Source organism: Patagioenas fasciata, chromosome 6 (assembly GCF_037038585.1).
Source record: "Patagioenas fasciata isolate bPatFas1 chromosome 6, bPatFas1.hap1, whole genome shotgun sequence".
NCBI classification, from domain to species: domain Eukaryota; kingdom Metazoa; phylum Chordata; class Aves; order Columbiformes; family Columbidae; genus Patagioenas; species Patagioenas fasciata.
Genome location: NC_092525.1, coordinates 39235361 through 39347006, shown reverse-complemented (window position 1 = coordinate 39347006; position 111646 = coordinate 39235361). Strand labels below are relative to the sequence as shown.

Sequence of the window (111646 nt, the reverse complement as noted above, 5' to 3'; positions counted from 1 at the left end):
CAAAATAATACAAAACTGAGGTGAAAATCAGAAAGGGAAATTTAGAGCATTTTGGACATACTAATAGATCCATATTGAGTTTGTGGTATACTCAGACTAGCATTCCTTCAAAATTCAACTTTGCAACATCACATCAAAGCACTAATCAGCTAAACCACAGAATCATAGAATCCCAGAATGTCAGGTGTTGGAAGGGACCTGGAAGCTCATCCCGGCGGAGCAGGAACACCCAGCTGAGGTTACACAGGTTACATCCTTTGAGGCACTTTTCCCTGAATTACCCCTTATGGGTATGAATGAGTGGAATAACATTTCAGTCTGTATTAGCCCCACGATATACACCCAGACTTTCAAAATCGCGTATTAGTGAACTAATTTCTGCAGCCCATGCCTTGACTCTCATTTGCTCAACACGGACATTACATATTTGTCAAGTTTACCTGGAATTCCTATTTCAAATGAAATTTTTGCCTCCACATAGCTTTTTAACCTCCAGGTCAAACCATTTAAATTAGATATTGCATTCAGCTTCTTTTTCAGCTGGTTTCTAGGCTCCTAACAAATGTGAGAGAAAACAGAAAACATTGGGGTTTTTTTAATTTGGCAAACTCAATTTCTAAAAATTTTTCTTTTCTTTCCCTTGTCTTTTTCTTCTCCCTCTGCCCTCCAACCCCACTGAAGAAAACCTTCAGTTTTCTAGGTAAGGGAAAAAAATGAAGGAGATTTGATGGGAACTAATAACCCAATAAAATACTCAGAAACAAGACACTGCAGTGTTAGAAGCCTTATGAGCATCTGGATGCACAGAGGGGTCGCTCTGTGCATCGCCGACTTTTGCACGTACCAGCCGGACAAGGAGAATTCAGGTCCTGAACAGCCTGGTCCATCACGATTGTTTTACAGTTCTAGAAAATCTCTTCCATCTTCCACGCACAGATGACAAGAGGAAGGAAATAACGTGGCCCAAGGTGAGCAAAGATCCCTGTGAGCTCCCTTCTGCTGATGGAAACTACTCCGCGATTTGTGCCCCAAAATTCAACTCCAAGTATAATCCTTTCACAACAATTTTATTTTTATGGAACAAAGCCGAGCCCTTGAATTAAGACTGGGGGAGCAGAAAATAGTGAGTAAGAGAATATTTTGTAGAGCTGAAAGTCGTCATTAGGCACTTGAAATAAAGCCCTTTATTTGGTTGAGGGGCACACAGATCACCCCATTTCCATTTTAGGGAAAAAAAAAATGAAACTCAAACCCTGGCACTTTACTTTTGCTCCTGCCACACTAGTATGGCTGTCCTAGTTAATTCAAGCTGTAACGAGAGTAAATGATTGAGCAGTCAGAGATGCACCGATTTCCAATTCCAATATGGGAACACTTACACTAGGTCTTCACTGGTGCAGCTTAATCCCATCACTTTGTGCTTTGCTTCACTACCGGGACTTCCCAGTCTACTCTTTAAATATTTGTAGGCTTTCCTCCATCCCTTTAAAACTTTCTATTGCTTCTTTTGGTGATTCCTTAATACCCAATTAAGACAGACTAATATGAAGGAATATCCTCATGCTTTTCCAAACCATCCCACAGTCTTATAACCTCACATTGTTATTAGTTGCACCGCTCTCCCTCTGCCTTCTGGCAATTAACGTTGGCTCCCCCAGCTAGAGCCAAACTGCAAATAAAGAGGAACATAAAAATGTCAAAGTCCCATCCATTACAAAATGCAGAGGTTGGCACCCCTTGTTGCTAGAATTTACAGACTGCTTTTTAGTTTTATCATTTTATCTCCCTTTAATGGCAAAATCAGTTAATCCTGGGTGGCATCATAAAACTTGCAAACAGAGGCAGATTGTAAGTCAGCGAGTCATTCCTAGAGCTCTGCGGCTCAAATCCCTGCTGTATAAAGCAGCGGTAGTTAACTCCTTCCGTATCTGCTCCTCTTTCAAGGACAGGGTTCAAAACTTATTTACCTAATCAGCACCACTAATAGCGCTGCAATTCCTGCCCTTTAAATACAGAAAGCGGCCCTGAGGCACAAGTCTTAATCAGTCAGAGAAGTACATTTAGTTTGAGAGAGGGAAAGTAAAGCTGTTTGATGGCTCACAGGATGGTGACACCGGAGGGCTCAGACACTGCGATGGCTCCGATACTGCAGGCGCAGGGCAGAAAGGTTCATTTTAGGCTAAACCGCTCACCTTCCATCCCACCCGCGGTTATGCACACCTCCTCCTTTCGCAATTCCTCAGATAATGCCCCAAGAGTCACTCAAGCTCTCAACATTAAGGAGCTAACGAATGAGATTTCCATCCAAACGCTGATGGGGGATCCCAAGGGAACGCCACCGCCATCTGCTCAGGCTTCTCTCCATGTGCCGCCGGGGGCTCGAGACCGGCGTGTAAAACCCTCAGCACACACCATGCTGGGAAAGTCTGCCTTCCCCAGAACAGTAGCAACGGAACTGAAATGCACTGTCTTAATCAATTATTGACACTTTAATCAGTTATGTAAGAGCTGGATGAAAAGGAAGGTGATGGAGAGCGGCACCTGTGCTCTGTGAGTGAATAAAAAGGATGCTGAATGTTGTCTTTTGATGTTTTCACATCAGACTTCATCCCTACAGGGCACAGTGGGTTTCTCTGAAAGACTTGGCACAGGCAAGCCTTAGGGACTAAAAATGCCCACAAAACTAACAAAAATAAAGCAAAACCAACCAGCACCAACTAGATAAACCTGATCTGATCCAAAACATTAGATTCTGTTTCTGCTCAGTAATGTGTGGTTTACAGAGATGGTTTTGGAACTCATTTCTGAGATGCAGATTCTGCTCATCTCTTTGGTAAGACGTTACTGAACTCCCAGCAGATGCTGCAGGCACGTTCCAAACGAGCTGCTACCACACACATCCGTGGCTTTGCTCACCAGCGAACAGAACTCCAGACAGACCCATGTTCAATACCAAACGGAGGAGACCTGATCACAAGTCCCAGAACTCGGCATCATTTAGAGAAGCTCAAGAGCACGATTATGGAAAACGCATTGAAACGGCACAACCACGACCCAGCTGTCACTAACACCCGTGAGTTTTGTTACCCGTCTTCACAGGAGACAACCTCTTTGAAGACCATGTTGTAGAGCACTGTCATGATATTGCTCTGCAAATCATGATCAACATAAGGTTCTCATTTGCATTGCATTTCTTTTAATGTTATTTTCTTGAAAGCCCAGTGTGAAGTGCACTGGGTATGTTGAGAACGAGTTTCACAAGCCCAGCACATGCAATGATCCATCCCCAGTGACCAAGAGGTGGCGCCCAGAAACCAGCAGATGTTGGCTGTGGGACCGGTCGAGGTGGGGGAACTGGTCAGCAGAACGCTGCTCGGGTCAGGCAAAAAATAAACAGCAGAACCTGGCAAATGTTTGGGAACCTGTATAAAAAGAGGAACAGCTCCTTCCAGCCTCAACTCAGCAGCTTTCCCAACTCCTCGGCCTCCAAGCACCTACATCTCTGGTTACTGCAGTCCTAAATAGCCCAAATAAGCCCTGTGCTCCTTTCCCACCTCTTAGCTGATTTGATTTATTCAAGACGGGCCCTTGGCTTCTGTTACTGGCCCCAACTTCAGTTGCATCCACCCTTTAGAAGAGCGCTTGAACAGTGTAAATGTGAAATTCTATAGTAGGTTTTTTCCAGTCCCTTTTCTGATTTCATTAAGCTGACATTTCTCTGCTTAAAAGTCAGAATATACAATATTAACATTTTAAACCCCAAACTACTGGAGACTGAAAGAATTTGACTGTACTGTCTTGAAGTTTTGGACACTCATGACGTGTTGATCACAAGTCTTACATTTCTACACCGCGAGATCGCGATATGGATGTGGTTGGGTAAAATTTACTTACATACAGTCCAGTTCAGAGACAAACAGCCAAAGGGAGCATTCAATCATAAAATAAACACGCAAAATACGTTGGCAAAAAGAAAGACCTTTCAAGGTAATGGCAGAAAACAGAGTTCAACATTTAGAATTAATTACTAAAGGAGTGGAAAACACTAAATATAGTATAATATAACCTTGTGGGCTCTGCTGCCAGCACATCTCCATCCCCACATGCCTCGTTTTCCCTGAATATAGAAGGTGAAGAGATCGCAACGGGCCTGACTTGCAGCTTCAGTGTATTCCCAGATGGAGAAAAAGGAACATTCCCAGATGGAGAAACATAAAATGTAGAAATTAATAAAGCTAAACAAATCAAAGTGCAAGACTATCACTTCTCGCTCTTTCACGGTATGAGCACAAGCTGACGATCAGCAATGCACCGAAAGGGAAAAAAGAAGAAAATAAGGGGAGGGTCTGCTTGAAATCTGGCCATGAAATTCACTGCCAAGACATTTTACTGAGGCCAAGACACTGGAAGCATTAAAAAAAATTTTTGTACAAATAAACAACATATTTGCAGGATTTAAAGAGACTGGTAAGTCAGCGTTTCAGAGAACACAGTCACTGACTAAGAGCTGGAACTATTATGGGCTGATTTTTCTACAGCTGCTTAAAAAAAGGCTAAAAAAAAATAAATTAAGCTTTCCTGAACACGAAAGACATACCAAGCTTAACCCTAATTAGCAGCAAGGAAAATATAACCCAAATTAGCAGCGAGGAAAACATCCTGTAAATCTGCCCCATGATTTTATCAAAGGAAAGGAGCTGAAACAATCTTTTAGCAACTTTATTAACAACTATTGGTGTAGATTCATGGCAGTCTCCCTCATCACTGTTGGTTGCCAAAAATATAAAAAAATAGGGGGGGAGCTGCCTATATTTAAATATGCTTTTGAAAAAGGTCTGAGATTTCATTCTGAACTGAACCCAATGGACCCTCTTATGTCTCCTGAAGAGGGAAGAATGTTCCACGCTGTAGCTTCCAAGTCGTGTTCCATCTGGAGTGCTGTGAGTGTTTTAATTAAAACTATTGTCATGGCATAATAGCAAGACAACAGAGCGGTAAAGTCATACACGGCCACGCTGTATTCTTTCCTTTTCACATAATTCCTGCTAAACCTATGGGCTGCTTGTCATCCCACGGCTTTTGCTTTTCCTCATACACTTTTTTCCCCCCACCTAACAGCAGGATGACAACGCACTCAAAAGCCATCAGTGCAACGAGCAATCTCCACGCGCCGATGGTGAAAACCAACACAGATATAAGAAGCTACTTTGCCAGCAAGGTGCTGATTTAACTAGAAATTCTGCAAATGAGAGAATATATTTGCTCTCCCCATGAATCTTAACAGTACGGTTGAGTGACTTCACTTAAAAAGGGAGTCTTTCATGCATATCTTAATACAGCAAAAGCTTATTATATTCTTCCATTCCTTACAGCACACTTTTTTTGACTTATGTCAAAAGTCACCTCCAGCTGCCTTTGCAATTTGTTTGATCTGCTTAGTAGCAAGCAATCAGTGGAAATCTCCACCGCTTTTTGTGCCTTCTGCGTTTTCCTCCTAAGCACAAATTACTCCAGAAGAGCACTCTCCATCTTCACTATGAGATCTTTTCAAGCACAGGAAAATTAACCTCTTACCCAACACAGTGCATGCTCTCTATCTATTTACACCATTCATCCTGAGTGCCATGCACCACAACGGATAAACAAATTTCTTCAAAACACTCACAAAAATGACATTTGAATTTAAACACTTCACCTACCAGAATGAAAAGTCTTTACAGTACCTGGAATGATGTATTTTTTTCCCCCTCTGTATTATCTTTCTGATTTCGATGGCAACATACAGAGGACAGTCAAACAATTTTGGAAGGGTCAACTGGACAAGTCTTCAAGCAACCAAGTAATCTTATATGGAATTCAGACTTTCCAGAATTCTAATTTAAAATTAATCTATTGCACTGTCAAAACTTTCTTTGGATGCTTTTTTTCTTTTTACGTCAAATAATAACACCCTGTATCAATCCTCAAACAAGGAACTGTTAAAGCAATTGTTACCATTTCTCACCTTTACACAATTCATGACCTTTGGAGACACTTCCAGTAGTTTTTTTACACAATTCTGAAATACCTCTTATTACGGACTTATTTGGTGAATTCCAAAACAAATTCAGCTATTAATTGGAGAGAGATTCTTTTGGATACAGATCCAGATCCCGGTGTGACTGTCCTTAAGTAGAAATACAGAAACACAGATGGATACAATATTTTACTTGTCTTCCAGCCTCAGGATTTTGTAATTCGTTGTCAGGAAGAGAAAACAAAACCAGTAACTATTACAAGACAACCTGTGAAATAATCACAGCCTTATTTGCCCAGGTAAATATTAACTAAGAAGGAACTAAATGTTTGTTTAGTTCTGGGTTGGAGACTTAAAACAATGCTGTACACAACTCAGAATTCCTGTTTGGCTGAAGAACTGGGGAGGTTTAAAGCGTGACTAGTTAGCAACTACAAAAAGAGGGCAGGATGACTTTCATTAGTCTTTTGATGGATGTCTGGCTGTTAGAGAGATCTATGGCTACATGTGGGGAAGACAGAGAAAAACAGAACTGTTCAGGTTGGAAAAGACCTTAAAGCTCGAGTCCAACCGTTAGCCCAACACTGCCAAGTCCACCATTATACCAAACGATGACACTTATTCTCTTTTGCTTGGTCAACCTCCGTTCCTCTTGTTCATCTGCATCTGTGTGACTCTCCTCACTATGAAATTCTGACACAGCATATATTTAATCAGAGATTTTTAGAGAGAAGAGCGACCAAGTTTAGGAAGTAGTGGGTGGAGTTTTTACTACCGACAAAAAAAGGGTTTGAGATCAAATGCACTTCTTTAAAAGCTAACCAACAGATTTCAGGTACCAAACTATGGGACGCCGATGGCAGCGGCTGCAGCTGTTCCTCCACCACCTGGTATTAAATCCAACACACCCTGAATGTTACATCGGCTCTGCCTCTTCTAAAGAACAACCGCTATAAATGTACGGACGTGTACATCTATGTATAAGGTTCTAATGCGTCAAAAATTAAGCCCAGCTATAGAGTCTTGTTTTCTTTCTTGGCAGAGTGTGTCACAGAGACACCCCAAAAATCAATTTTAAGCAGGTGACAAATTCCAGACTGACTTCATTCTAACCAGAACTGCTTAGCAAAGAGACCAGCTGGAAATAGGGTTTATCCAGAATAACTCAGCACTCCGACAACACTATAAAACACAGAACCTGACTGCAGTCAGTTCAGTCACTACGCAGCCGCTCCAGGCCCAGGGGATCCCAAAACTCCTGAGCGATGATTCAAAACGTGCGTCTTCCCACCTGCACACAGAGAGGCCTCTCAAGGGTACCCGGGAGATCACTCACCAGCTCGAAAAGGTGTCTCAGTCCTCCAGGAACATTCCTCAGACATGAGAGGAATTCACCCCAGACAAGAGTCTCGAACAGCACACCCTGAGGAGACCAACACTTGGCGCCGCCATTTGTGGTAATGACCTAGACACGTCTCTCAGCCGAAGGGTCTCATTGGTCGAAGGCGCTGTCTGTCAACCAGGGGACGCGTCCCATTGGTTCCTGGTGCCCTCAGGGAGGAGGTTGTGAGGGCAAGGGGCGCAGGGGCTGCACCTGCTGCAGGGTGACAAACAATAATGCTTTTAAAATGCATCTGTTAGATCTTTACAGCTGCAAATACCTGAAGGGAAGAAAAAACAATGAGGCACAGAGCAAAATTTTCCTTGAACTTAACTGCAGGATCCAGAAAATGCAAAGCTCTCCAACCATTCATTCATTAACAAATATACATAAGAGACGATGATAAAAATAAATAATAATATAATATAATATAATATAATATAATATAATATAATATAATATAATATAATATAATATAATATAATATAATATAATATAATATAATATAATATAAATAAAAATATAGAATAGAATAGAATAGAATAGAATAGAATAGAATAGAATAGAATAGAATAGAATAGAATAGAATAGAATAGAATAGAATAGAATAGCTATCATACATATAATCCTACTGGGGGAAAAAAAGAAAATTATACTTATTTACTTATTTTTATGAATTATTTTTATTATTTATGTTTTTAATATTTATCATATTTCTTTATATTATTCATTCATTTATTTTTGATGTTTATTTATATTATTTTTAATTTTTATTACTTATTGCAATTATTTTTACTGCACTAAGAAGTAGAAAACATTTTGGGCTAAAATTGCTGAAAACAATCTTAGGATCAATTGGCAGAGTGCCTTACCAGAAAGGAAGACTGAAACTTGTTGAGTTTTACACCGAAACAACTTGTGTCCCAATGTTTTTGCAGCTCGATGGACTGATTCTGCGGCCAGGAGAAACCTCATGAACCATTAAAACCCCATTTACTGAGCTCACACATCACCGCCAGATTCTTAAATTATTTTTATTTTGCCTAAACAAGCTGTGTTTGCTTAGAAAGAAAAAAGACCAACACTTGGTTCTTACCTGTAGATTCATAAGGCAACATTTTGTGTTTTGCAAGAGCTTTCCTCGCTGCCCTACCACACAAGGAACGAGGAAAATATTAGCAAAGGCTGTTTTCCACTTGTCATCAGAAAACCGTGGTTCAATTGCACACATTAAGGCAACATATTTTTGCTAAGTGCGTCTTACAACATCGCGGGCAATCGTAAAAAGACATTTCAATGAAGTCGAATCTTTCAATGTGACATTTACTACGTTACACAACATCGCAGGAAAGTCAGCGTTCGTCATGCTGTACAATGAGAATGCTGAAATTTTACATCGGAAAGAGCGAGCTGTTTAGAAGTGCTCCAGCCATAGGACTCGACTGCCCGTTCTGATTTGAAAGGAATTAAAGTTAAAACAGCAAAATAGGTTGCAGGACAGAGCTCCTGTGATTATTTCAATCCATCAGCTCCACCGACATTATCTGACCTGGTTTTCTCCTCTATCAGCCATGCCATCGGTGCGCTCCCAATCTCTCCTCTGAAGTCGGTGCCTTTAAAAACAAAGCATTAAATAAAAACGTTACAAATGGCACTTACTAAAGACGTTTGGCGGCCTGGCTTACACCGGCACAGAGCCGCTGGGGTTCGACAGGAGGGGAACTCGGGGCAGAAGAAAGAATGGCTGGTTTTAGCGTACAACACAATTGTAGACCAAAGTCTGTGTCTTTGGATTTTCATTCGAATTGACTGGAATTCGGCTGATATTGTGGGCACGGCTTATAAGAAAAACATCTATATTTAAGCCTATGCTGTATGAAAGACCTGAGACTTTCCAGACAGAGACTTTCCTACCTCGGCTAATAGGTAAATCACACACCAGGCCAATCGGCATCCCTCAGTGTTTACCTATTTTTCCCGTCCTCCCAGTTTTTAGCCATTTTATTAAACCTAGAAGGCCGCTTTCATCACATTTTGCTGTTGGGGAAGACTTTTTGATTCACGAAAATGGCGATCGTCTTATTTCCCCCATGTACTTCCACTTTGCAGATATAAAGTCTAAGGTGAGTAATGGTGTATTGGAGTCTCCGGTATTGCTGGGACACAACTACTTACACATATTCCACTGAAACACTGTGGGTTTGGTGATTTAGCGCAGAAAAGGACCAGCAGCATGTCCGGGACAAGTCTGCGGGGTGGGAGCACCATCTGAAGGGTCCGGGTTGGGGCAGGGGAGCTGGAAACAGCAGCAAAACCGGGGGAACAGCCGCTCCGCGAGTGGCCACAGTGCCGGCGTCCGGTCAGATGCTTTTCCTTTCTTCGGGATTTTCCATGCTGGAAGAGAGTTGCAAAACATCGAAACTTCCAGTGAAGCAGAAACATTTTCGGGGTTTATTTTCGCCACAACCACATCCCAGGCAGCTCCCGATGCTCCACCACCCACCCTGCATCTTAAGCCGTTCTCCCGCAGAATAATTAGCTGTGACCTTTTGCTATTTGTATGAATCATATTTGATAATGTGACTCACGGTTTCCACTATCACCTTTACTGCTGGATGCAACCATTACCTGTGAGCAACTTAATGAAGCCTACTAATTACAGGTAGCTCACTAATTTAGGTGGCATTTCCTTATCTTGCTTTGTAAGTGCCATGGGAGAGCGACAAGGAAAAGCGAGCACAGATGCTCCTCTTGGAGAATTAAGACACAGTGAAGATTTCAGATGCTCAATTTTTATCTCGTTTATTTTCTGGCAAGCCCTGACCCCACTCTGCTTGAGAAGAAAAGAAAAATAAGAGAGACAAGACATACAGGCACGTGATATCAGAAAAATGTCTGTGGTTCACGTGTTCTGACCTGGTTTCAGCCTCAGACCTGGTTTCAGCCTCAGACCTGGTTTCAGCCCCTGCTCCCGCCGTGTTCGCTCATCCCGACCTGGCATCCGCAGGTAAATGAGGCCGAAAGCGAGAGCCCTGGGGCCATGGACAGACAGACGGACTTTCACACCTGCATACGCTCAAACGTAGATACGATCTCAGGCATTAGGCTGTGACTGTTTCTGTTGAGAGCACAAATTAGTTACCATCATAAACAGCGTCTGACCATAACACAAAAACACCCTGTAGCAAATCCCCGGGGTTTAACGCAAAACTGGACCGGAAGGAAAGATTTGTATTAAATCTCCAGCTGCAAAATATCAGCGTTTCTACTTCCCAAACGCGCTGGCAAAATAGTTGCCTCCATTTCTTTGAATGTCATCACGTTAATTCTGTCTCATGTTTTCCAGAACACACCCTAAACAATGTCTTGGCAACAAAAAGTCTATAACGTGTGTTTAGGACAAGCTGGATGCGGAAAATGCCTCCCACATTAACCTCCTCATCTTAACGAGTGCTTAATGAGCCGCCTTACAGAAGGGACGAGTTTCCGCCTCCTGTGCAGAGCGAGCGCTGGCCCTGTCCATCCCTCCCTGCCACCCCGGCTGGAAAATTGTGTGATGAAGCTAATTTAGAAAAGGGTAACAAAGAAACTGTATATAGCTTTACTTACGCAGCTCATTCTGCAATGGCAAAAGTTATCGTTTCATACCCAAAGAAGAACGGAACTGCATGTTTATCCCTGCTCATTCTTGTCTAAAAGAATACATCTGGCTGAGAATTAGAGGGGAACGCAAAGGCCAAAACTACCCCAAAGAGCTCAGGTTTCTACTTCTGGCTTGGCCACAGGCTTCAAGGAGGACGCACTGGGAGAGCATCGCTCTGTTATAAAGGCAAAAGGGTTTTTTCAGCATCAAGTTGGGTCAGGGTTCAGCTCCCTGCAGTTTTCCTGCAGACCTCAGGATCGGGGCTGATGCCTCCTATACATCTCCTGCCAAAACCAAAAGAGAACAGAGGTCTCTTAGCTTGGCCTTTCAGCCGTAATTTCTGTTTGAGCCAAGTGTTTGTGGCTTGGCATTCACAGGTTGCACGGTCACATAAGGAGTTCCTGCTCTCATTTTAGTGAATATGGCATTTTTGGGGGTAGTCTAAGGGTTAACGAGTGGCTCTGTCACCTTCATTGCCACACGGCCTATTCTTCGCGTGCAGAAGTCCCATGTTTTTGTTGTCATGGGGAATTCCTCGCTTGTGAACCATGACGGTCTTTACTTTTTACCTAGCGTGAGAAGCACCAGTGTGTACATTCAACTTAATTGGATGAGTCACACGAACAGACAAAATCTCGCCTGTGTGCCAAGTGCAAAAAAGCAGTGAGAGCGCCGGGTGAATGCGCAGCTTCAGGAAACGTCTGCGTGCTTTGGCTTTGAGCGAGCAAAAACGCGATATGGAAACGCACGTGGTTGCACAACTAACTCGCTCCTCAGCCTTAGCACATCGGTGAAGAACCCCCCTCCGAACGCTCGGGAGAAAACCACGGCCGCTTTACACTCACTTCTCAAGTTTCAGCCCAAACACGCCGGGTCAAACCAGAAAGCGCGTTCCTCGCCGCCCCGTTTTCCTGCCAAAGGGAATTTTCTTCTCGCTGATGTGGGTTTGAGGTCAACGCCCTCGTGCTTTGCGGGTCAAGGGGGTTATATTCGGAGCGTTCACCTCGGCTGCTGAAGGCAAAATGCGAACAGAGGCTTCAGATCCTCCCAGCCGGAGCTGCCCCAAGGTTCTGCGGAGAAGAACTGCGATAAAGTTTCAATTTCTAAGTTCATGATCGTGCTACGATGGATGTTTTTGCCATTTGAAGCATATGGACACAGAATTAAGAGAGGTTTTTTGTTCAATACAATGAACTTACCAGTGAGCTCCTGGCAAACCCAAGACACTTCAAATGTTTGAAAAAGACAGAACGCGGTGGTTTTTAGGACAAATTTGCTTTTAGGAGAGGAAGACGGACTCTAATTCACTGTATTAACTCTTAACAGAACAGCACAAGAGTCCTGACACCAAAATGTATCAAAACCAGACTGAAGTGCTGTCACCTGCTCAACAAAGTTGTAGTTTTCACAGCTAAACTCAAAAGACAAGACTAACAGGCAAAACCTGGGATTTCCTGCGTGTTGAGCTGTCCCACCGGGTTCCACGCGCCATGGAGCTGGTTCCATGTCTGGTCACAAGAGAAGTGAAAATGTCCTGCAAACGAGCAAAATAAACTGTCTGAAAACACGTGGTGCCCAATATAGCTATTTTTTTATTGGCTGATAACACTGTGATAATATAAACTGTATAGAGTATGATAAAACGCTTCCATAAAACAGAGTAGGTCTGTATGATAAAATTAAAAAGACTATGTTAACAAAAGGAAAATAAAATGAAATATTACAGTAAAACAATGGTACCAGTTTCTTCCTGTATTCCCAAATGCATTGAAAATGTTCAAATTATGCAGCTCTACAGTAAGTTGCTTTTATTTTCGCTCCTGATTTTAAACAGGCACTAAGTCAAGCAGAAATAAAACCTATTAATCAATACAGAAGATGTTATTCATCACGTAACGTTGCACGTAGATTTAAGGAGGGATGATGCAGTGGCCGCTAAAAGAAACACATTATAATTGCTTCTCTTCCCGTGGGCTTAGAGGTTTCTGCAATTAAAAGCAGCTCAATAATTCACAATAAAGGGAACAGCCATGTTCCAATGTCACCCGCTGGCCCATGGCACCATTTCCAAGGACTTCGGAGGTTTTGTGGGGTGCGACTGCACTTTTCCGTGCATTTGCAGAGTTATCTCAACACCTGTTGAGACGGAACTAAAATAATCTATGTCTGTGTGTGGTCTTTCATTATTCAACGACGACAAATACATTTAAAAAATAACCCTTAGCACATGATTTACTTCCCATTCTTCCCTAGGAACGTGTTCTCCATCCCCAGTAAACATCGCCACTGTCCCCTCCCAGAAATGTGACAATATGAACCACCATCAAATGCAAAATCACTTTTAATTTATCCATAAACGTTTTGATCAGAAATACATAAAGTAACAATAATTTAACAGACAGGTGCTGCTAGCTCAAGAATTCCAGCAACGTGATTTTGTGGAAAGAAAGAGAACAAGAAAATGGAAGAGGTTGGATTTTTTGCCCAGTGGATACATACGTCCTTAAACAGTGGACTTTGATTTTGGTGAAAATATTTGGAATGAGAAGATTTAAGAGCGGGTCCTACCCAGCATCAGTTACAAAAGTACAAAAGCATTACTAACCAGCTGAGGTGTAAACCCCATTTGTTATCAAAACCCTTTCGTTATCACGTCTGTGGGGTTGTTTGTTTCTTATCTTAAGAGACGCCACTCGTGCAAGACAATTTGAAACACAGCTTGAAGATGGAGTTTTGGAAAGGCCAACAGAGCCAATGGTTATTAGTGAACTGGCAGTGACCAATTATTGACTTTTCAACCCAAAATCAGAGGAAATCTGACTGACACAAAGCAGAGGGGAATCCAGGCTTAAGCCCAGGTACACGTATCGTCTCTCTTACTAAATTTCATTCTCTTGTGTTTCTCATTCCACTTACGTTTCGAGACATGCCCAGTTTACACCCATTAAAAGCCCAACGATTGCCACGCTACGAGAAGGCAGCGTTTAGAGTTTTGTAAGAAAAAGAAGACGGCAGCAGGCCCAACGACAATAGTCAAAATAAACTAATCCCATAGTTCTTAGCGTAAGGGTAACAGCATATTGAAATGTTTTCAACTTTTGTTTGGTTCTTAAAAAAAGAAGTACAAAATTATACTTAAACTCGCAAATCCACAGGGAAACGTGGATTCGCGCAGCCCCGTTCGGGAGCAGTGACGCTCTGAGAATGTCCGTTTGCCTCCAGTTCTGAAGAGCCCGTGGCAGGATCGGGACCTGCGCTGTGTCCTCTACGTCAGGTTGTTGTTCAGATTGGTCTTGTTAAAGAACCTCCGCGCTTCGACGCTGCTCAGCGACACGGAGCAGCGCGACGGGTTCTCTTTTCTGTACTCGATGCTCTCCATCATGGCTTGTTTGATCACCTGGAAAACAGGGAACAACCTCTCACTGGGGGAAAAAATAACAATTCAATGATTTATTAACTGATAGAAAAGACCCCTTCGGCTATTAACTGTTGCTCCTGCTTTTATCACCGCTCCGTCGCTGAACAAAGTGATTGCTGAGTATTAATACTCTTTTTTTGGCTCTATAAAGCAACTATTTTAATATAGTTAATTAAGATATGACTGCATACCACCAACGTCTAAGAATATACATTATTTAAACCGAGTCCCGGTGAAATTCTGACGGGTAAATCAAAACACTGAGAAAATCCATACTTGAAGGATCTAGAAAATAATTATCTTGAGAAAGAGTAAATCATCACTGTGGTGTCCCTTGTCCTCAAGTAAGAAGATTTGTTCACTAACATTGACAAAAGTCATTTCTTTATCTGGGATGATCACTGACACTTGTGAATACGGCAACTCAATCTGTGGATGCTGGGATCACGGTCTTGTGTTACAGTGAGTTCGGTATCGAGTGCATCAGTACATCGAGTTACGGTATCAATTTAAAGGAATTACTACTGACTTGATACAGACATTTACAGAGATCTTTTAAAAGAAAAAAGTCAATTTTCCTTTTTTCCAGTTATAAAACTGACATATATCATGAACTGAGTATAAAATCCTGACCACAATGTCTCCATCCCGCGCAGACTCCTTTGCTCAGTTACCCTGCAGGACGGTAAAATGACAAAAACACCCCAGGAATGCAATTGAAAAGAGTACGAATTGGAATGGATCCTAACAAGCAGAGGCTCAAACATGATGAAAAGCACACACGCTACACTCCAATAGTTCTGCCATTTGGAAATGGTCACAATATTATTATACACCAATCTTCTTAGGCCCTGAAATACTGTTGAGACTTTTTTCACCTCCAGTGTCTGGACTCTTCTTCCCAGGCTGGAAGGGCGCACGTTGACCACCCCACGGTTTTCATATGAAGAACCTACCTCAGGTACACTCCAGCCCTCGTTAAAATAAAGCCGATTTTTTCCCCTGACCATAACCTCAATTCTGAGAGCGTACGTACGTCTATGTTATTGAGGGTGTTGAACTCCATCAGGTCATGAAGCCTCTTGAATGCCTCGTTGGGATACTGGAAGTTGAAGGTGGAGAATGGTGTATTTGGATCATCAAAAATGTCAAAGTCTGCAAAATCCTTCTCTTCCTGTGTTTCTCTTGGAACGCCTGAATACAGAACAAATACAAAAATACGCTCTAAATGTGAGGTCTGAGGACTTACCATCTTGTTTTTGAATGGCCCTAACTACTACAGGTAAACTAAAGAGTTATTTCAGAGGGAAAACATTCCTCGTCATCACCACGGCATTATAAAACTTCAAAGGAACTTCTGATTTAGCACCAGAAACCGCGCGCGCACCTGGAGCTTTGTACTTGCGGAAGTTGATGTTGGCCAAAACAAAATGGATGATAGTTGGACAGTCTTTCTCCGAAGAGGTATCCTTTGGTTTGAAAACGTAGCACTCCTTCAGGCCCTCTCGATCAAAGACGTTCGGGTCGATTTTCGGGAAAGGAAGCTTGTTCATTTTGGCCCATTTTTCAGCAAGTAAAATTTCCTGGAAAGAGGACAAAGACTTGTAATCATCTGCTGCAAAGTGCGGTTGTTTTGTAGCGAGACACAGGTCCAATTGGTCACTAGAAGTAGTTTGATAGCTCACGCTTCGTTACACCCCAAGGCCCGATTAAGTCAATCGATCTTTGTACAGATGTGGCAAACTGGGCACCTAATCCATTCTGCCCAGTCCCCCCAATTTGCGATGATTCACAGGAAGGCAAGAGCTGCTCTGGCGCATAAATCTCGGGGTGAATTTACCGAGCTGACAGCTCGAAAAAAAACGTCTGTGATTTTGGTTGCAAACTGAGTATCAGTGCTATGGAAACCAACGCGAGTTCATAAACACCAGTCCACGCGTTGTTATGTTCCCAGTCACATCACAGCGCAGCCCGGCGTTTCAAAGCATGCTAAAGGAAGAATTAAGTCTGGAAAACAGGCTTTTTTTTTCCTCCTGACAACTCGGTAAACAAAATAATTTGTAAATAATGACTCAAAAGCGTGTAATAAGGGTGTGCGAGAGGGAAGGTCAATGTCTTTAAACTTGGTTTTGAATGAAACAGGACCCTTCTTCGGGCAACTGTTTTGGATACGCAGGAGATTGAAAGATAGTGGGTGTAAAACAACAAACCCAGAGCGGAGTCATTGACTCCAGCTGGCTGATTTCCCCATGTGCTGGAGCAACAAAACACATTCGAGTGCTCCCACAGATACAGGCCAGCCCCGGAACCGCTGTTTGCTTTCTGAAACGCAACCAGAACCAATGGGATTGCACGGATGACGGACAAAACTGGTTTCTGTCCTTCAGGCCACGAGCACACGGCCTCAGCTTGTGGCCCATGCCCAGGCGTGAGCTGGAGCTACGTCACTCATACACAGATTTGCGCACTGGAAATAATGAACCATTCCCTTCAACGGTGGCTTCACCAAAACCTAAAGCGCCATTTAATTTTCCCAGCATTTTTTTCTTGCGTAAAAGGATTTTTGCCTTTTTGAAATTAAGAGTTTACGGATAAACCTTCAGGACACCACTTGACTTCCACTCAATCTCTCCAGGTTACGATACGTGCGGTTCAGTCAGCTAAGGGAAAAGGAAGGATCTCAGCCCTAGTACAAGTCTTGTCAGGGCTCTCCACTTCCAGGTAGTCCCCAAGGAACCCAGAGAGTACAGAACTTACTCCTCTTGCTTCTCCTGAAGCTTTGTTGCTTTTGGTGTTTGCTTCGTTTTTTGCATTTGACAACACTGATCTAGAGCTCATTTTGCTATGGCTGTTATTTTGTAATATTGGTTTGGGATGTTGTCTTGATAGCAAGAGGAAGGAAAAAAATACTGTTTGTTCTAATTGAAATTTTTCTCCAAAGTAACAGCGCCGATTGTTTCTCAAACGGGCAAGTTCTCTCGGTTTCCTTAAAACTTATTTTTTAAAACCCACAGGGGTTTCAAATAAATGTTGCCACTTAGAATACCTCACAATAGCCTCCTAAGTGCTGCTTCTTGTGGTCCAACGTGAAACTTGTCTGCTCCATTGCATGTCTGTATAGGCTGTACAGAACAACAGCTGGGCTTCCAACACCTGCTGGATCTTTCTGTGGTTGCTTTGCTCTTGCCTGAATAATTTAGGAATCCTACTGAAACCAGTACTGGGATTATCCCCGTGAGATGTAAATGAACAGTTATATATTTAGTTATGTATTTAGCAATACCGGAATGACCGAGGCATTTCAAGATGACGACAGAAAACGATTCATTTCCACAACAGAAGAGAACAGCTGCACAGAGCACAATGGTAAATAACTGACTTAATTGTTTAATACTGACATAACATAAAACTCCGCAATTCAGTGTGAAAGCAGGACTTCCATCAAAACAACAGAGCTACTAGTTGAAATGAATTATTTTAGCCTTCTTTGTGTCAGTTGTCTCATGTGAATCATGTAAACAGGAACCAAGGCAGAGTGCAATATTGGGCCTGGATGTGGAAACAAACTGCCCTTTGGAACCATGAGATGTGCCACCAAGCTGGCTGGAAAAATACAACCCAGTCAAATCGAATTCATGAACACAAAGAGAGGAAAGGCCTCTCTCACTTACTTTGAAGGGAGGACTGGAATCACTTGGCCTTGCAGAAAAATCGAAAGAGATGATGAGATCAACACCTCTTTGAGGTCTCAAGATAAGCGGGTACGGCAGGTTGAAGGTGAGCCCGCTGTCCACTATATGGATCTTCTTGCTCTTCACATCTAGCGGCTCGTATATCCTCTCAAACTCATCAGGATCTGCGCAGGACAAATAAAACAAACCAAAAATTGCCGTATCTGAATGTTAAGCATCGAGCGGAATTACGTGCAAGCCCCTTACTGCTGTCACCGTTGTGGTAAAGGACAAAATCATCTCCTGCCTCTAGTGCCCAAACTGAGGGCTGGAAAAGATTTAGTTTCCCCTTTAATATCCCTGGGTGAAGCTCAGGAAAGGACAAGCAGTCTGTCCCAGGTGTCTTTGCACTTATCAAGTCTCGGGATTCACTAAATGACCTCTGCAGAGCTCAGAACTCCTCTCCTGACGGTCTTTTTCTTGCTCTAGATCTTCAAAATGTTTCCAGTGCATGTTTTTGGCCTTTTGACTAATGCTCATATCTGTAGAGGGCAGTGTAATCTAAGGAATGCTGAACAGAATAATACATTTATTATTGTATTTATATATTTATTTATTGTATGCAATATTTATTGTATAATTAAATTTTTTAGCACCCACTTACTGGTGATGGATGTAATTTGAAACAAAAGATATTTTAATGTGAAGAAAATCCATTAAAATCATTCAAATTCCCATTCCAATCATTTCAGGATCCATGAGAAAAAAGTATTGCTCTGAGCAGCAAAAAAATCTCAGAGCAGATATTTCGACTTTTTATTTCTGTTGTTATTAATATTCTTTATTATTATTATTTCTTAGAGTGCACTATGAAACGAGGAACAGGTTTTGTAATATTTGCCTTGATTTCTAAGGGAGAAAACACTTTCAAATCATTGCCTATTGCTAAAGGGCCAAGTGTGTTTATAGACCTATTTTAGAACCAGTTTTATTTCATAACCATGCGTTGGCATAAAGCAATGAAAATCTTTTATTGGTTAAAAAAAATACACTTACTACAGATCCTTTTAGCATGAGTAAACCGGTTTTGTTTTCCCCCTTTTTTTTAAAAGATATTTCAAATGTAATTTAAGCTTTGTTCTCATTAGAATTAAAAAAAATGCAAAAATAATTTTGTTCAAGTTTTGTATTATCTTATTTTATGAAATTTGAAGTCGAAGTCAACAGTGGTTCTTTAAACAAGAATCGTGCCACCTGTAATAACATCTGAGATAGGAGTGTTAGTGCACTCACAAACTTCCTACCAAAAAGGCACTGAAGAACAAGACAGTTCCTATTCTTAGAGCCTTCATGGCTCCATCATCAAATTTATCATAATAGTTTAATATTATAGATGATAAAACACCAAAAAGCCGTCAAAAAATTGTAACGACCGCATAGATGGTTTTTCTCGGTTGTGGTCTCCTGCGACTGCAGGAGAGACTCAACCTAAAGGTTTCGCTTTTTACTAGAGTTCCTTTTAGAAGTACATGAATTTCCAACCCATCTCATGAACGATGTGTCGGTATTAGGAGCAGCTTTCAGTCCACCAAAGAGCAAAGTGGGAGCAGCAGGAGATGCTGAGGAGCCCAGTTCTGCCTTAAACCAGCACAGATCTGTCTGATCTGCAGTAATCGGATCCACGTTTGCTACTGACGTGTCTGCTATAGCGCGGTTTCCATAACGAGTGAAATAAGGAAGCAGATCCTGAGTTATTTTTTCCCCTATTGTTATTCACTTGGCATTTTCTCCAGTGATTTCGCTGTGTTGTAACATCAAGGCACAGAAACAAAACAACTCTGAGTTCACGATGAAATCACGCAAGGGCCGTAAAGTAGATTGGAGATCAATTACGAAAACGCTCGGCAAAACCGGAATGCGTAGCAAAGCCAAGACGAGTTTTACTGTCAGACCAAGCCACTGCGATCTAGACAGAGCCTAAACTCCATCCTAAGGAACGGCTTTAACATGGGCTTAGCTCTGCCACAGCTCCATCCCTGCAGCACAACGCTGGGGTCACAGCAGCTTTGACACAAGTGGAGGTGTAAAGGATTATTTAGATCCTTTCTGGTAAACTTTTGTCTTCTTCAGAGCAGCTGGTGATAAAGGAAAACTCCTAAAGCAATTCAGACTTCTCTCTGTACTCAAGTTGACAGTGGCAGGAATACATATGCAAAGCTTAAATGCATCCAGCGCCTTGGTAATATACAGTAGTTTAAATTGACGCCAAAGTTTCCTTTCTATCTACTCCCCTGGGCTCCTAGGCAAAATTCACAGCATTAAAATGTGGATACACTCACCACGCTACCGAATGATTGACTTTTACATTAACTACTGAAATTTCAAGGGTTTTTAGCTATTCTTGATCGTAATATTGCGACTACTCACGGCTGTTAGATTTGTTAGTTGAGGATTAGGAGCGTGAGCTTCAGCTAACGCTAAAAAAATCGCAGTTATGTCACATTTTTGCCAGGCGTTTTAGCCCAAGAAGTTTCAGCCACTGAAAAGTAATTGTCTCAGGGGTGCAGGCTCGTTCTGTCAAACCAGCATTTTAGTGCAATTGAAATGAAAGCCCAGGAAGTTGAGAGTTGATTCTGAAGATTATCCACATGTCTTCATTATGCAAAATTCTCATCAACTGCCATTTTTTCCAACCATAAATTTACTACCCTCTTTCCTGCCTCTTTTACGACCACTATAAATATTAAGATTACCCAGCTGTAAACACCTCTGAGATGACAAAAATATTTAGAAAGTGGAGTACAGATGGAAACTACTATAGAGGCACTCAAAGGCATTTGTTACACGAACAAATACACATCAGAGCGCGTCTGCTACTTAAGCTCTTAAACGACATCTGGTATTTACTGTTGCATAATGACCAGGCAGGACAATCTCTTTCCTCTGGATAGGGAATAAAGGCTGCAGGGTCTCCTGTTATCGCGAGGCATGGTTGGCAGTGTTGTGCCGCTACACAAGATTGGGGAGAAACACCATTTTCAGTGATTTGTAGCTCCTCGGCTCGATGGATGTCAGGAATAATCCACAATAATCCAGAAGTTAGTTAGTTAGTTTGCATCAGACACTGTACGTGGAGGCTCCACCACGTGCGCATCTTCACCACGACGTAACTATTCTATAGGGAAACTCACAGCCTTAACTCAGGGCTCTGTTGCCTACTGAGGAATTTAAAAAAAGCACCAGTGCTGGAAGAATACTAAGAAATACATTGGCTCTCATTAAGAAGACTCTCATGATTGTCTATAGCAGATCTTCAAAATACTACTTAAACATGAGTCCTAACTCTCTGCAGCTCCTGTCCCTGACATCTTAGACTTCATGGAGTAATGGAAGACCCTGAACTTGTTTTGCAAATCAGCATTTTCCTGGAATTCTAATTTTCCATCCACATTCTTGCCCATCCGTCGCAATCAAGAGGCGGATGCACCTGATGGAGCAGGGTCACTGGGAAGAACACACTGTCAGCAAGCAAGGATCTACGAGTAAAGCAATGTGTCACCTCCACAGCTCTTTCGGAGGAAGACAAAGGCAGCAGAAGAGCTGCAGGTCAATGGTCATGACTGCTGCTACAGAAACATACAACAGCACGTACCTGCAGGCAAGAGAAAGCCGCATGGTTCACAGCATCACAGGATGGTTTGGGTTGGAGGGACCTTTGCAGCTCCCCCAGTGCCAGCCCTGCCATGAGCAGCGACATCTTCACCAGCTCAGGTTGCTCAGAGCCCCGTCCAGCCTGGCCTGGGATGTCTCCAGGGATGGTTCATCCACCACCTCTCTGGCCAACCTGGGCCAGGCTCTCACCACCCTCAGGGACAACAATTTCCTCCTCATGTCCAGCCTGAATCTCCCTCCTTTAGTTTAAACCATCACCCCTTGTCCTGTCCCAACAACAGCTGACATTACCACACTGCGAACTCGCCATTTCTAACCTGCAACGGCGGCATCGAGCTCATCCTCCTCCACGGACTCCTGGGACAGGAGATCTGCCAGGGGAGAGAGCGGGTAACAGCTGTTGAGGTTCAAGCCCAGCATGAAGTTGTGCACTTTTCCAGCGCGCCCTTCCCTGGTGTTGAAAAGGGCACTGTCGCCCACCAGCGCCATCAGCATCCGCTGCACCCAGCTCTCCTGGCTGCTGTTCTGATACTCCTGATTCGCCTCAGTGTTTTCAGTGCCTGTAGAGGAAAATCAACATAATCCACAGTGAGATAGTTCACATGCAAAGTGTAAAACCACGATTTCTAGGTCTAATAAAATAAAGCATCTATTATAATAGATGACCTGAGTCAGACTTAATTGGTCCGGATGGTGAGGGCGATGAGAATACAGTTTTATCTGTGCTAGTGACCAAAACACAAATGATCCCAGGCTCAGGGGACAGATTTAAGTTGCCAAGATCCAGACTCTACGTAGACATAAATTCACCTGGCTGTGTATTGACAACCTTCTCCATCCTTTACTGCCTGCTAGCAACCCAGCTTTCCTTAAGAAAGCAAAGTTAGTCTGCACAAAAGAGAACGCTACAGCATGGGAATTCTAAAATATCTCGAAATATCCTTTCAGTGAATTGTAGATTAAAATTAATAGCTGGTTTTAATTAACTAAAGAGTACAACACAAAATCCAGACTTAGATGTCTACTGCTAGACGTCGCAGTAAAAATGACTTGGACTGGTGTCAAAACTTCACTTTTTGGGGTATTTTGTACAAGAGGATAATTCAAGCTCAGGCTTGATACTTTAACTCCAGCACTGAGATGTGCCTCTTTAAACCAGGCTTTAACAAAGCTGGTTTTATATAAGTAGAGAGCAAACAAGCATCAAACACCACCAAGTTTAGAGGCCCAACATCTGTACAATAATATTCTACAGAAATGAGAGGGATGACCAGGTGTTTACAAATGACAGATATGTAGGTTGCCCACTATGGCTACAAACGATGAGAGAAATACAGCGTTTCGTGCTGGCTGTAGTGCTTAAACGGGAAATCCACAAACAAACACAAAACTGTGGTATCACCCGCCCCCTATTATTTTACACAAGAAGTAATCGTTTATTTGAGCCAATGACATAATTCATTGTCTCATCACACGAGATCTTTTCTTCCTGTAGATCCCAAAATTCTGCGTTCCCTTATTTGCTTTAGTTGTTAAAAACACTGTCGCTTTCTTCAGGTGAAAAATCACTGTTGTCCCCAAAAGTATCATCAAATACACAAGCATTATCAGGACGAAACATAGATCCTGATTAAAATCCCAGCAATCCCCAGGTGGTTTAGGTGCCTTAAGATAATTTTCAAGAGGATCTTTTCATCCACTGCCCCATGTTCCCCTTGGGGCTGCACCTCTTCTGGGAAACCGGATTTGGGCATTATTTAAAACGCCGTGTAAAGGTGCTAGAAGATACCTATGAATGCTGGAAACACGAATTAATACTTGATCAAGCAAGCCCTGAAAACAACAGACATAATTGGCTGGGTTGACTATAATTCGTCAGCAAAAGCTGATGAAAACACTAAACTACGGAAGAAAACGTGGGCATTTCCTTACCTTTTGGATGCTGCGATTCATCTTCACTGTCTGAACTGTCGTTGCTTACGAGGTGTTTTAGCCTAATATTTTCTGTTGAAAGAAATAGAAAATTACTTTAAGCGGCTGGGCTTTAATTAGCAGAAAAGCTAAGAATTTCAAGACAATCTGAGTCATAAACGCTATCATAGTCTTCATCATAGAAAAATCCAGCTGGAGAGATTTGAGCTGCTGTGGATCTATCTCCATGTACAGAATCTGATCAGAATATATTTGCGTTCATTCACAATTTTAACAAAGCTCCTATGCTAAGGAGATTTAGCCAAAGGGCTGAGAAAACCAAATGTCACCCTAAAGCAGGACCTACCGCTCGCCTCTGCATCACACATCTGACTCATTTCATTCACCGTCATTAAAATTTAGATGTATAGCTTCTCTTCGCCCAATAACTCCAAGTTAATTTCTATTAATTACCTGCTAATTGGAAAAAAAAAATGCTTAACCTCATTCATCCATGAAGGAGCAGCTCCCAAAGCAGTGGGGAGAAAACAAAATCCAAGATGGTTATGGAAGTTCTGTTGGATATGTGTGAAAAATAAAGGTCAATGCAGCTAGATGGGTAGAAAAGACAATTTCTTCTCATAACGTTAAGTGAGAAATAAATCAAGAAAGGAATTAACTTCTCTGGCAAAAATCGGAGTTTTGTGAAGGTGAACAGCTTTGCCAACAAAGCCTTTGTTACCTGTTCATTGCTATCTCACGGAATTATTTCAAATCAAAACGAGTACTGAAGAGCAACACCTTCCACCCCTCGGGCAAGGTTTGTAGTGGAGGTGAATACACGTAAAATTGGATTATAGGCTGACAACGTTATTTTCACTCATTATGGATGGAATAATTTATTGAAATAGAACAGATTCGCAATGTTTTATGAGCAGCCTTATCTTGGAAGCGTAAGGCCTACAGGCAAGGCTATCCAAGGGAAGACTTTGGAAAACTAGCACTCTTTATTCTCTAGTGTATTGTATGCTGGGATTCATCTCTAATCGAAATCTGAAGCCAGTTAAAATAACCTTAATGAGGGTTGTTTCCTAATGAACTTGAATGTACTATAATAACTGTATTTTTCCATTTGAAAATGAAAATACAATCTGACAGAAGGACAACGTTGGTCTCCGGTGGCTCGTCCCTGCCTTGGCTTGGTATTTCCCACAAATGCTGTGATTCCTACCCAATGCGGTAATTACAACGGCAATTACACTTGGCGCTTTTTGCTTAAGTCTAAATCCGAGAGAACAGATTGATGAGAGAGTCCCCGTAATATCAAGTGTAAAAACACCAGCTTTATTACTCTAGGTAATGAATGCTGGACTCAGATGACCACCACTGTCGCCTTTTTTCTACGAAGGAACATATAACATTGTAAAACCCCACAGAAACAGAAGAGCTTAGTCATCACGTATTTTTCCTTAAGTACTTTTTCTCTTTAATACTCAGCGGGTCCTCAAATACCATCAATGGACAAACATGCGCCAAAGACAAACACACACAAATTCTTTGGCGATGACATAGGAGACAGGTCAAAATAAAAACTAGTGACCAAAAGAGGAAGACAAAAACCCCCAATAAATCAAATTTTTGGAGAGCAAATCATCTCTTTAAAGCAAAATCTCTTATTTGCTGTTTCTAGGTGTGGTTTTCTATGTGCTCTGCGCACAGTGGCTTTTCTGATGTCCCCCAGAATTTTGTCATTGACTTTGGTGGTACCAAAGTTTCACTGGGACATCTACAGCTCTGGTGGTTCAAGTCACATCAGTATTTTCACATGTGATCCCACTTCAAAGCCTGTTTTTCGACTTACATGTGAAATGAGCCATGGATGAGAGCTACCATTCTGTGTCTTCAAAACCAATAAGAGACATTTGCCCTATCAGATTTATTGACAGAGATCACAGAATCCCAGAATGTCAGGGGTTGGAAGGGACCTGGAAAGCTCATCCAGGTCAGTCCCCCCACTGGAGCAGGAACACCCAGCTGAGGTTCCACAGGAAGGTGTCCAGGCGGGTTTGAATGTCTGCAGAGAAGGAGACTCCACAACCTCCGTGGGCAGCCTGGGCCAGGCTCTGACACCCTCACCAGGAACAAGTTTCTTCTCAAATTTCAGTGGAACCTCCTGTGTTCCAGTTCGAACCCATTGCCCCTTGTCCTGTCACTGGTTGTCACCGAGAAGAGCCTGGCTCCATCCTCCTGACACTCCCCCTTTCCATATTGATCCCCATGAACGAGTCCCCCCTCAGTCTCCTCTTCTCCAGCTCCAGAGCCCCAGCTCCCTCAGCCTTTCCTCACACGGGAGATGCTCCACTCCCTTCAGCATCTTTGTTGCCCAGCGCTGGACTCTCTGTAGCAGTTCCCTGTCCTTCTGGAACTGAGGGGCCACAACTGGACACAATATTCCAGGTGTGGTCTCCCCAGGGCAGAGTAGAGGGGCAGGAGAACCTCTCTGACCTACTGACCACCCCCTTCTAACCCACCCCAGGTACCATTGGCTTCCTGGCCACAAGGGCCCAGTGCTGGCTCATGCTCACCCTGCTGTCCCCAGGACCCCCAGGTCCCTTTCCCCTACACTGCTCTCTAATAGGTCATTCCCCAGCTTACACTGGAACCTGGGGTTGTTCCTGCCCACATTCAAGACTCTACACTTGCCCTTGTTATATTTCATTAATTTTTTCCCCGCCCAGCTCTCCAGCCTGTCCAGGTCTCTGATGGCAGCACAGCTTCCAGTGTCAGCCACTCCTCCCAGCTTGGTGTCACCAGCAAACTTGCTGACAGTCACTCTGTTCCCTCATCCAAATCATTGATGAATATATTGAATAATACAGGCCCCAGTACTGACCCTTGAGGCGCTGCACTGGATCCAGGCCTCCAACTGGACTCTGCCCCATTGACCATGACTCTGGCTTCTTCCCATCAGTAGGTGTTAACACTCATGAGCTGTATCAGAAACATGAACCTGGAGGCACAGGTCTCATTTTCATGCATAAAAAGTACATTTTCACACAGCTAAATGCCACCTATTAGGGGACTGAGACAGCTATGGGGCTTGGTTTTGTTGTTGCTGTTTTAAATCAACTTAATCTGCATTTTCTCTCTACGCTCTTCAGAAAAATCTGACTGCCTAGTACAATTTATTTATTGGTTTTATATGTCTCTGTGTTCTGAATAGCAAAAACAAAACCAAAAAAGTGTAAAAAAACCCTTTGTTGTCAATTGCATTCTCAAATAAAACACAAAACGTCTATCCAAACCAACCTACGATGAATTCCTTACAGATTTTGCCATTTGTGCTTTAGCAATGAAACCAAAATTATTAAGTAGTAAATAAAGGATCAGATACCAACAGGTGATCTGTGGTTAGAATGGAACAACCTAACAATCTAGCGATGCTAAAATTTGATTTTACTTTACTAATCCCTTGAATAACGCAGTTCAGTGACAAGAGGCCACACCGTATTTGTCAACTTTCGAGCTCCAAAAACCTGCCTAACAACATAAAAAAGGGAATCGGACTCTTTTAACTGCGTGAAAATAGTTGGATACATGCAGGTGACTTACAGCACCTCGGATGCTGATCAGAAACCAAAGTGAGAGAAAGAAAATCTGATTATTAATGTTCTTTCCCTGACCTCATTCAGCATTTAGCAATGTCAGCAACTACAGTGACTTAATTCCACATTCTTCAAATGACAACCACAAATGACTACCATCCTTCCACAAGCCCTGCATCTTGCTCACAATAATTTTTCATAGCAGCAGAATTAGTTCTTAGTATTACCTAATTCTTCTTCCATGGTGGGACCTTTATTTTGAGAATTGGAGACGCCAAGCACTCTGTTAAATAATATAGAAAAGGCACTGCCCCAGACACCTGAAAGGGAAAAATAAACAGTGAATGGAGGTTGGTAGAAGGAAAAAAAAAAACCCAAACATATATTGCACTATTTAAGTAATTAGAGGAGCACATCTCTCATTTTGGAACATGCTACGTCACAAGCTCAAAAGCAACAAGGAAACAGGGAATGCCAACCCATGGCTGTGAAATCTTTCAAATGGATGTCTCCAAACAAACTGAGAACTCTGCTGCTTGTTGGACAATTTGTGGGATTGCACTTAAAACCCCCTGTGTTGTGGAGTCTCCTTCTCTGCAGACATTCAAACCCGCCTGGACACCCTCCTGTGGAACCTCAGCTGGGTGTTCCTGCTCCATGGGCGGACTGGACCGGATGATCTTCTGAGGTCCTTTCCAATCCCAAACATACTGTGATACTGTGTGAATGTTAGGGATTGGAAGGGCCCTGGAAAGCTCATGCAGTGCAATCCCCCCATGGAGCAGGAACACCCAGCTGAGGTTCCACAGGAAGGTGTCCAGGCGGGTTTGAATGTCTGCAGAGAAGGAGACTCCACAACCTCCCTGGGCAGCCTGGGCCAGGCTCTGCCACCCTCACCATCAAGAAGTTGCTTCTCAAATTTAAGTGAACATCTTGTGTTCCAGCTTGATCTCACTACCCCTTGTCCTATCATTGTTTGCCACTGAGAAGAGCCTGGTTCCATCCTACCAAAATTAGATTTATTTTAAAGTCTCAGTCACATACTCACCCATCAAGAAATGCAGGGGATTTTCATTATACTTCTTCACCACTGTCCCCATAAAAAATTTGCTTCCAAACAAATCAGGAGACATAAAAGTGCCATACTTGGCCATACCAATCTCATAGGGACTGAATTCCACCCAGTCTGCAAAACAGGAAACAAATTTGATTTAATTAGCAATCTCAACCTGAATAGAAGCAGAGGATATTCATCCAGGGTATTTCATTCATAAATGAATGAAACCTCTGTCCAAACAGAGACATTTTAGTTACATAGGAAGGTAAATAACCAAAAGGAATATCTCTGAGGTTGTACAGAAGTCAGAATTGTTGTATTGCAAATGACAGACAGTCTAATGTCACAGCAAAAAAGGAATTGTCATTCTCTCGTATCACAACAAACTATGGTGGAAGAATATGAGGCTGCAAAAACAGACGTCTAAAAGTAGCGATCGTGAAGGAGAAAAACAAAATGCCATCTGTTTTTCATCTCATGCTTCACTGTCACACGAAATGCCACGTGGGTCCGAGTTCCAAGCTTCTTTCATTGTGATCCTACAAAAATGTGGAGGGCAGAGAAAAAGGCGGTAGAAAAAATACTTAATAGCAGAAAAGTTGGGAAAGATTCTAGGAGAGGCATTTGGATTCCACCAAAACCTCAAGCTTCTAGTGAAATCCAATTTGATACAGCAAAGCTGAGAGGCAGCTGAGAAACTTATTAATACTAAATAATGCAAAATAGATTTTTAAAAGTACATGCCATTTGATTGAATAGAGAGCTCAATAAAAATATGGCATAAACTTTTCAAATGTATTTTATGATCCTAGCAGAACATTTCAGCAGTGATTTACATTCTGTGATGTATGTCTGTTTTGAAAACGGATTTTAGTTGATTTTGAAATGTCTTCTTTGATAGCAGTGGAGTTGCTTACATTAGGGAATCCATTTCAAAAAGGGAGCAACGGCAAACAAAGAATACCCTACGTTGTTAGTATTTCACTCACTCATCTACTTGATAGTCTGTATTTTTAGTAGCGATTGATTTGACTGCTTCTGTGAACAAATCAGAAATAACTCTGAAATGGAAAGGCGAAAGAAACAGCTTCGAAAAATGCCCAAAAGTGATGGGACACCATCCGCTCCTCGAGAAATTCGGTGCTCCTGTGGAAATGTCAATACCAGTGTTAACCACTCATCCTGAAAAGGAAAGGTTTAATCACGACCGCTGGGAGTTCCGTTTCATGGGGCAATGCTTATCTATGCTAAGTCAAATAAAACATCCTATTTTCCAAATAAACCACCCACAAGTCTTCGCATTCATTGGAACAGACGGAAATTCCTTCCTTAGGGAAGACCCAGTCTAGGAATATAACACTATTTCCCTTTAGATACATAAAGAGAAATTGGTAGATATGGATTTCAGAAGCATGTTGACAGCAAAATGGAATTTAGAACTAGAATTAATTTAATCTGTGATAAATCCCAGGTCAGAAATGCTGGTGGCCGGGAAAACACGCAGAGCCTCGGGCACGAGAGCTCTGAGCAGCTGCAGGAAACCCTGCTCCAGCGCTCCCGGAAATTATCTGCTATCATTAATGCATCCACATGAAAGAGTTCATCTACAGCTGTCAGCTAGTAAATAGGAAAGTGTAAACAGTCCTGTCCAAATCTTACTATGTCTTTCACATCAAGCTGTTCCGTTTTAAAAGGAAAAAACCATACAAAAGAAAGGATCAAGATCTAGCTTCCTATATAATGATATAGACGACAGTCTCAAAAAGCAAAACCAAGATCCGCAGGTAGAGGCGATGCCTTTATTAGACCAATTGGTAAGGTCAGAGAAATTACAGACCAGCCTTCAGGAGCTTCTGGGTTTGCTTAGAGAACGTCATTATTAATTAAAGATAATTTTATTTTAAAAGCAAAAAGCTTTCAGTTTCCTAAAGAGGAAAGTAGACTTTCACCCATGAAAAATGTAACCTAATTTACACCCTCATTTTCCATTATGAACAAAGTTTTGACAGCAGCTTCTCCAAATAATCTTTTTAGGAAATGTGGATACAATGCCTGACTTATAAACCTGGGGCAAGCCACTTGGTCCTTACAGTCTCGGTCTTGTATATAACTATATATATATATATAGTTATATATAGTTATATATCTCCTTTTATTTCATACAGCATCTAGCACAATTGGACCCACTCTCAACTGAGGCTACTAGGTGGGATTAAAACCTATGGCATAAATAAAAGCAAACCCCCCTTTTGTGTTACTAACAGTACTTAAGACTGTGTACAAGTAAAAAAGAGGTAGTAGATCACCTCTGTTCAACTTTATTTTAACTCTTCTTAAAAAGACGAATAATCCTGTCCGACTGAAGACATTTCCCTTTCCCTGTTTCATACACTAATGTTAAGCGGTTTTCTGCTGTTGGAGAAACAGCAGCCTTCTTTTTGTTTTGACTCAAGCAATGTACTTATTAACAGCTACTTCATGGAAAAGCAATATTCTTCACAATGGGCAGGAAATAATCTTTTTGCCACATATAGAGAATAAACCTTGGCCGCCACTTAATATTTCACAGCAACCTAAAGTGTTAAACTTATTTCCAGGAAAAGAAAATGAAGGTTACAAAATAGTCTAAGAGTAAGTCTCCAAACCCAAGAAATAAAAGGCCATTGACCTAAAATGAAGTCTGCCTTTCCATGGACAGGAAAAAATGCATCTTAAAAGCCTAAAATAGGCTCAGTTCCACAGTATGCCATGAAAAATACGTTTGTGTGATACCTGATCTCCACAACCTTGATGCAAATACTGCACCGATTGTATAAATATGCACCTACTGAAGTATGTGATCACTTATCCCTGAGTAACTTTGTGTTTTCAGAAGCCACCAAACACCAATGTGTCCCTTTCCCCATCACCTTTGAAAACCCCTTGGAAGTGCCCGTTTGGTATCTCCTCTGACATGGTGTATCCTCTGACGTGGTATATCCTCTGACATGGTATCTCCTTTGACGTGGTATATCATCTGACGTGGTATATCCTCTGACATGGTATATCCTCTGACATGGTATATCCTCAGACATGGTATATCCTCAGACATGGTATATCCTATGACGTAGTATATCCTCTGACATGGTATATTTTCTGACATGGTATATCCTCTGATATCACACATTCCTAGTTTTGAAATAAATTCAAATCTCCCCATAACTCAGTTTATAACAACACAAATTCTGTTAATCCCCGAAGAATGTTTCGTATCACAGCAAATTCTTTCCTAATCCTCGCCATACGACTAATAACTTCAACGTGTCCCAAGTTGCAGGATACAATTAGTCTCAGAAGTATTAAAAAAACAATAATAAGCTCTTTTTCAGCCACACACTGCTTTTCACAATTGACTCATCCACAGCTGGAAAACACACCTGCAAACATGAGCTCCGAGACATCTGGTTTGACGTGGAGACACGTGAAGAGTGGGAGAGCACACTGGGCATGGCTGATTTTCTCTTTCATGTCGCTCAGGGTGGTGTCCATTCTCTGCACGAAAAGAAAGATATTAAGTCCAAACAGATCCTGCCCATGTCTGGGAAACTACCCACTGCTCGAAAATCCTCCAAGAGAAGGAAAATCGACAAGTTCAGTTACTGCCAAGAAAAGCAGAAGAACTTGTAAAAGGAAGTAATTGACTTGAATATCTTTTAAGTGCACAATTCAGGAAGGAAGGAGTGGGAGTAGACATGATGTGAAGATGAAATAAGAGTGAATTATATAAAAAATAATGTGACCAAAAAGCAAACAGCACTGCTGGATGAAGTAAGTCCTTTGCTACTCTAAAAGATGCAAACAAGGAAAACGCTCTTAGGCAGAACCACCATTGATCATAATGTATTATTTTTATTTACTCTGTGCTTCTTCTGAAAAGTCAGCAAAGATCTTTAACGTCCCTTCAGCATCAGAAACTCACCTGAGGGATCACAGTTACTAAAAGCTGCGTTACCCGTTTTTCAGTATTTTGGAGCATTTAAACCTAATGGCATTGCGTAGTGATGAAAATACAGGTGTATAAAAGAAGTCAGTGAAATACAACAGAATGAAGCCCTCTTACGGTGTCTGTTTTTCAGGAAAACAAGTAATAATCAATAGAGATGTGGATATTTCACCTGGAAATTAGTATTTTGTTAAGCAAATGTTGCTTTTCTTACAGGAAAATGTGCACGAAGAGGTGATATCATTCTGTAATTTTTGTTGCAATGGCTTGAGCGATGATTTTAATGGATGATACACAACGTTAAGAGGCTGCTGGAAGTACCCAGCAGTTGAGTTCATTTCTGTTGCACACGAATGCACAATGTTTTCCTGGCTCTTAAAGAAATTAATACATGTCCCAGAGCAAGGAAAGCCTTTTAGAAGTGTCTTATGTCTTATTCAGTATTTGTTCAGCTGTAACTTTAAGCATTCCTATTGCTAAACAATGTCACCAAGGTAACTTAAAAAAAAATAGTATCAGCAGTTATCATGCAATAGTTTCACAGCCCCAATTACCATCAAAAAATGAACTCACGTTATGGATAAGTGTTTCACCTATCAGCATTCCAAAGATATCGGTGAAGGTGACGGGCTGGCCCGAGCTTTTCTTATTCCACAGCGCTTCGATGTAGCGTTTGACTTTCTGAGGAGTGAGCAGCAGAAGTGGGTTGTGACTCACAGAGTTCATCAATTCTTGATTAATCTCCTTGGGTCCTTTCTCTGGAAAATCTGGGTGCGAATACAAAGTCGACATGTACCTGCAATGGAAAATTTGCTCTGTAAGTACCGAAACCCGGTTCAAAGTCAGCTGCCTGAAATGTACAATAAGCTCCTAAGTAATTTGATTCAGTTACTGAATGAATCAGATTAATTTACTCACCATTTATACAGTAAATGGTCATTTCTTTTTCTCAAGGCATAGAAAGCTAAACAACTCGTTCAAAATGTAAGCACACAGACACTCAGATTTCCATAACGTGGATGATGTAAAAGATCAGAAAGTATTCCTCATTTACTTATTTAAGGGGAAAGAACAGAATCATCATAAGCAGAAAAAGCAGCTGTCAGGGTGCAGGTACATTTTGCAGATGGGAGGTCCCTTAAATACACAGGTCTGTCACTCTAAGATGTGCCTCTCTCTGTCACTCTCCAGTTTATTATCATTATGCAAAAATCCCTAAAACATATGAGAGTATCAAGATGGCTCCATAATCAGATGAGGCACAATAACTACAACGTGCGCAGAGATTTAATTGACTCTGGAGATTCAGGAGAGGCGTGTCAGGCAAATCCTGGTTTTCTCACTAACTCTGGAAATTGCAGTTTTGTGTGCTCAGATGCACCTGCAGACACATGTGGTTCGCACTTGGTTGTATCAAGTAACACCATGGGTAAAGACTCAAGATGGGACGCTGAAACCTACTATTAGGTTGGTGCAAAACTTATTGCCATTTTTGCCTTGTTGAAATTTGCCATTTTGGAATACATTCTTGAATAAATGTGGTTATGTTATACATCATTTTAATGCGCTTTTCTCACTTTATGTTTTTTGCTGCTGACTTATCACTTTCTTTATTTTAGATTTATTTTAGATTATGGAAGTGATGTCAGACAGAAAGTAAATTCAAGCCGTGTTCTTATTCAAGATGGGTCATAAAGCAGCGGAGACAACTCACTAAACGAACAAGGCGTTTGGCCCAGGAGCTGCCTGGGCTCAGTGGTTCAGGAAGTTTTGCAAAGGAGATGAGGCCTCGAGGATGAGGAGCGGAGCGGCCGCCATCAAAAGGTGACAACGACCAACTGAGAGCGATCATGGAAGCTGGGCCTCTTACAGTTACACCAGAAGCTGCCGAAGACTCAACGTTGACCATTCTACGGTCGTTCGGCATTTGAAGCAAAGTGGAAAGGTGGAAAAGCTCAATAAGTGGGTGCCTGGTGAGCTGACCGAAAAACAAAGAAATTATTGTTTAGCAATGTCGTCTTCTACACAACGACAACAAACCATTGCTCGATTGGATTGTGACGTGTGACAAAACGTGGATTTTACACGACAACCAGCTCAGTGCGTGGACCGAGAAGAACCTCCAAAGCACTTCCCAAAGCCAAACATGCATCCAAAAAAAGGTTGTGGTCACTGTTTGGTGCTGCCGCTCTGATCCACTCCAGCTTTCTGAATCCAGGCGGAACCATCACACCTGAGCCGTCTGCTCAGCAAACCGGTGAGATGCACCAAAACTGCAGCGCCGGCAGCGGCATCGCTCACCAGAGAGGGCCGATTCTTCTCCACGACACAGCCGGAGCGCACGTCGCACAAACAACGCTGCAAAAGCTGAACCAATTGGGGTACGGAGTTCTGCCTCATGTGCCACATTCCCCTGAGCTCCCCCAACCGACTGCACCTCTTCAAGCATCTCGACAGCTTTTTGCCTTCCAAGAGTTCGTCGAATCCCAAAGCATGGATTTTTACGCTACAGGAATAAACAAACTTATTTCTCGTTGGCAAAACTGTGTTGATCGTAAGGGTTCCTACTTTGATTACTAAAGATGTGTTTGAGCCTTGTTATAATGGTTTAAAATTCATAGTCCAAAACCGCAATTACTTTTGCACCAACCTATTATCTGCTAATTTCACTATTACTTATGCAATTAGCTGGCTCAGGTATACATACCACACTGCAGGCATAATGCTATAATTGTGCAGAGCGGTGAGGCACACGCTGCGTGAGCTCAGCCCTGAGATCACTGCCCGGCGCTTCGCTGGGCAGCACGACGAACCCTGGCACGGGGTGATGTAAGAACTTGACTCATCAGTCCGTGCGCAGCCGCTAGAGCTGAGCGCTCACGTCAGCCCGTGGGCGAAACGCACGGGGCAGCGGCTTCCAGGTGAGCGGAGAAAGGGAAACACAGGATGAAGAATTCAGCGCAAGGTTGAAGCCAAATGACAGAAACTATCGTAGAGGTCAATGCATTGCTCCAAGGTTAGGCATGCAGCTGGGCAAGCAAGCAAAAACCTGCCTCTCTCTCCAGAAAAGGAATTCTCCAGCCTTCAGGAAAGAAAAAGAAAAGAGCATTATTCCCAAGTACAGATTGCATGGAAAGAAAAAGAAAAGAAAGGGAGTGCCAAAGTGTCAATTTATTTATTCATCAAGCACGGAAAGACTGAATAGGTGACATCACCAAGACAGCAAAAGCAAATTTGTTTAAATGCAACTGCTTCCAACATATGTTTCTGACTGAATCAGTTCAGATAATCTTGCTATTTTAATACCGATTTTATAGGTGTACATTCCATCAACTACGTATTCACACCTGGGCTTTCCCAATAAAGGACGTCGTGGCCAGCTGACTGACACCTTTGCAGACCGTGGACTACACATCATCCCTCAGGAACACAGCGGGAACTTCCCACACCGCATAGGGCTACGCTATTGCTCTTTATGCAGCCAAACCATACCTTCCACTTTGTGCAAAGTGGACACAAGTACATTCAGGTCTCTCAATAGACAGTGGTAAATCTGCCCCCAAGAAGCACTACCGATAGAAAACCCAGGTTCCAGGGATGCAAACCATTTAGAGTTCCGTCTGAACAAGAAATTTACTCTGGTTGATGAATGCTCACGGCATTTCAGAATCTTCTGGCATTCTGAAGGATTTCTGCCTAGTCCGGGAGAGGGGAAGTAAGCCTCATTCAAATGAAAAATAATTGAAAATAAACCACACAAGGAACAGAATAGATCATTATCTATTCCAAAAGACTTAACGACTTTGGGGTTAGAGTGTGTGGAATCAAAATTCATGTGCTTCCTTGGTTAAACCAGGGGATAAAACTCATCCCAAGCAGATTCCCTGCTCGTTTATATTTAGCTATTTCAACAAAAGTCTTTTTCCCTTACTCTCGAAGAAATGAGACATTCATTTAACCTTATAATTTAGACTGGAAGGAACCTCGAGCTCTCCAGCTGAAGTCAGACGAGGTTGCTCAGGGCTTTGTTCAGTCAAGTTCTGCTTTCACGTGAAGAATTCACTGAGTCAGAGAAAGAGAACGACACCTCACCCAGTTAAACGAGGATGCGGCAACACATCCCAGTGCTTGACCACTCTCGCTGCAAAATCATTTCCCTAATAGCTAATCGAATGTCCCTTGCTCTAACATAGGGTCGTTACACCTTGTCCTCTCGCTGCCCGTCTCCAAAAAGAGGCTGTTACAAGGTTAAAAGTTCAACTGTAAAGTTCATCTGTAATTTTTCACTCAACGAGAAAGAATGCAGTGTTAAGGGTTCCAAACAGTTAAGAAATTTGGACTGAATTTGTCAGATGTCTTTGGTTGATGAAAATTACGCGGTTTTTAAATGTGTTACGTCACTTCATCGAAGAAACATCAAGACAAATAGTTTCAATGTTTGTAGTAAGTGTGATTTGGGGCATTTTTATCAAAGCTGAGAAGACAAAAGGTTACGGCTTTCCAGCACTGGGCAGGGAGAAACCCGCTCAGTCAGAAGAGTGGTTGATGCAGCCGCAATCCTGGGGTTCAAAGTGTTCTGCTGCCCACAAACACTGAGCTCACAGCACCCAAAAAATGCCTTTCACACAGTGACATCACTCTGATTTTTCCCTGTTGATGTTGTTCCTGCCAACGGTTTGAGGCATCCGTTGAGTCAGACACGAGGACATCATCACTACCTGCTTAGGACATTCAAACTGAGACATCTTTGTAGATCTTTCCTCCCATCTGACAGGCAGAACTGTTTGAAAAACCAATGTAATTTCTACATTAAACAGTGACAATAGGAGCGATATGTGGCAATGCACAGCAGGACACTCTGCAGCATGGCAGTCGATCGATGCGCTTTCCTACAAGCTGAAACACATCTGCTCAAATCTCCTTACGCTAAGAAAGAATTAGAGAACAGGTCCTATACATCCCCAGTAAATCCACTAAGAAGAGGACTACTGAGTATAAAACGGAGCAAAAGATCTTCCAGTGATGTTGAGAATCTCTGAAAAGTACCTCAAAAGGAAATAACGCAGCTTCGGTTGCACGAGTGGCATATATATCAGTGGCATGAATTCTGTTATTTTTCTGGTTATCAAGATGAAAGAATCAGTTACAGAGTACATAAAACATTAGCTGTTGATTCAGAAACGTGGGTGCATCTTTTTTCATCCTCTCCTGCTGTCAGAACTCCTTGGAGATGACCTGGAGACGGAGCCATTCTGAACCACCCCAACCAGCAGACTTGCCCCACCAACGTGCTACGCTGCCAGGCAGCTGCTCCGTATGTCTCTGCTGCACTGATTGTGTATGCATAAAACTGCCAGTGAATTAGAACCTTAGAAATAAGTCAAGTCTTACAAAAATTCCTTCTTGAACTGCCTGAAGAAACAGTGAAGAAAAACAAAGGAAAAAGCCCCTTACCACGTGGATCCCGAGAGACCAGCAACGTACGTCGCGCAGTCCAAAACTCCCGATTCATAAAGCGCTTTCATGACGCCAGCAAAGCCGACCATGGCGCGAAATCCACCTCCTGAGCCCAGCACCGCGATCACTGGCACCTGCAGAGACGGGAAGAACAGTGTATCACCACATCCATGCTGATAAAGACTTAAAAGTACTAAATAAATGTTATTCATCAACCTCAGGCCAAACATACTTGTGCAATTCATAGGTGACCATCCCAAGATCCTCACAAAAAGACCTGTGCTTCTCCAAATCTGGGCACAAAAGCTCTAGCAAGCCAAAAAGAAGGTATTCTGTAGTCTCGCAGTGGTACGTGTGTAAGAGACAACAAAGTACTTTAACAAAGCACTTGGAGATGCAACTTTTAAACAGTATACATGGAACGGAACAGTACTGTAATCCCACCCATGATGTCACCTGGCCCTAAGAGTGATGCTCAGTATCATTTACTCAGGCCTTCCTGCTTCACAAAGAGCTGGAGGGCAGAAGCATTTTGCCAGGGGAGGGTCAGTGGGACATGAGGAAAAGGTTCTGCACCCAGAGGTGCTGGACACTGAACAGGCTCCCAGGGAGGTGTCACGGCCCAACCTGACAGTGTTCAAGAAGAGACTGGACAGCGTCCTCAGACACACGGGGTGACCTGTGGGGTGTCCTGTGCAGGGACAGCAGTTGGACTCCATGATCCTGTGGGTCCTCCAGCTCAGGACACTCTGCGGTTCTCTGATTTTGGGCCCGTGGCGCAGGAGGAGAGTGCGGCCAACCACAAGCAAGAGACGCCAGAACCCACCAGCAGCACAACAGGTCCTGTCTGCCGTGGTGGAAACCTCACACAGGAGCAGAGCATGACTCCTTCCAGCTTCCTATTTATCTTATCCCTATGGACACCCAGGAGGCGAAACAGCATATAACAAAGAACCTAGCAGGCAGGGACATAAAGGGCAGTTAAATGTTTCTAGATGGTTACTAGAGTTACCTGAAAGGAGGTTGGACCGAGCGAGGGTCGGTCTCTTCTCCCAAGTGATAAGACAAGAGGAAACAGCCTCAAGTTGCGCCAGGGGGGTTGAGGTTGGATGTGGGGAACAATTTCTTCCCCAAAGGGCTGTTGGGCATTGGAACAGGCTGCTCAGGGCAGTGCCGGAGTCACCATCCCTGGAGGGTTGGACAGACGGACATGAGGTTCTCGGGACATGGGGCAGTGCCAGGGGTGGGTTAAGGGTGGAATCAATGATCTTAGAGGTCTTTTCCAACCAAAACGATTCTGTGATTCTAAATGCGCCTGGCTCCCATGCAGGCAAGAGGAAGATCTGACTGAGGTAACACAAGGGCAGGACAAAAACAGGAATTCCCAGGAGAGGGGAGCTGCAAGATTGCTCCTGCTGGCAGTGACAGACACCTCCCACCTGCAGCTCTTGGCCTCCGTTCAGAGTTCTGGTGACACAGGAGCCAGTGCTGTCATGGAGGACGTGGGACTGCTCAGCCCTGCGGGCAGCAGCGACACAGGCAGGGGACACCCCAGCCAGACCCCCCTCAGAGCAAGAACGAGGGGCACAGGCACCCAAGATTGGGGCCTGCAGACTTGTTCTTTCCAGTTTGGAAGAGGAACAGATGCTAACAGGCTTAGGCAGTGTCATCAGTGAGGCAGCAGATGCTATCAGGCTCAGGCAGTGTCATCAGTGAGACTCTTGGCTTCTTGATCACGAAGCCTTGCGTGCTCACGCAGATGGTCCGCAGGAGAAGAAAGAAACCACCTGACCAACAGAGTGAGGAACACCTGCATGAACAGACTTGCTAATTTAATGAGGGAGACATCAGACAAACTTCAGTGACGAGGACCTAAGCGAGTAAAGGCTGCAAATGTTGCAAAGGCAGGAGGAACGCAGGGGAGAAAAAGCTGGAAGTGAGGCCTGTGTGTTCCTGCTCCAAATGAAACATTCTCCAGTGTCTCTAGATTGATGGACAAGAAAAATTGGAAGTTCAAGTGCAATCACAGGCCTCTGACACAATCAGAATGTCCTAGATTTGGTGGCACAGCAGGGACGCTTGGTACATTGCCATGGATGGGTGGAGGAGGCAATGCAGGCAGGGAAAGCATACAAGGGGGCTGTGTTCTATGGGAAAGCAGCTCCTTGGTTGCACAGAACATCAGGATATAACTGGAGACACATCTTTTGGGAGTTTCTGGGCTGCGATCAGAAAGAAAGTACCACTGGGGATGTGGTGGCACTGGGATTCAGACTGCTGAGCAACGGGATGAGCCGCGTAGGGCTTTCTCTGAAGACCAGAAGTGTCCCGATCTGGCTGCCGTCCTCCCAGGGGAAGTCAGCGCCCTGCCTACTGAAATAACGTGCAGAATTTCAAGTGCAGTTCACTTGCACAGATCTGTGGCACCGCTGCAGGCCTTAAAATACAACCAATAAGTCTCCAAATCGGGCGAATAAACCGCGTCAGGTCTCAGCATCAGTAAGTGGTCACCCCCGCGATGCCCTGTTACGCTGAACTCTAATTGCCTGGTATCTGAGGAATTAGAATTTATTTGAAGAAGTCACCACTTGTAGCAAGATTTCTAACTAAAAATATACTCAGAATTTCTTTAGAATGCCTGTCCTTCTTATTCATAATCCCAGATTTAAATTTAGTTATTAAATAAACTATTTAGTTACAAGACCACAGAAATTTTTAAAGCATTCCAAGCACCATCTTTAATCCAAATGACATCTTTGTGACAGAGCCAAAAGCAGTACAATTACTAATCAGAACCAGAAGAGAGACAAATCATATTTTGGCTAGGAGTTTAAAAACACGTTTTCAAATAAAAATATGCTATTACTAGATAGCATGTAAACAGTCTCAAATTCAGAATAACCTTGCAAAAAACTACAGCAGAGGGAAGGAGAATTCGTGTGTAACTGTGCAGCTACCAAGAGACAGCAAAGTGAGGAAAAGCAGGGCCAGTTATAAGTGACGCCACATTGAAAATCTATCTACAGGGGGTTTATTTTACACTTCTTTCCTTCTTACTCCCCAGTCCTGACTTCAAAGCTGTTCCCTTCCACTGCATAGTTTCCCCAAGTATCTCGAAAGAAGACAAAATACAACCAAAATTCACTCGCTACCATCACCAGAGCGTTTTAGACTCAGCAAAGCTCCCACCTGGTTCCCAGTTTCCGAAACCTACAAGAATTTTCCACTGTTCAGTGGTGATAAGGTAACAGCCGCTTGGTTGTTACGAAGTGTAAAAAGAATTACAGAGTCGTGCAGAAAGTCCCTATCTGATCAAACCGGTCATCAGTCAAAAATTTCACTGAAACACAATTCAAGGTGTCAATAGATGGGAGTAGTTCTAAAAAAAGGACTGGTGTGTTTACTGAGTTGCGGTTCGTTCTGCGGACTCCATGCGCCAAGCTGTGAAACTGCTCTGTGGACCGAAAACACAGTCACACGGACGTAATAACGCACAATGACCAAATACGTCGAGACGCTTCTTGCAAAAACTGCTTATTTGTGATGCGGTGAGATGATTTGATTATCTTCTTCACAAGTGTTAAGCTTCAGGAATAGAAACCATAGGTATTTCTGGTATTGGATTGCATCCCGCACCTCAGAGATAGCTATCTACCAAAAAACGACAAAACAAAGGTAAAGGCTTAGGACGTGCCTGTTTTGTTAAGCCAACGCCCCAATAACGGAGCACTTGCTTTGAACAGAAGGGCCGCATTACTAATCACGAACTTCATAATGTACATCAGGCTTTGAAAGCTCTTTACAAACACTACCTAATTAACCTCCGCGGGCAAATCCCAACAGGACCGAGATTGGTTTGCAGGTGCAAGCCTGGAAAAAGTATGTGAGAGCAATTCCAAAGCACCACTACTCAACAGCTCTATTCATCAGCAATGAACACAAGGGAAAATCTGAGTTTTCTTCAGGATGCAGAGGAATCTGTAGGGACGATCGACAAAGACAGTCGAGAAGTCACGAGCATCCTGGCTGCAAACACATATTTAATCCACAGGTGTACTGGGAATCACAGCTCCATAGACTGGAGGGCGAGTTTAACGAGAGGCCGGTGGATGTATAGTATAAAATCGCTTCTTTTCCTCTTGATAACAAAGTACAAAGAGTTGCGATCGCTACCTTATTTCCAGAAATTCAATTCAACTAAAGAGCTCTAAAGCAGACGGCGACACCTTACAGAGGCTTCCCGCAGTAAAGAAAGCTTTTCAGCCATGAAAAAAGAACTGCAACAATCATCTGCTGCGCCTTTACGTTCATTTATCTCAGCCAACTGAATGCACGTTGACTTGCAGGCAAAAGCCGGGTGCTGAAGGTTGAGTTCTGAAGAGGGGAGCACATTTCCAAGCGGGCAGGTTTGTTAAAGCGGCCCTTTAGATGCGATTCAGTTTCCAAAATGTGTAAGGGCAAGAAATGGTAAAATCTGAAATGACATCTATTTTATGAGTTGATGTCTAAGATAAATGGGGCAGGGGGAAGAAGCTGCAGAGAGAGTCCAGAGGGAAAAGAACCAAGAAACCGTTACACGGCTGAGAAAGAACAGAGTAAAGATGGAGGCATGGAGGTTTCTCCATCTACACGGGCTCCGCTCTTGGGAGCTCTGAACCCAACGGCCTTTGTACAGAATCGATAAAATAGGGGCAGAGGTACCAAATCCATCTGAGCAGATTAGTAAACTTAGACCCAAAACCATTTTTAAGTGACTCACAAGATAATGATGCGGTGAGTCAATGGCAAAGATGGGAATTGAACACAAGGCTGAGGGACCCACGCTGCTTTTGGACAAAGCCACTGAGATACCATTCCAGCTCCACTGAAGAGCATTTAATGGAGCAGACCAAGCGTCTTGTTGATATATCTGTGCTGTTTCTCAGATCCATGGGGCCTCGTGCTGCGTGGACAAGCTCAGCACCATATGGGTCATCTCCACAAGCGCTTCATCACCAAACCGGGCATGAAAATGGAAAGGATTTGGGAAACGAGATATGGTTCAAGAAAAGCGAGCTCTGAAAAAAAAAAAATCTCAATTGTAGTATTTTCCAGTCATCTGTCAACAAAAAGCAAAGCTAAAACATATTAAATCTTGTTTTGGGAATGAGTGGTGTAGATGTCTTTATTCAAATGCCCTGGAAACACAGCGCACAAAATCCAGACCTGTGGCGCAAAACAAAATGCCATGGGGTATAGGGATGATTATTAAAAAGCGTTCTGCAAATGCAGTCTTTGGGAATAGACGCTTTCTTTAATTATGGCATTTTTAGAAAATTGTTTAAAGCAACAAGAATTATAAAAATACGCTGAGCGGTAACACAGGTATGAGAAATCTCACCCTCTGTGTTTTCAGAATGTGCCTCAAGATGAAGTAAGGAAATTTGGAAGCACTCACTTCCCCAGCCAGGGATGGATAATTATTTCACAGGTATTAAAGTCTCCCGGCATTCCTGCAAGGCACACGAGTTGCTCTTCACAAATGAAGAAACTTAGGTGAACTTTGAGCAAGTAAGCGACTTGTTTAAGATTAAACAATGACTCACAGGCAGCTAAGAATATTCACGTCTCCTGCCTTCTGATGCCATGTTAAGACTACAAACACCCTATAAATCCTCCCGCTATCTCCCATCTGTAGCAATAAAAGCAAAAATGATGGGCTCTAAGGACAAAACTGTATTCTAATTTGAACAAAAGGGTTTTCTTAATTGCTAGAGGCAGCTAAAAATTCTGACGAGTCAGCTTAGAAATACACATTCGGCGTATGAAAATGGGGAGGATCGCATTACCTCAGTCCTCAGATAAACCTGCAATTAGAGATCACGGTCTGGTCTTGGAAGGCGCAACTGAACTGAGAAACTCTCAGTATTTGAGACAGCAAGGGATACCCAGGGAAAACGATGGCAAAAAGAGTAGGAAATCTTGCCTAGCATTTGCAATAATTCCTGCACGCATACCAGCTGCACAGAACTGATTCTTTGGGCACTGAGTATCGCTCCAGGCCTAACTGCATCTGGGCAGAATATCTGTACCCTGAGAAAGGGACTATTCTGCTCTAGGAGATCAGCGCAGCGTCACATCCACAAATGTCTATTCTGATAAGATCTGCCTGTGTTAAGATTAAAATAATGGAACTGAAAATTAAAAAGCCTTGAAAACGTTCCTTCACAATATGGATAGCTTATATCTCTACAAATAAATATGTACAATACTTGGCAAATTATTTCATCTTCCTCAGAAAGTACGCACATTTTACTAGGCAAGACAATTCTGAACTATATGACAATAACACATTTATTGCCTGCTTTTCAAAGGAATTTAAAAGGAATTCCTCAGTGTCGGTTCCAGTTTCTGCAAAAGAGCGTCACGTTCTGCTTATACTAAAAACACACAAAAAGGGATCAGTTTGGATTAATTCACTGACTCTGTTCATGGCTTGACCCCCCCACATAAACGTGGTCTTCCTGTCACAATTCTGGGAGCAGAACAGGATGGGGAACAAGCAGGGAAGACAGAAGAGAATGGAAAAGCTACTCCAGAACAAGTAGATTTGTACCATGTGCATCCTTTTATGGTTGGACTTGGTGATCTTAAGGGTCTCTTCCAACCAAAATGATTCTATGATTCTTAATTAACTCAAAATAATGTGGGGTTTTAGGAGATTGCTGGAAAGATCGGACGGGTTCGCCTCCCTTCCTCACTCTGATGTGACCCATCTCAATCCGCTGGCTTGCTCCAGAGCACCAGCCAGTCAACAAATGCTGCAGTTTCACACGTTCTTGAAGAAATAAACTTCATAATCCTAATCATATAAAACAGGTCAAAGGAAAGGAAGAAAAGTAAATCGTTTCTAAGTTGACGGTATCATTAAACCAGCTCATTTTATGCCTCCTCCCTCTGACACGAAGGCCAAGGCCGTTTCGGGAGGTGCGGAGCAGGCAGGGGCAGGTCCCGCAGCACCGCACGCACCTCGTGCCACCGATATTTCACGTACCCTTCGGGCATCCCGCACATGACGAGCTCAGCTCAGAACCAGCGCCTCAACAAAGCACGGAATTCAGAATCAGAGCAAAAAGGAAAAGAGTGGATTTAGCTCCTTTACCCAATTTTAACCCAGGCACAGCCTGCAAAGAGTTCAACCAATAAAGAACCAAGTAAAAGTTACGGCAGTTTGTTTACCTCGCCAGTGCAAATGAAAAGCTGTGATTTCTGTCCTACAGTGGCATTTACCCCATCTTGTCCTTTGTATATAATGGATATATATACTATTTAAGGGGAAAGGGACCAAGGGACCTGGGGGTCCTGGGGACAGCAGGGTGACCATGAGCCAGCACTGGGCCCTTGTGGCCAGGAAGGCCAATGGTACCTGGGGTGGGTTAGAAGGGGGTGGTCAGTAGGTCAGAGAGGTTCTCCTGCCCCTCTGCTCTACCCTGGGGAGACCACACCTGGAATATTGTGTCCAGTTGTGGCCCCTCAGTTCCAGAAGGACAGGGAACTGCTGGAGAGAGTCCAGCGCAGCCACCAAGATGCTGAAGGGAGTGGAGCATCTCCCGTGTGAGGAAAGGCTGAGGGAGCTGGGGCTCTGGAGCTGGAGGAGACTGAGGGGGGACTCATTCATGGGGATCAATATGGAAAGGGGCAGTGTCAGGAGGATGGAGCCAGGCTCTTCTCGGTGACAACCAGTGACAGGACAAGGGGCAATGGGTACAAACTGGAACACAAGAGGTTCCACTGAAATTTGAGAAGAAACTTGTTCCTGGTGAGGGTGGCAGAGCCTGGCCCAGGCTGCCCAGGGAGGTTGTGGAGTCTCCTTCTCTGCAGACATTCAAACCCGCCTGGACACCTTCCTGTGGAACCTCAGCTGGGTGTTCCTGCTCCAGTGGGGGGACTGACCTGGATGAGCTTTCCAGGTCCCTTCCAATCCCGAACATTCTGTCCAACCCTTGGTCCAACTCCAGTCCATTGACCAGATCATGGCACTAAGTGCCATGTCCAATCTCAATTTTAAAAACCTCCAGGGCCAGTGAGTCCAGCACCTCCCTGGGCAGCCATTCCAATGCTGACCACTCTCTCTGCACAGAATTGCTTTCTAATCTCCAGCCTCAATTTCCCCTGGCAGAGTTGAAGCCCATGCCCCCCTGTCCTATTGCTGACTGCCTGGGAGAAGAGCCCAATCCCCCCTGGCTAGAACTGCCCTTCAGGTCGTTCTAGAGAGTGCTGAGCTCAGCTCTAAGCCTCCTCTTCTCCAGACTGAACAAGCCCAGCTCCCTCAGCCTCTCCCCATAGGCCTTGTGTTCAAGTCCCTTCCCCAGTCTTGTTGCTCTTCTCTGGACCCGCTCCAGCACTTCAATCTCTTTCCTGAAAAGTGACACCAATCCTTTAGCCACCTGTTAATGAGTGAAGCTTTACTTTGGCACAGGATTTTGTCTCCTAAACTGTAAATTCAGAGCAAAAAAAAAAACTTATTGTCCATTCTAAACATTCCATGTGCGTAGAGGAAAAAGAAATTGTTTTGCTTCTGCCATCTGCCTTTCCATTGAACCCTTCGGCCGTTCAGAGACAAATGCAGAAGGTGATACTAATCTTAATGGGAACTCTTCAAACTTACATCACGGGAACTGGTCAAGTTCTTGCTGTTTTCCTCTCCTAGAAATGATTTCATGCTGTGCATGATATTCTCTTTTCTCTGCTGCCGAAATTTCTTCTCCTCGTCACACAGAGCCATGCTGAACCGGAGATCAGTTGAAGAGCTGTTTTGGAAAACAGACAGGCTTTAACAAAAGGCTTAATTCCAAACACAGTTCAAGTATCACCTAGGGAAATGACGGGAAGTTAAGAGTAAATTCCTCATTAAGTTACATAAAACAAAAACCAAAATAAAACAAAAGATTTTTCATGTAACGCAATTGCAACAGCTGATTCCATGGAGTGATGGACGCAAAGAGCAATGGCAAGCTGCGTTTTTAAGGCACGCATTTTATATAGAAACATCATTGTTCACATACTACTGAAAACAAAATCTGCAGCTTAAAGTGGTCTATTTTGTGGCCTAAAACCAAAAAATATGAGAATATAGCAAGTGAGTTCACGACTCACATACAATTATAAATATCCACAGTCTAGAAATTTGAATTCTCTGCTAATCCACAGAACAAAGGACTGCACTGAAAAATGTTCAGACGTTTTTGCTAACATTTACTCTTCTTAAGTTACAGGTTTGTGTTAAGGGAGGAGAGAGTAGTTTTGACTCTGTATCCATTCCGTCTTACAATCGAAAACTGTGTGGATCTCAGCACAAATTGTACTGGCTGGCCAGAGGAAAAAACAATTTTCTCTAGCTTTTTCCCCACAATGTGTGATCAAAAATGTACATAGGGCTGCATAAAGACCTCAATACTGCACTTAAATAAAAGCTGCAACTTCAGCTCATTTCAGATATCGAGGCAGGATGAACAATCTGAACTGTCACCTCAGTTGGACTTGTTAACTCACGGAGCCCGTATGTCGTTCCAAGGGGTTTTAATGTCAGAGGAATAAAAGTACAAGCCCTGGGTGATTTAGGAGTGGTCTCAGGACCACCCACATCTACATCTCTACTGGTACAGAAAGATAAGCAGGAATGATCCCTGGGGGGTGTCTGGCAGTCTCCAGAGTCATTATTAAAGCGTTCTACATTTACAGTGCTCAGTGCTGCTATTTATAGTTACAGATTAAAAAAGTACCTCAACAACAAAACTTTCAATGCCTTGTTCTCAGTAATTCATTTTTAGACTGAGAAGAGATTTTTCTGATGATGCCTCAAGGTGATTTTTGGTCTTTCACCGAGATAGGTTGAGAAAGAAATCTGGAGATGGTGAAATCCTGGTCCTGCTGAGACCTTCGCCTTTGGCTTCAGTACCGTGTGGTATCAACACTCCAATATTTTATATTACAGGGGCAGCTTTGTAATGAGCATCCACATACGCTGAATGCGAACGTGAGACACAAAGCTACCACAGAAGGTAAAATAACGAGAACAGCCGAACCTGATGGCTGTGAGTTTATTAAAGAAAAAGCCCTTGAAAAGTAAAGCACTTAATATAAATCAGGATGAGAAATTCAGATACGTTGGCCTCACTCCTGCAAACATTTGGAAAGGGCACAGCTCTTAGTACAAGCAATGGTGTTTAAGTCCAAGACAGAATTACAGTGTCAAAATATCCCTCAATTTTAAAGGCTCCTGACTTTACAGCAGCTCATATTTCTATGTTAAAACAAGAAATTTTTGCACTATACGTGACATGTTTTAAGAAAATTCTAATGGAGTAAAATAAAATATATCTTCCCTGCTAATCCATTTTCCACCCTTCTCTTTTCAATAGGAGATACTTACCATACTTCAAGAGACAATTCCAAGGTCATTTCTGTGACCTAAACAAGAAATATTTAAATATGGTTACACCACTTACAAAGGGGAAAAAAAACAAACACACCTGAACATAAACTACTGCTGTCAGGATTTTTCTTTAAATCACTTTTCTTAAAAAAGAGGACATTTCTGAGATATATTAATGTGTTTCTGTTCTACAGAAAAGCACACAGTGTGATTCCAAAATACAACACCAGCACTGAGCGCAATAGAAAACGCTGCTGGGTGCTGCTTCGTCCTGACTTTCATTCACCAGATCCCATTTTCTTGGCTTTCTTCCATGGACTTTTAGCCAGTGCTATTCATCTTTGGCCTGAAGGGATCTCATTATCTTCACACGATTATGATCCTTTGTTTCTCCTGCCAGCCGCGGTCTATCTGCCATTTCCTTCTCAGTTCGCTGGGTAAACTTCAGACTCAGCTTGCGCCTAAATCAAAGACTTGTAAGGGAACGGCCGCTCTGTTCTACACATGAGCCACCGAGTGCCCTAACACAGCTAAATACCTTGAAATTATCAAGCAGGAAGAGCAATCGCTTGCTAGTTTCTGAAAGATGGAAGTAATTTATTAATAATGGCACTACATCATGATTTCACTCGCAGGCCACAGAGAATGACCGGAGCCATAAGTGATGGGTTGGTCTCCTCTGCCTTTCACTTAAAGGGGTCGCCTGAAGGGAGATAGTTAAAAAAATTATGGTTATAGCACCAGTTGCATTTTTTAGGCAAAATCTGAGAGTATAAAGTTGATAGAACTAAGAACAGACAGGCATTTTCATTTCCCTGAGCTCTCTCACATGCAGTAGAGCCTGGTACGTGTGGAACAGTCTCACACGGTGTCATCTCACTCTGCCTATAAACAGATTATCATAGAATTATAGAACAGTTTGGGTTGGAGGGACCTTCCCAACTCCCCCAGCACCACCCCTGCCTTGAGCAGGGACATCTTCACCAGCTCAGGTTGCTCAGAGCCCCGTCCAGCCTGGCCTGGGATGTCTCCAGGGATGGTTCATCCACCACCTCTCTGGTCAACCTGGGCCAGGCTCTCACCACTCTCAGGGCCAACAATTTCTTCCTTAAAACTAGTCTGAATCTCCCTCCTTTAGTTTAAAACCATCGCCCTTGTCCTGTCACAAGAAGCCCTGCTCAAAAGTCTGTCCCCATCTTTCTTATCAGTCCCTTTAAGTCCGGAAAGGCCATGCTAAGGTCTCCTGGAGCTTCTCTTCTCCAGCTGAACACCCCAGCTCTCTCAGCCTGTCCTCCCAGCAGAGCTGTTCCACCCTTGCACCATTTCTGTGGCTCCTTTGGCCCCTCTCCATGTCCCTGGCAAAACCTGGCACCCCGCTCCTCCCCTCCGAAACGGGAGCTGTGCATGAGGGGGTGGGAGACAGAAAAGGCAAAGAAATAACAAAGGGAGAACATGAAGAAACAGAGCAAAGAGTCACTTATAGAAATACTTCAAAGGCAGGGCAGTAATTACACCATTCCCGCACCTGATATTACTAATTTAGAAAGCACTTCGGAAACCACGCGACGATCCAGTGGTTGAAAAAAAAATGTATGCGCATGGTATTAAATAAACCCTTGGAATGAAGTGTTCCAATCGGGAACCAGCAGGCCATTTTCTATACCTTATACAGACTGTCACAGAAATCTCAGGAATACGCACTGTGTACACAAATCGTCTACATCGGGCTCCATCTGACTTCATGCTTACAAATTTCAGAGTTACTTGGCTTTTTTCACTGATTTCTTTCCCTATGTGGTCTAGCAAGTTTTGCTGAGTGCTGATGAGAAGTTCAAGCATATCTGTAATGTGGCGAGGCCTTGTATTATTTATGAGCTTTGTAAACTGTGGGATAAAGAATGTATTGCTCTTTCTCAGTACCTCCCATTGTGTCGGCAGAACCAGGCACCAGCAGTCAGTCCGTGCTCTGGAAGCCCAAGAGCTGTTAAAGCACTCAGTGAAATAAGCAGAAATTTCAAAAAATGCAGTAAATTTTAAAAAAATAAAGAAAAAAAAAAAAGGAGGGTATCGAAATTCCAATTTCCCTAAGGCTATGCCTAATGAAACGCTAACCTTACGTATGAAACTGTCTGATTTGCAACTAATAGGCCTTAAGTAGTTCTTTGTTGTAGCCACGCTTTTAAAGTTAAACCACGTGGAAAACAGCAGTCACAAGTCCTCTGATCATACAATAAACTATACCCCAAACAGAAATACAGATGGTATTTATACATACAGTATATGCATTATTTATATATATATATATGAAGATAACCAGATGTGATAGATACAATTACAAATACAGAATTACGTTCAGAATGGCCTCTGACATGTTACTCTAATAAATGACTGTTATTTTAATACGTGCAGAACAAGCTCAATTACATGCATATTTAACAACAATTCCCAGGAGTTATCGTGCAGGCAGACAATCCCCGTTAAACCAACTCCATCCATTTCATATTATGTTTAAAGAGAATAATCCAACTGATATGTATTTTATTTTGAGCGTTCACATGAACACATTATTGCATGTCAACTAGGGCTGTGTTACAACAAGCCATTTACTGAAAGGGAAACATATAATGATAAAAGAATTTCTGTTAGCTTTCCGGGAGCCACAGGCACCAGGTAATACACTGAGCAGCATATTCTAATCCCTTCTGGAATTCAAAACTTCACTCTATATTAAGAACTTTCCCTCATGTTCAAAGCTGCACCAACAAAGGCAAAGCCGCGAATGTTGCAACTTACGTCATTGAAAATTAACTGGACCTCCTTCTTCTCTCCCAGTTTCAGAGAAGATATAGGAAATGTGGATGTGCCAAGAGTCTCATCCATCACATAGTTGGCATCCATCAAAGTAACCTAGAAAAGATACAGGGGTATTCAATTCTGTTTCAATAAATCCCTTTTTAATTCCATACAGCCTATGCCTAAAGTAAAAAAAAAAAAAAATATATATATATATATATATATATATATATATTTTATGGAAAAGGAATAGGAGTGGCTGAGGGACCTGGGGGGTTCAGCTGGAGAACAGGAGCTGAGGGGAGACCTTCTGATCTCTGAACTGCCTGAAAGGAGCTTGGAGCCAGGGGGGTCGGGCTCTGCTCCCCAGGAACAAGCGCCAGGAGCAGAGGAAACGGCCTCAAGTTGCACCAGGGGAGGTTGAGGTTGGATCTGGGGAATTTCTTCCCCAAAGGGCTGTGGGGCATTGGAACAGGCTGCCCAGGGCAGTGCTGGAGTCACCATCCCTGGAGGGTTGGACAGATGAGATTCTCAAGGACGTGGGGTAGTGTTGGGTTAACCGGTTGGACTTGGTGATCTTAAAGGTCTTCTTCAACCTAAATGATTTCATGATTCTATGATTTACAAAGGGTTTTTCATCTGAGCACCTTTCTGTCACTAAATCCCGCCATCTTTTTAAGCAGATACTGTAACTTCTAAATATACATATAAAATATACAATTACTTCACATTTCCAGTTAGTAAAACCTCTCTGGGGAGAAACTTATATAGTTTAAAACATGATACACCAAAAAACATACAGCGACTTTTCAGTGGAGATAGAATCCACGCATCCTAGCCTTGTATCTACAGACCGAGATTTTTATGGCAATGATTTGGCAAAATGTGCAGCATTCCAAATGACACAGAGCTTTTCTCTGTGTCCAGCCAGATCTTCAAGTCTCTTCTCATACTCCCCATGTCAGAGCATATACCTTTGCAAAAGGCAATGCTATCCAAAGCTGTACGTGGATACCGCAGAGCAGCGTTCCATCTTTTTGCTCCTACATCTAGGAGTCTTTTTTCTCAGTAGCAGCCTTTCAAGCTCTTGAGCAAGATATTCAGAAAGAATTTCAAATTACCATTTACGTAGCTTCTGTTAAATCAGTTCTCCAAACTCTTTTGGCTTAGGAACTTTTTCCACTTTGTGGAATTGTATATTCTAAAACATATGTTTGCGGCTTGGATCATATCTTTTGCATAAAACAAAAGGAATGAAGATGCAATCACTTGAATAACTAGTTGCTACATCTGGGTTCAGCCTCTTCTCAGCTATAAAGAATCCTCTTTATCCTGTGCCACAAGCAACCCTTTGAAATGATGAACAAAACTCATTGTTTTAAAGGCATCTCCTGGCAGGACTTTCTGTCCATTGCTGCAATCTCCAAGGGCTGTCCTTTAAAACCAATATTAACAGCAAAAACTTCTCAATAAGATTTTGGAGAGTTTCTTACAACTCCGAGTGAAACCTGCACTTGGGACAGAGTTAAAGATTTAGATTAAAATAAGCTGAGGAGTCGAGTGGATTGTGGAGTCTGTACTTTGTAATGAATGCACAAAACCATGCTGAAAACTGAGAAACGCCATATAAAATGTTAGTCAAATTATACAAGATGCTTTGGTAACTGGGGGTTCTCGGCCTGGTGGGAAATGAGCCAGTCACATTATTACTGCAGAAGGAAGCGAATGACCCACATGTTCAAAAGTGCCTGAGATCATGTAACAGTAAGAAATCGATGGCTCACCAGCATCTCAACTTCTTCACATCAAAATGCATAAATTTTGCAGAGTATAAGAGGCGGTTCTATTCCCAAGAAGGCAACAAGTAAGCCAATGGCTGCTGCTGTTTGTGACTTCAATAATTTATCCTCTAAAAGAGCCCTTGAACCAAACTTCGTAGTCAACAAACTCCCACATTACTAGGGAAGCCGCCCAAGTGTAACTCCAAGTAGAATCTGGCCCAGTCTCTACACAATGCCAGTGAAACCAAAGGAGTGTATTTTAACTATTATTTCCTATTCCTCAGTTCACCATTCCACTCATCTTTTGAAGATCATGAGAGATACCACAGATCACAATTATTTAGCCAGCCGTAGCTCCTGCAGATCTGCCAAAAAAGCACAGGATCTGCAAAGAGACAGGTAAGACTCTGCCCCCAGAATCCACAAAGGTTTTATCAGGCAAAATTCAAATCATTTTTGTTTCCCATACTGCAACAAGGGTAGGTTGATGAACCCGAGTTCTTCTTTTCTTCTTCCTGTCGCCACAAATGCTTTCTCACAAAGAAACCAGAAGCGCCCCATTCCTCTTTCCAATTCCTGATCCCTATTTGCATGACTCGTCGTTAGAAAGCGAGAACTAAAAGTTAGAGATTTCGAACTTCTCTCAAGTTTCTTGTGGTTGGTTTGCACGTCTACGACCAAAACGTTTGGCAAGAACCAGCTCAGGTGACTGCTGCACCGGCCCAGCTGGTGGAAGCTGTTTTGGGTAATTGTTTTCTGCAGAGCTGAGTGAGGTTGTTTTGAATTCCCTACTGTTGTCTCTTGTGCAGGACGCGTATGATGGTTCTTCATGTTCTATGGAACTGACTGTGGGATCTTTCCTCCCCGAAATGTAGAACCTGCCCCTGTTCCCAAGAACACAGGGAGCCTTGGAGGAAGTGCAATTCAATTTTCAGATCTGGAACAGTTTAGCCCCAAGAAATTATGGTTACTAGCTCAATGGAAAGCTTCACAGGCCTCTGTCCCAGTTGGTCAATTTAGTCTGAAACTCCATAAGTTTGGGTCAGAAGACTTCACGTATTACGTCATTTCCTACAAAGAACCAAGCTAACAAGGGACGATAGATCACCTTAAACGCCTGCCATGCCCACTTACAAAATAGTTACGCTTAACACTCACCTTCTGTACACAACCTGGCAAGGTTTAACATATTAAGACTTAACGATGGCTCAGTCAATAAGCCTGTGTATGGAACAAGAGCACCCAACGCATCGCTGGGGGCTGCTCGGCCCTTGGCTCCAGGCACAGGGGAGACAGAAGCACCTTTCTGCCTTCTGTCTCCTCAGGGAGAAGCAGGGAATGGGCAGAGACTTGACTTTACCCCCAGCTGTTCACTGTTCGGAAGAGTTCAATCAGTGGAGGAAGAGATCGTAATTTACGGTTGATGTGAAGAGCAGTAAACTCCTAATCCTCAGAGCCAGTCCAAGAGGTGACTCAGAGTCAGATCTCACCGTGACTGTCAAGGCTACTCCTTGAATAATACAATTTATACAGCGCCTCTTGCTTCGCACCATGCCTAAAGGCAAAAAAACAGCCTTTAACGTTTAATAAAAAAGTGCCATCTTGAGACTAACAGATGCCATACACATGCAAGCTACTGTTATTTTAACCTTCCAGACGTTGTACAACTCAGCCATGCGATTTACCTCAAGAATGTTGTCTTGGTTGGGGTCCAAAATGAACTCAAAGGTCTCGTCCCACACGGGATTGACATCGTTATTGAAATGTTTGGTTCTCTTCCTGCAGTCAGGGGCGGATGGGATGAAGAGCTCCACGTAGGGATCCGGAGTGTCAACTGCAGAGCAAAACACATGTTCAAGTCAGATAAAACTCAAGTTTGGGTTGTAATCATCAATACAAGTCAAGCTCATGGTCTTGACTTCACGGTCTATGACGAAAAACATTCAAATATATAAATTACATTAACGTAATGACACGATACAATGATATCAACAATCTCCCAAAAAGAAACAGACACGATGCTTCTAAGAGGGGAGGAGAAAAAAGCCTTGAACAAACAGGTCAGCATTGGGACTGATTCAATTTTATTGGAAATACGTATTCTTTTAATGGCTTCCCATTGGAAGCCCCTGAGCTTTGCGGGGGTCACCAACACGGTGTCTTTGAATAACAACCACACAGAACACTCACCAAAAATATAGAAACGTTATGCCAACTATAATAGACGATAGTTGATAAATGATGATAGATGAGGTTCTTAGGGACATGGGTTATAGGTGGACTTGTCAGCGCTAGGTTATGGTTGGACTCAATGATCTTAAAGGTCTATGATTCTATGTAACACACAAATCTTTCCAGCTTCCTCTCTTCAAAGCATCTCCTCTGCTTTAGTGAAACATCTTCAAGCAAATAAAATATCTGCCATAAACAAGAAGCGCTTTCTTAAAGTCTCTTTTTGAAAGAGGTTAAACCCCATTACAAGGTAAAACAGGTCTGAACGTTCCTCCTTGGACATGCTTCAAGTCTAACAAACCTTTTTTTCGGCGGCGAAAGTTTTTAGAGACTCTTGGATTCCAATGTAATGCTGTGAGAGAGATTGCTGAGGCTCAGAACCATATGGGCATTTCCGCAGGGAGAAAGGGGAAAAGAGCAAAACCAAACAAAGGTTGATAGTGTCAAATGGAAATCAATCATCTCCAAGGAGGAAAAGAGGAAAAACCTCCACTCCGGAGGTTCTGTGCGTGCACCGGGGCAGAACGGAGTCAAAACTCAAAACGTTCGTCCTCCCAGTAATTCTGGGGAAGGTCAGCCAGACCTAAAACACCTTCCGATGCCATCGCCAAACATAGGAAATCCTGAATTTACCCACAGAGCACCCCAGATACCTCTGAAGATACAGAATAACGCGCAAGGTCATGCTGCAAGTTAAATATTCCTCTAAGTCGGGAAACTTTAGGGACAGTAAAACAACCTCCTCCTAGACTCAGGCTCCCTCAATTAACATTTCAGATGTAAACAGACTTTACGATTCAACGATTTCACCGTGTGAGAGTTTCCTTGAACTGCTCCAACCCTCCCCAGACCTTCTCTGGGAGTTTTACACGGGATCCGCGGGGCTTTGCTAATTGCAGGTCGCGCTGCCACCCGGGTAATTAAGAAGGAGCTATTTAAAGTCAGGGATCCATGCGGAAAGCCTTTAAATAGCAATCTTAATTAGCTCTGAAGAATTTATGTCTGATCTTGTCTCTTCTTTAAAGTCAGGGGAAAGGGGTGATCAAGCCCCAAGTACCTTTTCCATCTGTTTTACTCAAGCTGATTGCCAGCTTTTCCTGAACACATTAATGCTCTTGAATTCTTCCCCAAAATTGTGCCAGAAATAAGGGAATTGAGCCGCCTTGAAACTAAACAGCAAAATATCCACCCAAACCAGCAGCAACAAGATCTCACCTGGTAAATCTGGACATTATTTGGCAATAAACACCACAGACTTGCTCAGCCAAGAGACCAAACTTGATCACGAAAGCTTGGTTTTTTAACCAAAAATACCGGCGCTGAACGGTGTTCTGCGCAATGCAGCCCTTTCCATTGCAGTTTCTATATGATTAGCTCTAACTATAAGATATAAAAGTCCATTTTTGTGTTTTGAACACAGACAGCGAATGGTTTGGCGTGTCCGACGGCTCCCGGCTGGCACACCGATGCCATCGCTCACTTCCCATCAAGCAGACTCAAACAAGTGTTGAAACAGAAACTAAACCCAAGGCCTGGAACGACTAAACTTAGCAAAATCACTCCTCGGGAGCGGGTATTGCCAAGCCGCCCCCGCACTCCCTGCCTTTATTATCTTCTTTAACCCGCGGCAATGAGTTCATCATCCGCCCTTTCATGTTTGAAAGTTTACTTTGCGCTATTTTCAATTATGGAAATTAAAATCTATTCTTGTATAACTTCCTCCTTCTTCTTTGGAGGAAAAATACTGGAAGACTGTGTGTTCTGATTAAGACACTGCTATAAGCTATACTATGTTCATCAAAATCTTACGCCTTATTGTTGGTTGGGGACCAAAAACTCTGGCAAGTAACACAAAAGGATTCACTTAACGTGTTTCAAAACATTATCATACAGAGATAAAACAGACTGCGTGTATCCTTCCGCATGGATGTATTTATTACTGTTTGCTAGTTGGTTTGCCAGGTATGTTTTAAAACAAAACTAATCTGAAAATGTAAGTGAAAAAGTAGCTTGATCCCTGCTGTTATCTGTGATCTGGAGTAGAGGGATAATACTCCATTAGTATTTACCACGAAAAAACAAACGTGAAGCGACAATTAAGTATAAGCTTACCTAAAGCCTCAGCTTCACGCTAAACAAAGTGTCGGCATTGATGCCAATGGAACTTACAGCGGGTCCTGCAACTAGTAGTTTATAGCCAGATGAATTATAACAGTAAGCAACAAAATGTTCATAATAATCCTTTCAGAAGATTGACGGATACACCACGGCTGAAGACCAATAACAACAGCAGAGTCGGCATCTAAACTGTTATTTCCACACACACTGGCTGAAGAAATGGGTGAGAGGTAGAAGTGAGGATGCAATGACTTTTCCTGGCTTGATTTATCTCCTGGTCAAGTAATTGCCATAGAATTCTCTCCGTGTGTTACATTATGAATCACGAAGCGAAACACACAACGGACAGTAATTAGGATCAATCATTTTCACATTAAAAATGAGTAATGCTTTAAGCAATCTGTTAAAGAAACCTCTACAATTTTATACAATGACTGGAAACCATTTGATCTTGTGTTACTGATTTGGTGAGATGACTGTCATCAGGCCTCCATATTAATACAATTAATTTATCAGGCATATAATTTATATTTCAATCATTGCAACCTCAATTATTTCAATAGTGTAAGAGTCATGAAGAAAGCCTGTTGAAATATAAAGCACCAAGGACGAAGCCACTACCATGATACATTAAAATTTCTCTCATTTGTCCATCAAAAGCTGAAAGAAATGCAAAGTTCTTCAAGTTCTCCAAAACCTGGTTTGCTACCAAAAACTCCTGCACTGTAAGAATTTGAGGGTTTATTTTTCCATGTGAGCACATCCTAAACACTTGTGACCATAATGGATATTAAATAAAACTATATTAACTTTAATTTCCGTTAATATACGCATCACCATTATAGAAAGTCAATTTTAATTCCGAGATTTTGGACCCATGATCTCCAGATACTATGTGTATGCAATTAAAGGAATATTCCAGCAAATACATAGCAGAACTTCTTTAAAGAAGGACATTGGTTTGGATCATTGAAGTGTTTTGCCTTCTAATTAACCAACATCCTCCACCATTAGGTGCAACCCCATTCGTAAAACCTTACTAGGTCTCAAATTACCATCTGTGTCTACTTTCCAATAGGTTGAACGTTAACTGGTATCGATCACAGCAAAGGTATTGATCACAGCAAACCAGCATGGCATGAGCTACGTGAACCTCCTTCTAGGCCAAAAACCTAGTTTTGATGTGTGTTTAAAAATAATCACCAAATTTTTATTCAAACAGCAAATTTTACGGCGCTCGCTGGACAATATGGTTTGCAGCGGCACGGAAACGGGATTCGGTCTCTCCGCTACAGTCGCGTGAAAATGTAATGAGTTTTAAAGTCATGTTTTTTCCTAGTTTAATGAGTTATAAAAAGGAGGAATTCTTAAAACCAGTAGTTCTCAATAATCGTCAAATATCAATGATTCCCCGCAGAGGTTGAGCCCGGGAACGCCAGGAGCAGAACTGCACGTACAAACACATCTCATCACCCTCCTGGGTCACCTTTGCCTTAAAAACCCGCAAGCCCTCCAGCCAGCACCAAAACCACCGCAGCAGCCAACAGCAACGCGGTCACCTCTTCATCTTCTTAGACCTGTTCCGAATTTCCATCTTCAGAGGACTGCAGCTGAGTCCGCTACGAATCCAGGCCTCCCATTCATTGGTACACGATACTTGAAAGCCTTCAAATAGATAAATTGAGTTTAGCAGCACTACAGATGCCAGACTAAGAGCCTGGAGACACGCACAGGGAACCTAAAATATCCAGGAGTACACAGAGTAGGTGTCTTTGCTCAAGGTGCTATAGGGAACGCTAGAGTTTTTGACTTCTAAGAGGATTTTACAAGGGGGATGATGCGGTGTGAGGTTTCACGAGCGGAAGGTGACTATGAGTGAAGGAAGGCAGCTCCCAAAGCAGCAGCTACGCTATGAGAAATCCTGTGACTTGGTAATGTGCTTATTAAAGATTATTAGTGCCTTTTATTACAGTGCTTTTCATCTCCGGCCTTACTTAAGTGAAGAACTGAAGTTCCACGCGCTACTGCCCAGTTTACGGGGCCGGGACACCACTAGTGGTTTTGCTGATCCAGCTCTGAAAGGAACAAAAAAACCCCAAACAAATCAACAGAATCCTTCAGTAGGTTCAAAACGAATTGGTAGAAGTGCCAAGATGAAAAAAAAATTCACTTCTCTAGGTTATTTGCACAGTTCCCTTTGCAGACGGCAGTGAAAAGCGACTAAAATATTAGCTTGCAGATACCAGAATCCAAGGGGTTTGGGGCTTTTTTAATTAATTGAAATGCCTATTTCCAAAGAGCTTTTTCAGTGTCGAACTTGTGGAACATTTCTGTGCCAACAGACACTGGCAGGAGAGGAGGAGCGGGAGCCCAGGTAACGCCAGATCCGGGCAGTGATAATTCAGTCTGGAGTAGGTTCAGGCACATCATCACATTCCTGGCCCATTACTCAAAGCCCACGATCTGACTTTTATTCCAGATTCATGTTAGCTGATGGAGTACAGATTACTCCTAGTCTGGCAGAAAGGCTGCTAATGCGAATTTAAACTGGCAACGTTTCCCGAAGCCGCAGAACAAGTTTACACTGGATCCATTTGGTATCATGGGGCTTTAGAGGTTTTGGTCCCAGAGCTTGATTTACTGTAGCGCTGAAGTGCGGCCTCCAGGCCCTGGAGGGAGAAGCAGCTCTTCCCTTGATTTTTTAATTCAGACAATTGTCAGGAACATTTTAAAAACCTGGAGCTGTCCCAACTGGGGAGAACCGTAGCTAAGTATAGGTTGGATATATAAACATGACATCCTAGTAAAACCTTCAACATCGCTACTGCAAGCAACTACAGGAAATTCAGAAGTGAAGCGACACCTGGGAATTGTTTCCTCGCTGTTCGGCCGGGTTGTTACAGGCGTTTCCCTGAGGGGCCCGAAGAAGGGATTGCAGAGCGCTGAGTCAGCAACGGTAACAGATGCACTGAGGGAACGGGATGATTGTGCATGTGAATTAATCTGTCCCAGCATTGGGCAGGTGGGCCCTGTGTGGCACCTGTCCTGTAACTTGGATAGCACTGTTTTTGGTGGCAGGCTTTCCAAACGCATTCCCTTCTGCACCGATGAAGATAAGGAAGGTCAAGGAGGATGAGGTTTTCCTCCTTTTCAGAATATGATCAGTCAGAAATACATAACTGAACACATTTAGTTATTTTCAAGAGCTTTCTTTGGTGTAGAATGATACTTGGGACAGAATCACAGAATCTCAGAATGCCAGGGGTTGGAAGGGACCTGGAAAGCTCACCCAGGTCAATCCCCCCATGGAGCAGGAACACCCAGCTGAGGTTCCACAGGAAGGTGTCCAGGCGGGTTTGAATGTCTGCAGAGAAGGAGACTCCACAACCTCCCTGGGCAGCCTGGGCCAGGCTCTGCCACCCTCACCAGGACCAAGTTTCTTCTCAAATTTCAGTGGAACCTTTTGTGTTCCAGTTTGCACCCACTGCCCCTTGTCTTACCATTGGTTGTCACCGAGAAGAGCCTGGCTCCATCCTCCTGACACTGCCCCTTTCCATATTGATCCCCATGAATGAGTCACCCCTCAGTGTCCTCTTCTCCAGCTCCAGAGCCCCAGCTCCCTCAGCCTTTCCTCACACGGGAGATGCTCCACTCCCTTCAGCATCTTGGTGGCTGCGCTGGACTCTCTCCAGCAGTTCCCTGTCCTTCTGGAACTGAGGGGCCACAACTGGACACAATATTCCAGGTGCGGTCTCACCAGGGCAGAGCAGAGGGGCAGGAGAACCTCTCTGACCTACTGACCACCCCCTTCTAACCCACCCCAGGTACCATTGGCCTTCCTGGCCACAAGGGCCCAGTGCTGGCTCATGCTCACCCTGCTGTCCCCTGGACCCCCAGGTCCCTTTCCTCTACACTGCTCTCTAATAGCTCATTCCCCAACTTATACTGGAACCTGGGGCTGTTCCTAGCATCCTGCAAAAGGCAAGACAGTAACCAGAGGATGCTTCAAATCACGCTATAAAAAAAATTAACAACAAATAAAAAGTCTTACTTGTGCAGTAAATAGCAGGTTGCAAAACTCCTTATCAAAGGTGCGATGGGTGAGAAGACTTACGTGGATTCAATGAAAACCAGTGAAATTTATGCCAGAGAAACTCAGCAAGGGCTGCTAAGGGCATGAGAAGCACATGCAGCCCTGAATGAAGGCAGCTGAGTGCTTGGAGAGGACCAGAGGAAAGCAGCATGTTTTCCCTTTATATCCGACTATGACTGATGTTCTTGATTCTCCCTTAGAAAGAGGCGTTAGCCCAACCCTAACACAACTTCAAAGCCCTCCCTGGGAATGGGGAAGAGAGGGAAAGGGGAAAAAATTAAAAAAAAAAAAAAAAAAGACAAGAAAAAATCCAATTATACAGAGGATAAATGGAATAAAAGGAGGCAGACAGCCCAAACTGGGGGAACAGCGGTGTGCACAGCTCCCTGGAGGAGAGAGCCCCACCACCAAGTTCTGCCTGGAGACACCACAGCACATGAAACAGGAGCAGTTCCCAAGGAGGTTCTTCAACCAGAATGTTGGGCAAGACTGATCTGTGGTCTAGGCCAGCACAACTGCTTTGATGTTATCGTGTAATGGAATAAGAGGAGAGCCTTCCCCCAGGATGACAAGAAGTTCTCATTAACATTACACAGAAACAGTCCCTGCCTCAATAACTACAGGGCAAGTATTTGGTTCTCATCAAAAAGCTATTTTTGCAACTGGAAAGAGCAGCAGTTTCACAGTGGAACGCAGGAGCCTGTTTCCAACACGACTTCCACCTCCCAGCACTGCTGCTGGCTCACCCTACACCACATGCGTCCAGGAACCTGAAATCATGTCTATAGCTGCCTCAACGTTAGACCGAGATCTGCAGTAGACATTTCACGAGCAGTTATTACTCGTACTGTTCATTTTCGAAGATGCACAGATTTTAAGGAGGTGTATTTCCAAACCAGCAGCTGAGGCTTGGTGATGGAGCATCGACCAGCACAGGGCTGTCAGGAAGAGATAAATCCAAAGGGATTGCTGAAGCCCACAGAGCTTGGTCACCCTGGGACTCACCCCAGCACAGCCTGCACCAGTATGGCCCAAATGGGAACATTTCTACCTCCTTCCTACCAGATAGTTGTGGTGTTCCACCTCTGGCTCCTGGCCACGTGAAGATCTGCACATGCAGCCCAGCAGACCTGGAAGATTGGCCAACTCTGACCTACTTTCTCCAGATTGTTAGGCTGGCAAAGGGGAGGAGTTTGGCTTGGTTTTCCTCCCTTGCAAAAAGCAGGTCCTGCTTCAGGGCCTAGCAGGAACAGCATTATCTGATGACGCTCCGAGACTGAAATCAAGCCTGCTGTAACTAAGTCAGAGCACAAGACCGGCCAGCTGTGCTAACAGACCAGGTGGATTAGTCCTGGCTGAGCTGCTTGTGTCTCTGCTCTAATACAAGCACACAAGGCTCCAGTTCCTCCCCTTTCAACTAGGCCAGGTTAAACACAGCATGTGCACATCTAAAGTGCACTAGGCTACTGTGACTGGGTTTAAATAAGCCAGTTTAACACCAAGAGGCATGGCTCATAGCAAGCACAACCCCAGGGCAAGGGCCTACAAAGAGAGAAACAGTGACTGCAACAGATTTGATTTAATTCTTGACATGTCACCACATCTGCACCACCACCCCAGCTGAAGAACATCTCCTTGCCTTACAGGGAACATCTGCTGCTGGTTGCAGAAGCTGCTTTCCATCTCCACATTCGCAGGTTTTGCAGCCGGGGCTGAGCTCTATTGACTGGATTACTCCCAACATTTGTAATGTTTATCTGAGCAGCTAAACTACAGTGGAAATGCACCCTTAATTCCAACCAGATGGACAAAAACTGGGATAAAAGCTGAGTGCCAGTGCCACAAACCATCCAAACTTTAAATGCTTCAAAGAAAAGACTTCACCTTAAAATGCCTGGAATTACACTGTTTATTATCATAACATTGAAAGTAGATGAGGCAAATAAAAGCTGCAAAACCAAAACAGGATTAAGTGAGATTAGGGATCATTAAGAGCAGAGTCACACAACTGGTTTCCTACCAAGTGTTTTGAAAGGTGGTACTCTTGTAAAATTTGTCTATCTGTAAAGAGCTATTTTTTTCAACGCTTTATTTGGCCCTGTTTTCCACCAACCCTCCTGAAAATCCAGAAGGGGACAGATCCTATGGAAAGGATTTGAAAGCATTTCTTTTCCAGAATGCTGCAGTTTGGGATTCTAGTCCTTTTCTACAAGTTCTTGTACTGCCATGGGAAGGCTCTACAGTACAGTGTGGTACCTGGAATAGATCCAAAACTAAATATCTGCTATATAAGAACTCACTGGACTGGAGACAAGATGTCCTCCAACAGCTTGGGGCAAAGAAGTGATTTTGCAAGATCTGCTGACCCCTGCAAGCAGCAGAAAGCTAAGCTATTAAGATAAATCCTCACCAAAAACATGCAGACTTTGAGACAGTCCATCTTATCTTGGTCTTAGGTGGCAGGTTTTGGGCAGCAGGGCTAGGAAGGCTGCAGGGGTGGCTTCTATGAGAAGACGACCAATAGAGGGACCAGCTGCTGGCTAAGGCTGAGCCCACCAGCTCAGTGGTACCTGTGATCATATATTTAAGGAAAGGGTAAAAAACCAGCACAGCAGCTGCAAGAGAAGGAGGAGAAAACGCCAGAGAAGCAACTACGCAGATACCAAGTCAGTGAAGGAGGAGGAGGAAGTGGTTCCAGGTCCAGAGCAGAGGTTCCCCCATAGTGACACAGATTGTGCCCTACAGCCCTTGGAGGACCACAGAGGAGCAGAGATCCACTGAAGCCCATGGAGGACCATGGTGGAGCAGAGGTCCACTGAAGACCTGAAGGAAACCACAGCCTGCTGTCCTGGTTTTGTTAAAAACAAGTTTCTCTTTTAGTGAATCTGCCTGTCAGCTAAAGCCTTCATATTAGCTGCACTTTCCTGGAGAACCAGATACATGTTTTGGAAACATAGCAATGGAATGCAAGGTCATTGATAAGGATGCATGTACATCTCGTGAGAGAGGCAACAAGAAACAGATGACCAAAGAACTGACCAACTGAAGTACTCCATCTCACTCACGTGAATACTTCATATAAAAGTGGGAGATCACGAGGATCTCGTACCTTTTTTCTTATGGCCACCACTAGGAGAGGACGTTGCTAGTTGTCCCTGCAAACTGAGGCCAGTGAGAGACTGAATCCAGCTCCAGTTGGCTGCAGAGTCCAGTCCAGGACTTCAGGTGCCGGCCCGTCATCTGCCGGAGCAGTTGCCGGGACTTTCAAGATTGGTTTTGTATATTTTGTATTATTTTTCTCTATTCTTATTAGTAGCATTTGGAAAAATTGAAAATGTTTTACTACTCTCTTCCCTCTGTCCTTCTTTCCCTCCCGATCGCCTGTCCTTAGTGGGAAGGGGGGAGAGGGAGGGGCTGAAGGGGGAGGAGAAGGGGTTAACAATACATCTGCCACAGTTGTGTTGTCACCCCGCAATCAAAACCTTGACATCTGTGTAGAGCCCACACAGGAGAAGATCCCTGGCAGGAACTGTGGCCTGTGGAGAGGAGCCCATGCAGGAGCAGATTTTGCTGGCAGGAACTGTGGTTCATGTGAGACCCATGTTGGAACAGTATATTCCTGAAGGACTCTGCCCCATGGGAAGCACCCATGCTGGAGCAGCTGTTGAAGGGCTGCAGCCCATGGAAAGGACCCACATTGGAGGTCACGACGGACTTCATGCTGCAGGACTTCATGCTGGAGCAGGGAAAAGCGTGAGGAAGAAGATGCAGCAGAGACAACACAATAAGAACTGACCACAACCCCCATTGCACATCCCCTGCCTCACCTGGGGGAGGATGCAGAGGAGTCAGGAGTGAAATGGAGCTTGGGAAGAGGGAAGGTGGTTTTAGTTCTATTTCTAACTACCCTACTCTGTTACAATCAATTAGCAACAAATTAAAGTAATTGAGTCTGTTTGGCCTGTGAGGCTAACAGGTAAGTGATCTCCCTTTCCTACCTCTTGACCTGTGAGAGATTTTCATCATATTTTCTCCCCAATCCTGTAGATGGAAGGGGAGTGATGGAGCGGCTTGGTGGGCACCTGGCAGCCAGCTAAGGTCAACCCACCACACAGCTCCTGCAGCCGCTCATCACATAAAACTTCCAGCCCATAAAAAGACTTGGCCACAAGAGTTGAGCACAGTTACCAGAGCAGCAGCCACTAAAACAGAATATAGATCTTTCATAAAGATAGGGCTCAATCGATTGGATCTTGATAGGACAGTATCTAGAGTGTGAGAATCACCTGGAAAGGGACATCATAAAATTAAACCAAGTCAAATCAGTAAAGGAAATATTCCTATACAAAGGCAATGGTAAATGAGCAGATACTCGAGACAAAGAGGTGCTTGAATGTACTCCTGAGTCTACCCTCAAAACTTCTTCCCCCCTCCCAAACATCCTGGCTCATCCTTTCTTACAGGAATTCTCATTTATCATCCCCCCACACACTCTGGTGTAAGTAGATTAACTTCATATAAGAAAAGCATTTGCATGGAAAATTTCTATGATGCAACTAGTGTCATTTTTGTTTATTTTGATGTATCATTGAAAAATAAAAGCAGCTGCTGTAGCTCCTCAGATCCTGGTATGACCCAGCTTCAAATGTGATTGCTCGTCTTTGTCAGATCTCTCTACAAAAATTTTAGAGCTTGCAGAGACAATGGGAAACCTCAGCCAAATAAAATCAAAACTGAGGGCTGGAAGCTATCCTGGCTGTTCCAGCCAACCAGTACACTAAAAATACGGCTTGAATCAGCAGTGATGTGTGTGTGAGCTGTTCACTCAAGGAAACACATCACCTATAGAAATCACAGCGCAGCGGGCATCTCTTACCTAGTTTTAAGGATGACATAACCATTTATGCACTTCATTAATGAGGAGCTCAAGAAACCTTGAAAAGCTTGCTTAAAATTCTGCATATCTCCCCAGCCTGGGCTTGAAGAGACAGAATTGTGGGTAACTATGGCAGAGAAGTCGGGCCCTCCATACACACCAGACCTCTCACCTAAAACTCCTTGAGCAGAGGCAGAACTCAAATCCTTCAGGTGAAAGAATAGCACACAAACAGCAAAATTATAAGCACTTCCACATATTTAATTAACTTAGATTTACTCTTATCTTCTGTAGCTCTTCCAGAAAGTCTTGGCAAGACTGATATGGAGAGAAAAAAAGAAAAACCATACCAAATCTCTTTTGTTCCCCAGGACCTCCATCATCACCACGATGAAAAATTACCTCCATTGCCCAAAGAGCAGTCATTGTCTATACAAACCAGAGCAACAATAGCAGAATAACTTGGGAGAAATCCACCAGAAGAGTCACCAGCTTGGTAGTGCCCACCATGGGAGAGCAACACCCATGTACCCAGCCCAACCAAGGCTTCTCACAGTATGTATCGCAACCACGCTCCCTGGAAATCAATCCTATCCTTGAGATCAGAAACCCAATGTGAAAGTTCAGAAATTCCTTCAACAACTTACTGTTTTGGCAAATAAAATGGAAAAAATATTTTTTAAAAATTATATATATATATATATTTATACATATATAGGCTCAACTGTAAAGACCCCCTACCACTCACAGCTTCCTGTATCTTTAAGTAATTCATATGATTACTGATTTGATGAAATAGCTTCCAGGCTCCAACACACCAAGCTTTGCATATACCTGGGAAATAAAAACATTTTTCATTTTCCCAAAATAAAACCAGAAGCAATGAGCTGTTTCTTTCACTCAGGGGGATTTGCCAGGACTCCAGGAACAAGCCCCAGACCGCAGGTGCCTCAGGCTATGGGGCACTCGCAGCTGCCTGACAGGAAACCAAGCAGGTTCCACTGGCCCTTGAGCACAGTTCTGTCAGGTTTGATTGAAATAAAAAGCTCCTCCTGAGTAGCTGTTTGGTTTTGATGATTTGGCAAGATAAGAGTTTGGTCTGGAAAAAAAACTCCAATTATACTGATGGATAATATTTGGAATTTATACTACAGGGCCATACTTGTCCCGTGGTGGGGAGGGAATGCCACGGTCTTCTGGCTTTCTTCTCCCTTTAATATCATATTATGCGGTCTCCATTTCGACCCCTTTTCTCCCCTTCCTGTGTTCCCCACACTGCCTCTGTGTCTTTCATTTAACCCATTTTCTTACACACGCAAACATGCGGGTCCTTTGTTCTACTCTTTACCGTTGGGGTCTTCTCATGCAAAGACCCTCTCAGGGACCATCAGGATATACCCCCACTGCATCTTCCGTGTGCGCCTTTCCTTCACCACAAAGCAGATGCTAAATAGATGCCAAATTCCTTCTCGCCATCTGCCAGGGCTTTGCTCATACCTGCAATGGGAACTTTCAGGAGCCCCAACTGTCCCTCCCACTTACCCCCAAGTTTAACATCAACAGCAGGCATTAATTATGTAAAAAACCAAAAAAGTTAACCCACATAAGCAAAGCTGTGTCAGAGCAGCTGCTGTAGTTTGACCTGCAGCACTTTCCAGAAACGTGCTGGCAGCGAGGTAACTGCATGTCAAACGAGCCCGATGAGCAAGCAGGAGCGAGGCACCGTGCTCACCCCCAGCCCCAAGTGCTCTCCTTATTCCCCCCTTACGAGCAGACAAGAGTATTCACAGGTCACTCTTGCTTGTGGTTTCCTGCTCAGCTACTAAGTCTGGAGGCTCAGAAGCATCACAGAAAGGCAAAGGAGTGCTGGTGTCCTATATATACTTTCACCATGACATCTGCTTATCCATTTTAGGCTTTTTTTTCTTCTTACTGCATTGACTCAGCAGAGCTCTGGACTTCTCTTTTTACATGTTCCCACCACCAAACCACAGCCTTTCGAAGGCTGCCAGTTTCACTACACTCAGAACGGCACTTCCGACCGAGCCAAAAAAACTAAGTGTAGGTGTTGCTTGCTTGTAGGCAAATCGTTTACAACTCGCTCAGCTTTTCCGGATCAATGGAAAGAAGGAGCGGCAGATCGGCTTTCTGAGTTGGAGCTGAGTGAGCAATGAACTGGGTACGTCGCCCCAGCTTTAACAAGCGAGACATACACAAAATAAAAAACCACCAACCCACTAACAATCATTTAACGCGTGACAAGCTCGATGTGTCACCTCCCCCTGCCTGTGGCAACAGTCTTCGAAAAAAAAGAGGCAAAGTATAAAGAGAAATACTCACGCATGTCACCAAATGCTCCTTTCGTGACATTCGTGGCTTTCCTGACTGTCACAGTGAATATGTGTGAATACTGGTGTTCCACCTGGAAGTCAGAGAGTTAGAGGTGATTAAACTCCAGAACCAAAAACCACCTATCAAAACAGGTTTTGTTTTGTCCAAAAACCGAGAGAGAGAAATCACACAGTCAAAATATAAGAGAAACTCATACTGGATAGAGCATCTTAAAGCTGAACTGCGCCCTGTAGCTTTGCTGTAAGGTCAGACTTCATACAAGGGTTACTTGATTTTCCTGCAGCCACACCTACTCATCTCAATGAATAACACTCCTCCTCTCCACAGAACCTGCTCTAAGGCATTTAGTCAGGTAGGGGCAACTTGGTACACTTCAAAAAATTAAGAGGGGACTATTTTACAGTGCGTTTGTCTTTGTAATTATCTTTCCCCAGTAAAAACAATGGGTGCAATTATTTCAAAGTATACATTCTAGAACAGATGCATGCATACTGCACATGCAAGGGATAGAGTTAGTAATGCCTGGAATATACCGGTTTAGTGCACAACAATATTCAAAGTGCAAGTGTCCTTAAGGCAATGGAGAGAAGGTGAAAAGCAAGCTGTTAAAACATTGGCAGCCAAATTTCGTGCTGTTTCTGGAGGTTCCTGTTCCCTGCAAAGCCCAGCACATAGCAGGAGCTGCTTTTCCAAGAGCAGGTCTGTCCTGAACAAAACAGGCACGTAGAAATAGGCGTGAAATTAGGAAACAAAACTAAAAACCATAATTAAGAGGTCAGTAACTCACATATTTTATCTGCATGTAACTTCGACCAACCTACTGAATTCCACTGTGAGGATCAGCACTGCATACGGCAAGGCAGAAAAACTAAATATTAAGTATTCTAATCAGAAGGAAAAGGGGGAATTACCAGAATCAGGAAATCCGTTGTATTTAAAATTATAGACAATTCCCTTGATACGGGACACTAGACACCCTTAATTCAGTCTGTGCCTCGTGCTGCCTTCATATGTTTTCATCTGGATAGTTCCTTTTTCCTTTTTTAAAGCCCTTTTTAAAGGAACAGAAAAGCCAACAATACCTAGCTTAGTTTTCAACAGTGGCACATGTCTCCTTTTGAGCTACTGCTGCTTTCACTGTTAGATCCCTAACTGCCTGCAGGTGATTCTCATTTTAATTTCAGAACTGGTTGCTTCAGCCAAGCCTCATTATTGCACATCTACAACATGCTTGCACCCAGAGACTAGAAACAAACTGGATCTCTAATACAAAACCAAAATGGTGGCAGTTTCTTATAGGTAATATATCATTTTCCAAGTTAAAAATAAAACGGGGGTAGCCAAAAACTATCCCCTAAAAACAGCAAAAGTGCTTGTGAATGCTTAAGAGACACTGAGTCGGAATGCATTAAATAACTATGCAAAGGATCCCAACACAAACTCCTTCCCAAGTGTGTGCTCTAGATGTCTGCAAGGGCATAGCCACATCACCGCGGCAAAAATAACCAGGACAACACAGCCACAGTGATACCGAGGGAATGACTTCACTGCAGACACGGGCTGGCCCAGACACCGCATGGTTGCATCTTCATTAAGGCTGGAATCACCCACATGCGACAGCTCATTTCACCATAGTCCACCCAGCAGCAAACTCCAACTCTGTAATTTTTCCCCTGTAAGCTGTAGGAGTCGTCTGGTTCGGAGACCACGTAAGCAGGCAGGGGGAAAGCTGTGGCCAAGGAAACTGTCACCTTACATGTGGCACACCGGAATCATCGCTGCACAGCAAGTGCTTCACCAGCCGCAGGAAAAATGGAACCCAGACTGTTACCTCAGACCTATCAACCCCAAGAAAAAGGGCTTAGATGTGGGAATTTGAAGGAGTTGAAAAGCAACATGTGCCTGGTGCTGACATGAAGACATAGGAATGATTTTGTGACATCCACCATCTTTTGCATTGTAGCTTCCCAGAGTAGACAGACAGATGGATGGGAAGGAGGGTGGGAGAGCTCCCTGACAAACTTCTGCCTCTGCCACATGGCAAAAAGAAGAAGTCCATAGTTTGCCATCCCAGCAAACAGGGAGTTTGGTGGGTATCTGGGAACAGCCGGTACGACTGTAACACAGCTACACAAAGTTACCACAGCCACGTTACCCTGCTTCAAAAAACTTCACAAGCTGTGAATCTCCAGAGAACAACGACTGTCATCATCCCTCATTTTCAGTTTGCTTCTTGCAAGCGCTCGAAGCTGTTTTATCAATGTGTGCCACACTTCACACACTGAAATGGTGGTTTCGCAACACGGCACTGGCCTCGGAGTTTGCTCACACAGACTGATGCAGCTCCTCTGTCATACACAACCTTGTAATTAAGTGAAACAGCCCACAGTACAAACACACCGCCCTTCTCCTCAGCTGTTAAGAAAGAGCCTGTTCCTCACTGGACACTACACATCAGGGAACACTGAGCTTTCAGCAACAGAGAACAGGATGGAGTTATAACTAAGTTACAAGCACCGGACACAGATTTAGTTCTCAGCTGCTCTGTGGAACTCGTTGCCCCAGAGTTCTGGCTGTAAAATGAGGATGCAATAAGACGCTTGCTGACAAAAAGCACTGCTGTAATTTTCTTGCATCCCCTTGTCCTACTGTTGACTCTCACAAGCTTAAATAAAATGCCTACCCCTTCAAACCACCAGTTATTAGTGTATTCTCATTACAGCAGCACAGAGATCATCACTGCTCTCTATTATCAAGTCCATAACTGTTTTCCTAGTACTACCACGAGAATTGCTTTTTATTGCCTTAAGCAGCAAACCCCGTCACTCCAGCTGTTGTTCTGCCAAGGGAGTTAAGTCTGGCTTAAGATCTGGTATCCTCTGAAATGAGTGCAAGCACACAGAGGTCTTGCAAAACAAAAATATTATCTTATTCCCCTACGCCTCACCCAAAATAATATACTGAAGCTTATAATTACGGAGTTAATATTTGGCCATAATCACATGTTTGGAAGAAATTTGCAGCAGAATGGTACTAAAATAATTTATCTCCCTCTTAGTTGAAAAAATACACAGAGAAACACAGGAAGCTCACAAGTCTAGATCTTTTCTTACCCCCAAAACAAATGTTTTTCATGCAACTTAAGTGCAATCGGAAATTAAGGCAATTTTCCACTTAGGATCCAGTTTCTAAGGGTATTAAGAGGCCTAAACGTCTATATTAACAGCCAACACAACTTTCAGAAGCATTTCTTGGTTAGTTTTTCAGAAGAGTGAGTTCTACAGAATTCAGACATCCACTGCAAATACCACACAAACTCTGACTCTAAATATCTCCCTAAATCCAGCCCTTGCTTTATAGATGACTAAGCTGCATTTTCTAAAGTGACTTATGTTCACCGTAAGTCTTGATAAACATCTGTACATTGCCAACTCCTCAATCACTTCTGAAAAAGAGACGATGGTATTATATAAATCACTTAAACATTGCAACAGTGAGTGGAGCAACACCTGCATACCTTTAAAAATCTAAGCCAGGTTGAAGGTTTCAAAAGCTCATCATCAACTCAGAAAACTAAATCTTGTCATCCCACAGTGACCTAGCTTGACATATGCGCTTCATTTCACTTCCTATTTCCCCATAGATTTAGAAAACAAAGGAGATTTTAAAAGTTTCCAATATGCCCTCTCTGAACATGGATTTTCTGCATTATGGGAACTCCTGTGGGCAGTATTGACTCTGTGGGTTCCATCCACCCCTTGTAGATCCACCCACAAGTTTTCCCAAGGCTCCTCATGGTTCAAGATGTCCTGTTCTCACACCACAGCTCTTCTAACTCCTCCTCCTTTCTCCTTTGTTCCCCTCCCACTTTTGCTCTTTTTCCTTCCAGTAAAATTTCCCTCATTATCCGATTTCCTCCGTTTTACATATTACTGCATTTGCATGTATGCAAACACCATCACCTTCCCACTTCGGGACTGGGAAACAGAAGAACACGCCAAGATCTCCTGTAACACAATCAGGTTTTACCCACAAACTTTCCGTGCTTGCTGGGATTTGCATGCATTGAATGTAACATATTTCCTATCCCAGAATGCTGAGTCACAAAAGGTAACTCAATCAGGAGATATAGTCGCACACAAAACACCCCTCAGGAAGCTCTGGTATAGATAAATTGTGTAATTGTGTATTACTTTTACTTCCTTGGCATTAAGTACACTTGAGCTGATGACTGGGTAGAGAAATGAAAATGTCTGCCTGTTTTCTTAAGTTACAGCTTTTCATAAAATCCATGTTCGCCTTCCACAGAGTATTAAAATTATGATAAACATCTGTGCTTACACACACAAATTTTATCTTGAAGTGATTCTTCCCATTGTTATAATAGTTATCCCCCATATCAGTGTAACTGAAGATTTATTACACACTTGAACTCTTTATTCTCCAAATCTAAAAAGCATTTTGGAACAGTCGGTTCTGTCTGTACCTGCAGTAACTTTGTGAATTGGAAAACAAATCATAGTTAACAGAAGGGCTGCTGGAAAATGCAGAATTATTTTGAGTCTTTTAATGTCAAATATTAAAAATTCTAAATTTTTGCACTGATATGAACCTGCTACCTTGACTGCTATAAATTTTCATAAAACTTTCCATACAATTTCAATGTTTCAATTAGGAAACCTCATGGATGTCCATTCACTTTTCAAGCAATTATAGGATCAGCTCTCTCCCTTCCTGCATCAGCAGCATTCCTAGAGTAGCAGTTCAGGACTGTAACTACATCTATTTCTAACATTGTGTTTTGCTCATTATGGAATACACATCTGTATATAAAAAGATCTTCTATGAATGATTTGATGAAATACAACTGAGTGCCTCGCTCTTCCATAAAGGTACAGACTGGTTCCAGCATTTCATCCAGGAGAGGGTGCTGATGCAGAAAGGAGTTAATGTTTTATTCTCGCAGCATTAAACACAGACATCAACCCCAAATTCGTCTTCACAGCAGCGCTCATGGAACTACAGAGCGAGTAAAACACGAGTTTGACATCTGCTGGCTGCAAACTCATGTGAAGGATGTGACTGTGTGGGGTAGAAACCGCAGAATTGATAAGAGATCATTTCAAGGAAGCACACGCTGTATTTTTAGCAACGCAAAAAGTTCAACACTATAAGCTTATGGTAACTACCTCCGAGCACATATCACTTTTCCTGCCGTGAGATTCTGGGACTGTTACGAAAAGGGCTTGATACGAACACACCCAGCTTGTTTCAAGACTTTGGCTTGAGGAGGAATTGCCATTTCAGTGTTTACTTTGGAAAGTCACTGCAAAGATACATGTGAATATTACAGCCGGCAGCCAGCGCCAAATGAGCTGCTGAGCCGCTCCACTGCCTTGCCATACAAAGGGAAGTTTTTCGTCCCTCACCCCTGCTTTCTGCTTCACAGGTTTGTGCTCACATGTTGTCCCCTTCCCTTGCACTCGCTCCAGTCCCATGGTTTGATGGCTGGTACAACAGACACAGCAATAATGCTGGAACAAAGAGGGAAGGAGGGAGCAGGAGCTCTTGGCAGCTGTGTAGTTGAGTGGCATGGAACACGGACCTTCACCTAGAATTTGGAGGCTATACTCCAAAGATTCTCTTTGAATCAACACCACTGACACACGCTAGTTCAAGATCTAAATTTGCAAAAATTGCCAACTTATCCCTTTATCTACAACAACAAAAAGGGGAAAAAAATAATTATTCGGCAAGTAGAATTGTACAAAAAACAGACTATGCCATAAGGAGAGAGCTAAACATATGATTTTACTGTTGTAGGCTACAGTTTGACAAACAGCGTGTGGAAGAGCTTGTATGAAATAGTCAACTCCAGGCACTTTGAGGAAACGCTTTGAACAGGCAAGTCCTTTATAACGAAACCCCACGACATCGCACCCATGAGGCTGTTAGGAGCCCGGATTCCATTGTGACTTACACATGAGCAACTACACTCCAAGCCACGACATGCTCTTGAAAACCTAACTTGAATGTCCCAAATTCCATTCAAATACATTTCTGAAGGAGTTTGCTCTAACCACACTTACCACTTCTTTAAGGAATTAACAAAAACTCTAATGCTGCGTACTCAGAGTAACTTCTAACAGGATACATTATACAAGACAAATAGTATACAAGACGGTATACACAGAAGATTCAAACCACTTACCACAATGTGTTGATAGGGATCTATGATGGACATTTTTGCCTTAATTTTTCTTCAGACAACTGTCTAATGTCTCTTTCAATTCTACACAGAAGAGGCTTCTCAGTTTTTCAAAGCAGAGTTCAGTATGACGGATCCTTTAACTGTTAAACAAAGTAAAAAATACAATGAGAATCATAGAATCACAGAGTAAAAACTTCTATGTTCCTTTTAAACTATCTTTTGTAACAGAGCAAATTAGTCCCTCCACTTTAGGGAGGTTCCCACACTTCTTTTGTTTACCAAGAACTTAATTTCATATAAGTTATAGAGGTATAGCTATTTACTTGCCTGAACTAGAGAAATTTATTGTGCTTATATCCTCTACCACAGGGTAAGAGTATGAACTAAATATCTTGAATTCCAGTCATTCAAGTGTTTCTAGCAGCTCCACAGATAAATATAATTGCTTCATTCTTTCGTTTATCTATTACATACAATCAAATGTATACGCTTCCATGCATTACATTAGTTAAAAAAATTAATACGGTGTTCAGCCTTTTTACTGTAGTGATAAATTCTTGGTTCCCATGCTAACATGGTGAGAAAAGGACAGAGATGAAGCTCCTTTTTGTATCCCCTTCCCACACAAGGTGAGGTACATGGATACGTCCTGCATTCATACCAAGGAATGTGAAGTTTAGAACTGAAAAGCCATAAATGAGCAGCACTTAGTACCCTCTGCAACATAGGAAGGGAATTCCAGCCCAAGCTGTGGGTAACCCCCCCCGGTCATCCACACAGAGCCAGGAGAGCCTTCGGTGGGCAAACTGCAAACCAGAGGCCAGGATTTATACACAGCTCACTGTTTTCTGAACACTTTGTGAGGGTTTCTACTCAATTCAGGGGACTTAAACTGCAGAACGGTTTCCAACCACCAAAGTAAAACTTATTAAGAAAGATCATTCCTTTCTGCATCTCTAAAGACCCATGGAAACTGCTGGACAGGACCTGTTCTCAGATACAGCTGGACCACAGTCAGACCTGAACCATCAGCAGAAGCTCCAGAGTGAAAAGACAAAAAGCACCATGTGCGGGTTTGGTCTCAAGGAAACGATTCCTGATCCCCCAATTTTGAATAAGCCCTCAAGAATGATGCCATATGTCACTCCCAAAACCCTTGCTCTTGTGCAATTATGTGCAGGTATTTCCATTAAAATTTTGTTTCGTTATGATCACTAGAACATTACAATATCCCTTCTTTGATCCTCCCAACCCTAACAATAGCTTGAGGCTAGAAATTACCCCGGGCTTATTTATTAGTTTTTATCTGAGGAAGTCTGAATAAGAAGGACTTGAACATACATTCAGTTCATAGTTTTCATTCAAGGCAGCTCAGTGCCACCTTTGTCACAGAAAGCAAGTGGCTTTTCAGATGTAAAGGAAGATCTCCAACCTGCCATTATTTCTCCTACTGTAATAATAACTGCAAATATTTATTTGTATTAAAATTTTATTAGCCAAACCCAGTAGTGGTGTAAACAGGTAGATAGAAGGGAAGTAGCATTGTGTTTACAGACATATTGTATAGCTGGCTTCTTACATTCAGATTTATTCTACCTTGTGTCCTGTTTAAAGTATGACATTGGAGAACCTTGGTAAACAAGCCCTGCTGTATCAGTTTTTGAGGAAATATTGCCAACATCAAAGGCAATCAAAAAAGGGAACAGTGCGGTTATCCAGTCACTGTAATGAAGAGGAAATTTAAGTTGCAAACCAGCAAATACACTGTTTCCCCCTAACTGCGCAGTCAGTTCCTCTGCTTGTTTTGAGAAATCACATGAAACTAAGCCTGAGGATACTGCTTTATCTGCAGAAATAAGAAAATGGGTTAGGCCTAGGATGAGAAGCCTAATTTGAGTTATTTGTCCAGTGTCTTGGAGGCAGAGTTCCAGTTCTCCAGATAATCACTCCAGTGGTCGACTGGCTGAGACATGAGATCACCCTCTCTTCCGCGATCGCCCCCACCTCATTTGTCTCCACGTCCGCAGGAAACACATTTGTGATCCTGCAAACAAGAGTCTCTTTGACTACAGAGCCCTAATGAATCCCCGAGCGCCGGCTGTCCTGCATGTTGAACGAGGCAAGGATCATGCAGACAGATAGATATGCAATCACGTAATTAACAGCTGGATCACACACACAAACTGCAAGCTAAGGACATACAGGCAGAGTCACTGAATATTGAGAAAATGCTCTGCCAGATGCCAGCAGGACATCTGAAGTAGTAGACATTTATGTTTAAGTGACTTGAACACTTACGTCCTTTACAGTGGGTTTAATTCCAATCAGTTACTTGACCCTAACATAATGACAGCACACCCTTTGCAAGCTTGCAGTACATTATCAGTGGAGTTTGGGTTAAGCACACCAATATATTTCTAGATCTAAAATTTCAGTGTGGCAGAGGAGCCAAAACACAACACTAAGACAAGCTGCCTATTGCACTTATCAAGAGCCACAAAGGCTTGAAGAACACTTAATTCAAACATCTGCAGCAAATAGAGCCATGAACCTAAAATTATCTCCCTTAATGCCACCTCTACGCACTTTCCAGCCCACAAAGCCTAATGCAAAAATCATCAGCTAATTAAGGACTGCATCTCAAGTGCATACAAAGAAACTCGAGCTGAAGCTGGTGCCAGACCAACGCTTGGATTGCAGGGGAAGCTGTGCCTCTGAGCAGATCTTCAAGGACACTTTTCTATCATAAGCATGTCTTGTTTTGGTTCCCTGGTATCTGCTGGTATCGCATGGTCTGTGACCTGACCCATTCTGGCACCTCTGTGGCAACGCCAGCATCAATTCTGTCAATACATACAGGATCACCAGTTAACTCAGCTGGCCAGACTAACTGACAATATACTCCGTGGTGTTTTATTGACAAATTGTCCCAAGTTTACAGAACACCATAGCGAACTGTGGAACAGCCCACAGTTTAGCTCAGTCGTGTAATACAGAGACAGCTGCTGAATTCCTAAATCTCACCCATAAACGAACTCTACTTTTGTCAGCCCAAGGGCATTTAATTATTAGGCACAGTTTCAGACATCAAAAGTAACAAGCTATTAATGGAAAGGTGTTTCGCTGTTTAAATCGAGACTCTTCTGCAATCTTAGTTCATTTTCACTTGAGGTGACGGAGTGAAATGGGATTATTGTCTCTAAAGACCGACAATAACAAAGCAATTCCAGAAAAAAGTTCACACACAAGGACAGAGATTATTACTGGAACGTTTGCCTTCTCAGTGTTGATCCAGTAAATTCCTAGAGATAACTCTGTTTCACAGGATATGTCGAGGACAAAGGAAAAGAAGAATAATGAGATTTTCCTATTCATGCTGAGTATGAACTTACTCCACAGTTGGTCTCTCTGAACGGAAAAGCTCCTGAAAATGAGTAAAGCAGAACAGTGTAAATATCACCACCGTAATACATCCTCAATATTGTAAGAAAAATCAGAGGGAGACTGTTTATACTAAGCTGGTCAATTCTTATTAAAAATTAAAGACACAGACAATTAAGAAGTGAGTGAATAATTGCGAGTCACCAGTACAGTCATTAATGCTCAATCTAATATGATAAGAGTAAGGTTACAGAATAAGCTAAGAATCGACTCAGGCTTTTGGTATGAATGTCACCGGCCATTTTTATCACATCAGATTACAGATTTTTATTTGGTTACAGATTGATCCTGCGATTGTATAACAGAACTAACAAATAATCTGTTTCTACATGATTTTGCCCAGCATCCTGGAAAATCACTGTAATGTTATTTCTCAATTTAGGTCTTCCCACACAAGAAGGTTTACCTCTTGCCCTGCGGAGAGCACCCATCACTCCATTTTCATTACAAATTTGAAAGTATTTGCTTTGCTGACATGCAACAACTGTTCTTCCCATGCCTTGCTAAGGGAGCACGGGTAGAAGGAAGGATTCCAAGTAGAAAAGCCAAAAGCTCGACCTTTGTGCCACATTTTTGGAGGATGCTCCGGGGTGAAGTTCGGCAAGGAAGTTGACAAGGCAAAAATAGTTAGACAGGAGATTTTAAGATTGAGAAACCACATTTGACTTCCTGCTAAAGAGGACGTAACAAATGAAAGAGACTGTGAACCTCTTTCTGAAAGATGACCTGTCAGGTTGAAAGCAATTACTGAAACTAAAATGACACAGCATAATTAAGATTTCCTTTCAATGGAAGGAGCATTATAGAACAGCCTAGCAGGGCTGAAACTCTGGAAATGGCACAGAAATCTTGAGCAAGGTAAACTTACACCTTATCTAGTGCTGGTGGTTACTTTACAGCCTAAAACCAAGGAAGACAGAGGTGGTAAAATAATCATACGGCTGCCCAGCAGCTGCTGGAGAAACACATGTCAGTCACCTCCTGTAACCGGAGGCAAGGCTTGGTGAGTCAGGGGAAATCAGATGTGCTCCCGTAATCAATTTAATTGAGCTGGACTTCATTCAAGAGAAAGAAAAACCAAAAACAAAAGAAGTTCCCTCTCTTACATTTTGCAAGCAGTGCCCGTACCAACAGAAATACTCAAGAAGCATTTCTGCCTGAACACCCGCACCTATTTCATGTCGCTCATGGAATTCCCCAGAACGCTTCCTACCCAGCCAAGCGTCGTATTGTCACCATGAGCACTTAACTACAGGCCTGGAGAGGCAGCTGATTCAGGGCACCATGGTTTATCTTAGTTATACTGCTTACACACAGGAGAGTTAACTAGAAACACTCACCCCAACGGTTTGCGAGAGGTTACAAAAAAAGCCATGGCATCAGACTTGATTTTACTGTCTGGCCAACTTACAGAAACACCAGAAAGCGGAAGTGCGTAAATTCAAAGTAAGGAGTTAATTTGTTCTGAGAATGACACTGTTACTTGAGCTAATACCTTTATTCCCCAATATCCTGTATTTTACTTCAATTGAAATTGCACTAGAATAAGAAACAGCCTCAGTAGAGGGACTCCAAGTACATTCTTGAAAAATGGCAAAGATCACTGTGTTTTTCTATAGCAAACCAAGCCACAATACAGATAGTTTAGATGGCAGAGTCTAAAAATATGTCAAAAAACCTCAAGCAGCACATTAGTAATCCCTGCTGTGTAGATCAGCTTATATGGGAACCAGCTAGCTCCGTTTTTCCAGCAAGAAGGCCAAAATACCAAGAAGAATGTGAAAAATCCAATGGAAGTTCCGTGAAAAAGAAGATTTATTAGGGTATATTCCCCAGAAAAACTTGACAATATACCAGTCAAGTCCACCTATTATTTGAATCATTTCAAGATCATCTATGAAGGCTGTTATATGCATACTAATTAATAAAAAAGCAAGATTAAAATATGACCAGCAGTCCTGTACATTAGGATTTCAGAATTCAGCTACTCTGCAAATAAACTGTTTATATATTATACTCATCTAAGGGTGTTCTCACTTCTGGAAGTCAAATTTAAGGCAGCAGATAAGGAAAACCTCACATTTCAAACTACTGGGTACCCCAAGGACTCAGCATAGTTGAGATGTCCAGCCAGGCTCTCCAAAATGGAAAAGCCTTAATCCCAGGGGGAGGTTTAAAAGTGATGCCAAAGATGCAAACACTTAAATAATAACTTCTAAAATTAAGTGACATACATGGCAAGTGCAATACCTTGACCGGACAGAGTTGTTTTTTGAACATATTCCTTTAAAACTTGGGTGAAGGGAAAACCAAAACAAAACCAACTCCCCTGCATCTCATTCATACCTGGATCTTTGTCAAAAGTTTCCATTTTCCTCACCATGCTGGTCAAGAGCTGACAAAGCCTCCAGGAACCTCCTTTAAAACCTTCCAGGTACACCCTTAAAAACCCTCACTGGTACCACGGAAAGAACTGGTGTTGAATGCTTTAGAGCACCAGAATTACACTCCAAAGGGCTTAATCCAAATCCCTCACTCTCCTTGGTGACAACAGGGATGCCATCCAACTTCTTGATATTTCTAGGCCAATACCTTTTAAAGATTATTAAAATAACAAGAGTTTGGCTCATGTATCTTTAACTTATCTACACCTTCTTTTGCTTCCCTGCTGTGAAATAGGGATGGTTTAAAATGAAAAACTTTAAGGAAAGTGTTAGGATAAGTTTTTATTTAAGTATTTATGATTGAATTTTTGAGAAAGTGACAAGTATGCAAAGCTGCTGATCCTTTCAGGCTTCAATTGCAGATGGCAATCCTTCAGCATTACAGTTATGCAGTGGTTACACATGGACAACCACAGTAACAGCTAAACATTCAAGGAGCTGGTAAAATTAACAGCTGGCTTCTGCTCAGGAAAGCATTTCCTTTCAATATATATTTTAATTCTTTTTCAATTCAACTAGCAAGTTATCCAAGCTGCTCTTTTCTTCTGAATTTCCTGGCGTTTCAGCACAAACTGTAACACCAGCCGGCACACGCAACGCGGGCGACTGTCACGCTGGCGCTGCGGGATGGAGAAAGGACCGCACACATGAGGTTGTTTCATCATCTTACCTCACCGTGTCTGTACAACGTGACTCAACGTTACAACTTTCGTGTTCTGGTTTTGGACTCTTTCCTCAAAATATGAGCTCTGGTCACCGTATGCAATGAAGGGGACAATTGTGCCGCACTTCCTTTGGTCATAACTTCAAAAGCATGACAAAGCGGTTAGAGTGAAACAAGGAAATTTGTCAGGACTTTCTAGTAAAACTAATCATGAATAAGCTTCTGACGCAGGGATTTTTCAGCCTCTTTTAAATGATGCGAGGAAAATTTATATGGAAATATTTTATGACTATTTCCAAGCTGGAGTTTGAGTAAGTAACATAAACATATGTTTTACACACAAGCAGACAGACACACAAGCAAATATAGACATTCCTACTGCATATGGGGTGACGGTTTTCAACTAAAGGAGGGAGATTTGGGCCAGACATGAGGAAGAAATTGTTCACCTGAGCTGGTGAAGATGTCCCTGCTCATAGCAGGGGTGGCACTGGGGGAGCTGGGAAGGGCCCTTCAACCCAAACTAAACCATCATTCTATGATATATTCTTGAGGGGAAAAACTAAGTGGTAAATTTATGCAAAGAAATCTTTCATTGTATATTTCACATAGAAATAATTTTATAATCAACTGATTTACTAGATCTATGCTAGACCTAGCAGGTTAGTCCAAGTGCCCTAGCCATTTTCCTGAGAAGTCTGTGGTGGGATGCTTTCGCAACAGAAAGTGCCTGTGGACTGATCTGCTATCTTACCCCCAGCATCCCCACAAACCCAAGCAGCTGGGGCAGAACAAGATCTTCACTCCATGATCTGAGCAGTTACCAAAAGCAAACCAACCATCACGAGTGACCAGTTGTGTTAGAAGCCAAACTTAAACTGCCAAAGTACATACCGAGGGCTTTTGATTTTCTCTACAAACTCACACAAGATGTTGTGGCTCCTCTGCAGGAGCTTGCCTTCCTTGCTCAGCTTCCCTTTCCATACCGTGCCTCTCACAGCTTCTCTGGAGCTCTCTGGGCATCTCAGCCAACAAGCACCTCTTTTCCTGGGGCTACAGCAGCAGAATGCTTTGAGTTTTCTGCTCCACCATTTCAGATGACTTCAGAGTAACAACAGCAAAAAATGCCAAGAGCCTCAGTGCAACTTCTCCGCTGATTTAGGAAGAAAGCTTTGAATCAGGTGACACTTTATTTTCAGACAACTACCTCAAGCACTACCACACTACACCGCAGCCAAGCCCCAGGGAGGATGAGGGGAAGGGTCTAAGCCACTATTAATGAATGCACAATACTAACAACAAAGGCTTTGGAGATAAATCAAAATGTTATTTTCAGTTTTAGCCTAATATAACTATTGGAAATTTCTCCATTTATCATAAGCAAGAAGACACGTCAAACCTTACTGTAATCTGATTCTACCAGCACCAAAAGGCTACACACCAATGGTTACACAAAGCAAACAAAAATGACAAAACTAACCGAAAAGCAGTAACCGCCAGCTACCCAACCCTGAAATGCGGCCTTCAGGAATGTGATACAAACAATCCAATTCACTAAGGGGCCACAAAACATGACTCAAGAAGTAAACAGACAGCAACCAAAGTCAGGAAGAAACTCTACATTTACATATTCCCTTGTTAAAACAGCTTTGCAAAATTAGGGACACAAGGGGGACTTTCACGAGGCATGGAGCATTGGTCAGCCAGAGAAAGTTCGGCAAAACTTCAATGAACTATGACTACTCTCTTACCAAATTGTCTAAGCTTTTAATTTACCTATTTCTTAAGACACCAAGGACTTACCACCTCCCTTGGCAACTCCAGCTTTCAGCATATTAAACCACAGTTCGTGTGCCTGCTCTGTAAATTACTGCCACACATCACAGGACAGAGCAACACGCGGTGGAAATGTCCACGCACTTTTCAACAGGAGTTTTTGTGTAGAAAAATGTCAATTTGCCAAAGCAAAAAGCTGCTGTTAGAGAACTACATCAGTTTTAGTGAAACTCTTTTGGGGAGAGTTTATCCCGTCTATACTCAAAACTGAAGTTAATTCAAGACAGCCAAGCTGTATGTGGCCAGGTCACCATAAAAATCACCATAATTATAGTGGTCATTTTTTTCACACACTGTGGATTTGAGAGGGGATAATGTCAAAGGTGAGACATGGTTTCAGGTTTTGATACATGGTTTTGATCCAGATTTGACTTAAATGGCTGGCAAGAAGCTATTTCATTTCAACAACACCCTTATCAAAATTAAAGCTGTATTCACTAGGCCACAGGAGAGTTGAAGAGCTCGTTAAATTAATACATTTGGGATTCTTGGAAAAAGGAATTTAAGTATAACAATAATACTTGGAAGTACGCCACAGTTAAATGTTATCAGTCACTTAACCAAGAAGGTCTGTGTGAGCACATGCTATTCAAACTAGAAAGTGCCAGAGAGATGCAGGAATTTTGAAGATTTTGAAATCAGAAATGTCAGCACAGACATCACACCAACTTCCTACAGGAACCTTCGCTACTTGGAAAAAATAGTCTGTAGGTATCATCACTGAACACACACAAACACATACAAACAAAGTGGATATAAGAAAAGCCCCAACTTGCTTTCTAGCATCTTCCTGTTGTTGCACCAGCTGCTATTCTCATCTGTCTGGAGATTTTTCACTATCACCATCCTTGTTTCATAGCTGCAGGGTTTTCATTACGTGAAAAATATATACTTTACCACATAAGACAACAGTCACAAACAACCATGGCTGTGAAAACTTAGCAGATTCACACCTTTATAGAAAGAGGAAAGGGTGTTGAGCTTAGTGCTATAGTTAGAAACTCGTTATCAACTCTTTGGATGGAGAGGAGAAAGGATTCAAACAAAACAGCAGTGTAAGAACAGTTATTTTATAGAAATTGCCTAGGCCGAGATAGGATCATTATTGCAGATGTTCATCTAAGCAGGCATACATATCTCTGAATCTTTCAAGATTAGAAGTGCCTCAAAAGTGCATTATCTTTTACAGTTCTCTATTATAGGTTATTTTTAAAAGATGATACATAAGATTAACAACCAGGAAATTTCTGATTAGTTACATTCCGAGGGTCTACACAATCAGCTTATCCCCAAAATTATTTGTTCTGTTTGTTTGTTTGTTTTTTTTCATTTCCTAACAAGATTGCAGTGTTAGGTAGCAGCTGCTGATTTTGCATAGAATTACAGCTTTGCATATTGAGTACAAAGGCACGATTCTTCTGACAGAGCATGCAAATAATGGCCCAGGCCACAGCAAAAGCTTCTCCCTCCCTGGTACAACAATTGCCCAGGAGTGTTGCTTGTTTTCCTGAGGATATTAACAGGAATTGGAACAGTCCAAAATGAATGCTCTATTTTGGGGCATTTCTTTTTAGCATCCAGTTGGTAACACAGTAAGTTAAATGCATGAGAAATACAGTTCTAGGAGTCAAGTGCCATTACAGTCTATATCCTGGAGACACAGACATGCTAATTGAGAGGGGGGAAAAAATATCATATATATATTATATAAACCCTCCACACTTAACCTAAGGTTTCCCGAAAGCCAGATCTTATTCCATCATCTTCATCTACCCCAACATTCCACGTATCACTCTTGTTCCTCACACATCATCTAAAATGCAAACCCTTGGGGGCTGTGACTGCCACTTATTATAATAAATACATATTTGTACAGATGTTATTATAACGTGTGTGTACAAATAAATATATAACTTTAATAACTGTAAATATACAATTTGTTATAAAACTGCACATTCCTACAGATCTTGGCTATGGATAGAAGCACTGCTGTAACTGTCTGATAATACCAGTAGGAAAAGAAATAAAAGTTGTACTGAGTTATACTGAGATCATTTTAAGGAAAAATATTTGATAAGTATCAAAGATGAGTCAGTTCAATGGTTTTACTATCAGATGACCACAAAAAACACAAATGTTACAGATGTGTAGTTCTGAAGTTGTGTACATGGAAGCTTTTCACCTCAAACTCCTACCATGTAGATGTCTTCATCTGTGCTTGGCTAGTAGAGAGAAAGAAGCACTTCTAGCACATTAATTATGTAGCCTGTTGGGCATCCACTTTAAGATCATATTAATTTCATCCTGTTTCTCCTCCAGGGATCACTTGAAGAGTCTGAGCAACTCACACAGCAGCTTTCCCCATCACCTATCAATATTTGTCTGATATTTTTCCCTTCACCAACACTGTGGTCTTATTTTTTTATAGAAATGCTATCATTCTATACTATACTTTCACACTGAAGAACTAATTGATCTTTCTAAGGAAGGTCCAACAATTCTCTCAAGTAGTATTGCTATTTTCCACTTTAAAAAAAAAACTAGACTGAAGTCTAAATATTAATTAGTCACTTTTACTTTCCCCACAACCTGTTTAAAAATCACCTTTGGGGCTTCTTGGCGCTTTGTGGACCACTTTCACATGTCCTAGAGTTGCCCTCTCATCCCTGCACCAGGGGCTGAGTAACACTGCTCCAGACATTCCACAGGCTACTGGAAATTGGTACATTCAGGAAATTTGTATCATGTCTCTGAGGTAAACAGTAAACGAAAACCCTCAGGGAAGTCTGAATACCAGGGTGTGCTTTTTCTTAAAAAAAAAAAAAAAAAGAGAGAGTTCTTCTGCAAGTATTCTGTTACTACATTGCGTTGTTATAACCTAGGGCAGTGATGAGATCATTTCCATTACTAAGGTTTCTGGGATTTGTTTTTCAGAGTAGTGAGAAAGACTCTGTTATATCACTGAGGAAGGGCCACCACACAGGGGAAAGTTCAGCACCTCTGGAGAAGATGAGAGCCAATTCTGCTGCCACCGCCCATGAAATCAAAGAGAAATCCCTCTGCAGATTACATGGAGCTTTTGTTTAGAAAGAGGTAAATGAAACAAAACAGAGTAGTTGTAAACTGAATTTTAAAATTTGTCTCGTGAGTGGTCACCCGGGCTTTCACTGGGAGCTGAACCAACCAGAGCTGGTGGCAAGTACTTGATTTTATTACTTAAATCATCTCCAGACTGTAAGTCAGATATTTTTGACATGCACTTCCCTTTAGGGCAACCACCAAAACATGGGCTTCCCCATTAATGTCAAGTAAACAGTCAAGAATTCAGTTTTGCTCCCCCAAGGTCATTTCCCTGCCCTGAAGGGCCAATAGGCTTTGATCCACAGTGGTATTTTTAAGGTAAAAAACAAATTTGAACTTAATCTCCCATCTCAGCTCCACACACTGACCATGAGCCATACTGTACTCAGAGCTTCCACCTGTTGCACTAGCACAGTTTCCACAGGAAACTAAGTATTTGCTTTGTATTTTATAGTCAGTTTTCATATGCTTGAATTCTGAGTACAGGCAGGAGACATCTCCTCTGGCTGCTACACAACTCTGTCCCTGATACTTTCCAGCCCAAGCTGGTCAATTAATTTAATTTGGTTTGATTCACAGATCCCAACTATCTAGAATGGCTTCAGTTCTACTGCCAATGCTGTCAAGGTTGCCACATACACCTTATGATAACTTAAAAGTATTTTATTGACCATTGTTAAGATGAAATCAACATGCAATCTTAGTGAAGCAACAGCATTAGACTTTTTGGTTTTTCTTAGAATTAGACAAAAAGAAAAATTTAAGTCATAAACAGCACTTGGTGCCAAGAGTCAAACTTGTACTTTTCCAGTGCAGATTAACTGGCCACGCAAGAGGAGATTAAATTGGATGATTCAAGAATAAGTATTTCCGTTTCTCTTCTGTTACATACCCCTGCCACAGCACAACAATAGAGCGCAGAAAGGTGGTTGTAAAGGGACAATGTGGAGAGTGAGAGACAATTGCAGAGGATCACTTAACTCTATGCTGTATATACAAAACCTTACATCAGCAGAAAGAAAATAAAGCTGTCCCCACAGGTCTGACACAAGGTGTCCCAGCTCTACAGAGGGTCATAGGCCAGCACAGCCCTCCAAACCCAGCAGCCGCATCTCAAGGGCAGATGACTGACCAGTGCTCACCAGTGAGCTACTGGGAGGAAGCGTGACCACCAGCGCAGGAACCATCACAGCGCCCAGCAGCAGCTTCTCCAAATGATGCAGCTGGACAAATGAAGTGTTTGAGTTTGCTCCCAAAGCGGAACGTGCAAACCTAGCCAAACAGGATGGCAGTCTGTGGTCATAGCAATAATGTACAGTAACAGATACCTGCTGTAAGTCACGAATGAGAACTCTGACAGCCAGTGCTTTTTAGATCAGAACCAAAAGAAAAGCTGCCATCACTGACATTTTGTGCAATTTTTCCTTAGCAGATGTATTGTTTTACTTCCCTATACATTTCAAAATGCATTTCTCCATTGCACACACTATACTAAATGACACGGCCGGGTTCACAGAAACGGCTGCCAAAGCCATTCCCACTGGTTGCTGCTGGCACGATTCTGCTGGTCCTCTTATCAGCACCAAGTACAGCGTCCGAGAAAAATATGCAGGCACTTAGAAGGCACTTAGCTGAGAGGAAAAATCACTGAAAGAGAACCGGTCTTGTTTTTAACAACATCAGGACACGGGGCCAGGGCGAGCACGAACCCCCCGGCCCGCGGGCCGGCCCGTGACTAACGCGCTTTGAGTGACTTGGGCGGGCCCTCCTGCCCTGCGCAGCGCGATCCACAGCACACACGCCGCGCTGACACACGCCAGCGCTGCAAACGCCTTTTTTACCCCTGCCTGCTTTTCTTTTACCGCACGAAGCCTTCGTTTTACACGCGGACGTGCCAGGGGGCGAGGGGCAGTCGGCGCACGGCGGCCGTTCCTGGCCGAGAGGCGGGCGGACAAACGCACCTTCCCCGGCGGCCACGCTGCCCGGAGCGGGGCGGGCAGGTGCTTGAGGCGGCGCCCGCGGGGACACGCCGCTGACCGGCAGCCCCCCACTACAGCAGCCCCACCGCGGGGGAGAGAGAGAGAGAGAGAGAGGGCGGCCGGCCCCTCTCAGCACCGCCGCGCCCCTGCCCGCCCTGCGGGTGCTGCCTCTGCCCGCCCTGCGGGTGCTTCCCCCGCCTCAGCCCGCCACCTGCCCGCGACGGCGGGGGTACCCCCCGCGCTGCCAGCCCTCCCTTCCCACCCGCTGCCGAGCGTGTTAAAGAAGGAGGCACCGCGCTTACGGTAGCCGGGGGTCCCGCGGGCTCGGCCGTCCCTCCGGGCCGGGGCACGGTCGCGTTCCCCATTGCGGGCACTCGGCACTTTTCAGCGGCGCGGCGGGGGAGGCGCCAGCCGTCAGCTGACCGCCGCCTCTTAAGGAGGCGTGAGGCGCCGGCCGGCCGGCCGGGGTGGCTGCGGGAGTAAAGCACCGGCGGTGGGTATGGCTGTTTGCTGTTCCCCGCTTCGGGGGTGGGTATGGCTGGCTGCGACGTGGGTATGGCTATCTGCCTTTCCCCGCTCTGGGGGCCCGCACGGCCACGGCCGGGCTGGCGAGCGGGCTCCGCGGGCGGGACACCTTAAGGGCGCCCCGCGCTGCCCTGAGGAGAGCGGCGGCGGCCGGGCGGGCAGCGCTGGCTCTCCCCAGCGCTATGGGCTCCGCGGGGCCTTTCCACAAGAAGCATGAAGTTGAAGTGAAAAAAAAAGTCAAATAGCTATCATACGGCTAAATGGAAGTTTGCATCAAAATAATAATAATTAAAAAATACGCACACCACGTCCCGCTTGGCCCCCGTGTGAATGTCCCGCCTCAGCCCGTGGCCGCTGCCACTCAGGGTTTGTCAGGGCTCCAAGAGCACCCGAAATGCTCAGAACTACGGACAGGAATGGCAATCCTGCCCGTTTTACACAACATTTACCACGATCTCCTCTCAAAACTGTCAGGTAATGCTTCCTCACCCCGCCGTGGGTCCGAATTACAGAAACAGGCATCGAAGTTGGAGAGCGACAGGATGAAATGGTGCAGAGATGCCCCAATTGGCGGCACAGTGGATCAACAAAGAGGCAGTTTGGACCCAGCAGCCCTAACCAACAGTGCACGGGAACACCCGGGGTGTCCCTTTATAAACCTTTCAGCTCAGCGAGAACAGTCTCTGCAATGCAAATTCTGACTTTCAAGTCGGTATTTCACCACCCTGAGGCTTAGCGCAAAGCACACATGGAAGTCGCCTCTTGTCGCTGTCTTTTCTCTGCCAGGCTTCTGCTTCCCCGCGCACCTCAGCACCATCAAACATTTTAGGCTGAACCACAGCCCCATCACGTCTTATTCAAACCGTGCCACCGGCTTCTCATTAACGGCAACACAGTGATTTCTATTAATTCCATCACTTTCACCCTTTGCAAAGATTTGAGATGACCTTAAGGTGCCCTCCTACATTTTTTCTGGTTTGCTTCAAAGGATTTAAAATGGAAGTGCTTTGAAATATACTGAAGTATTTTTACAAATTGAGGTATTATTTGCTGTATTTTAACACAGGCCTGAACCTCAGCTCTTGCTCACCCATAACTCCTGCCCTCAACAAAACAAATCTCAAAGAAGCCAGTTCTTCTCTAGAGACACCAAAAGACGAGACCGAGTTTCACTTTGATATTGACATCAAGCTCTTTCCAAATACCCAGTTTTAAGTTTTATGACAGAATTTGCTGAGGCTTTGCGCATCTAAATAGGGAATGGCTCCTTTGAAAAATGTGGCTGTAAAAAAAGCAGAGATAAAAGAAAAAAAAAAGGCTTAAATGACTCAACTAGGAGCTCCTCAAAGCACAGAAAACCAAAGGGTTCCCTTCCACAAATGAGGGGGAAATGAGGGGCATTCACATTCTGTTAACAAGATGCCTTAACGTGTAGTAAACTGGTAGCCACAATTAGAGGCCAGCGAGCCGGAAACCTCATTTTCTCCATCATCTCACTGGTCTCCTGCTATGATGCACTGTAGGAGCTGAGCAACTCTGGCCATTAACCTGGTTTTCTGCCTTGTCTGGTAAGGAAAAAAGGCATGGGAGGAAAGTGCTGTCCTGGGAGGGCTGCCGCAAAGAAAGGCGAGTTTATGTTTGGAGAGCAAACCCAGGCCTGCCAGCTCAGAAAACTCCTATTTGATGTGGCCAACCTCTTCACCCACTTCCTCACGGGGCCTATTTGAGGGAGCAGTAACCAGAAAAATGCAGCAAAACCACAATGGTGTCACTATTCGGGTCTTTTTCCACGTCAACTACTGTCTGAAAATCATCAGAAACTCGTGTTTTGGTAGAAAAGACTCTATTTAAAATGTGTCAGAAAAGCTCGGTGATGGTCTGGAGCCATGGCATGAATAGGATTGTTCTCAATGAGTTACTTTCTTCCCTTTGGAGATTGATTGGCACGGCTGAGGGTATGACCGCCCTTCCTGTGCTCTAAGTTCCCCAAATCTTCTTATTTGGATGCATGTACAGTATTTACACATGCTACAGTCCTGCTCCAGGCACGCACAAGCTCACAGGCTTGACAAGCTGTCCCTGAGCTGTGCCAAGGAAGGGTTATCTGCAAACCGAGGCTTCAGCTCCAACCCTCTTTCTTGGCATTTTAAATGCGTTCGAAACACCATTCCCGCAGTACAGCTCTTGTTATAGCCATCTGTCGTTTTGCAAATAGCACATGCAAACATAAACAGAAAACCCAACAAATCGGGGAACTCCGGTATTTCCATCCAAACTCCCTTAGTTTCGAGTAGCAAGACTCCGATTTCTCCCTGTCCAAGGGAACAACGCAGACTCTTGATAAGGAGCTGACTAACTAGCAAGTAAAAATTCCTCTTTCCTTTTGACGCAAGAAGAAATGGAAAAATTTCTTTTACATTATGACTGTTCCCGTTATTTCATGTAATACTATGAAAGTTATTTTTGGTATTAATCCTATTTCTTCAAGAAAATTACGGGTAGTGTACTATGATTCTTTTTTCCCCATGACAAAACCAGTTGAGCAGATGCCTTCCCCCATCTCTCGTTCTTCCCCATGCACTGCAGCTCTTTACTCACCTCACCCTGTAAGATTTTGTGGGGTGCCTCGTCAACTAATCCCTGAATGATGTGGGTTAAGAAACCTCCTTCTGTTCTCTCTTACATGATTGTTTTGCTTTATTTCAGATTATTTCAACCCACTAACAACGACCTGCTGCTGGTGCCACGATACCCTGTGGTGTGAGATGTCCCTCCAGTGATCAACAGCCCCCAGACCATGAGCTCCTCTCCGGTGGAAATGAGCCAGGAGCTGCGGTGAGGAAATTAGAGGGTGTGGGAAGCGGAATTGTGAAGTACAAAGCAGCCCGAGGTCTCTTGTGAAGCAGACTTGAGAGGGCAGCTGTGACAAATGACTGAGGCCGTGCTGCTGCGGAGCGTCAAAGCCCAGACACAACTTGAGGCAACCCGTGGAAAAGCCAGACTGGGCATATCAGGACAAACAAGCAACTGAGCAGACAAAAAGGGATATTTTTTTAACACAAACTCAGTGTTTTCTTCCCATCAGTTTTAAGCACAGGCGCTTTACAATGTATCAGAACAAACACTCCTTGACCAGGCATACAAACCCCAGCTATTCCATACAGAACCACCTTCATTCCATGTTCCCAAGACCTCCACGAGGACATTTGTTCCTCAAAATAAAATACGTTTTTCTGTGGTGAAAATAATTTAATCCATTGTATATAACACCGTGGGATGATGGAGAATTATAAATCTTGCTATTAAGATTGCTTCTAGTGAAAAATAGCCATTTGCTTATCAATTGCATAACCTGACACGGTGAGGCTGGTTTCCTGCCTGCAGCTGGATCCTCAGCAAGCAACAGCCATCCAGCGCCTCCTACCACTGCTGTTTGGCACAATAAATGCACCCTAAATTTCCAGTTTGCTCCTCTAATACCATTTATCAGGCATATTGGTACAGCAGAAAAGTGAAATTTCCTGTAAGCCAGTTTGTCTCTGCATTTATTCCCCCACGTCCACACACAAACATTCCCCCTATCGCTTAAAAAAATAACGAATCATTCTAGAGGACTTTCCACTGCGAATGAGGAAAGTTTGCGCTCAAAGGGAATTCTGCTCAGGTGTCTGATCTCTTCTTTCTGTCCCTCCTGCCACCTACATGGTGATTTTCTGGGGTTGTGGCCAGCTCACCCATGACAGTTATGGAAACAAACATCAAGGGCAAAAATAACAGTGGGTTTCAGACACAGTCCTGCGGTCCTGAAATATCTTCTGAGAGCTTGAAGTGCAGCACGTCGGGTGAAACCTTCATATTAAGGAAGAAGTTGGTCTCTCAGACTGTCTGGTATTATATCTGTAATGTCTGACCTCAGAAAATGATGGGATTGTACAGTAACTCTGGCTGGGAGGGACCTCGACATGTTTCTCGTCCAACCTCCTGCTCAAAGAAGAGGCAGCTTTGGGCTACAACCACTTAGAAGCATTTCATTTTAAAGGAGATGAGCACAGGACCAAATATTTTATTAAATTATACCCTGGAGTATCATTTACACTACAGAATAAAAGTAAACAATGAAAAAAGACATAACTCTTCTCTGTCTCACCTTTTTGATGGAATACCTTCAGTCTCTGTACCTTCCTATGCCTAGAAAACTCACAATTTAAGTGTATGTTTGTTTAAATGTTGGCCATTTATTGGCCGAAGCTGAGTTTTCACGCTGTAAGAGCGAGTAATTTCCTGCACACCTTCTCCAAATCACCAACCACTTACAGACCTTTGTCTGTCACTTCTTCTCCAAGCTGAAGAAGGTTTTTCCTTGAGCTGCGTAAGTCACTGGTCTTTCATCTACATTTTCTGTTTCCCATATTCTTCCCAAGACGGCCGAGTAGACATGTGTCCATCAAAGCTGCAAGTTCATACAGTAACGATGGTTTTCCTTGTTTTACGTTTTCTTCCGAACTATCTTTAAACTTCCTATTTGCCTTTTGCTGACTGCTGTGCTTGCCCCTTCCTAAACAAAAAGAGTGAATTTGGATCCACATCTGTGTATATGTGCTGCAGTTCAGGCTACACAGAATCATTCTCTTAGCTCCAAAGCTAGGTGCTTCACTATTAAACATTTCTTTTCCCTTTCCTTTCCTTTCCTTTCCTTTCCTTTCCTTTCCTTTCCTTTCCTTTCCTTTCCTTTCCTCTCCTTTCCTCTCCTTTCCTCTCCTTTCCTCTCCTTTCCTCTCCTTTCCTCTCCTTTCCTCTCCTTTCCTCTCCTTTCCTTTTCCTTTCCTCTCCTTTCCTCTCCTTTCCTCTCCTTTCCTCTCCTTTCCTCTCCTTTCCTTTTTCCTCTCCTCTCCTTTCCTCTCCTTTCCTCTCCTTTCCTTTCCTCTCCTTTCCTCTCCTTTCCTCTCCTTTCCTTTTTCCTCTCCTTTCCTTTCCTTTCCTTTCCTTTCCTTTCCTTTCCTTTCCTTTCCTTTCCTTTCCTTTCCTTTCCTTTCCTTTCCTTTCCTTTCCTTTCCTTTCCTCTCCTCTCCTCTCCTCTCCTCTCCTCTCCTCTCCTCTCCTTTCCTCTCCTTTCCTCTCCTTTCCTCTCCTTTCCTTTTTCCTCTCCTTTCCTTTCCTTTCCTTTCCTTTCCTTTCCTTTCCTTTCCTTTCCTCTCCTTTCCTCTCCTCTCCTTTCCTCTCCTTTCCTCTCCTTTCCTTTTTCCTCTCCTTTCCTTTCCTTTCCTTTCCTTTCCTTTCCTTTCCTCTCCTTTCCTCTCCTCTCCTTTCCTCTCCTTTCCTCTCCTTTCCTTTTTCCTCTCCTTTCCTTTCCTTTCCTTTCCTTTCCTTTCCTTTCCTTTCCTTTCCTTTCCTTTCCTTTCCTTTCCTTTCCTTTCCTTTCCTTTCCTTTCCTTTCCTTTCCTTTCCTCTCCTCTCCTCTCCTCTCCTCTCCTCTCCTCTCCTTTCCTCTCCTTTCCTCTCCTTTCCTCTCCTTTCCTTTTTCCTCTCCTTTCCTTTCCTTTCCTTTCCTTTCCTTTCCTTTCCTTTCCTTTCCTTTCCTTTCCTTTCCTTTCCTTTCCTTTCCTTTCCTTTCCTTTCCTTTCCTTTCCTCTCCTCTCCTCTCCTCTCCTCTCCTCTCCTCTCCTCTCCTCTCCTCTCCTCTCCTCTCCTCTCCTCTCCTCTCCTTTCCTTTCCTTTCCTTTCCTTTCCTTTCCTTTCCTTTCCTTTCCTTTCCTTTCCTTTCCTTTCCTTTCCTTTCCTTTCCTTTCCTTTCCTTTCCTTTCCTTTCCTTTCCTTTCCTTTCCTTTCTCCTCTCCTCTCCTCTCCTCTCCTCTCCTCTCCTCTCCTCTCCTCTCCTCTCCTCTCCTCTCCCTCCCCTCTCCTTCACTTTCACTTTCACTTTCACTTTCACTTTCACTTTCTTCTTGAATGAGGAACGGTTATCACTGTCAGTTGTGAAAACTGAACACTCCTTCCTATCCTTTTTCCCCTCTTTTGAGCAGTTATTAATCCAGGAGAGGATTGTGGATATTTTCCACTCTTTTTCAAAAATCCCAGTTTATCAAACTGGATCACCTAAAGGGTGGTTGACACATTCAGAGTGGATTTCTGAGGCATGATTCACCCTTGAAAAAATTACGTTGTTATCAGCATATTTATAGAAGTAATTCAATATTACCTGTGAAGAAGTAAGAATTCACTAGTCTAGAAGTTGTAACTCTGCCCTACAACCGTCGCTAAAAAAATCAGTAGTACACCAGCTCCTGGCCCCGTAGCGAGACTGAATCGAGCGATAGGCTGCACACAGCAAAATCGCAGCTCAAAATTCCGCTACGAGCTGCACTTCTATTTCTGTTATCACTCTGCCCCAAAATCCATTTACTGAAACTTCCCCTCTAAGCACATCCCGTGAAGAACGGCTCCACTGGGAGAATCCCATCACCTTCTGCTGTTTGCAGAATGCATGCATTACATTTATTTAGATTTTCCACAATTTGCTGTCGTCCTTGAGTGCTCCTGTTACACCCTGCATGCATCTCAAGGAACAGAGAAGGTGTAAGGGGGAAACTATAAGAAATACATTTCGGTTTGAAATTCAACCTAAATATCAGCAATCAATGAAGATTTTGTGATCTGACAAAACTGCATCAACACAGAAATCAAAAGAAGTTAAATCGACCGCACTAGTAAACTGTATGATTAAAAATCCCCGAAATGTTTAGAAAGCAGTTTCTGACATGGACGGTATGGAGCAGGTTGTGTGTGGAGTCCTGGAGAGGGCCAAGGCTTCCATCGAGCAAATGTTGTTTTCTGCAAAGAACTCACCCAAGCATCGCAAGAAAACTGAAAGAAGCCCAGAGTTTATATTGGAGAAACACTTTTCAGGAGATAAATTATTTCTGTTAAAAAGCTGAAGGTAGTGTTTGGACAACCTTGTCTGCCCTTTTGAGAATTGTTGCATAATAAACATTCCCTTGACATGCTATTGTTAACACCATGGCTCACCGGTTTTCTGCATACTTCATTCAGGTTCTTCAAAGGCAACACTGCAGTTAAAGGGTAACTTGCACATTTCCTCTCCTAAATGAGCGCACTTTGGTTATAATGTCTTTTTTTTTTTTTTTGTGATGGCAAAGTTTCTTATTGTGCTATTTACAACAACATTTCCACTACTGTAACATACCACTGTAAGCAAATCTCCAGTGTACCACTTCAGCATTAATTTTTCTTCTGAAGTACTGAAGTGTTTCTTCTTTTTTCTGTTTCAATTAAAAGTTTAGAATACTCCAGAAATGTCTTTCCTATTCAGATTAATACAGTTCTACAGTTTGTAGTGGAACTATTTGCTCAGGCAGTTAAGAAAATGAACATTTCAGCCGCATCCTCTTCAATAAACATTTCACCTCCCGTTTTCTCTGTTTTCTTTGTCACTTAAGCCCAGATTTCCACTTCATTTGTCTCATGCCCATAAACTAAGTTAGACATAAAAAACCTATATCAAAGACCAATAGGAGAAACTACACTAGGCAGGGAGGAGGATTTATTTTTTAATATGTTATAATATTCAATAAAGTTACAAGATACCATTAAGGAGTCCTTGACTCCTTAATGAGGAAACCTCATTCCCTAAATCTACTATATTATTATGACAAAGGCGAAGCACATAAACATATTCCCTTATCACAAAGAAACACTCTTTAAAACAATTTAAACTCAAATATAGAGAATCGTTCTAGCAGTAAGCGTTATGGACGCACCATTAATTTCCATTACAGGGAAACTAAGACTATGGACTGAGGCTGAATTTGAATTTTCAATATTTCTGGAGCAGCTGAACCTCAATGTACAAATTCTATCTGGTACCAAGCATCTAATTATCCAAATTAAGTAGTACAGAACAATCTCTCAACCTGCAATTTTTGAAGGTTGGGAAGATTTGAGTCCAAATTTGCAGAACGCGCACAAGCAAACAAATTTTACATTTGCAGAATGAGAAAACTATCTTCATCCAGCTTTGTTTTTGTTTTGCACTATAAGGAACAGATCATCTGGAAGTTAAACATGCCTCAAATGTTTGCTTTAATATGTGACTGAAAACCAGAAGTTCAGGAGCCAGCTGTTTCTCAGAGATGAAATCCTTGATCTTATACATGCTCACAGACAGAATAAACCTGAAGGCTTCTCCCTATTCGAAAGCTGAATTTTTGAGTTGCCGTTACTTATCAAACTGATCGCGGTGGTTAATTATATGCACTATTATTTATTTCTAAAGTCAAATGTTCTAGTGATTGAAGACATCTGCTCCCAGAAAGGGCTGCAAAACATTAAGCCCAACCAAACATCACCCCACCCAGCAGCAATCTGTCACCCTCCTCAAAATAACAAACTGACAGGCAACTTGGCAAGCAGAAATTACCAAATACAAGGGGAATCTAGAAATATTTGAAGTGACTGACACAGAGATCGACAGGGAAATGCCAATAACACGTGATGCCTTCGGGAATATTGTTTTTATACAAATCTGCAGACAAACCCGGGCAACCTAATATAGGAAGGAAAAATAAATCTGCATTTCATGTGTCAGAACCTGGTGCTTCTGGATTTGTCTTTTTGCACAACTTTGAGTTACAAACCCAGGCCAGGTGATATTCCTCATTCTCTTAAACCTTTAGTTATTTTTTTAGGTATGGAGATAATCTCTGAAGCAGGACCACACACAGCAGGCAGACTGACACACAATGCGCTTTCATCCATCGATTCAACACTAGAGCAGACTGGAAGTTTCTGGGGTCAGGTTAATGTATTATTTTCCTACAAAGAGCTGTTATTTCTGTTATTAACTGTCTGTGTTATTTGAGTCATCAGGCTTCCCCAGACCTAAGGCCCCGGTGTGGCTGACCTCCAAAAGCACAGCGAGCAGACGAGTTTCCCCAAAGAACTGAGTCTAAATGGGAGAAGTGGGAGGAGTGCAGGTACGAGGTGAGGTCTGCTGGAGCTAAATTAGTCAAGAATTAAGAGCGCTGTCATGGGACTCCTAAAGCAACACTGGTTGTGCCTTCGGCTTTTCACTCAGGACGTCTCATTGTAATGAACTGGACCCTCCTAGGATCGGGTAGTTTTTGTCACATAAGAAAATTGTGGAGATCCCTACTAGAAGATACTGTTGGAGATCCCTACCGGAAGATATAGGTCCAAATACAAAATGAACTCAGCGATTAGAGAAATTGATGAAGGACATGTCCATCTGCAGCTATTAAATGCAATATTAGGGGCATTACCTCATCCTCTGTAAGTTCTTAAACCATCGCTTGCTGAATGCTGGGCAGGATATTTGACCTTTTCTGGTTTTCTTTTCTCCAATGTACATTATCAACCAACGCCAACGAGGCGACGGTGAACGAAGGTGTGACCATCTCACCGGGCAGTGTCTGTCACTTCTTCTCCAGAATGCTCCCTTTAAACTGCAAGTTTCATCCACTGCCTCGGGGGAGAACCAAAAACCACATTGCAGAAGACAAGAAAAACGGCTTTCTTGCCTGGAAAGGAAGAGACTGCAATCCCCCTTTCAGTAAATACAACCTGATACATCAGAGGATTGTGTTGCAATTTATGAAACCCCCTTAAGCTCGGTGCTTTATCTGCTTGTCCCTTACAAGTATCACTATCTACTGGAAAAGGATATGCAATAATTTGCCAAATAAATCAAACCTTATACGCCAATTGGTAGAGGATGTTATTCGATGGAGCATAATCCCTTTCATTAAGGACTAAATGGGTGCAACAGCTTAGTCCTCAATGACTATGCTTCTTTCCATTCCTGGATATGCCCAAATTGAATTCCCTTAAGCGACACAACTCCGTATTTACCATCAGTAGAGAAGTTGCCAAGTAAGACAGCTGAAGAAAAAACAATTGCAGTTTGACATTTAAACTCTATTTTTGTTAATAGGTGACAGCGGAATGTTTCAGTAGACAAACCAGCTCATTACTGGCAGAAGGACGTAGTCTTCTGGCAGGATACTGGGAGGAGCAGTCAAGTGAATGAAACGTGAGAAAAACAGCAGACAGACTGTATTGGTAGTTTCATAGAGACTCCAGTGAAGATTAACATGGGAACAAGGAACCCAAGCATGCAAGTTATTAGAAATAGTAAAGAAGCAGTAAATAAAAGAGAACAAAGCAGATCTTATGCTTGAGATGCTTCCAGAATGTATCTTTTCTTTGTTCTTCCTTTTGCTTGGTGGAGTTCTGCACAGCAGCACTTGTGAAAAGAGCACTGAATACAAAGCAGGCACCTCTAGCTGTGGTTGCACTCCTCACAGACCCCGGCCTTTCTTCTTTTGATCTGCTTGTTTGGGTTTTGTTACAATTTCTGAAGGAGCATAAATCACCAGCAGCCTTCAGCAAGCGTTGTCAGGACTCCAATCTCAGCAAGCACAACTCTGCTCGCTAAACACTGAACCGCACTTGGTGGCAAGTTCAGCACAGTTTACACCAGCGTCCTCTCTAATTTGATGCCAAGAACACGGAGCTTGTTCCAGCATTCTGCTTATCAGAACAAAACTCTTCTTTCCTTGCTGGCTACCTTGTTACTCCTTTCTCATGTGGCAGGACAACATCTAATTCAATGAATGTATTAGTAAAAATCTTCCCTGCTGCCTCTCCCCTAATGAAACATCTTTCTGTACGTTCCCAAATGAGGCTTCCTGAGTAGAAAATTGTGCAAAACCTATATAAAAATTTGCAATAAATAATCCAACAAGCTCTGGTTCTGAAGATGGCTTGTCACTGCACATTTAATGCCACATAAAAGAGCACATGCGCTTTAAGAGCTTCTGTTTTAGTCCAGTTTTAGATCACAGAAGTATGAGGTGATGGAAGCTGCTCTAATCAGGACATCACTGGAGCTCTGTTGAAGTCCCAATGACGTAAAACAAATTTAAGCCTTTGCTTTATTTTAATTGTGCGCCTAAAGGCTAATCTGAAATGGGTCATAGATGGCCACCTTCTATTCAGCATCCTATGGGATCCTGCATTTCCCTCCAGGGAATTAATTCATTTTGTCAAGACAAAATCCTTTCTCCATTCTGTACGTGTCAACCATCCTAGGCCTAACCAAGAGAACTTTCTAAAGCTTGAGTAATAATTCTCAGACATGGCATTAAAACACTATTTTTCTTATAATAAACTGTTGAAAACAAATCACTACGTGGTTAATGATTAATTCGCTACGTCTTTGGTTTTAAGCTTTGCCTAAGGCTGCACGCTACTCTTTCAGGCCATTATTTGTTTCAAACAACCAATTTCCTAGGTGTGTTTCCTTCGAATTTATTATAACACCACCGATGGGTAAAGGTCACCGAACAAATCCTTCTGCCATAAACCTTATCCACTTGCACTCCATCCTTCCAGTTACGTTCTCAAGCCTCCTGATAGATTTTCTGTTGGCCCATTAGGAATATAACACATCACTAAAGAACAGACCTGGAATATTAACATTTCCAAAATGACTGGTCCATTAGTTGGTGTCGCTGTAGGCAAGGGATATTTCCTCCTCTGATGACTCTGGATGGGCATCTCTTCTGGGCCCGGGCCAGCCTTGAATTTGGGCTCTCTTAACACCGGAGCTCCTTGCTACCAATCGCTTGAATAAAGGCGATTAACGTGTGGGCTGCTAACTACAAACCTGCTGTCATTCCTATGGAATGTATGTGCTAAGCAGGACCGAATGAATTCTCAGCCGCTGAGATAAAACGTTTGAATAAGCTGGACCTGGCAAGGCTCTGGGAGATGAAACCACAGCTGCTCAGCAGAACCATTGTCCTCCAGAGGTCGGATCCAGCGCAGCAAGGAGAGGACGACCCAAGCGTGGTTGGGAAGGTGAAAGAACAGTATTTTTCTTTTTCCTCCCCTTTTCCACCTTCTGTTGGTGCCCGTTTTGCTTCTTGCTAGCAGCCACCTCCTCCCCATTCCTCAGGAGCTGTTCTGCACCCTTCTGTTTCCACCAATCCAACATGATGGCCTGGGAGACATCATCCTCACAGGGTCAGCTCCCTTCCATCCACACGAATGCTTCCTCCGTTACTTCGCTGCTATTTTTACACGCACCTGAAACTCTTCTTCCATCCTCCTGTCTATGCCTTTGCAATGTCCATAGATAGTTTGATGACCAGCGAATTGTCCTTTAGCCAAGTTATGCACTATATTTACCTACTTCAATGCCCTCTCATCACCCGAACCTTCCAGCCACTTCCCTTCTTTATTTCTGAGTCTGCTCTGCCCTTATCCAGCCGTCTTCTGCTCAGAAGGGAATGCCATGATCTCGGTGCAAGCGCATGAAAAATTACTACATCCCCCTCTGGTATGGGATGGGACCAACCTCCTGGGGACTTGTGACAAACCTGCTGTGAGTTGTTGTACCAGCATTTCAACGGCATCATTATTTCCCTATTTTTCTCTATATTTTTTCAGGTTATTTCATATCCTGATTTTCACTTTGTGTACTTTTGTCCTTATTTCTTCAGCTACTCATGACTGCAAATTTACCTCTATCCCTTTTGGTCTTCAATACCTCCTGCCATACAGTGTCATTTCAGGCTTCTCCATACACAGACCTCTCTAATACTTCATCCATTTGAAGCTTAAAACCAGCAGTAGAAGAAAAACATAACGAAATATTATTATATCTTTAAAGCTATGCCCTTTTCTTTGTATTGCTACAAATTTGAAAGAATACAATATTCTCTTCTGAAAGGACCACTAGTATTCGGTTCATCTATCACAATTCTCATCAAAGCTGTTCAATCTTTATGTCCAACATTTGATTAATACTCACTTAGAGATAATCAACTAACTAACTAATAACAACTGTCTGGGTGTTGACTTCTGTAAGGAAACCATTCTTGTTGATCATCTTTGATTTACTCTTCATCAACCCATCATCAGTCTACTGGATATTTCAAGGAGTTTTGCACTTGAGATTGTGGGATTTCCTTTATATTCTTTTTGACAATGTTTCACTTAAACTTTGTTTTCTAAGACACTGTCCTGTCTTAAGCCACTGGTTTTGTAAAACTCCCTTAAGAAGGAATGTTAGAGTTTTGGAGAGGCTGACTACTATTCCTGGGTATAAAGCGGCATTTTTAACCCAAGCTTGAACCAAACAACATCTGAAGTTTTGAAAGTCTGATTTGCTTTTTAAGTCTTAAAAATACATCTTGGTCCAGACCCTTTTGCCCTAAACATTTTCGTTTTGAAATATTTATTCTTCAGTGTAACACATGCAGATGTTTAACTGTTCCTGAGAACTAAGCAATCATTTTAACATTTTTGAAGGTCGCGATTGTTACAGTTCAAACTGAGCTCAGTGTATAAATCCAGGTTAAAGGTGCTTTCTTGTCTTGTCAGAAAACACTCACTGCCAACATCAACCCATTCTTCCTGAAAACTGGGAAGATCTTGAGTAGAAATAACTAATTCCTCCTCCTCACACAGTGCCCTTGTTTCATGCCAGGAATACCCAGTACAAGTAGATTTTTCAGTTCTATACAAACACAGTGGATTTTATTCATCTGCCAGACAGGAGTAATGACTCCGAGAGAAAACACCCAGTAGTCCAGCAGACACAGAGGGTCATTAGCAAAGAAAGATTAGGTAGAAAAAACTAACCACTCCTTTACTAATCATTAAATGGAAATTATATTTCCAGTTTAAATTTAGCACGGTGGTAAAAGCTGCACAGAATCGCAGGAATCTCAAGGAGGACACCCCTGTGTTTGCACGGTGTCTTCATCGGGAACTGTTTGTTCTAGCAAAGCACGCGGTTTCTCGCCGATGCCAACTCCGCCGATGCCAGAACAGGTCTGCGTGCTTTTATTGCAGTTATGCAACGCCTGGCACACTCGCACGGGAGTCTTGAACTTCCTTCCTAAATTAGAGAAATATCTGTGCTGTTTTCTCATCCACAGGCTGAGCGATTGGATGGAAGTGTGGGCACCACACTCAGCTTCTGCATCCATGTCAACCACTTGGCTTTTCCGCTTGAAACCAAACTGAGATGACCACGAGTTCCAAAAATGGTTAAAGATTTTATCTAAAATTTTATCTACAGCCAGACCTATCAGAAATTACATACTATAGATTTCTTATCCAGATTGCATTTAAGTCTAGAGTTTCAAACACACCGAATTATTTTTTCACATCGGATTCTTAGAAAACCCGTAAGCACCAGTTTATGTGGCTGGATGTGCCAGGTATGTACACACACACACCCTCTATATCTATATAAGTCCATCTGTGCAATGTGCTATGAGCTCATAACATGCACAAGAAGCAAGGAAAACACAATCTGCATCATAGTGTGTAATATCAATTACTCACAACCAAGAAAGATAAAAGAAACCAAAGGAGAAATACTTACCAGCTGAGGTTTTCGCTATTCAACTCGACCTGCTCAGGTTTAACAAATCATTGTTAGTAAAGCTGGAAGATTAAAAATTACGTTTACCATAGGGATGCTCATCACCGACAGCCAGATTCTCTTCTATGTAACAAAGATGTCCCTGCATGAGCTGATGCATCATTCTCTGAGTCCTGGTTGATTCTGTATTTAATTTTCACCAAACACTGCAATTCTGGGATATTTCCCCAGGACACAGTCCTGTCCAGCTCTTCGCCATGTGGAAAGATGGCTTGGCTGGGTAACCAGCTTTAATTCTTTGCTCTTCTCTCAGCTGATTTATCTGCTGACATCTCTTGACACCTCCTAGCTCCCGACCTGTGATCCCGCTCAGTGACTCCTTGGCTTTGTTTGCCTGAGGGACTGGGGAATGTGATCTTTTGGGTAGTGACAGGCACATCCGTGAGCCAGAAATGCCACCACTAACTAAAGAAAACATTTATTGCTGCTAGGGTTGTTTACCTAGCTCTCAAAATAGGCATTTTCAGGCATTTTCTCCCTGGAAAAAAGATGAGGGTACAAGCTAGAAGGTTGGGAGAAAAGGAGATTTTGGTTATCTACTCCTTTTTGTACAGAAGTCAACAAATGATGACTCATGTTCTCAAATTAGCCGGAACGGAGAGTTACTTTTGAAGTGATACCTGATTCAGCAAATAAATTAACTCTTGGCCAATATAATCTGTGGAAGGAATCAGGCACAAATTAACACGAAATACGCTGGCAGCTTCTTGCTCCAGAACGTTTGCGAGCACAGGAGGAGAGGAGTCCTTAAATCCTCCGTGCAGTGCAAGACATATCGAAACGCTTCCTGTAGGTCCTTACGCAAACCCATGAGAGTCGGTTTGGAAGCTCTTTGACCACAGTTCATCTTCTATCTGCAAAACCACACCGATTGTTCTCCTGCTCTACACGTGCATAAAATAGCAGCAAGTTTTCTTCCAGATGGGTCTGTCCAGCTTCTGGTTTTCAGGTTTTCCTGTTGTCTTCCAGCATCTGAGTTGATGAAGAAACACAAGGCGGACTCAAACCAAACCTCTCCAGGGAGTGACGCTTCTCGTCTACAACAGACGCATGGAATGAGCAGAGCCTGCTGGGCTAAAACACTTGCAGCTCTTCTCAAAACAAAGCACTTTGTGTACATGCACATTGTGCTGGTTTTTAGACAAAACCCATGCAAATGTGGAGCACGCGGTTTGTAGCAAGCTTCCAAAATACCCTTCCAGACCTGGATGTGAATATGATATGGCAAGGATCACTGTATTTAAAGACACATCCTGCAGCTTTCCCAGGAGCGTTTCTGCTCACTAAAGCCTGACCTTGGGCACAGCCAGGATTAGAGTGTGGAGCTGAGCACTCCAGCCCCAAATCAGGACTGATATTTACTTCTCTTGACCCCAGATATTGGTAATATGTAAAGATGGTTAAAACCATCTATACAAAATGTAAAATTCGAAGCGAGAGAAAACAATTCAACTTACAACAAGGACATAGCTACACCAGGTGGGAAAGCCTGGTTTTAATCCACAGGTGGGTAACAATTTATTAATATTTTAGTTAAGCATCTGAGCAAAAAGAGCAGTTTAGCAAGAGGAAAACTGAAATTACCCTCCTAATTAAGTTGGAATCAGAACACCCTGGGAAGGGGAGGTTTTGAGATCTTCACCTGGATGAAATCCAAACAGGCCTAGGATATAAAATGAAACATATGATCCAAATCCACGTGATTTTTGATCCTAAAGTCATAGTTTTTGCACAGGAACTGCTTCCCCGGTTCTGCGTTAAGTCGGTGTTATCCCGCTGACAGGCGGGGTTTGAAGACAAGAGTTCTGCATAGAAGGTTGTTTGCCACAAACATTTTAACTGTCCGAGTGTTGATGTTGTGCACAAGTTCTCAACAGAGAAATATCACATTAATCTGACACTGCCTTGTACTGGGGAGCACTGCCACATCACTGGCAAACACCAAAATGTTCCATGACCAGGATAAGACTTGTAATTTATCCAAAATATTGCCACGTAAATCCCCACGGAGCTGCGGAGGCTTGTTTGGAAGCAGGTAACAAATCAACTGATACCGTAATCCTGTTTGTGCAGCGGTGGGCAGCAAATAGAAGATTGATGTTACCTGGATTACCTAGTAATCCCTGCTCTGCAAAGTGCTTTGCATGTGTTGAGGGTTTTTCTTCCCCACTCATTATTGCTCAAAGCGTGACAATAATTAATATATGACTTCTCACAGTCCTGCCTTGATGTCATTTACATTCATTAGTGTTAAAGAGCAGGGGATAAGGAGCCTTGGGCAACGGGGCTAATCGTTCTTACCAGCCAAGTGGAACGACAAAATGTTCTACACATAAATATTTCTCCTCTTTCCTACCCTCTGGAAAGTCTATAAACATTTCAAAATCCCCAAGAGCTAAGTTACACCACCTAAGAACTGCTTTGCATGAAACACTCCGTATTTAATTGATGGGGCGGCTATTTCCAAGGAATGTACCGAGAGGAAGTTCTCAAGGTCTTGCTTGCCACATCCCGCTTTCATCCACGGCCACCTCGAGATGCCCACGGGCCTGACTCGCAATCATCCGAGTTCACTGCGTCCAGGAGAGCGGGTGGAGGAGCCTTTTGGGAGCTGTGTTTGTGGTCAGAGCGAGCCATGGAGCAGCTGTTCCCATATGAGCCGTGGCCATTCCCTGCAGAAACTGAGTCCCAAGGAAGGACACACACTGCACAGAGGGCAGCACGAGCTGAAACTCTGCAGGAGCTGCAGGAGACAAGTTCACCGGGGCCGGCAGGCACTGGGCATCCCCATCATGGTGATGAAATACTTCAAGAGTGCCCTTGTGTCACTGTGCCCTTGTGGCCAGGAAGGCCAGTGGTACCTGGGGTGGGTTAGAAGGGGGTGGTCAATAGGTCAGAGAGGTTCTCCTGCCCCTCTACTCTGCCCTGGTGAGACCACACCTGGAATATTGTGTCCAGTTGTGGCCCCTCAGTTCCAGAAGGACAGGGAACCACTGGAGAGAGTCCAGCGCAGCCACCAAGATGCTGAAGGGAGTGGAGCATCTCCCGTGTGAGGAAAGGCTGAGGGAGCTGGGGCTCTGGAGCTGGAGAAGAGGAGACTGAGGGGGGACCTCATTCATGGGGATCAATATGGAAAGGGGCAGTGTCAGGAGGATGGAGCCAGGCTCTTCTCGGTGACAACCAGTGACAGGACAAGGGGCAATGGGTACAAACTGGAACACAAGAGGTTCCACTGAAATTTGAGAAGAAACTTGTTCCTGGTGAGGGTGGCAGAGCCTGGCCCAGGCTGCCCAGGGAGGTTGTGGAGTCTCCTTCTCTGCAGACATTCAAACCCGCCTGGACACCTTCCTGTGGAACCTCAGCTGGGTGTTCCTGCTCCATGGGGGGACTGACCTGGATGAGCTTTCCAGGTCCCTTCCAACCCCTCACATTCTGGGATTCTGTGATTCTGTGAAGAGTTGGCAAGAGAGGTGGTGACTGAACCATCCCTGGAGACATCCCAGGCCAGGCTGGACGGGCTCTGAGCAACCTGAGCTGGTGAAGATGTCCCTGCTCATGGCAGGGGTGCCACTGGGGGGGCTGGGAAGGGCCCTTCAACACTGTTCTGTGATTCTGTGATCAGCTTGGCCACCATCTGACCTGGAAACCACTCTAGGTCCACCTCAAGCTTGTGACAGCCTTCACAATGGTCTGGAACCTGTCACTTTGAAGGAACCGGTGGTGGCTCAAAGAAGAAATGACTCCTTGGGGGCACCAGCACAAAATCAGCTCCCCAGACAGAACTCGCTTATTTCCACCCCCAGCTGCTGGCAATGCTCTCCAAAACAATCCCAGGAAAACCGGCGTGCGAAATGGCAGCCCGAAATAGCATGCCTTGCCAGAACACGTTGCAGAGCCCTCGTATACTTAACAAACTGCCTCTGAGGAGCACACAGTGAGGCACGGAGCGGCACCGGAGCAGGATTGCTACAGCTGGTGGAAACAACTGAACAAGAGCAGCTGAAATGTTTTTGGTTGGGTTTGGATGATTTATCTTCTCTTCACAGAGGCTTAGGAGGAGAAACAAATCCCAAAATGTTTTAGAGAGCACCTCTGGGTAAATAGAAAAATAGTAGAAGAGAGTCACATCAATATTAAAGCAAATTAAAAATTGCACCACAAAGAAACTCCGTAAAAATTCACGATATAGGACAAATCATGTGGAGCACAGTAATAAAAACTAGAAGGGCTGTGTGTCTCATCTCTTACAGCCACTGCAGTGTTTGTATCTCCCTAGTTATTTTTATATTTTTGATCATTAGGCATTTTCCCTCTTTGAAAATTCCAGGGAAAAGGAATTAGAACCAGTGAGACTTTATTTCCTGATGAGTACCGCATTATTTCCTTCGGAAGCTTGCTTTGAAGCCCCACGAGCCAGCCAGTTTTTCACGCCATTACATAAATAGCCGTCTCAAAAAGCATAAAAGCATGTGAACAATTTCTCAATTATTTGCCTTCGCTTAAGAGTCATATGTCTTGGCAAGACACGACATGATGTGATGTCTCCTTCACAATCATCTAATCTCACTTCGCAAAAAGAAGTTTCCCCAGAGCCACACGTTTTCTTGGCAGAACCTTCCCAGATAAAAACTCTTGTTCTGACCTGAGTAGCTTCACTCGCAATATTACTTAAAGTGCCTTCAGTTCTCACCGGTAACTATGAATAGTTACAGCAAAGCTCTGAACATCATCGCCTAACAAGCTGTGCTTGGTCATACGACAACCCCCCATGGAGTTACTTTAATACTAATTTGCTGGTGGCAGTGAGCACAGCAGCGTCACAGCAACCTCTGCAATACTGGCAAAGCAGCGTTTGAAAAGCAGAGGACAAGCTGAGGCCAGTTCATGCTTCAAAATAAACCTCCACCAAACGCTTTTGTAGGCACTGGGGGTGCATCCACCCCGTGAGATTCACTCAAGTCCCACCACGTACTGAAAGCATAGAAGCCCTACACAAAAAGTCTGCATTACACACTGCACACATAAGCTTTCACAATTATTCTTCACATGTGAGTTGCATACGTAGACAAGTTATTGTGATGAAATCTGGATGAAAACTCAGCAGTAGCTAAGAGAGCAAAAAATCACAATGAAACATTACAATCTGGTACTGAAGATCATAAAAATAGCCCCATACTTATATTAAGCGCAGCTTTAAAGACAGAAGTTTACAGCAAACTGCCTGAATTAACAAATCCATCTCTGCCCACAGAACTCGATCGCCCCTCACAGATGATCTATAGTTATATATGTGGGTATAGCTATAAATAATGTATATAGTTATAAATACATGATGTCCCTGCTCACGGCAGGGGTTGGACCTTTGAAGGTCTTTCCAACCCAAACCATTCTATGATTCTGTGATATATGTGGAGAAATGTTTGAAACCTGAAACCACGACACCTGATCATGGTTTGTTTTGTGCAGTTTATGCTCAAGTGCTGCTGCCGCTTTTTTTTCCCTTTTTTTCTCCTTTGGCAGGTGATTCTTTCCGAGATACAATATCTATCTCCATAGAAAACACTGCGTTTCAGCTACATGACAAAGGAGCATTTGGATCACACCCCGGTTTCGGCTTTTAAACATTCAATAAATACTCCTATGAATGTTGTATCTGCGGGATCTGTGGACTTCTCTTAGTGACTAAAGGCAGCTCATCTTACGAAACTACAAATCCTCAGAAACCCTTCTAAACCCCAGCAGAGTAGAGGTTAATAGACGGAACAGCAGCTTTTGCACTGCCGCAAAGGGATCTGGTAAACGCTCTCGTGGGAACAGAAAACAAAGTCTCTTCTTTGCAAACTGAATGAGAAAAAGGATCAATGCACAGAACTAAATAAACTTCAGCACCCAAAGAGATGTTGCGTGTAAAAAAGCCTTACGCCAAAATGATTTTCCGCTCAGCAAAACCTACTATGATTTCCTTTATGCTGTTTAATGCTGGGAAAGCGGTGGGGGGTCACGGAGGATGGGATTTGCGGCAGGACGGACCCACATTCTGCTGTACAACAAAAGATCCTGAAACTGGGTGAAGAATTCACTCAAAGTTGAGCAGGAAGTAGTTAAAATTCCAGCGTCTGCAATGAGGAACGCAATATTTGCAAATCTTCTCTCTATGGACAGATTTTTCCGTGGAGGTTTTCCACGGATAGTTTGATTGTTTGGATATACGATCCTTACTCTAAGCGGCAGAACAGAAGCAATTACCCCAATACGAGCTACAGCCGTTTGGTGCGATGACAAAAAGCAGAGGAAATGTCAGCTGGTGCCTCTTTATGTAATGGAATTACAACACCTCGTGACGTCTTTTTCAGAGCTAACTGTGATCAAATGTCTACATAGGAAATGCAAAGCATATTGAGGCTACACAGAGCAGAAAAACAGGGGCTCTGCTATAAAAAAACCCCAGAGAACTGAATCACAATAGCAGAGGAGCTTAATTTCAGGAGCTGGCTGCCAAGAAAGCAAACTTGTTTTTCTTCATTCAAGTAACAATGAAAAATACTTTCCATTCTCACAGGTACCATTCAAATAGGTAGAAAATCCCATAGACGAGTGTATTCAAACAAGGCATCTAAAAATTAATTGAAATTTATAAAAAAACCATAGATCTGAGCCAGAGTGTGGCTGCCAAAAGCTTAGAGCTTAGGCTTATGGCCTCTTCATTTAAATTCACCATGGAAAGGAATCAAAAGTCTTGCGGCCTAAAACAAAATGGGATAGACCAGGATGAAATTTTCAACGTTTGCCTCTGCCTCAAACTCGAAATATCATCCAGGGTAAAAATGTTGTGCTTCATGCTCCATTCGTCTACGCTCCTTGGAAAAAGTTCGTCCTCGAGTGCTTCGAGCTGAGTTTAAGTCATTTAGGGCCTGTTTTTCAGGAACTCGTCAGGCAGGACTCAGTTTGTGGCTACCAAGGTTGCAAATGAGGAAAAGAATAATGTCATCTAGCACATTTTCATCTGAAAAATATAATACACAGTTCTGAAGGCCAATCTGCTGAGGCTTCCTTCATCAGGTTTCATTTAAAATAACGCAAATTCGATGTCTAGTCACCTCCCAAAGCAAAGAGCTCGGCCTCGCTTTGGATAAGGCAGATATGCAAATTTTAGCTGTTATTAATGAGCAATTCTTGTGGTTTTATCCTCTCTAGTTTTGCGACAAATGGATGTTTACCATGTGCCCTATAACCGGGTTATAATCCAGGTAATTGGCAAAGAATTTGCAGAACCAACAGACCTAGCTGGGCAAACATGGCCAGGATGCAGAACCATGTACAGGTGTCTCCTTTCGCATCCCACCAGTGACATTTGATAAAGTTCACTCTTTTCACCTTAGTTTCACTCCAGCCTTTAACTGAATCTGTCACGAATGTCAGAGGATTAAAAAAAGAACTCGGAGGCATTGATAAAAAGAGAAGCATGGAAAGGGTTATGAGAATGTGGTTTACTCGAAGCAGATGTTAATGATAGAAATGACAATTTTCCATATCGGAAAACATCCCCCTAAACTTCTCTTGGCTTCTGAACAAAACACAAGCTGTGGATTTATGTGTCTTCTTCAGTATCCGGAGTGCAAAGCTAAGCTTATTTGAAAAGGTAAAAAAACAGGGGGGCCCAAACTTGCTCAGGTCTTGCCTAAATCAGCTGTAGCTTTTTGTGTCATCTACCCATATTCCATATATCATTCTTCTGGATAATTCGCATAATTCACTAATGTGTTTCCGATCAGCAGAGGCACCAAAAAGCCTTACAGACATCTAGTTCCTCCTATGGTCCTTAGATTTTCAACAACATTTTCAGAACATGCAGAATTGTTATTGCATCTTTGCAGCCATCAGCCTCCGAGTGCGTTTTTGCTTCGGATGCAACGTATTAAAACCTCCTGTCATAGCGAACTTCAGAGTAAGCACATTTTGCAATACAAGAGCAGAAAAGTACAGGCTGAAGAAATAAAACTGCTCCACTTGCTGGGAAATTACTGTATTATTTAGCATAACTATGAGATTCTTACAATCACAGAAGGCAGGGAAACATTTGAAATTTATTTTAAAAATGGAAGGTAAACTCAGTCCTAGTTTAAGTGCGAACAGCCCACTGGTTTGAATTCTGTTTACCCCTTTGAGCCAGCTGATACGAGGAGTCATCAAACCTGCAAATTCAATGTATGGGTAAGGAAAAAATGTGGTTTCTTCCATTCCGTTTTATAGAGTACATAGATATAGTTAACTCGTGTTTCTGTGCGTGCGTGGCATGTACCATGTTTCCTACCGGGGCGAAAATAAACCTGGCAAGGCTCTGATGTGCATCTTTCTAAGTGCAAATTAAAATACATGTTTATTTGGTACTGGGCATCATCTACTCACTGTTTTAGAAACATACTACGCAGGTGAAACTCGTCAGAAGTCACAACCAGCATCCAGACAGCTACGCGTGCGCTACCCCAGCTCTGCTCC

The 111646-nt window shown here is 43.1% G+C and overlaps 1 protein-coding gene across 1 annotated transcript; it reads right to left on the bottom strand.

Moving 5' to 3' along the window:
- Nucleotides 1-13363: 13363 nt before the first annotated feature.
- PLA2G4A (phospholipase A2 group IVA) lies at nucleotides 13364-88541 on the bottom strand. The gene is made up of 18 exons (XM_065841956.2): nucleotides 88431-88541; nucleotides 74684-74823; nucleotides 68461-68542; nucleotides 54487-54635; nucleotides 51021-51134; nucleotides 48225-48262; nucleotides 46461-46602; nucleotides 37811-37947; nucleotides 32930-33152; nucleotides 31791-31905; nucleotides 28366-28503; nucleotides 27545-27637; nucleotides 23734-23805; nucleotides 22119-22361; nucleotides 18130-18314; nucleotides 15846-16041; nucleotides 15495-15652; nucleotides 13364-14437 (listed from the first exon to the last, which is right to left on the bottom strand). The coding sequence occupies exons 2-18, from the start codon at nucleotides 74714-74716 to the stop codon at nucleotides 14306-14308; spliced, it is 2250 nt and encodes a 749-aa protein (XP_065698028.2). The 5' UTR covers nucleotides 74717-74823; nucleotides 88431-88541; the 3' UTR covers nucleotides 13364-14305.
- Between the last annotated feature and the right edge of the window lie 23105 nt (nucleotides 88542-111646).

What these genes read in the sequence shown, in the direction of transcription:
- PLA2G4A (XM_065841956.2), bottom strand. Translation starts at nt 74,716, where the DNA reads ATGTCCATCATAGATCCCTATCAACACATTGTG. An exon ending in AGGAGCATTTGGTGACATGC is followed by an intron (nt 54,636 to 68,460) that starts GTGAGTATTTCT and finishes TTTGCTCTGCAG; the next exon opens with TTGACACTCCGGATCCCTAC. An exon ending in CACCATGGAAGAAGAATTAG is followed by an intron (nt 23,806 to 27,544) that starts GTAATACTAAGA and finishes TTCTTTCAACAG; the next exon opens with AAAATATTAGGCTAAAACAC.